General features: G+C 44.4%; 1 protein-coding gene, 1 long non-coding RNA gene and 2 other non-coding genes across 6 annotated transcripts; all 4 read left to right on the top strand.

Moving 5' to 3' along the window:
- Nucleotides 1–29,973: 29,973 nt before the first annotated feature.
- Nucleotides 29,974–133,741, top strand: lrp4 (low density lipoprotein receptor-related protein 4). Of its 2 annotated transcripts, none has more exons than XM_062392988.1 (38): nucleotides 29,974–30,090; nucleotides 79,186–79,332; nucleotides 96,712–96,828; nucleotides 101,078–101,191; nucleotides 101,878–101,994; nucleotides 102,537–102,665; nucleotides 107,254–107,373; nucleotides 107,461–107,586; nucleotides 107,820–107,945; nucleotides 108,580–108,714; nucleotides 109,298–109,423; nucleotides 109,931–110,161; nucleotides 110,996–111,152; nucleotides 111,692–111,909; nucleotides 117,286–117,462; nucleotides 119,228–119,353; nucleotides 120,001–120,209; nucleotides 120,446–120,527; nucleotides 120,794–120,899; nucleotides 120,986–121,187; nucleotides 121,277–121,466; nucleotides 122,217–122,348; nucleotides 123,085–123,225; nucleotides 123,319–123,405; nucleotides 123,490–123,661; nucleotides 123,888–124,050; nucleotides 124,338–124,563; nucleotides 124,666–124,969; nucleotides 125,086–125,304; nucleotides 125,380–125,514; nucleotides 125,683–125,791; nucleotides 126,138–126,282; nucleotides 127,224–127,337; nucleotides 127,443–127,554; nucleotides 127,807–127,868; nucleotides 127,954–128,041; nucleotides 128,129–128,270; nucleotides 130,486–133,741. In XM_062392988.1, the coding sequence occupies exons 1-38, from the start codon at nucleotides 30,030–30,032 to the stop codon at nucleotides 130,825–130,827; spliced, it is 5,709 nt and encodes a 1,902-aa protein (XP_062248972.1). In that variant the 5' UTR covers nucleotides 29,974–30,029; the 3' UTR covers nucleotides 130,828–133,741. The 2 variants fall into 2 exon arrangements, with proteins under 2 accessions (XP_062248972.1, XP_062248960.1); XM_062392976.1 differs by having other exon boundaries at nucleotides 126,090–126,282.
- Nucleotides 133,742–134,548: 807 nt separating this feature from the next.
- On the top strand, nucleotides 134,549–138,843 carry LOC133957307 (uncharacterized). 2 transcript variants are annotated; one of them, XR_009921211.1, is made up of 5 exons: nucleotides 134,549–134,652; nucleotides 135,001–135,088; nucleotides 135,722–135,780; nucleotides 136,024–136,448; nucleotides 138,205–138,843. It is a non-coding gene; the product is annotated as an uncharacterized LOC133957307 (long non-coding RNA). The 2 variants fall into 2 exon arrangements; XR_009921209.1 differs by having other exon boundaries at nucleotides 134,554–134,652; nucleotides 136,323–136,448.
- Nucleotides 135,185–135,299, top strand: LOC133959162 (small nucleolar RNA SNORD67). The gene has a single exon (XR_009921773.1). It is a non-coding gene; the product is annotated as a small nucleolar RNA SNORD67 (small nucleolar RNA).
- LOC133959169 (small nucleolar RNA SNORD67) lies at nucleotides 136,103–136,215 on the top strand. The gene has a single exon (XR_009921774.1). It is a non-coding gene; the product is annotated as a small nucleolar RNA SNORD67 (small nucleolar RNA).
- Nucleotides 138,844–144,179: the final 5,336 nt, after the last annotated feature.

Below are 144,179 nucleotides of genomic sequence, written 5' to 3'. Positions count from 1 at the left end.
TTATCTTTCAATCAAAACTATTTAATATCTTCATCACTTGACTTCCTGTAAGAAGGCAGCTTGTATGCCTGCAAAATAAAGGGTATAATAGTTTGAATATTAAATTGCTATTGAGAGTAATTGCATTAACTCAGATGAGATCATCAGCTCAGATATTCTTTCGTCCATCTAGCATATGATTGGTGAAAAGAAAAACCTCACCTAGTGCTGGGTGGCATGAGGGCCACCAGACGCCGCGGGGTGAGAAGTGAGAGGTGACGGGGCTGTGCGGCCTCAGGAGGAAAACCCAGGCTGTTTACCCAACAGTTGGGTTTGAGCTGCAGGCTTTAACCTGTTTTTCTCTCTGGATCCTTTCAGGGGAAGTGACGGGACCCTTGAAGAAGTTTCTCCTCCCTGAACCTCTCGCCGCCTGCTCTCTGATGGACGGCATGTTGTACTCGACACGTGGGCTGTGACTCCTGCAGAGTCCAATCAGATATCCACGTATCAAAGTGTGTTTTTAATGGTTGTGTTTATTTGTTTTCACTTTGTTGTTTTTTAAGAACTAGCTGCAGGAGATCGATTTCGCCTCGTGACCATTGACATGTTGCTGCTTCTCCTCCTGGTCCTCGACTGGAGTGACGTCAGTGAGCAGAGAAAGTGGTCGGCCCGTCCTTTAATGGATCAAAGGAAGATAAGAAGCCGACTCTCACATGTCAGATTCAAGATGGAAACTGACACAGAAATTGATTTTGGGTTTTCCGAGGATCTTTAGACAATCTGCTGAATCACATTTGAACGTACATCCATCACTGCAGCACCGACATTAGGTTTGCATCGACGCGCCATCTTATCAGTTTAATTTGATTAGGTGATATCTTGTTGACACTTCCGTCCTGTAAGTGCAGCTACAAGAAACTCAAGAACCGAACCGGCCCGAATGAGCAGCCGTGGCCCCCACGAGCCCTCAATCAAACAAAAAAGATATATTAAGTTAATGGACTTACATGTTAATACTAATGGTTTAACCAATTCCTGCTGCCGCTGTCAGAGCTGGAGTCACTTTTCTGCTCATGTTAACATGCTCACTGTAACGATACCTCGTTAGACATCGTGCAACCACAGTAACAGACTTTCATGATAAAAGACTTTTCATAAAAACACAGTTGTTTGAGCTATTGTTGATTTTTAAACCGATTAGCAAAGCTTTGTTACACCAATAACATTCATTTTCACATGTTTGTCTATAAAACCTCATTAAGAGCAGGACGGTTGATTGGGAACAGACCAGTGACCAGTGTGTCGCTGGGATCCAGACCAGACTACAGAGGACAAAGTGATGAGTATCCATCAGGGCGGTGGCTCCTCCCCCACTGAGAGCATAGATCGAAGCTGAACCCTGGAACACAGATTAATCGTGGGCTCTGTGTTTACAGCACCCAGGGGTGAGCTTTAATGAGGCTAACGGTGATATGACTAAACATCCAGCAGCCTTCATCTGTCAGACGAGCGGCGGGCCTGAGGCGCTTCATGTCTGTCTCAGCAGCAGCAGAAGCAGAATCCGTCCTCTCGTCCCTTCAGACGACTTTGTGGAAGTGGAAATAGGAAATGTCAGGAGGTGATCTGTGAATGTTCGAAAAAGTCAGAGATACAGCGTCGTGTGGTACACGGATCTGCAAAAAGCCGGAGGAAGATGGAAGAAGAATCAAGAGCAGTTTGGTTGAAAATAACAAAAACAAGCCGGCAGAGTTTTATGACTTCTCTGGCTCGAAATTCTTGACTCGAAAAAGTCGGGATAAACAACTGGAGCCAAAAATGCAAATACCAAAATAGTTTTTGTTATTTCAGTGTCAGTCATGGAAATATTTCACCTCCTTATCTCAATCTCTGCTCTAATATTATCAAATCTCTACATTGGGAATTACAACACGATTTGTCATTAATAGGCAGCTGCAGTGATTGTCAATATTTGGATGGCAAAAGTCTTTAATAATTCTAAATTACCAAAATTATACTGGAGACTCATCAGTGCTTAAAAATATATATATAATTTAATATATAATAATATTCTTTATTTGAGTCAAAATTGAATTATTCAAAAGCATTTTATAGACATTTTATTAAAATCAGTGTAATTTAGCAGTAAATGTAAATCATAGTAAGAATATAAAATAATTTAACTAATCTTTAATTATTTCATCGAGGCCAAAGTTTAAAATGACACAAAAAATGTTTTAATATAAGCAAACAAATTACAAAACAATACCATGTTTTAATTGTATAAAATGGAGAAGAGGTTAATTATTAATCACACAAATTAACAATGCAATGCATGAAAACATCAATAATACAATAATATTAACTTCATACCAGGACTTCATATCAGGACTTCATACCAGGCTGATAATAAATGTTAGATGCTAATGCGATTAATATATTTAACTCTCTGCTATGAAATTTGTAAATTTAGCCTAAAAGAACTGCTAATAGAGTTTTTTCCAGTCTTGGCATAGAAGTAAGTTTTACTGGGAAATAACCAGGAAATGCAATTTCACAATTCTTTGGTAATAACTGTGAAATTGGTTGAAATGTATTCAAACTTTTTATCGTAAATGTCTACGTCGGCTTCAAGATCCCGAACAAAAAAAAAGTGAACCTACCCCAGGCTGGTGCTGGTGTGTGTGTGCCTTGGAAGTCAGTTTCGCCGTCCTTGCTGTTTCCTGCTGATCCGCAGTCACTGTCACAGACTCAAGGCTAATTCATGCACTGTGTGTGGGAGGGGGGGGGGGGGCATCAAGGTGTGACGGCCCCCCTCCAAGGTGAGTGCACCTGAGTGAGGAGGACGAGGAGCAGACTGTGGAGAGGGTGGACACGTCAGAGCGCTGATGAATATGGATGCTGTGAGGCTGCAGAACACTGCTGCCAGATCAAACCTCCTGTTAGCACGACTGCAGAATGGATCTGATTGGCTCGCGGCAGGTTAGAGATCCACTGGAGTCACATGAGAACATAAGCTGTTTAACTGGGTAGAAATAAACCAGGAAACTCGACCGAGAGGGTTTTCATCAGTGTTTGTTTCACTGTCAGCTCAGAAAACACTGAATCAATTTCCATGAAATCATGAGGAGGCTTGAGGCATCACCCAAGGAGGTACCCGGTGAATTATAGGACGTTCGCCCTGGTTGTTGCACTGCAGCCACTAGAGGGCAGTGCAGAGTCGAGAGTGTCCGACAACAACAAACATGGCCACGATGAAGGAGGTTGTGAAAGATGCAAACCGACCATTTGTCCCTGACACCAGTTTTACGTGTATAAGCTACACATCCACACCGAGGCTACATCCAAACTTCTCAGATAGGAAATGTTGTACCGTACCTGAAGCATCAAATTATCATATTTTGAGGAAAACTATCGTACACGACCTGAGTAGGGATTGGACACTCGATACCATCGTTTCAGAACTGTGTCGAGATTCTCATTTTTAAATGAGGCAAGTAGATAAACAACTCAACGGAATAGCATTTAATGTGGTGGAAGGAAGCGGAACGGGTCAGGGAAGAACCCATAAAATGATGGTGTAGATCCAGATCAGGATTTAATTTCATTTTTATGAATCTTCAGGAAAAAGCAGGAGCATATTTAGGACTGATATCTATAAGTGCATCTTGATTGACTTTAATCAGACTGTTAGGCCTTGGTTGAGATTTGTGGTCGACTGAATCTTCTTACTTTGTATCAGACCTGCTGGTGTCTCTATATTCAGAATCTTGATGTTCTTTGGCTCTTGGCTTTTGCACAATGACACAAAAACACTTTTAAATCCTCTTTAACACAAATCTTCTTTGTCCCATTGTGAGACTAAATAAAAACATTCTCCTGTGGACCCACTATCAGTCCAGGTGCAGCTGTATCACCGATGTCATGGGTCTTTATTGACAGACTCAGGTCGCTGACACCGAGGTGTGTATCTATATTGTTATTATTGGATAATGGGGGTTTGTGGTATATTGAAGGTATATGTTGTTGTCTCATCCACTCGGGCTGAGAAGGTCATAAAGGCCTCATGGATAATCCAGTGAGGCCCCGCGAAGGTAGACAAAGTCCGTCTGAGCCAAGTCTTCATCAAATTGAAGTCCCCCCCCCCGAAAGCCCCTAAAGCAGGACCAAGGTGGATCCATTTCACACCTGGAGATAGTTTCCCCAGCGTGAGGGTTCACCACGGGCTTACGGGCGAGCACAGGGGCAGGTGGAGGAGGCACGGGATGTTTAAGCCTCCATCAAACAACGGTTCAGCCATGTCGGGCTAATCTCAGCCACCGCCTGGCTCTAATTTGATCTCCTCCACTGCCTCCCTCCCTATCTCCCCCTCTCTCCCCCTCTCTCCCCCTCTTCCTGTCGGTTCTCCCCCCACAGGTGTCGCTCCCCCTATCTCGCTGTGTCTCCCGAGCCGCCTCCATCTCTGACAGCTACAGACTCTATTAGCTGTGATTGGTTCCAGTTCACAGCCATGAAATGATCCTTGAAAAAGAAATAAATAACTCTGAACACCTCCCATTAGCTGCGGCGTGAATCCCTCTTGTTTCTGTGGCTTGTGACAGGTAAGTAACGTGATAGTGTCACTTCGAGCGCTTCAGGAAACATCTGTGCCGCCTCACATCGGCTCTTTGTTCAGACAGTTGGAGGGAAATCACCCGATTCGCTGTGGAATCTTCTCCAAGGTGTTGCTTGGGAAAGAGTAAACCTCTCCTGTGTGGTTTGTTTGAAGAGCTGTCCGGCTGTTTAGGGATTCCATTACTGTCATTACACTGTACAATAGTCTTATTGTGGGTTTAGACGGAGTGCACATCAGATGGGAATCATATGGAAAGCTGATTTCAGAGCTGGAGCTAAGATGAAAGTAGCAGCTTGACGATGTGAGTTGAAAACGTTCCCAGCTTGTGCAAAAATAAATCCACATGATTGAGGAACTAGACGTTAAACTGCACTTAGTGAACAACTGGCACAGCTACACACACCTGGTTGCTGCCAAAGTGTTTTTAATGCTTTTGTTTTTTGCTTCGACATAAACGTATGATACAGTAATCTATCATCTCACTTTGAGTCTAAAACAGCAGTCGAGCTCCTGGGGAGTAAAGACAAACCAGTACCTTCGAACTCTAAGTGACCAAACATCCTCCCACTCATTAATCCCAGTTTCCATCAACTCACTGAACATCACTAGAGTCTTTCATAACTTTGTTTATGTTTATGTATTTATATGAAGTACTGCAGAGCATGTCTGTTTGTAATGGGCTGTTTGTTCCGTCTGTGGCGATGCTGGTTGCAGTAAATAAAGAGCTGCTGCAGGACTCAGGACTCAGAACCCTGAAGCCAACGCAGCTGCACAAAGAGACGTTTTACTGTTTACTCAGAGTTTAGAAACTCGCGCTGGAGAATCAGTTGTTGTTCTCTGATGTTTATTAGTTCCAGCCGCCACCGCTGCAGATCATCTGTTTATTCAAGGTTTATTCATTTTGAACTTGTGCCTCTTCTAGATTGCTCCAAATTTGATAATGCACCTCATTGGGCCCTTGACAATACACATGCCAAACGCTAAGCTGATCAAATCAAAGAGGTTTGCGAGATATGGTGCACAGACTGAGATGTACACCATTGTTGTTTGGAGCCCACGACCCGTTCTCACAACTTCAATGGGCTGTTTGAGAGTTTTGATTCAAGGTCCAAGTTCGAAAAAGATTTAGTTAAAAGGGGCAAGTAATTTTGTTGAAGGATAAAGTTAGGGTTAGGGGCAAGGGAAAGGATTATCACCCTGCAAAAGAAAAGGTTTTGTTTTAACTCTGTGTGTGTGTGTGTGTGTGTGTGTGTGTGTGTGTGTATGTGTGTGTGTGTGTGTGTGTGTGTGTGTGTGTGTGTGTGTGTGTGTGTATGTGTGTGTAGGATCTTTCAGTAAATGGCATCAGGAAGAAGACACAGAATGATAAAGAAGATCATGCATTGTTCAAAAGGGCATTTTTCTTCAGCCATAGGACTAACAACACAACATGAAGCTCATATAGATGCACGACAAAATAATTTCTGATCATATGGAGGGAATGTTGTCAATGATAAATAAATAACACGATAAGAATGAACTTTTCCAGCCAATAACATTGGAGACACCGCAGATTAATCAGATCCACAGATCATCGTCGTGCGTAAATCTACTTCTTTGAGAGATAATCTTTAAATGGCTCTTATTACAATATAAATCCTCAGAAGTCGTGGTGACTGGGGATGAGGTTATGATTCCTCTCCAGAAAATGAACACAAGTGTATGAGAGGTCCCCGGAGGTGACCTATGACAACATGTGTGAGAGAGTGTGAGAGTGTGTCACTCATGCGCTACTCAGGGCGGAGCATGGGGGAGATTAAGTGATGATTTACTGCGTACAGTCATCGCTGTGGACGAGTGGAAATGTTTTCCTAAGGCACACGGCACTTAACACACACAAACTCTCACCTACACACACATAACTCACATAAACACACCTAATTTCCCTCCCACTGGAGCGCAGCAATAATGAAGTGCAGATTGAAAAGCATTTGATGTAAGAACCTGGCAATTATATGCATTCACACAGAGGAGCCCACTGTACACATACAGCACAAACGCTCGGCCCCTTAACTTCTGTATGTGCCGTGTTGTTTGCTGTGGGGGTTTCATCAAGTGATCCCAACGTGCCCGGGCCGAGCACCGCCGCACGAAGAGTGATGACAAATATACCGAGAGAAAAGAGATGCTTAACTTTTCCCACTGTCATCGTCTGTTAGTGTTCGTCGAGCCACGTCCACCTGCCTGTGGGACTCAGCTCCTGGGCACGTCCACCTGAAGTCACCCGGCACGGGGGAGGCACGGCTCCGGCACGGCACTGGAAGGCCTCGCCAGCCTGCACTGGTTACACTTCTGGGAAATAAAGAAGTGGCTGTGGATCTGAGAGAGAACCATTGATATGAAGGTAAATATTGTGTACAGTCAACAGTTAGTCAATGAGCAACTGTTCTAACCTGCTTCCTAGAGGGTTTGTTTACAAAATAACTCAACAGCACAGTAACAGAGTTTCACCAAACTTGCAAGGAACATGAATTAGGAGTCTATCTCCAGGTCAAGGTCAAAAATCTGACCTCAGGAAGCATCATACTCAAATACAGAAATCATGCAATCCAACATCTTATGAGGAATGATGTGCATAGTTACAAAATGCATTTATTATAGGTATCTCTGAATCCTGTAGACACGATCTAAAGATTATATAGATCAAAACATAATGATGGTCATATGGTAGGAATGATGTCACAGTAGTGTGTAATAATGAAGTAACTTTTAAAAAACAAACAGGATTAAAGACACAATCTAAAGTTTAACCAATCATCCATTTCCATGTGGTACAAATTCCGTTGATATAAAACACATACCAGTCAAACCATTGTCAGACTGGTATGTACAGGGAATGCGTTGCCCCTCAGAAACTATTTATTTGATTGTTGACAAAGAAATAACTCAAAAGCATTTAAACTGTTTATGACAATATGGTTAGAAATGGTGGTTATTACGGTAAATCCCTCTTAAAAACAATTTAAAACAACAAGAGGCTAATTCCTGTTCTTCCTGTTTTCCCATCATTGTGTGAATGCAGCATAAAATGTGACTCAGACAGGGTCACAGTCAGATATTTGTGATGATGAAGAATATGATGGTTGTGTCCTCCAACAACTCAAAATAACAAGATGACATGAATCTGTCCTCATGAACATCAGTTATTTTCCTCTCTGGACGACCAGAGCAAACATTAATATCATAATTTCACGCAGCGGGACGAACTTCAAACGATCTCCAATGCCGCTTTCTTTCCCCTGAACCTACAGCTGGTAGTATCCCACAATCCATCTGGGTTTTAGCAGTTCATTCAAGTGGCACTTGTCAAATTGAGCGGTCACATGATAATTACCAGGTTATTTCCATTCTGATAATCATCTGTACATACGGCACATGAGTGGACCAAAGAAAAGCCGTCAGTGGATGTAGGTTCATTCTTGACATGTTGTTGTTATATGCACTTAGATATTAATGGAAATCACAAATGGATGGATAGTTGTTTATTCTCCTACTCACCACTTCACCACTGGTGTTTACCACGTTCCCAGACCTATTCCTTTAAGTCCTTCTGACTTTTTCTGGACTTTCCCAGACTCTGAAAACACGTTTTTTGGGGGGTTTTAGCCTCTATGAGGTTGGCACATCTTCTTTGGGAAGATGAAATAAGCCTTGAGATCCTCAGAAGAACTCACCAAGGATAGACGATCTATGGCAGAGCAGATGTTTTCACCACCTGAGTCCATCGTCTTTACTTTTGGAGCCAACGTCAGATGACATTGGGCAAAAGGTTGAGCACATCCGGGACAGTCCGTCACAGAACCGACATGCAAGCTGCTTTCAGACATGAACTATAAAGTCTGCTCCTTTTTCCTTCAAATTTCCAGAGGGGCCAACTGAAGCAGTTTCCCGAAACATCTACCGCAACTCTGCCAGTGCCCGAGTGAAATCTCCCAGTGAGTCCATGTGAGCGTACAGCAGGAAAAGTAAATATATGCATTCTTACATTCAACATTCGTAGAGACAACATCTGTGCTCACATTCAAGGCAATTTAGATTCCTCACTTAACCTAAGCTGCATGTCTTTGGACTCTGGAAGGGAACCTGGAGAAAGACCACAAAGACTCGGGTAGAACACAGAAAGATCCTGATTGGTCAGCAGGTTCCATTTCAGAGCTCAGAACCTTCTTGCATGGATTATTATGCAAATGTAACCACTGCCCCCCCAATGATGTGCATAGTCACAATCACTGGGGCAGGTTCACCAATAATGTAAATTTCACACTTATTCAGATAAGAATTACTCCTGGAAAGCTCTGAACATCTCCCACTGATGGGATTCATCCGTATGAAATGGTCTGAGGGTGAAATTGACTTCTTTAATGTGAATTCACAATTTACTCCCCCCCCCCGCCCCTGCAGGTTTATACACCACTGGTTTGCCTGCTGTTGTGTCTTTTCCCCGTCTTGAAATATGTCTCTGCGTGTTATTTTCTCAATCAAAATATGCAATGAGCGGTTTACCTCTCAGTGGCCGGGGGCGATTCCTGAATAATTTAGCCACTAAACAGCCGGATGCCGCTCTATCACCTCATCACAGATTCAGTCACGGAAGCAGGTCACCCACCCTCATCTATAATCCACAAACGGGGGGTTCCCCATCCATTAACACCCTCACTGCAGAAGATATACAACTTGAAAACCCACAGAAATGACACAGGGATGTGTCTTTACGTTTGTGTGTGGGGGGGGAGGTTGTTGTTGTGGGATGTGATTATGCTGGAAAATCTTGAAATAGGTTATTTTTCTCCTATTCTATAGTTTTTTTGTGTGAAAACTCTCATAAGATTTTCTTAAATACTATAATTGTACTAGAAATATTGTATTTAAAAAAGTACTTACACTAATTAGTAGCCCCTGAAATACATAGACAATAGATCAAAATAGACAGGTTTGAATATACTGCTGGAGATATGGGATACGGGCTTGAAAAGAAAGAAGAAAAGAAAGAGAATCTGCGTCAACATGCAGAGATTTGACAGTTTTAAGATCTAAAAAATGAACAAAGTTACAAAACCTAGATGTTTTTTTGCATTTATAATATTCAGATCAATCGGACCGGGAAACAGAACTCAGCCTCCAAAGTTTCTCCCTGAGACACATTTGTATTGTCACTATAATAATCTACATTTCCATGAACTCAAAATGAACGTCCGATACTGTCAACATCAAAGTCCATTTGATGTGATTTATTAACCTTTTAAGAGCATTAAAAAAAAGTGCATAATTGAGCAGATGAAGAGATGATTCTGTCTTGTTTCTTTGATGTGTCTCTCACTGTAGATTTTTGAAGCCTGAATAAAGGGAGGGAGAGCTTAATATCTCTTTCTCTCCTCACGTCGTTTTCTCTTTCATAACAAATCGCTCCGCTGAGGCAGGTTCACACCCGGGGCTCGTGGAGATTCGAGTGCAGTTGTCCCGTGTGTGTGGGACAATCACTGACGATTAAAGAACTGCTGGCAAGAGATAGTGTGATCATTTGTCTCCTTGTGTGTGTGTGAGTGTGCGAAGGTGTGTAATGTGGTGAAAGTTGCAGTGTGAAATCTGTCAGCAGTGGGAGAAAACTCGCCTGCAGGGCTTTTGAGGCTTTTGTGAGTTTCCACCTTCAGAAAAAAAAAACTGGCAGCGCAAACGTAATCCTGCTCCTACAGGAGAGACAGAGGGAAAGAGAAAGAAGTGGAGAGCGAGGGAGGAAAGTGAGAATTTAGTTTTCAGGTAATCAGAAATCCACAAACTATAGTTGTCTTGAATGCGAATAATAAACATTTCAACAAGCTAGCAGTTTATCCGAAAGGAAGGTAAATAAAGATGGATGCTCCATCTCCACTTCCTCCCATTTTACAAAAAATAAGCCAAATTATTCTGGACTTGGGTGCTGCCATCTTGTGGTCACCGCCATCCGCAATTAAACAGTTGACAATCAGGATGTTTCATTATGTTTTTGCAAAAGGTTATTCACTGTGTGTACTTTGACCTTTTGAATTGGGCCCATGTCCCTTCTGCTCACATCCAGAGGAGGGTTTTATGACTAATCTTGCAAGCAGCCACCAGGGGGCTTTACTTATAGGAGCTATAATGTCATCTATCTCAGTATACAGTCTATGAGTTGGAACGGTGTTGGTCGCCACTTTGTTCTAGAAGGAAATAAGCATTTTATGGGTAACTTTGATATTTTGTACATTCATGTTCCCCAGAAGATGGTGATTTTGGTGAGTGACCTTTTCTCTCTAGTGCCACCATGAGGTGGTTTTGAAGTAAGGTTTGACACAGATATTCCAGGTGCACCACCGTTCTGACAGCCCTATGAGATGAATTGTAATTTGTGAATATGGGCTATACAAATAAAATTTGATTGATTGATTGATTGATCTCAAAATTCACAGGACCATATTTTGTTAAAATTGGTTCATACATTCATGATTCTCCAAAGGATTAACTGAAATCTCTTCACTGTTCCTCTAGCGCCCCCATCAGGTCACAGTTCAAGTAGTTTAAGTTATGAACAAATGCTTTCAAAACTAATGATGCCCCCCTTGTTTCCCTTCAATGTTACTTTGTGCTTGCGCTACTTTGAGCTATTGCGCCAAACCTAACATGCTAGCATGCTAACACGTTAAACATAGACAGGGAACATGACAGATCAGTGCTAAACATCCACATGTTAGCATTGTCTCCATGAGTAAGCTAGCAAGCTAATATTAGCATTGAGTTCAGAGTACGACTGTGCAGAGTGATACTGTTAAAACTCTCATTCTTGTTGTTCCACTTCCCCCGCAGGCCTGCTCTCAGTTTCAGATTTTCTGTTTGACACTGATATGACGGCGACACGTATGAAGTGCAGATCAAATAGCTGTAATCCTGCAGATTTGCAAACAGAGATGAGTGTTTGAACACATGTTTGTGCAGAGATTGATCTTTAATCTGTTTCTCTTTGGGCTAATTTTGAAAACCTACACGCATGTTACAGCAGATCACCGATGTTACAGTAGCTTCTTAGATGAGCACTGACAAGCAGGCAGATGTTTCATTCCATGTCTTGTCTTTCTTTCTTTCATGCATGTGATGACTGCAGGATGAAGCATGTTATAAACTCACAGACTGGAGTCAAATGGGAAGATTGACAATAATCTGCAGAAACTGTGTGATGATATATATCCAAATCTGAGGTTGTGTAAAACATTCACAAAATGTAAAAGACAAGGGAGTTGGGTGGGAAGTTTGAGAGCAAACATTCCTTATTTTTACTGCATGACTTTTCATGTAGTTCCAGCACCGAGATATAAATAAAACTCCTTCAAACGGGACCAAGAAATTCGTCCTTCCATTTCCCAAAAATGTATTTGATCCCAGGACTTATTGTGCACCATTAAGGAAGTTAGATAATAAGCTAGCTAGCTGGAAGACGGAGCTGTCGTAAGTGCACATTCTCAAAAGTAGCTAATGATGCAACAGTAAGAGCATGTGACACAAGCATGTGACGTTAATAGGGATTTTTTTTAAATTTGAAAAAATGAAATCGTCAAACGTAAAAAACCTTGAACATGAGAGCACTGTAGTTAGAAATATACGGTTAAAAAAGGGATCCACTCATGGACGGACCAGTTCTTGGCCACGTTCAAAGTAGCCATCAAAATGTGGCAGGCTAGTTGCGCTGCTGTGTAATCGGTCTTCAAATGCAGCTTTCAGAGGATGAGGCACCTCCTTCAGGACGAAGCCCCGGTCAGTTTATTCCACCGCGTTTTGTTCCTGAATAGAAAAATAAACTCTTCCGAATGTGCCAGGAGTAACTCAACTTGCCAAAATGGTGCCACAACTACAACAACAACTAAAATAACAAGTACTGTTGTGATGACTGGACTTATTACTGATAATTTAACTAGAGACTCGCTCTCTGTCCAACACATTTTACGTGAGTCTATATGAAGTTGTGGAAATGTCTTCTGAAAGGAAACGTACAGCAGTGACTGCTTCCTGGGACGCAAACCAGATGCTTCTGTGAAAACACCTCCTACACGGGGACAACACATAATGCCTATTCTCGACCATGTGGTGCAGAATAATCACGTTCCAGTGTTATGACAACTGCTAATGGATCATCTGCAGTTGTGAAGAGGTGAAAACGGCCGGAATAATGTTTATTATAATATCTCCATGCCTGATTATCATTTCTAAAAGTGTGTAAAACACCTTGGAGTGCTTTAAAACTAATTTGCTTTGATCTTAATTCACATAACACTTTACAGGGTGATTCACAGAGAGAGAGAGAGAGAGAGAGAGAGGAGGCTTCTTAAGACATACAATAGTCCACATTGAAAAACCCTTTTACGTGGTTATCCATTATTATTAACCACTAATAGCCACTCTCATATGGGACAGTATAAACACAAAGCCCAAAGAAAACGATCAACTATACGTTCGGAGGAGATGGGCGAGAAACCACAAGTGGGCCGGGTGGAAAGCAGAACCGACGAGTCGCCCTCAACTCGCCGCTGAGGACAATTTGCAGACATTCATATCCTTCGATTCCAGAGGAGGACTGGGACGGTAGGAACTTTGTACACAAAGCACCAGATCTTTTATTTTGGAGGCTATAACCCTATTTGATGATGTGTCGGTAACCAGACGAGTGAAAAAGTAAGTGCCATCTTATGTGCCATAAGAATCTCCTTTTCTGTTTCCACAACCAAAACCATGAAGATATGATCTTTCCATGGGCTATTACCCATATCACCTCTTAAGGATCTTTTGAAAATAATATTTAATATGAGCAAATGTGAGTGCCATAATATTACAGCCATTAATTCTCATAAAAAAAAACATATATATCATCACATTCCATTCTTCTTCGTTATTGTTGTGTGTGTTATTCAAATCAAGCATCGATAATAACTTGCATTTAACTTTTAACATTCGTCTTTGGCCTTTTTCCGCTCAAAGGGCATTTACTGTAAGACCAAGACTAGAAGGGCATAAATTTTCAAAGTGCGGGTGGTCTGATCAGGGTTTCACAAATGATGGACCACATGACTGCAGTTATTAACAGGAAGTTAATCACAAGAGAATCACTATAAACAAATGCACAGCCTTAAATGAGTGGGGGCTAGTTTGACGATTTTCGGAGCGGAGGCTAGACCACAGTCCTGTACAGCTGTTACGTGAATAAGTGCATTTAAAAGGCCCGTCACCTCATTGCTGCTCTCTGCATTATTGTTGTTCAAATTATACTGCTCCAATCTGCCGGGGTGGGCGGCGGGAGCTGGGGGGCAGCAGCAGTGGACGGGATGTGGGGAGCAGCGAGGAGAAATAAGGCTAAATTAGCCTCTGGGGTATGGTCCGGAAACCACAGAGCAGCTAGCTGTGTCCCGCTCTCTTCCAACGCCGAGGTTCTCCTCCGCTCTCTCCCTTTTCATGGCTCCAGAACAAAATAACCTCTTCACACTCACACTGCCTCCACGCCGACAGAGCGGGGATTAGATCCGAGCACTAACAGAGCCCCTGAGGATCTGCAGGGTCGACTTTTCACTCCTGTAAGTAAAACCGAGCCTGTGCCGCGGCTTCCTCTACGCACCAGAGGCCAAACACCGACCCCCGAGACTTTGTTAAGAGTATTGACCCGACGTTACAAACACAGAGGGTGTTACTGTACATTTCATCTCACTATAAATGGAGGAACCTCTGAGGACGCGAGGATGTGCAGTGTCGACTGTGAAGTTGTTCACTCGAGTGGTTCTCGTTTTAACTCCTTTCTGTTGTGCGTTTCCTGAGCTTTTCCTACAAACAGAAACAAAGACTTTGATCGCAGGTTTTCAGGGTTGTGTGTTCACAGGTTTCATTGTGTAACACATTTCCTGAGCTTTTCAATCACAGAAGGAGTCATTTGAGAGCGTGAATCCAAGAGTTCCAGTTCACAAATCTGTGAATCTAAATCCCCGGCTTCTAAAGTGTGTGCACAGATTTCAAAACCAGCAGCCGACACATTTACTCATGGATCTGCCGTTCCCCAGATGTCACCAGGGGGGCTGTACCCTTTCAAATAGTGGGTTACCTTGACCAAAGCAGGGAAACAACACTAGTCTAACTATAAATTGCCAAATCTCTGTATTTAAATGTTCTTGAGAAAGCTTCAAACATCTCTTTTCTACTTCTTTCTTGATAGGAAAGTGGATCTTTATACTTCGAGGGGTAGTGGAGCACCCGGACACTTTCCTGCCGAACATGCCGGGGGGTTCTACATTGTACAGTTGAGAGAGCTGCCAACTCCAGCAGCAACAAACACGACTGACTGACCACACACACTGCAGAGGTAAAAAAACTGCAGGCCAAGCAATCAGCCCCATATCCAGCACTCGTTGGCTGGATTTTGAATAAACGTCTGCCTGAGATGGGAAAAAAGAGGAACAGTGTAAATCTCATTTAAAGCTGAAATCCTAAAAACTTTCCAGCAAATGTCATTCATAAGGTGGAGTGACATCTATCTGCTGATTCCAGAAATCCATCTGTCTGTATGTGACTTACATATCTCAAGATCCATTCAACTTACCAGCTTCTACACTTGATTTATGTCTTAAAGGCCCAAAGGAATTTCAGTGATGGATTTGATGTGATTCTGACATGTGATACATTGAATATTAATAAACCTTCAATAGACAGACACCCAGTGCTCTGCAGCATCGGTAACTTTCTCAGTCGAGCTTCACTGAACTCTGAGTAAACAGGCGAACAGCTCAATCACTGCAGGTCACTTTTTTTGCAGTTTCAGAAAGAAAAGCTGCAACAAGCATCACAACAAGCAAACAGCCTGTTCTTAACAATCAGGTTTAGAACAGCCACTGCACAACTCCAGTCATTTCTGTCTCTAATGCTTCGTCTATCAGCTTTTTGATTCATCGGCATATCTCTTATGCAGTTGCTGTTTCTAGAGATTATCCCAAAATGTCAACTGGACCTAAGACACCTACAAAAAGTAAAACTGCTTGTATTTTGGTTTGACTTCAGCCCAGGGCCACGAAATATTGTCCCTTCCCCCCAGAGTCTGACTTGTCATCCAATCACAGCCGATGTGCTCAGAGATAACCACAGACACCAGTCAACAGCACCAGCAGACACCAGTCAACACAACTGGGAAACAAGTTCAAAGTCCAGAGAGAGAGAGTTTCCAAACATCCACAACATAGTGAAAAGTCCTGAACAGATGCAAATCCTGAGATAGATTATATCAATGCCTAATACTAAATTAAATCATATTAAAATGGCGTTGCCTCTTATTTTGATTAATGGTTCATCTGATATGTTTTGTGTTTGTTTGATGATCATTATCTTACTTAGTTTTCGAAGAGGAAGATTGACAGCCGTCACGACTAAACATGATCCGATGACTTAACACAGCGCCGTCTCCAGCCGAAAAGTACTGTGGTGTAGTTGAACTCTTATTGACGTATATTTCATCTTTTCATACAGTGGCAGAACTGATTTGTAGCTGAGAGGATGTGTGTGTCTTGTGCTGACCTTGTGGTTACAGTAATGACACGTTGAGGAGGACGGTGGCGCCAGGCAGCTCAGCAGACCCCTGCCACACTTATAATCCGAGAGCAGGATTGTTACGGTCAGAAGTGTTCGGTGCACCGGTGAGACCTGAATGAAACCATGTGAAAGCAAACAGTCCAAACAGAACTCCACGAGCCAGAGAGCGTGTTTATGAATTATTTTCAGGAACTTTGAGCGCACGCTCGCAAATATTAGACGGCACAGACAGCGTGCAATTATTTTAAATATTCCTCTGAGGCATTTCACAGAGTTCAGGGTTTCCAGAGAAGCTGCAGCCGCGGCTCTGAAACAGACAGAGCTTCATGTCTCATTGAGCTGGTGCCTGTCAACTGTGACCCACTGACAGAGCAGAGCCAGAGTTTCAGTCGAAACTCCGGCTCTGCCTTTTAGTAAACGTAAAATAACCTAAAAATAGCTTCAAGAAAATTCCTAACATGTCATCATCAAACCCAAATGTCCCGAACATTTAATTGAGTCTAGATATTTATTTTTTATTTCTCACCATATTTAAAAATAACCTACATCTGAGAAAATAAATACAAAACAGCCAAAGTGTGTTTCTGCTTTGAGAAATAAAAGTTTTTATATCGGCAAAGGAACGAACGTCACAAGCTTCACTCTGGATGCAGCCCTGAAGCCACGAGGTTAAAGTCAAACCACTTGATTTCTGTGCAGCAGATTTTTTGACTTTCCTTTATCTGAACTCGATTTCACATCTTGACAATGTTCTCTGCTTCTTCAAACTAATGCTTCTACTTGTGAGGTTCATTGTAAACGTGTCACGTTCAGGATGAAGCGCTTCACACTGCTCTGTTAAGTCTCAAAGCCAAAATCCCAGTTCGGCACACTGGTGTTCATTAGGGCTGGTTTGTGTTTTGTGTTTTCTCCTCTGCTGAGTTGTTCCCTGGGGACAAACTGGTTCCTTTTGATTTATTACTGTACTTTATTGTCTTGTTAAAGCAGCAGGCGAGTTCCAAAGAGTGGGTTCATCCAGATGACCCAATGAAACGCTGATGTGACTCTTTAATTGACGTGTTGGAGAGAGAGAGAGAGAGAGAGAGAGAAGATGGTGAAGAGAGTTGATTAATCCTGTTGATTATTCATCTGCGTCATGTCTAATTGTGTAATTGTATTAGAACTCTGAGGGGGTCGTTAATAAATTATATGGTTCAGATGTCATGTCGTTGTGCAAGACACTGAACCTCCAACAACTCCCAGTGTGTGTGTGTGTGTGTGTTTGTTTGTGTGTGTATGTGTTTGTGTGTGTGTTGCTTTGGGGTAATGTGTCAAATGAGAACAGCACTTTGATTACACCACACACAGTCATGTCAAATAGTCACCGCTGGTTCAAAGATCTTTTTAGTCTCAAAATGTATCTCCGTGTCTGTGTGTTTGTGTGTGTTTGTGTGTGTGTGTGTGTGTCAACATGCCGCCCCACCTCCCCTTCCGCCGCCGCCCCCCCCCCCCCCCCCCACCTCCCTTGTATATAAAAAAAAAAAAGAAATGTTTTGTTCACGCCAGATTCAGCAGCACAATTATCGCTGTGGCCTTTTCTGTCTCGGTTCTTCAGGCCAAGAGATGAAGCATGAAATGAATTCTGAGGCCAGCAGCCGTGCCAGCTGGATCTGGACCGTGCCAACACAATGGCTGGGGCCGGTGCCAGGGCGCAGATTTTATTTTTGTTGCTTTTCCTCTATTAAGTTGTTTCTCTGGGTGTTTAAAGGAGTCCTGTCAGCACAGACGTCAGGTTACTATGTCTGTGAGTCTCGTGTCTGTGTTTCATGTCTCAGATATTCTGGGTACGCTCGGTTTGCAGCTGAGCGGAGCACAAACAAAAGTTGCTTCACTCATTCACCACTGTAATTTAATCCTAGGTCCTGAAGCAGCTTTTTTCAGAGTTGACAAGTTATGAGAATTCACTTCAAGTTGTTTTTTTAAACACAAAACCACTTGATGCTTATTTATTCTTAAGAACTGTTTAATCAGTTCTTTATAGTTTAAAATGTTTATTCTCATTTATGATATGATTTAGAATTTCTATTAAGCCTCGTGACATCAAGACTTCTGCATCTGATCCAATACAAACTAATGTAATGCTCTTTACACTGAAAAAAGTTAAGTATTTCTGGTTAAAATGTTTCCTAATGTTCTCTTTTATTTTTTATTAGATTTGGGTTTGTTTGTTGGTTTTACAGGATTCCGGAAAATGTACTCAATGCTATTTCCATGAAACTGTGAATGGGCCGTGGACCAAGAAATAATTTTGGGGCGAATCTGGGCCAAATTAATTTTATTTAACTTTCTTTAACATTCCTTTTTTAGAATTTAAGTCTGAGTGCAGTCTTTCCTTCACCTGCTCACAAGTTACCGATGCTCATATGCAGGTGAAAAGAGTGACGTTTGTTTTGACCAGTGGAAAGTGTCTAGATAAACAAGAGGAAACACACAAAACAGGACACACAAACACACACACACACCAGTGACGCACAACTCGTATGTGACCGATTCTGTCAAAGGCCCTTGAGACACTGTGATAGTAAATTCAAGTTTTTTTTATGATTTATTAAATCTGTGAAGTCATACAGTAATAGGAAGTGTAAAATACAAAGGGTCCGGTAAAGCTCCTCCTCCTCCTCCTCCTCACTCTTTCTCACTCTTCCTCTCTTCTCCATAATTGCTCCGACGGTTTACTGACTGTTCCAGAGACGAGTTTTGTCCGAGCTCACTGGGTCCATTAGTGAAACAGGTGCTGCTCATCATTCAACAGGTACGAGGACACACCTTCACACTAATCCGTGCACGCCCCCCACAGGTGTAAGGCTTTTTACAAAGAGCGAACGTGTAAATACGGCGCTCTTTTAGCCGGGAGGCGACACATAAAAGACGCTTCGGAGGGTTTTCTGAGGCCGCTGTTGGATTTTGCTCGGTGGCCTATTGACACAGCTGCAGGCCCCACCCTCTGCCCATATCGCCTAAAGAAAAGAAGCTCGCATGGAAGCCTGCATCCACCGCAACCTGTTATTTTGAAGGTTAAAAGAAAATCCAAGCGGGCAGAAGACATTCTGAAGAAGCCAGACAAAAACCCAACAAGCCTCTATAAGCCCCGGAGGATTCAGGGCTTTTGTGAACAGAAAAATGAGGATTCTCTGTGTACACGTGCAAGCCCGCGCACGTAAAATACACGCATATTGTTGCACACTATGTGTGTGTTTATTTTGTACATTTTGTGTGATTGATATGGAAAGTGCAGCAGCCTGAGAGAGAAGCGGCACACAATTACAAGTTCCATTCGCAGGAGCACAAAGAGGAGGCAGCGGCGGACGGGCCGATTCGAGAGGCTTCTATTTAAAGTGAACTCCTGGGCATTTAACAGTGGACAGCCAGCTTTGTGTTTGTGATGGAAAAACACAGGGTGACGGAAATTGTCACTAATTATGCCCTGTTGAGCGTCTGACCTGTCATTTTGTCAAAATGTGAAAGGGGACGATTCTGGGAGAGCTTTGTTATCGACGGAGGGAAGAGAAAAGAGTCTGGAGTCGAGCACATATCAATCTGTGTGTGATTGACTTGAGGGACACTTTGAAGACACGTTCTCTGCACATGAGCCAATGATTTTTTAAAAGCAGAGACAGATCGGTGAGGGTTCGGTGACCTTGACTGCACGTTCACTTCCACACTAATGCGGACATATTTAAAAACATTGTCATCTGTGCTCCCTCCGTCTTGGAGAGTTTGAACATTAAACACGTCAATCTGGAACCGTGGGAGCAGAGAGCGAAGCCAGACAAACAAAGAATGTGATCATTTGTTCTACTGAGCGACAGAATGAATAAGACGGCTTGAGTTGGATGGAACACAAAGAAAAAATAACCACCGGATCATTTAGTGATTAAATATTTATATATATTTTGTAATTAAAACAGTAAAGCTGCTCTCAGACGTGAAGTGAACTCCAGAGAACCTCCGATCCGCATCCGTGGGGTTGTGAGAACACATATGTCCATATGCCCCCCCGGTAACAACAACAACAGGAGATTCTCCGGAGGAAAAGTGTTGCTACACAGACAAACATACGAAACGCTGGCGTGAATGAGCTGAAACAGAAACGTGTGATTTCTGAAGCCACACGTCACCTGAACACTGCAGAGCTGTATGGAATGTGTGGAAGGAAAAATCAAGTTATAACTATGAAGATCATATTACAAACAAAACCTGGATTGTGTCGTCAGCTTCGAGTTAACAAACAGGAACGCCACCTCAAAGAAAGAAGAGCAGAAAGATGATTCATGCAATAATAGAATAAAAAAACAATGCAAGGGAATTTTGAGTAATAGACACAGAAGAGAAAAATAAAGAGGAGAAGAAGAATGACAGACATAAGTAAAGAGAATCAGGTTGAATTGAAAGCAAACTTTTATATTCGATTTAGAAAGATTGATTATCGATAGTGGGGAATTGTTGATAAGGCTTAATATGAAACTGGAGACTTTCCCAGAGCTCAGTCCAGAGAATACAAGGTTCCTGTTAGTTCTAAGACCACAAGCCATTTCTGTTTGCTGGTGCTTCACCACTACACCCAGTGGAACTGCATGAAGCCATGTGTAGGATTGTGTATCATGTGTACCTGTGTTAATTATGTGCACATCATCCCTGCAGCGGTAAAAGCATCTAAATCTAAAACTTGAGCTGAACCAATATTGACAAATCTGTCTCATGTGGTTGCTTCATGATCCCTTGAAATATCCCAAAATCCCTCCAGCGTAATAAAATAAACTTTGCAAACAAAATTTAAAATTTCCTCCACAATGCTCTCCAGTGTCTTCTGTGCTGTTTGCAATAAAAATCCACATCTATCATTACCACCTTTACTGCAGAGGCAGGTTGAGAGGACGTGGGTTTTTACCTCAAGGGTAAATTCAACCACCAAATAAATAACAGATAAATAACTCCTGTAATGTGTTAAACATCACAGATTGGGACAAGTATGAAAGAGGAATCTCTCCCACTTCCACAAACTATAAAACCATTGGCTCAGTGGAAGCTCTGGATGCCGCCCAGTACTGAGGGGGTGATTCAGGCTGGGTCGGCCCGGGCGAGCGACTCCCCTGGGTGGAGCCCAGTAGATGCAGGAACAGTAAACCGCCAGCAGTCCGGCGGTAAACATGTGAGCTTCATAGCGACCCGGGCCTTTTACAGCTGGATACCCATATTTGGTCCCATTCCTTGTGGTGAGGGCTGTGACGCATTCTGCCAGAGTTGGATTTGAGCTGCTTCCCTCCACAGGCCGAGCAGCCAGCGACTCACAAACAAGCTGCTCTGCATTAACCAAATACCACTTCCAATTGCAGCGCACAATGGCTTCTTATACAACTGCCCCCCGAACCACAAGCCATGACAAAAATCACTGTAACACCAGAGCTGGGTCTTTATGATCTGAACGGAACTGAGGCCAAACAGAGAACTTCTTATTCAGGGAGAACTTCCACTGTCATAAAACTGTTTTCAGATAGACCTCTGGGTGAAACCTGAAAAATTAACTACGGAGTCTCTTGACATCTTCCTCGGTGTCTTCTACACGAGTGGCTTGCGAGATATTTGTTTTGCTTTTGTTTTTGTTTTTATTTTGCGTCTGCCGCGTGTTAGAAGCGTCATCCAACCCCAGACCTCCTCCTGGATTTCTCTGGACTTTAAACTCAGAGGTCAGGCAGAAACAGAAATTGTATAACACAAAATTTCTAAATGTAGTTCAAGTCCATATTTCTTATCCCCTTGCAAACAGGAGAACTCCACAACTCGTGGCTAAGGCGATAGCATCAGGCTACTGACACATCTAGCCAATACTTGAAACGGCTAATGAATTGAATGAGATAAATACCGAATGCAATAGTGGAGTTTAACTTATTCAATTTAGCAGGAAATACATTTCCTCTTCATGCAACAGGTCAAGAAGGACGTCTGCCCACCCACAGTCTGGTTCCACTTTATTCCCGTTCAAAGAAAAGGGAGTTTTTTCCTTTTGGTGGGAACTGTTGGATTTCTACGTAAAGTCTCGACCTTATCCTGTAAAAACGCCTCAAGACAAAGTTGGTGGTGATTCGGTGGTTTAAAAGAATTGACTGTTATTATCTTTTTTTTGTTGTATTTCTTATCCTGTGACCTTTGATATGATTTTACTAATAATCACGTTCAGACATAATGGTTCTTGGATGGTGCATGAATACAGAGGGAGGCTACTCCCCTGTTCCCGTGAGAGGTAAAAGGATCTGACTCATTTCAACCTCACTTTACAGTTTCTGATTTCTCAGTTTTCCATTGTTTGATTGCTGCAGGAGCCGTCGATGTGTTCACAGAGAAATGAATCCTCGCTGTAAAATTCAAGTCTTTTGTGGTTTGTTATTAGAGTTTCTTGATTATTTATGATTGTGCGATCACGGTGATTAATAAAGTGGGAATGTGCTGTGATAACATAGTTCACTTGAGCACCAGTTCACATGTGTGGGAGAGGGTGATGGATAAATATGTTTTATTGTGCTCCGTCAAATTTGTTGATCCTTTTTTCATAAATAAAATATTAGAATAAATAGAATATTCTGGTCTTACCTGCAGTTCACTTATGAACCGACGCACATAACTGATCGACTTGATATTTTATATTATTATTATTATTAAGACATATGTTCACACGTACTGTGTAAAGCACATCCTTGAACTGAGATCACTTTTCATACAAATTATACACACTGCTAAATTTTAATATCATTTCTCATTAGATTCCACGTTCCCTGCAGGACCTCAGGGGTATTGTAGGAAATTGTGTGTCTTTGTGTGTGTGTGTGTGTGTGTGTGTGTGTGTGTGTTTGTGCGTCTAATAGCACATCAAGATCATTAAGAACATTTTATCCCACTCTAAAATCTTAATCTCGCCCTCGGAGATAATTCTGCTCACAAAGACAAATCAAAGCTCTTGGCCTCTGTTTCCATTTCAGCAGCATTAGCAGAAAGTCCCATCCAGAGCTTCCAGAGCTTCCAGAGCGGCACCAGCTTCACCTTTCTCCAACCCACACCTCAGTGCGCTCCCTCTGGGCATGGAGCCTCAGAGCTGGGGCCTCTGGAAGCTCCCCCCCCCCCCCCCCCCGGCACTGTGAGTCATGGAAGATCTGATGGTTTTTTTTCTAATGAGGTTTTAAGACCTGATGCCAACAGGCCAGGTGTGTGAGTTTGTGTAGGTGTGTGTACTTTGTGCTGAGGAGGAATGTGCACATGTTTACCTGCGTGTGTAAATGCTCTGATCCATTAATATTGTGTCCACCTGCAGGAACAAGTGTGTGTCTGCTCGTGTGTGTGTGTGTGCAGATACGCTCGTGTCTGTATCGCTCTCTCGCGCTCGCTGCTGATGTTAATGTTAATCACTCGCACTGAGAGATGTCAACAGAAAGGTGATTCCTGTCATGTTGTGTTTGTATAAAAACCAACCAAACCACAGAAAGACTGAATGTTTTAACAGGTGACTTAAGAAAGCTAATGTTAGTGAGCCTGGATACACTCGCCTGTGTCCACACTGGGTTTGCCAGTAAACTGCAGCCAGGTGTCACCCAAACACCCACAGCAACCGATTCTCAAAGTCCTCACAGAGGCGTGGAAACAAGGTACAGAGAGCAGGGTATTACCTGGGGCCCCCAGCTTAGAGGGGGGGCCCCCGAGAAAGACGGAATATGTTGCTTCCAACAATGATAAAGTTGTTAGAACCCCCGTTAAAATGTAGGTCAGGTATAGAGAGGAGACTGCAGTGACACAATAGTCAGAAATATAGACTGTATGTAAAGATGGACAACACGTTCCTCCTACTGTCCAGAAATGATGCCAGAAGATCGAGGAGCCAGAGTCTGCACAGTAGCGATGAAGTGATGTCCCATCTGCTGACATGGAGGAGGCCGGGTTTATGACCCATACTGCAGCCAGCCACCAGGGGGGGGAGTAAGACATTTTGATTCAATGATGTTGTCCCCCTTTAAACCCTGTAGCAAGAAAACAGGGTTGGTTATCAATTTAAACAGTTCATCAGACTTTGGGTTAAGGATTTCATACAGAGCTTTACAAAAATGTATTGTGAACTGTTGTAGCATTGTTCTCTCCAAACAAAAGAAATAGTCAAACTATTCAAACCAAGTTTATATGAGGGGCTGGCTTGGTTGGATGTTAGGCCCCAGGTACCTTTTCTTTTTGGGGCCCCCAAATCGCTGGATATGTCAAATCATCCATTCTCACCACAGTCAAACTTGAGTTCAGCTTCGGTGAATATAGACGTGCAAGTGTTCCACTGACATGTGACCTTTCAGGAAACAGAGAGAACCACAGAGTCACCACCGAGAGAACAAGCATCTCAAAATCTGATTACCTGTGAGACAGAAATAGACTGTGATCCCTAGATAACAACAGTTTCTTCCTGTAAAACACAAAGAGTACAAGTTATGATTGACACTGAAATAACAGCAGATTTTGAAGTTTGCGAAATAAAAGTCTTTTGATTGCGGGCGAGGACAAGCGTGCGGTCGGGAATCCAGTCTCCTGTTCTTGATGGCGCCGCGTATGGCGGCCACGGTGTTGCGCTCTCTCGTGCTTTTCATGTTTTTGTTTATTTGTACGGTCTCCAGTTGTTTTGTTTTGTTTTGTTATGTTTGTTGTGTGATGTGTAATCTTTGTAAGTAACTGAGAGCCACTTTACCGAGTCAAATTCCCTGTTTGTGCAAACTTACTTGGCCACAATAAACCTGATTCTGATTCTGATTCAGGGTCCATGTCAGCATGCGATTGATTCTGGCCACATGTAAACGAGCCCATTGTGCGAGGAGAACATGGAGAGAGAGGAGAGCATCCACGGAAATAAACCTCACACAGAAAAGCCCTGTAGTTAAACGGGCCACAGAACAGGCTGCTGGGCTCCGAACCGCACCACAGCAGGACACTGTGTGTGAGTGTGCGTGTGTGTGTGTGTGTGTGTGTGTGTGTGTGTGTGTATGTGTGTGTGTGTGTGTGCGGTGGGTATAATTGTGGCACGGCAGCCAGTCCAGGCCATGTGGAGTGGTCGGGTTCTCCTGCTTATTTTAATGAGCATGTCTTTGGTTACATCATGACCAGTAGAAACGTGAGGAGAGAAAAAGAGTGCGAGACAGGAAGTGGAGAAAAGAATAAATAACTACCATCAGTGTTCAAATGTTTATTATTATTGAGTTTTAAACATGTTAAGGAAGTGAAACTGGAAAAAAGAGGAGCCACAAGACTCTGACGAAGATGTGGAGATTCTAGAACTTTTGACGATAGCGTCTGACACCGATGTTTAAGTCCTGTGGAGGGAAATGCTGATCGTGATGTGATTTTCTTCGTGGAATTCACAGTTCACTCTCTGAAGTCACAGCACTGCCACAGTATGAATGTCTGTTGACCTGCGTGTACGTTTGAGAGAGTGAGAGAAATAAAGATCCTCCGGAAATGAATCAGATCCTGTGTTAATCTGAGAGAAGAATTTTCATAACGAGGGAGGGGAGAGGGAAGGTCTCACACACACACACACACACACACAGACACACACACTGTACATACGCACATAACTGCACAATAAAAAATATAAATAAACCTCCAACACCTGTCTGATCTTCTATCCGCGGCGACCTCCTCATCTCCCAGTGCCCGTCTTTATTTATCAGCAGAAGCTAAAGTGATAAGCCGACAGCTGTCTGGCACGCCACACACACACACAGACACAGACACACACACAGACACACACACACAGACATACACACACACAGACACAGACACACACACACAGACACACACACACACGGACATAGACACAGACACACACACAGACACACACACACACGGACACAGACACAGGCAGATTGTCGCATTTCCTTGACTTCAGAGGACATTACATTGACTTACACACATTTCCTGGACACTTACTCTGACCTTGCCTAACCCTAACCCCAATTACCCTTAAGTTAACCTTAACCCAACCCCAAACACGTGATGTGGACTTGCCTTTTGTCCTAATAAAGAAGGCAAGCTTGTGTAAACTAATTTAAGTCCCTACAGCTTTGGGAAAAGATTGACCAGACTGATTCTACACACACACACACACACACACACACACACACACACACACACACACACACAGTGTTCTGCCAGCCATATGTTGCACTGGCCAAAAGGTTTCAGATACCAGCGGTGTCTTATAAAGAGACGGAGATAGTGTGAGCAGAGCTGGTGTGAGTTTTTGGCACTTTGAGTGATAAGGCTCTTCAATAAGATTGTGGAAACTGTGTGTACCAGAGCCTACAAAGTGTGTGTGCGTGTCTGTGCGTGTGTGTGTGTGACAAGTGTGAAACCTGAACGAAAGCCCTCGGTGCCGTGCACACAGACTCCCTGCCCACTGCGGACACATTAATCACAGGTTATAATTAAAAGTCTTCACTCAGAGACAGGATGGGAGCTGTGAGGGGCCACAGGTGTGATCCAGACAGATTAAGGTGTATCATGACGTGCAAATGGTCTCTACCACTGTTGGTCCCAGTATAATATTCCAGAAGATCCATCCATTTTCTTCCACTTATCCGAGGTTGGGTCGTTGGGACGTCCCTCTTCCCAGGAATACATTCCAGGTTTTCCCAGGCCAGATGGGATATGTAGTCCCCTCCAGCAGGTTCTGGGTCTTTACCTGACTGGGGAACATCCAAAAGAGGGCATAGAGGGGGTGTACTGTTAAGATGCTCATCAGGCCCCTTTCAACGCAAAGGTGGAGCAGCTGTACCCCGAGCTTCCACCGGATGCCCAAACTCCTCACTCTATCTCCAAGTCCGTGCCCAGCCAAACTGCAAAGAGAACTTATCTTGTCTGCTTGTCCACACTCTCATTATTCCTGGCAGTACAGCTCATAACCGTAGGCGGGAGTTGGAACATCTAGTGCAGCTCATCTCCTGATACAAACGCCAGCAGTCCTGCTGAAGCTGCGCCGACCAGTCTGTCCATCTTCTCAAAAGATCCTTCTGCAAACTCCTTCACTTGTTGCAGCAGCTCCCCCCCAACCAGAAGAAGCACGTCCTTGAAACTGGAACATGTGGTCCCTGCAAATCTAAAATCTAAATGCACATTGTCAAAGGGGAAGTTTAGCTAGTTTCAACTTCTACTCCTGCCCCTGATGTATTCAAGGTGTTTTACTTGTTTATACATAGAGGAGAGCTTTCAAGAGTTTGAACTGTCTGTTGGAGAAAGTTATGAAAATTGTTGGATGCAGCATCTGCCATCTGCTTCAAGCATCCCTTTGTTTGGCTCTATGATGTTCATGTGTCATACTGGATCTTCTCCTTAGAGGTTAACTCTGGGACCTGTTCTATAATATTTCATTTTCTAGTGTGTTAATCAGAAATTAGATGGTGTCCGAGGTACTAACTAAGCTTTCCCTTAAAGAAGGTTTTGATGTGTTACCCTACTTATTATTTGTGCCTTTTATATTGTAAACCTCTTCTTGTGATCTTAAATGTAGGAATATTATTTAAAGGTACAATAAAAAACAAACACTAAAATTGTTCATTGTCTTTTATTGCTCATTTTCCGTCAGACTATTAAGGTTCCTGGTCCGATGTGTTGTTCATCAAAATGCTCAGTATCAAATCACGGAATAAGTGACAGTGCAGACCACTTTCTCTGGGATGAAATGAAATGTAGTCTGACGGATGCTCCCCAGGAGAGTGGAGCAGAGGCGTGTGCTGAATGATGATGTTCTGTTTAGAGACCAGGGAGCTCACGTCCCAGCTAAAGCTTCCTCCTAATTGGAGAGGGAGGACTTAAGCCTCCTTCCCAGTGACAGGAGGAGAAACATGAATATTGAGACTGTGGAGGAGTGCACATGTTTGTGATTCAGTAATTTAGAAGAACGGGTAATTGGCTCGTTATCAACCCACCACAACAACAGTTGTGGCCATCCCATCATAAATTATACTTTAATTCTTGGCATTCAAAAGTCTCTTTTATATTTCTATTTATTCCACAAAGTTTTAAATCACATTTCAATGTGATTTAAAAAGTCATTTGCTTTTCTTCTTCGTACTGTCATTACAAATGAATCACAGGTTTTTAAACTTTAAAACATCTTTACCCGATTCATTAAACATTTAAATGACAGATGTTGCCTTCTTCCTTTGTTTATAACATCTGGACATGAGTCACTGTAGTATATCATAAATTGAGCTGCTAGTGTGAGGTAATAAACTTTTTTATATGAGCTGACAGTTCATGTTTTAGGGGTTTATGTGACTCAAGTTTGACTCTATGGGACTTAATGTATTATTTTATTGTATCATGTCATAATACCAGAATACTTATTGGGAGTTATGGTGTGTGATACTAAAGTTCTTTCTCATTTTTACACTTAAGGGGATCAATTAAAAGTGTATTTTATCTGTTGTCGAGCTTTTACAATATCTGTACTGAATTTGGCTGATATGTATGTGACCCCTGGTTGTGTGATCACAGTGAATTTATGTAACGTAATGCTAAAACTATACTTTTTCATAACTGAGGGGTTTTCATTGCTTCACTGTGCTCACTGTGTTACTTTAATACTATTGTTCTATGTATAATACTACTGTGTAGTATTACTATATATTTATATACATCTTTTTAAAGCTCTAAATATACTGAATTGCTATACCATTTATGCACACCCACACCCACACATATATATGTATATAACTGTGAATATATGTATAAGCAGTTTAGATTACCATATACATCTATTTCACCATCTCCTTATGCTAATGTTCAAATACAGTATTCATCCTCGTAGTTTGCTCAAGTACATTTCTATACAAAACAATAATATCGTAGTGAAAGGTGCATATTATGTACATGGTTATTTGTATTTTTATTAAATTGCCTTTTTTAATTCTCTTGTCTACCTTAGTCTGTCCTGGCTGCTGCTGTAGCAAATTAATTAAAGTTGTATATCAAGAAAAATAAATAATATTCAGGAACGATATAAATCATTTTTGATTGTGTAGGTCTCGACCATAGTAAGTTATTATTATTGTTAATTTGGCTCCTAAGCTGTAACTTTATATTTTCCATTTTCTTGCCATGGATTTAGTGAAGCACTTTGTAACTTTGTTTAGATAAGTTATCATTATTATTAATATCGATATGTTACATGTGTTCCACCTTCACCATTTTTAAAAAGACTGTAACTAAAGAAATGACTCAACCGCAGCTTTGATTTGAGACCATTTCATTAAACATGGGGGTGGCTTGTGGATATCAAAAGGACAAAACGTGTAAAATAGCCAAATACGGACAACAACAGTGTATGTGTATTATTCAAAAGATGTATTAAGACATTTAATTGCGTTGGTTTTGCTTTGTTACGCTATTTTCGCGTAGAAACACAGCGGTGGATACAGTGCGCACCCCTTCAGATCGTGTTTGGTACGACCCACAGCCCCTTTTGCTGGCTCCAGCCTCCGCGGCCGGACCACAACATGTTGGAGCCCGGAGCCGAGCTGCTCCCCGCTGAGTGAACTTTTCTACCCGGGGTACTGTCGCCTTATCCCGGACACAGGAGGCGGAGGAGGAGGCCGGGGGACAGGAAAGAAGAAGAAGAACCAGAAGAAGAAGAAGTCAGACATGCTGTGAAAAGAAAACACGTCTTCTTCTTCTTTACCAAAAAACACCAGAAGCCCGTTTAACACTTACCCGTGAGGAGGAGGAGGAGGAGGTGCAGGAGGAGGAGAAGCCCGGAGAGAGCGAGCGAAACGCGGGGAGCAAGATGCAGCTGGCCGCGGTGCTGTGCGGAGCCCTGGTAACTTTACTGCTCGACCACACTCCAGGTAAGAACATGTCCGATTCCCCCGCCGGGGACCGGAGCTGAAACCGGGGCATATTGTTGCCTGCGTGCCCCGCCGGTGTGTGGCTGTAGTAGTAGAAGAAGAAGAAGTGTTGTTGTTGTGTTATTGTTGTTGTTTTCTTGTATAAATTGCCTCCTCCCTCAGCTCTGCGGTGCTTTGACTCGCACAAATCAAACGGGTGAACTCAGAAGTTTCCCTCCTCGGCGCACGGGGGTTGAAATGGAAAGTGCACGGGGGGAACATGTGTGTGATTTTAAATCTTGCTTGACAACATGCTCGAGCAAGTGTTGCACACAATGATTCCACAACTGCAGCTTTTACTCCTATTTCACTGGTTCTAATAGAATTGTGTTACTATATAATTGTCCCTCTCTTGAAGGTTATTGTGTTGACTTGAATCTGGACTTGCACCATTAGGTTTTTTTAGGGGGTGGGTGTATTGATGCTGTGTGTGTATGGCAGAATAAGGATTGTGAATGTTTTATGGAAGGTTGTGTTACCTGCAGGTTTGTGTGCATGCACATGAAGGGGGCGCTGCACAGCCCCGGTCTTCTGTCATCTCCACCTCCACGCGAATCTGAGCATCTGGAATCAGCTGTTCCTCTGCTGCCTCTCTTAGAAAATGCATGAGAGAGTTGTGTCATTGATTTTGTGCTTTTTTTGTGTACTAGTTACTTTCTCAGTCGATCTCTGTTCTGCAGATAATTGGTTTTTAAATGTATTTCTAATTCTGAGGAGATATTGGACACTTTTGTTTTTGTTCAGTTTAAAAATATCCCAGCCCTGTCCTCTGACTGCAGGTGAGCTGCTTTGTTGATCTATGATAACCTACATCCTGTCCCCCCCCCCCCCCCCCCCCAGCAGCTCTTGTAATAGGTCTGAGTGATTTCCACCACCCCCTTCCCATGTTTTCTCTAACACCTTGTATTTACAACATGTCAGAACAGCCGCTGGAATGCAGCGACCCTAGTGCAGCTATTTCAACACACACACACACACACACACTCTGAGTTTAGTGTCATACAAACACCTTCACACACTCGCACACACTCACATTGCTGCCGTGCCTCTCCACATGACATGAGAGGATCTACCTGACAGGATGGGAGAAGTCACATCAGTAATTAGCCTGTTGGGCCTGAAAAAAAACGGGCCCCCTGTAATTGTGACATCTCCTAAATGTCACCGGGGGGGGCCGTGTCCAAAATGTCACCAAGATAACGTTCAGTATCCCAGTTGAAAACACCCCCCCCCCCCCCCACCTCTTTATCTTGGGCGGGGGGGGGGGGGGTGCTGGTTTGATTATGGACTTGTTCATTGTCATAAAGCAATTAAGTCTTCCGGGCCTGTGTCACGTCTTCAACACGTTGTCGTCCGCCGTGCACGGTTGTTGGCATTTTCCATTGTGGCCCACAACTGAAATCAAGAGCTATTTAAATTTGATAACTTTTAATACCAGGAATTTCTAAATCCAACGTCCCCCCCCCCCCCCCCAGTGGTGTGTATTTCTGTCGGGATGGAAAAGCGTCCAGAATAGCTCATTTTAAAGCCTCGTGCGACACAGACAGTCAGACTTATGCTGATGATCTTATTTTAGAGCGAGCGCCTCTCAAAGACAGGACCTCATACCACAGCTATCCAGTGGTCGGGGGGGGAGTCCACGATGGCTGGGAAAAAAAACACACAACTTAGATAATTATATCCCGAAACAGTTAATGTACAAAGCGGTTTTGAAGCAAAGATGAATTTTGGAGATGTGAAAGGTTCAGGCTGGATATGAGAAGGTAAATGTCAGAGTGGGTTGCTCCGGGGTGATTTGAGAATCTTTGGTGACACACTGGTGTCAATGTGCCCCCCCCCCCCCCCCCCCGCCCCCCGCCCTGAAACTCTCCAGTTGACGTGAACGTGTCTGACCTGGACAATCTCCTGTCTCATCTGCGTAGGACCCAATTTTCTGGCCATTTTCTGCAGTTAGTGTCTGAAAACAGCTGTTTGCTTGTACTGTGAGGCATTACGTGATTAACGGACGGGTGAAGATAGTGTTAAAGGCCATAATTTATAAGCTGTATACAGTAAATGGCATTGTAAAGGGCAGCCGCCGGTCCCAGCTGACAGTACACGACCCAGGGCTACGATTTATTAGTTCCACTGTATGTGTGTGTGCGTGTGTGTGTGTCTGTGTTTGAGAGAGACTCTATTCTGTCTGTGTGTGTGTGTGTGTGTGTGTGAAGTCAAGATGCTTTCTCGGCTCAGCCTAATAGCGTTGCAGTAATGGGCTGGAGTTGGACTAATGGCGTGCTGGAGAGTGTGTTACTAAGTTTAATGATGTGCTGTGGGACAACGCGACCCCTCAGCCATTCCGGCGTTTCCCTCTGAACCCTCCTCATTTACGAATCATCTATTGATTAGACTCACACGTGGACTCAGAACCTCTCGTATTGTTCCACTGAGTCCTTTGGTATTTATAGTGAAGCATCACTGACGGATAAATCCATAAATTCGGGATTCTTAACCTAACTGAGGATCCCTGTCCTGCAGGACAGAAATGAGACAGCGCCGCTCTGTGACTCTGACAGTCGCACAACCATCCGACATTAACCTCCTCTCCTGAATTGGCTCGGTTGGTTTTATCTGCTGCAGCCAAACAAAGAAGAGGAGAAGAGAAAGGGAATGTTGACAGTGAAATACAATGGAAAGGAGTGGGCTGCAAGATGTGATTATTTATATGATAAAAAAAATCCATTGTTGTTCTCCAAGAACTCAAGGTTACAGCTTCAAATTGCTTGTTTGGCTTTACTTAAAATCAAACACTCAGACAGAGTCAATTTAAAATGAAACAGATTTTCTCGTCTGAGATGGTGAATGTTAAGCGTATTCTCAAAATGGCTTAAATCCTTCTGCAGCAGGCCAACGGTTTTTCTCACCTGAAACAAAGACCAAAGGGAATTATGCCTATTTTAACGACTATCATTACATTCAGTAGACTCTTGTGTCCTTTAAGATAAAGGTGTTTGAAAGGTGCTGTTGTGGAAACTGTGATCTGGGAGATCTCTGGATCATTCAGTCGAGGGCTTTCCGGAGGATGTAGGATTTCCACCGTGTTCTCCACCTACAGCACATCGACAGAGGCAATGGGCCTTATCGCTCAAACCTCTACAATCTCATCCTCGGCATCTCCAGCTTGTTTGACTGCTTTTTTCTTCAGACTGATTCCTTCCTCGTTCTCGTGCTTCCAATGTTTAGAAATGCCATCGACGTCACTACACACTCGCTGTTAATCTTCTGGACGTTTCTCCTGCTGTATTCCCTCATGTGCTTCCCTCGTTTTCTTTCTTTTTTCCTCCGGCACCTCTTTCCGCCTGTCGCATAGGACTCAACTTGCCCACTTGGACGCCTTCCAGATATTTTATTAGGGTGGGGGGGGGGGGGGAGGACTGGCTGGCAGTCAAAGTCTCAGAAAGTGTCCAGAGAAACTGACTTCGACGTTTGGGGTTCTCACATTCAATGTCTGGACTTTGGTGCATGTGTGAGAGCAGCGTCCAGAGAGCAGTATATAAGCCAAGAGAGAGCGGGGGGAGAAATGGCTTTAAAGGGGGGGGGGTCATTATGCCTCCCTGCTCTGTGGTTCAGGTTGCTGCCGGCCTCTGTGCCCTTCCCTGCTGCATGTATCCCCTTGTTGGATTGATTAGTCCCCTGACAGTGTTCTCCCCATCTAGGACTCACACACACACGCTAGTGGCCTTTTTAAACAACCCCGCAGGCGTGTTTGTTTTTGTGTGTAGCATTAGAATGTAAATTTATGATTTTGTCTTGCAAAATAGCCCAGACACCACATTAGATTAAGTGTCCCCGGTGTAATTGTGTTTGTTTTAATGGCGAAGCAATGTTGATATTTCCGAATAAATCGGTCCGCAGACAGATTTATTGCATGACAAGAGTTTTTGGGTAGAGACTCCACTTTGCAGCCCTTGTACTTTCCTCTGAGGTTGTTTCTGAGGATGTGGCCGAGGCTCACGTCTATAAAACCTTTGTCTCTACTCCTGGCAAAGTTTGATGGTTTTGGCAAGTTCACCTTCCAGTCTGGTGACTTCCCTGTCGAGGCTGAAGCTTCTCAGGGTCTCCAGGAGGAGGAAGGTGAACGTTTTGTTGACGGATCTGAGACCGGAGCTGTTGTGTTGCATTAGAGTCGATGTGACTTCTGTGGCCCCGAACAAATCTGTGTGTGCCCTCCTCTGGTCTAGCTGGTTAGGTTGGTGTCAGCCAGGCCTGTGCTTGCACCAGGGGAAGGCAGAGTGGGCCACCTGATACCCCCACTGCGCTTTGTGTGTCCCTGCTGAGGGGATGGAATTGCACCTCCAAGGTAGCAGTGGAGGTAACCTATGATTACTTGATTCCCAGCCCCCCCTCCCCCTCCCTCAACATTCTCATATGGATAAATGTCAAACCTCATACCACCCTCCCCTCCCCCCAGCTCCCCTACTCCTGTTCTCCACCTTCCTATAAATCACCTGACTCTTTCCTCGCGAGTCGGGCCTCCTCTGCGAGAGACCCCCGGGCTCTCGTCTTTGGGGTCGTTTCTGATTTCAGAACATGATGCCACGGCCCCGGGGCCCTTTTCAATTATGTTCACAGCGCTAATATATGTCACAGATGTCAGCTCTGAGAGCACAGGAGCACGCAAACAAAGGCGACCACTGGTGGACCTGGGTGTGTTAACCAATGGGTGATGGGGTTGGAAGGATTGGTAGAAATCAGTGTCATGGTTTACCTGATGTTTCAGGAAATTTAAAGGTGCTTTTTAGCTTTGACAAAATTAGGGCCAGAATAATTGAGATGCATTTTAAAAGATAACTTATGTCACAGTTACAGGTTTTCTAGTGATAGACCAACATTTGGTCAACAGGCAGCTGTGGTTCAGTTTGTAAAAATACTTTTACCATTAACCTAAATAACAGATCATTCTTCCCTGGAGCTGATACCGGGAACATGATCTATCTTAAAGATCTGTCTTAAACATGTTTCCCGTTTGATGCTTGCAAACAAAGGTCTCAAAGAAAGTTCCCTTTCACGTTTTGACCGTAAAGTTTATCTGGATGTGGAATACACAGATGTGCAGATTCAGTGTGCAAGTTGGTCAAGTGACATCCCTGGTGACATTCCAAGCAAAATGTATGTGCCACAGCACGTTTAAGACTTTGTTGAGTGAATCTAGGCCAGGGCATGGCAAAGGTGTGGCGTTCACCGAGACGTCTGTCATTTTACAGGTCATCCAGTAGGAAAGAGAGTTCCTGTGGGGCTGGAGATTATTGGAGACTGTAATAAACTCCCCGTCTCAGTGGGGGTCTGCTGTATAGGACAGAAAGATAAGCATGGCTGGAGACTTGCTGTCTGAGCACAACCAGGGTGGGGGCAGGGACACAAAGACAGTTTGAAGGACACACACATAGAGACACACACACACACACACACACACAGACACACTCTTAGTAACTTAATTCTTCAGTGGCTCCACTCCTCTCTCACTGCGACAGTTTGTTAGGATGTTGCTGAATCTTTCGTGAATTTGGAAGAAGACAATACTGTCGAATGATTGAGGCTTCGGTAGATTGTTGTGATGAAAGATCTCTATCCGTCCCCGAATGTGTCCTCAGCCATGCATTAAATATAAGACACATGTATTGTCTCTGCTTCTTTGCCTGACAAAAAAGAGGACATTTGTCTGATGTCATGGTTCAGTGTATGGCTGGGGGGGGGGGGGGGGGGGCAGCCATATTTCCAGCATGTCCAATGGGTTAAACTGCACAATGGGCCACACACATAAACATATGGTTTGGAAATGACTTTTCGTCTTTGGGCAACAGAAACATCTGAACAATTTTACAGTGCAGGACAGTGGTCCCCTTGTCATCTTTTTTTCGGGGGGGAGGGTGTGACCGATCTATCTTGGTAATGAATGGCCAGTTGAAAGTTTTATGCTCAAATAGGCTGTAACTCATCCGTCTTTTGAAAGATCGGTGCTCAACGAAAACATACACTTCTGTAGAAGTTTCTTTTTGGATGGCAGCAGTTGCATCGTAAATTTAACTGGCAAAAAAAGATGTCAATATTGTTGAGTAAACGCTCAAAGGACAGTTTTAAGAGAAGGTGGAAATAGTATCGCTCAGTCTCTTCATGGGATTTATTGATGGAAATATAGAAATTCTCCAGACCTAACCATTTAATGGTGGATTGATGCAAAAACCTAAATACACCAACAGATCTGTGAGATCTGCAAGCAGGGTCAACTGTTCAAATCTTTGTCCTTCTCTTGTCATGGACAGAAAACAGATTGGGTGAGAGGTTCAGGGTATAAATAACTACAGAGACAGAGAGGCTTCTTTCCCAACTGGACATGGCCTCATTCAATACGCTGAGCTCACAGACCGTGTGTGTGTGTGTGTGTGTCTGTGTGTTTGTGTGTGTGTTTACATGCTTTCTGCCCTCCATGTCGCATCATGGAAGGAGACAGTGCTAATTTTATTTATTTTGTACACGAGATTCGACTTCAGCCCTAAGTGCGCACACACACGCACACAAACACATTATCACTGCCTATAAAGTGTGCGTCATCTTTTTTTTTCCTCCTTCGAATCACATTTGTTATCGTGGCCCAAAAAGACATCAAAACACACGTGGAAATTTGTTAGACAACTGCTGCTGTACAATTTATCCCCCCCTCTTGAATCATCAGTTCCAAACAGTTGTTGCTTCACCAGAATATAAACCTCTGTTGTCTGAGGTTCTGTCTGTGGGAACAGCGTGGCGGCCGAGTAGCTTATCACGCGACAGTTGTTTTAATTTTGTGACTCTGGTTGGAATCCATTGCAAATGCTGTAAATCCAATTCGAGCTCAGGGGCCAGAGTGCGCTGCAAACTTCTCAGAGGCACCTTTCACGATTAGCAACACATTTCTCAGGTGTGCTTTAGTTTTTTTGTTTTTTTTCCCACCACCCAGCTGCCTTTAATCCTCATGTGGGATTATTTTTTATTTTCGTCCCTTTGTCCTGATCCTATCGCTACGCCTCTGCTCAGTAACTCTTCCGTGCTGCATATGGTCACCATCTTTCCACACTGTCCTGCCCACCCTCTCTGTTCTCCAGTGGGGGTCCTGCAGATGGGGGCCTGCAGCTGTCCCGTAGATAACCTCCAAAAGGTGCCTGAGTGATGGCTCCTCACCTCCCTCATCATGCCGGAATACACAAATAGCCTGTTTCATAACACAGACACACACATACACGCACACACACAGCTTCTCTCTCAAGCTTCAGGTAAGATTAGAGTGTGATATGATTTGACTGAGACCCCCCACACTTTCTCCCCATTGAACACAGGTGAGCATTAAACCCTGCAACACATCAGCAAATAGATTTCCTGTAAGATCTCCAAGGATAATAATCATTTTCAGTTTTAACAACTCTTAAGAACACATTCAATGACCACATGTTCTTATTTGGCACAGTTGTGTCCTTACACAGGTTTTCTACAACAGGCGCTAAAGAAATCCGATCAGTTGTTAGTGGCTGACGTCGGCCAGGGGGTCCAGGGTTCTCATCCTAATCTCATTCTTAGCTGCTGTCTACATACCAGCTGACGTTGGCTCGTTGCTCGGCCCTGAAGGAAAACAGCTGCACGGACTCGGGTGACTTTTTGATCACACGTACAGTATGAGCAAATGGTGCATCGGTGTTTCCTTTCCCCCCTCCCACACTTCCCGGAGTCCTATACGACTGCAGGGAAGCACCTGCTGCAGATCTGATGTCTTTCAAGTTGTCGAAACCAGTGGGAGGCACAGATGGAATTAAAACCGGCTTTAATGTGACACCAACATCCAAAGGCTGGTGTCTGTCATGTGTCTGGTATTGAAGATATCATGTCAGAGAAGATGTCTCCCAACATTTGGTGCGGTTTTAATCTTTCATCAAGCAATATACATATAAGAAACAATATTGTTTGTTATTTCGACTGATTCTGTTTATTCATGGTGACTGTGGCCCAAGGGAACATCTTCAATCATTTAGCTAAGTCTGATCAACAGTCCAAACATAAAAAATACTCATAAAGCAGATAAAATAATAAATCCTCACATTTGGAAAGCTGCAACCAGATAATATTTTGGCATTTCTGATTTAATAAATGGCTTCAATAATTAAATTATCTGAAAAATGTATTTAGCTACACAAACAAATTCAGAACATCCAAACACTAGGGATTTAATAAGCCCTAATAAACTGATTGATGATCACATGGACAGATGATTCCAGACTGGCTCATGCCCTTTCTGATTATGAAGCGATCATATTTTTACTCAACAGTTGAAGGTATTTACAACTTGCAAAACATCCCTAAATTGTTCTGCTTTTGCAACCCACTATCATTTTTGCCTGAATCCCAGATGCCACTCTGCTCTGTCTTTGTGTCACTGCTGTTTGAGTCCCACTCAGACGTTTCATAACACAACCAAGATCCTATGCATACAACTGTAAAACATAACCTTTGTCCAGAGTTTATGATAACAACAGAGGTACCGCTGTGCCTCTGGTTAAATGTAAACTGGGACATTCGATCCCATAGCTAACCAACAGCTCGCTACCAGTTGGACCCTCACCGTGTTTTTCACATTTAGCAATTATCTCGAGTGTAGCTCGTGTACTTTAACACAGTTGCAGCTGAGATTCCCTCGGGGCTTGTGTGATCTCAGTGTTCCTGTGCCCTTCTAGAGTGACATGGCTCAACGTTGTCCCCTCGATACTGACGCACGGTGATGTCACCTGAAAGTGTGAGAGCTGAAACCCGACCCTGGACACAGACACACACACACAATGCTTGACCTGAGAAAGTCTCTTGCCTCACAGCGAGTCGATGTAGGTTGAAGCACTGTACCTGTGGAAAACAAATATTTGCTCCCCTGTCTTTCTTCTCCGCTGTGTGTCTTCATGCTTATGTTTCTCCCTTTCATCCGTTCCTCCTTCTCTTTCTTCTTCACCATTTTCTTTTGAATGGACCCTTACCCCACTGGCACGAACTCAGCCCAGGCCTGTGATGAGGGAAATGGAGGTGGTAGCTGTGGAGGTGGTGAGGGTCTTTATTAAACAAACAGTGGAGGGCTTTGGAGGCCCCATTGAGGCCTGGAGCAGGAATGGGGAACTGAAAGCGCTGCACTCCCTAATGAACTCGAGTGGCCCATAGAAGCGAGGCCTTTTCACAGAAGCCAAGGAGGACAAAGTGTCAAAACAAGCCCAGCCCCTCTTCGTTCACAGGGGCTAAACGCCGCCTTTTGACTCTGTGGAGTGTGGGCATATGAAGGGAGGCCATGAGGAGCAAGCAGGGGGAGGCAGAATGTACTTGTTAAAACAATGGCCTCTTAAATCAAGCACCCCTCCTTGCCTCTCTTCGTCTCCTTACCACTTCTCCACCACCCCCCCCAAATCTCCTCGACTTCTAATTAGACCTCCTCTTGCACAAGCAGTTGAAAGACCCATATATTGCCGGGGCCTCAAAGGAGAGGCTTTGGAGTTGCGTCTCTGTAGCACAGTTGCCTCTGTGAAAGGTCTTAGTATTCAGAGGAGAGCCCTGTTTGGGCTCCACAAAGCACTCAATCCGCCACTGGGGACTTGTGTACCATCATGTCCTCTGTTCCCCGGCGCTGCTCTCCCTTCTTCCCTCTCTCTGAGGCACTCCACCCCCTCCGTTTCGCGTCTCTGTCCCACCCTCAGCCAAAACACTTTCTTCTGTTTGTGACCCCTTTCCTTTGCTCCTCCATGCTTGGCTGCTCGCGGGGGCCGAGGCAGGAGCCGTGAGATGCAGGGGCCCGAGCGCTTGCCGCCTTCCTCTCCCTAAGTTGTTTAGCTATGGATGAAAAGCTGAGACAAATATGTCTGTGGTTCAAAGTCCATCCCAGCAATTATAGTGACTGATTAAAGAGTTGGCCTACGCAGGCAGCTATGTATAATACTACAACTCCCACCCAGTGTTTCATAACACAACCTTCAGAATAGAACTGAGCTCAGCAGTGCCTGATAAGGGCCGTGGCTGGCTGAGTCCACGGTGAGGGGATTGAGAGCTGGTGCCGTAAAACAGGTCATGATTGTTTTTTGGCTCAGAGTTTATAGTTTATAATAGGCAGAGTGGACAGTGTTTTGTATTTCTGTGCTTTCGATTGACAAAGAAAAACAGAGAACTATATATTGCAAAGGGTCAAGGATCTAGTGCTGTAGCAATCATTTGATCACTTCTCTTTTCTCCTAACATTTGAAATTGCATGATTTTTCGATTGCCAAAGTTTGCAATTTTAAAACACTGCAAGTATGAAATGTCCTCATGCTTGTTTTCCACCACTAGTGGGAAATATAAAGCCGCCTGACACAACCTCGCCAAGGTGGGAACGTTGCATCTTCGACCCACCTCGTTGGCCTGTGGACTTTTGTAGAGGAAGTCCCAGAGCAGAGGAAATGTTGGAACGGGATAAATGCTGTCAAGTTACACGTCATACCACCCATCCCAGGACACCAGCACGATCTAAAATCCCACACTGGGGCAAAGGCAGCATAATTTAAGGCAATATCGTTCTGTTTGAAAAGAGGCTTGATGGCTGTCTTCTCTGGCCAAACAACCACATGCAATGAAGCTCTGTTACAAACAAGCTTTATTTATTTTTCCGGTGCTGTTTATCTGCTAGGCTGCACTCAGATGTCTGATTTATCTCAGACTCCCCTGTCATCATTACATGCACAAATTGACCTAAATGCAGCACTGTGATTACGATGTGAACTTAAGGAATGTTTACCAGATTGAGACTCTTTTGAACTTTTGATTGGTCTTCAAAAGGTACGCTGTAATTACTGTAACCCTCGGTCGCACAATTGATTGATTCGATTTAGTGAAGATCAGAATCTGGGGCTGTAATTTTCAGATCAGATGATAATGGTATAAAACGCAGAAGAAAAAAAAATATCCTAACTGAATAAAAGAGGCTATCTTTTTGCAAAAACAAAGAACTGCACATATTTGTGTTTATTTTCAACTTTAAAATGCATTTTGAAAGGCCCGAATGTTGAATGTGTGAATGAGGTAAGTAAGGGCATTTGTCTAAGCCTTTAAGAATGGGGAAAGAAGCGAGGGATTTGCTGGAAGGAAGAAAAGAGAAAAGGAGGTAAAGGAAAGCAGGATGAATAAAGAGTGATTCAGTGTTACAGTGACTTTGACGGAGGATGGTAACCAATCCCAGGGGCCACAGTTAGTCTTCATACCTCGAGGCTAAACTCGGAAAGATAATAACAACAACAAAACTCTCTCCATCAGAATCAGGGGAGCAATTTGCCTCGACTGAAGTGGGCTGCAACAATAACCTGCTGAGAGTCGGTACTAATTGGGTCAGCATGATTTTCCACTTTTGTTGCAAGGTGGTTGATCTATGGGGCTTCTATTCTGAGAAGCGCCTACTTAAGTTATTGTATCGGCCATCAAGAGACAAATCCGACTACACTGGGTAAGTCCGTTGAAAGAACATCGCCCTCATTTTCATTTAGCCCACGTTTATTTTAGAAAGCTTGCTCTAAATCACACGTGGGTCCCAAAATGGGCTCTCAAAAAAAGGGTTATTCAATTGTTTGGGTGATTTTTGTTTGTGTTGAAATGGCATTTAACAGAGACTTAGGCCATAAGTGTCCACTTTATATCACTGTCCTAGAAGGTAGATATGCAGTGTGGCCATATAAGGATACATACATACTTTGGATTGCCGGATAGTCTATAGCAGGCAGGAGGCTCTGGGGTTTTCCTAAAGCTAACTTGTTCTGTTTGTCTGCCTGTTTGCCTGTGATTTAAGATGAGAAAACGTAAGTTAGATTTAAAGGTTTGACCTGAGTTTTCCTAGAAGTCATATAGGACATGTCAAACACCTAAATTTAGCAAGAAAATTGATTTAGATTCATGTTCTTGTTCCTCCTTTCCCTGATTAGACAAAGACAGCCTTGATTCTCTCTCATAACTTTGCATTGGTGGCAGATGCTGACTGGGCTAATTGCTCTTAAAAAATTATGAGGTGACCGGGATTAGAGAAGGTAGGGATGTTTTTTTTGGGCTCTTTTTGTCCAGATCTGGGAGACGAGTGCTGCTTCCAGATCCTGTCCAGGTGTTAGCCTGGGAGGGAGAGGAAATCTAGTGCACAGTTAAATGAGAGCCAGGCCTGGACACAGCTCCGTGGGCTTGAGCAACATGCTAGGGTTGGACTGGGTTGGACTGAGCTGGAACACTGGGTCAGCTTCCAGACTGGCTTGGTCACCGCCACTCTTTAACCGTCCTGGTAGTTTCATTTATATGCAGTTCATACAAGCAAAACTGTTTGGAAATGAAACAGCACACTCTCAAGATCCAGACACGATTTTTTTGTGTTTCTGTTAAATGTTTTTTGATTTCATGCTTGACTCCACCCTGGAAAAGCAAATAGGACAGGAGGCGAGCATGTTACATTTGCACTGCTGACAAATGCAGATTAGCGCTGCCAGAAAAATGATTGATGCAGAGCAGGCGCGGCATCTGTCCAACGATTGATGGACGTTTATAACAGTAATAGAAGTGATGAGCGTGTGACAGCGTGTGATTTAGAGAACGTTAGATTTTTATGATCCACGTCGAAAAGGTATTCGAATGCCTGTTGCAATAGTCTGGCAGCGTCAGATATTTTTATTTTACATAAAACATTTTGTCAGTTGTAGGATGGTTTCTAATGAAATGTGTTGTAGTCTGTTAACACAGCCAGTTTGTACAATGTATATATGCGGCAGTGAAGGCACACTTACCTCCTGACAATGTCAGCCAGCGTCCTTTCCTATCTGTCCCCCTGCAGGCCACTTTGGATGCTCAAATTATCCCTGTAACCTTGGCTGCAAGCAGGGAGGCAGGAACACACTTTAAAGCAGCATTCATAAAACACACTCGCTTCTGAAATGGCTGTTAATGGGGATGATATGTGGGCTCTCGCTCGCTTCAGAGAGTGATGCACGAGGCTCTAAAAGCACATTTCAAGGTTTTTAACTCTTCCTCGGGCACCTCCCTTTTTAGTGTCAAAGCATTAATTTTATGTTGGTGTATAGGCGAGTCTCTCCGGTTCATGGTTAGACTCAGAGGTTGCACAGAGGTTTGTCTTCTTGCTAAAGACTGGTTGGAGTTGAAGCTCTACCTCACCACTGCTGTCCCAGTACAGAGTTTGGTATTATAGTAGGGAAAGAAAGATCCTGACTTGTGGCTTCAGGACGTCGGAGCTGTCTCCCTTCTGAACTTTTACACCCTGATTCATGTTAAGTCTGTGACAGGTGCCGCAGCTTAAATGCGAGTCTCTACCATGCAACATTTATTCGCCTCTGATGTGTGCATTTTCATGTGGAGAGGGTGTGTGTCTGTTTGACAGGTGCCAGGGTGCAGTCAAGTTGCCGGCCAGTTGCAGCAGCGGGTTGGAATAAAAAGGTTCAGCTGGCGCCCGGCGCCCACAGCGCTCTGCTCAGATATGTGCCTCTGGCAGTATGCCACAACAGCACACACACACACCAACCAGGAGCCACCCAACTAACCCTGTCGATTGCGACAAATACACACACTCCAAAACAATCAGATATTCCTCTGCTGATTTTCCTCTACTCTGACGCCGCTTCTGCAGCTGGCACCTCCAGGGGTTCAGGTAGACACTGTCATCCGGCTGAGTGGTGCCAGCCGTTTTATAATTGGATTTAGTTTTGGCACTCTTCTGGTTCCCCCTAAGCCAGACAGCATTGATTTATGAGGGAGGCCTGGGAGACCGAGTGCAACAAGCATTGTGCCGTAAGGTTTTGTTCCTGCTTCTAGGTTCCCCTCTGTCAATGAGTTAAGTGGCGCTGGGATTATCAGGGAATACACATAATGCTAACTGAGATTAGCGTACGTGATAACATTTTATTACTTCCCTTTGTGTAATAAACTGAGTAGAAGGCAGTTGTACTGCTTGCACGGTTTTGTCTGACCAGTGACAGAACAGCGAAGTTTGTGGTTTGTGCGTTGGTTTCATCACTGCAGATAATGACTTGATTTAGTCTGGATCCAGTATCTAACCAAATCAAAAAATATATTTTGAATCCAATATCAAATTTCTTTAGTTTTAACTTTCAACAACTTTCCAAGAGACACAAGTCCCCAGTGGTGGAAGAGAGAGATGTTTCAAGAACTGAAATTCTTACGGCCAACTCATTCTCTCCCGCCCCCCCCCCCAACATTTTCTAAGATTTCTTACATTTTGTTTGTTCAATTACTTTATTTGTCTTTAGCTGAATAGCTGCCTTAATGTCTTGTGTAGTAACAAAGAGTGAGAGTCTTAAAAAAAATAGATTACACATTTATTAGACCAAAAAAAATCCACTTGGAACCAAAATGCAACCATCCATTAAAACAAAGTCAGTGTCTCGCTGTAGACTGGATGCCTGAGAGGTTCTCCCTTGCCCTCCAGTTACTGTAACTCCCACTTCACTCTGTCTTTCTTCAGCTAAGGTGTCAAGCCCCCCCCCCCCCCCCGCCTCCTGCTCCTGCCACAGGGGTTTTTGGTGACAGCTATTCTTTGCAGAGGGAACTCGTCGCTCAGCTCTGCCCATCCTCCTCCTTCCCCTAACCCTTTCACCGCATCAGATGACCTTCTGCCCTTCAGAGGAGGATGCAGGGATCATGTGCCTGCGGGACTCACAAACACTGGCTGTCTGACCACTGAAGCAACATAGAGGCAGCCCTGGAATGCAGACGATCGCTCCCATTACCCTTGAACTGCCTCTGACCTCACTTCGTATTCAGAGATAATGGGTGGATGTTGTACCTGTCATCCACCTTCGGGAGCGGTTTCTCTGCAGAGGAGCTGGAGTGTAAAATGCCCTCTCTCCGGTCAAGTGTCGAATTAAATGAATTTTTTAACCATAGTTTACTCAAAGAGCTGTTAGTCCTGTACTAGAACAGTGTAAAGTAGTGGGTGGAAGGCACCAGCCTAGCATTGGGGAGGGTGTATGAACAGACTCACTTGATATGCATGCAGAACATTTTGGACTGGCTTTTATAATATCTTGGCACAACACTCATACAAAACCCCTAATCTTTAAATGCTCAGTGATTGAAAGATGCCTGTAGTAAATTCTTAGGTTTGTCCTTGTCAGGGAATGAGTGTGGCCAACATCCCTCTAAAGCTTTCCCATTTACGCATTTCCTTTCTAAGCCGTTGACCCTCTCAAAGAGTTTAGCTCATAGAAGAAACGTGGAGCCACTGCCAGTGTTGAGTCACATGATAGGCCGAAGCTTTGAGATAAAACTAAGACAATGTCCAGGGAACGTCAAGTGCTGACCTCGTGTTCCTGATCAGTCAGACAGCTCAGGGCTCGCCGTTCTGCAACAGAGCCACCATTCACAGCAGGGACAGACTGGCTAACCCAGTCACTCCCAGACACAACCACCGCTGACACAGCTCTGAGACAAACACATGATTTACTTCTGAACCCTCCTAATTCATTTCGATCCACTTGAAATGTGCATCATCACATAAAGGGCATGAATTTAGTTTTTCCAAAAAGGTAGGTCAATTTAATCGAAAACTGAGCATGCACTTGAAATTGCATAACTCAAATGAAAGTGGCCTAGAAATTTCATAACCGTGAAAAATCCAATGCTTCATTTCTTGGTTTTCTAACTACTCATTCTTGGAGAGGAGTCAAATTCTTTCTGATTTCATAACTCGTTAAGCTTATCAAACTGCCTATTCTTTGAAGTGTTACACTTTATGGCATCCTGTGTGTCTCTCTGCCTCATCTACTACTTAAGTTTATGGTTTTTCTCCACTTCCCCCGAAGCACTTACGAAAACTCCCCGGGAAAGGCCCGAACACGTCGCGTTCGGCTGTGCTTGTTATGTCTCCTCAGAGAGAACAATACTAGCAGTGAGTGTGATGATGGCTTAGTCAAGAAAAACACATGATTCAACGTTTAATTAAAAATGCAAACAGTTTACTTGGTGTCTCTCTGCAATTACTTTCAGAGGTACTTTACTTTGCTAATCGATTTTAAGAAAGAAAATGGAGAAAAGGCTTTAAGTCAGCTTCCATTTTGTGTCCTTTTAGCACATCAACACTTCTTTACTTATCTTATTGCTTAAGTGTTTTATGCCTGAATCAAACCAGGCGGTAGAAAGGCACCGTCGACCAGCTTGAACACCAAAGCAACAAGTGATAACACTGTGAACAGTAGCTAAGGTTGAGTGGGCTAATTTTCACATGAAAGCTGTAACATCACTGGATGCATCATAATCCTTTTTTTTTTTTATCTCTTAAAAACAAGACACACACACTGCTCCTGTTAAAAGCAGCAACCTCAGATGTCTGTGCCAGGGCTGAGTCATTAATGGCGTTGTGCCCTGTTTACGGTGTATACCACGTCCTTGCAGATATTTCCATTCCTGTGGGAGAGAAGCATTTCATATCTTTGCAAAGCCGTGGCACTAGAACGGAGAGAGTGGAAGAGAGAGAGACGCAGGCTGAGGGAGGAGAGGGGTAGAACATCAAAAGCAAGATATGCTATATATACTCGCACCATTTTTGGCGCTGCATGTGCTCGGATATCTCACTGTGTGGGCTTCACAAGAGGAAACCGAACCATCAATGTGTAACTGATTCACTCTGCCGAGAGGTTCTCGACATGGAGGCGACCCTACTATGAGAGGCCTTTGGCTCAGGAATTGATGTATAATTCAGCATGCGATTTGGAACTGATTATTGCACCACACACAAGTTGGGTATGTTGTTAATTATCAGGCCCTTTTGTGTTGTAATAATAACCAGAAAGAAAGAATGTTCTTTTATTCACTCTTCAATTATACAAAGGGAATTGAAATGTTTACCAAAAGCACCAAATCCTTTCCAAAATGAGTCCTAAGTCTTAAATAAATGAAAAGGTTCGTAGAAAAAGGTATCAATTTAAATGATATCCAGCCATAACAGTATATCTAGTGTTACTGAGAAGACTTCTCTCAACTGTCTATGTATGTTACTTTCGCTATCAACAATCTTTGAAACATCAGAGCCAGCAGTTTCCATGAAGCCTGACATGCAGCTGTGGTGCTTCAAAGTTCCATGGGTATCATTTCTACACCATCAATCTCCAACTTTCGTTACGGCATTTCAGTGATGCCGAAACTCTCAAGTAGGTACCGCTGCGGAGAAATGATTTACATCAAATGCCAAAAGGGGACGAGTTGGATGAAAGATGAAGGAAGAGGAATCCTGAACACTTCAGATTCGGCCTCGTCCAAGTATCTGAACATTCACTCCCGTCCAGCCACTTCATTACTTCCTTATCCATCACACACCCATTTCCATATCACACTGTTGACTGTGCCAACGGCTTATCTGAACTATTGCCAAACACCCGTCCTTTCTGTATAATTCTTGCAGCGACATTGGGAGGGCGCCACTGATACAGTTGCTTGAATGTTGCTGGACTTTGGGTTGAATGCGGCTCAGGTTTTAGGAGCGGTTGCTACTAGTGGGAGGAAGCCCAGAGGTTCTGCCAGATGCTCCTTACCTTACTTGAGTCTGGGCGTCTGGTCCTTAACGTAACCTTGACTGAGCTGGAGATTGTTTCATTGAAGGACGCCAAGTTTCAGATCTTTTCCAAGCCCAGGACCAGCATGCCAGATTGTCATGCCCAGACAAGAGCCCCTGTCTCCAGTCTGGCCTCACCTCAGTGCCCCTGAGGCTGAATGCTGAGCCGCAGAGTTGTGAAGACTGATAGCTGAGGTGCAGTGAGTAGAGGGCAGGGGTCAGGAAACATTGTGCTAATGATAGCTGTCGATTGAAACCTTGATATACGTCCAACGCGTTTGCTCGGATTTGAACATCTGATACAGCAGAATAATTGTACACGCAGCAACACCCCGTCCAATTTGCCTGAATTTTGTCTCGTTCGAAAAAACCTGAAGAGTGCTCCTGGCAGTTTGTTGCTTTTGTTGTTTGTGAGCACAGCCAGCTGTGTGTAGACTGCTTGCCTCTGCCTGATGGTCCCGTCAGAGGCCCTGTTTTTCCCCTCAGTTTGTGAAAGCTCTGTGTGAAGCTGGCCTGCGAGGTTCTCAGATCTTCAGAGGCTGACCTCCCCAAAGCGCTGGGCTGGACTCGGACACAGTTGTGGTCATTGTTCTGGTAGTTAATGATTCTGCCCCTCCATTTTCAGGCCTCAGTCTCCTTCAGTTCCGCTGCCTCCTTTTATAGAGTCAGGAAATGGCCCCCCCCCCCACCCCCAAATGGATGTAACTTCCAGGTCAGTGGACGTGGGGGTTAAGGGTCACGGTTAGGGTTGAGGCAATCACAAACTGGATGACTGGGCACCTTCAGTTCATACAAAAACAGTTACACAGATGTGCAACACGTATTAACATGAGCTTGTTGGCATGCAGAGATGTACGAGCCGGGCTCTCCACTCATGTTCTTTGCTGATCTCTTCCATGTTTCTTCTCCTTCAATATCCTCTGCTCTCCTCCCTCTCCTCCCTCTGTTACAGCTTTCCTACAGCTCACTTCTTTCTTCACTCGCTCTCCCTCTGTCCGCCTCATTGCTAAGCAACAATGACAGCCGTGACAGATCTGCGCTCTGGCTCACGGTGTCACATCTGACTTTAGCCAACCCCCTCCCACATAAACACACATACACACAAATGCTCGACAACCAAGTGCCCTTATGGTTTCTGGTTTATGGCAGAGACCCCCCCCCAAAACAGCTCCGTGGTCCGCACCCCCTTGCTGAGGTGACAGAAGGGGAGCATCCAGCTGGAGGAAACTGTTGTGCTCCTCTCCTGAGGGCTTTGATCCTTTGCCCCTTCATCCCCCAAATCAGCGCCTGCCCCGCCAGCCTGGAGAAAGGGGCTGGAGTGCTTCTTGATTTAGCACTGTTTTCTGCTGCCCGTGGGGATGGAGGCCAGAATGCTGGAGAGGTGTGATGCATACTTGTGTGGAGCTTGTGACAGCTGCGACAAGGTGGGGGCCCTTTCTTTGGATCAGCCGCCCCCACTGCCCCACCTGCCTGCCTTAACTTCCCCCTAGCCTGTGCTCACTGTTGGCTCCCCTTAGCTCCACAGCACAGGCTCATTGTCTCTAAGCTCCTGCTCGTCTCTGGGGAGCAGAGGGAGAAGGCTGAGGCTCCCTCACTCTCCCCTCCCTAAGTACCCCCTGATCCCGGCCCCTTTTTTTTTTTTTTTAAAGGCTTTAAGACTGACCTGTCAGCCGCGCTCTCGTCCCCAGAGTCAATGTGGCCCGGCCCCCTCAAAGACCCATCCACATCGGCCTTCTGTTTGAACAGGCCCTACCAAAGGACCCCTTGTGCTGCCCTTTGTGTGCTCATAAATAAGATCAGAGTTAAAGTCCCTGTGCTCTTGTGTCCAGAGACGGGTTCTCGGGGCCTAGAGGACTAATGCTGCTTGGCAGGCCTATCGATCACAAAGCTCCTCCCACAATGTTGACCAGCTCTGCAACTCCTTACGTATGCTTTATATATGCACAGAGTTATAACAGGAAACCCAAACGCATTCATCAAGTTTGTCTGATATAGTATGATATAACAGAAATGTTTCTTCTCCTATACCAAGGTAGATCTGGACAATATGAGTGACGTACAGGAGCTTGATTGCTTTTTTTTTTCGCAGGTATAATTCACTATATTAGACACCTGAGTAGATATTTCCAAAATCTATAAAACAGTTTTTCATCAGTAGATATTCCCTGAGGGCAGATTTTAACAACATAGCCCACACTAGCACTATACCTCGCATCAACTGATTGTATAGACTGCAAGAGCAATGTACTTCTGACTCAGTCATTTCTATATTTTCTTATCAGACAACCCGTTCAGCTGAAAATGGAAAAAAAACGTCAAGCCCATCAAATCTCAGTGTATCCCTGCAGCCTCAGCCCCGTCCAGGAAGCTGTCTTTGCCGTCTAAATCAGCCCAGATTTATAGCAGTGCTTGGCTGGAGCAGAGCTCTGCTTAAACAATTGTCTGTCTTGTAACTTAAGAGGCAAATAAAAACGTGATAGTCTCCATCCCGGCATCTGGATGAGCTGTCCCAGACCTGGAGGCCACCACATGTCTGCAGGATGAGGGAAAACATGGCTTGTGTTGTAAAATCGTAAGTCTCGCCTCTTTGAGGAGACACTGAGGAAGAAGCAGTAAGTGAGGTTGGGTCAGAAAAGAGCAACTCGAAGACCAAAGAGAATAATAAATAGGCAGAGGTCAAAGGTCTAACGGATGTGGGAGGCGAAGGCAGGACAAGCCCACCGATAAAGTGTAAGGAGCAAGGGGCTGCAAAGAGAGGAAGGAAACAGGTTATCATGGCAGGCCATTACAAGTGGATTAAGCTGAGCTTTAGCAACACACCGGATTACACAATATCACTAGCAGCTCAGTTAACTGTGCCTACAGATGCCTGAGCCCACAGCTCGATGGAGAGAAGCTTATAGTTAGCTGGTTGAGGAACATGATGACTCTCTGGAAATGTTTGCCTGGGGCTGGATAATAAAGTCAAATACAAGTATCATTATTCCTGTTGGATATGTTTCCAGTGTTCCATTCCATCTTAAAACTTTAAGTCCTACTTATTTCTCACTTGTCTTCAAAGTGAGCCCCTTTGGAGCTCGGCATCCCAGAATTCAACTGTGCTGTTGTTTCTGTGGAATTTCTGTTGATGGAGTCGAACCTTTAGTGACACTTTTATTTTTCCGTGAAGCGGTTGTTGCTGCTCGGGGTAAAAAGTTTAAGTCTGTTGAAAGTTTGTGTTCGCAGTGTGAGATCACACACACACACATAATGAAGCCATCTATGTACATGCGCATATGGCACACTCTGTGAGACAATTGTTCAGCATGATGTCAGGAGATATCATATGTCTTGGGGTGAGAGATTGTTTGCTCCTGGTCCAAATCCCTCTGTCATGACAATTACATGCATGTCCATGCGTCTGGAGCCATTGGCCCATCTGTTCTCATTCAGTCATCATCAAAAACAGAGAGGGAGCCTGGCGTGGGGTACACAGGGACAAGAGGTCACCACTGTTTGGAGGTTCTACAGTCAAGCGACCTTGTGACCTCGCACAGTAGTACATTTATCAACAGTCCCGGCTAAGACCAAAGTTTAGAAATGTTAAGATGGGGCTACTTTTGCCTTTACAACACAAGGTGTTATAATGCACCCTCTGAGCATCACTTCTTCTGTGGTAAGCCGGACACTTCATTGACTTGTTATTGGAAATCAATGGCATGGTCTGCGAGGTCCTGGGCTTGCTAGTTAGCATGCTAACCTTCTTCAGTAAAAGGAAAGTAGTGATACAAAAAGCAAGAACAGACAATGGAGACAGCTTAAAATTAGTTTTCAGAGTGAACTTCATCAACTGACCTGAGGATGCAGAAACTACCTCTTGGCTTTTATCATCTCTTATAACCTTTTACTAGCAACCAGTGTGCTGAGGTCAGGGTAGGACTGACCTCTGAGAGGTTAAGAGTTAAGGCCAAAGCACTTGAGTAGGTTATGGTTCGACAAGGGGTTAATCTCATATAACCCCATATGATGAGTACACACCTGGGCTGGTGTTGTGCCGACTGCTAGCCCTCTGAGGATGGTACAAACACAGTGTAACCAGTTTCTTCAAGTGACCGTGGCCCCAACAGATGTGTGAAGATGCACAAACCACTACATTAAAAATAGATCATTTTAATAAGAGAAATTAGCCTGTGGTGGGTCATTTGACAGCACTTAATGGAGTATATTGTATGCTTATGCCTTGAAAGCACAGGCCAGGGTTGAGGGGTCGGATGAAACAGTTTTTAGGTCATCTTGAGATATTTTGTGTCATTTTTAGTTGTACGTAAGAAGCAGAAACATTTGTTTCAGATACAAAACTAGGTAACGACGTCATAACCTATATTTAGTTTGACAGCGAGTGGAGAGTCAGCTGAATTCTGCCTGTTCTTTGCTGGGGCTCAAAGAGATGTTTGGTTCTGTGAGTCTTTTATAGAGGAAAACTTCTTTCCCCCTGACAGAGTTCCTTTTTGAACAGAGGAGTCGGGTGTGTGTGTGTGTGTGTGTGTGTGTGTGTGTGTGTGTGTGTGTGTGTGTGTGTGTGTGTGTGTGTGTGTGTGTGTGTGTGTGTGTGTGTGTGTGTGTGTGTGTGTGTGTGTGTGTGTGTGTGTGTGTGTGTGTGTGTGTGTGTGTGTGTGTGTGTGTGTGTGTGTGTGTGTGTGTGTGTGTGTGTGTGTGTGTGTGTGTGTGTGTGTGTGTGTGTGTGTGTGTGTGTGTGTGTGTGTGTGTGTGTGTGTGTGTGTGTGTGTGTGTGTGTGTGTGTGTGCAGAGGAAGCCTTTGGAAAGTGCTCTTTAATGAGTGTGAATAGCGTCATCTCTAGCTGCTTCTGTGTTTCATGTGAGACTTCACCATTTTGCTCTCTGCCTCTAATCAATCACTGAAACCCTCTTCCTCTCTGCCCTGGCTGTTTTTCTTCCTCCTCTCTTTGCGACTGGATAAGAGCCCCCCCCCCCCCCCCCCGTCCCTCTTATGAAGTGAGAGGAGGTGGGTGGTGTGTGATGGGAGAGGGCTGGGGGGTGTTAGAGAAAGAAAGAAAGGGGGAGAAGGAGTGAAATACAGATCGGAGCGTATAAAGAGAAAGAAAGAATTCCTCCAATGTCTTTAACATGTGTAAAACTGAGGTCCAGGCTGCCCGGGGGCTTTTGTTTCAGAACCATGGAGCCATGGGCACTGTGACGGCAGCTCGGAGCCCCAGGGGATTGTGGGAAAATCCCTGGTACGAGTTATAGGGATCGTCTAATGACATGGAATATGTAACCGAGCTCATGATCGTCATCCAACTCTATTATTCCGTGTTTTTCTTTGACTTGCGACCAAATGTTGGAACTTATTCACTGTCACCACATTAACAGGTGATAGTCGACATGTTAAGTGGATAGTAAAGGTTGTGCTTGTCCCACTGCGTGTTACAATGATACAAATTATAAATACTGAATTATAAAACCTTTTTAAGGCAACTGTATATCTCAACCGTGTGTTCATTATGAGCTGTGTTCTTGTTCATGAATGCACCAAGACTCAAAATCTGAATATTTAAATTGGCCAAGAAAATGTTCAGCCAAATATTCAGCTTATTGCAGAGAGATCATCCTCTGCCCAAACCACTGTTATACCTCCTAAATGTAGTGCATCTCCACCAAGAAGAGTGTTTTACCTCCTCATCAAGGGTAATCTATGTCCACACCAGCCCACGTGAGATGTTAAAGAAGGAATTACTTTTTCTTCAAGAACTGCTCATAGAAAAGTAAGATGTCGTCTGTGTTCGTTCCTTTAACTCAACTCAAACGGACCAATCATAGCTCTTGCCCTCTGTGTACATTTCTGGGCTAGGTGCAGGTAGGGTACGGTGTAGGGCTCTGTGTAGGTTACACGTCTACGAGTAGGCTACAGCGTTGCTTCAAGTTTACAACCCTTGGCATTCACTACTGTTGTTGATAATGTGAAGTTAACCAAGTTGGAAACAAGACTGTGTTCCTGTTCGTCCAGTCCTCGAAATTTAGATTCACGAAAATTGTGGACGGCCATCGTAGGTGAGGGAGAAGTGATGTGTTTTGAAAACTAAAACGTAGTAGTGAGGATACACCCTAAGTTCAGGTGTGTATGCAGGTGTTGTGGTGATGCTGGTGGGATGAGAATGGGATGTTGTTTGTTTGTTTCCACTTCACTGCTCCATGTCGGCCTCCTGTATGGTTGGAATGCCCTGACGGGTGGTGGTGGTGGGGGGAGGCATGTTTATGGGGGATGGGAGTTTTGGTTTGTGATCTTTCTTCCTTCCTCTCTATCTCCACACACATACACAGAGAGACATGGACACACACTCCCTGTGAGTGGCTGTGTGGTTAACTCTAGCTCAAATTCATTGTGGCCAAGTTCCGGGAGGGGGAGGAGGTGGTGCTGCAGGGTGTTGGTGGGGTGAGGAGGAGCAGTAATTAAAGAGCTTTGAGAGAGGGGGCCCCTGCGCTCTGTTAGATGCATTTCACCCCACGTCCCCCCCCCTACCCCGTAATCCCCACAGGAATAAACAAATTGGGCTTTTCAGGCTGCAGGCCGGGCCCGGGGGCTCCTGTAATGGGATAGACACGAGGTGTATGTGTGTGCGTCGGTTTACGTGTGAATACGTGATATGAGAGGGAGAACATGTGTTTCTTGGTCAGTATATGTGTGTGTGTGTTTGTGAGTGTGTGTGTGTGTGTGTGTGTGTGTGCGTCCCACCACAAGTGCAGTAAGTGGCTAATTGCTCCCAGCTCGGTGGTGAAGTGTGCAGACGGACAAAGAGGCCTCGGCTTCATTTACTTAATCCATGGGGTTGGTATCGGCACCATGTTACACTGGGATAACACCTGAGCGCTCTGTGTGTTTGTGTGTGTTTGTGTGAGTTTATCTGTGTGAGTTTCAGCTTGGCTAGTCCAACGCTGATTCCATTTGGTTTGCATATTTTCTTTTTATTAGATTGTAAGAAGTATAGATATCAGCAAAGAATATCTCTGGTGGGATTTGAACCTGTGATGTTAAATGCATGTCAGACTATTCTTCCAAACCTGAGGCCCCCTGGCTTTCTGTTCAAAGAAACATCTGTAGTCGTATTTGTGTTGTGTAGATATCCCTCTTATCAGTTAGTTGCTTATTGCTTTGAAGTGGTGACTCATCCAGGGTGGCTCTTTTAAACTTCACTTTCTAAAACGTGGGTAGAACCTCAGCTTTTTACACACGGTTATAAACAGACCAGATCTCGTCTCCACTAATTTGTTGGGCCCCTTTTGGACTCTGTTGCTGAGATGTGATTCAAAATCCCATTAAATCAACAGGGCTGAGTTCTGTTTTGAGTGATTGTTAACTGGTTACCTGGCACAGACACACACACACAACACCAGCCTCCTCGCGCTCTCTCCTCTTGTGTATACTCCTTTTTTTATTTCATGCTCGAAGCCGATGTATATCTTCTGACATGAAATCCTCAGCTGCTACTAATCCAAATCTCATTGCGGTGACGCCGGGCACCTCCAAACATCCTAATCGGATCAGAAGAGCAGGAGCATGATGTCAGGGAGAGCAAATGAAATGAAGGAGGGAGAGTGCGTCTAAATCCTCATCTCAAAGTCGGAATGTGCGACGCATCACACGGCCGGCTGTCGCTCGTTTAACGAGGACAACCATCGCAACAGATTTGTTCGGCTAATGAGAGTTGTGTGTTGGTGCTTGGTGTTTTTTTTCATCTAGTCCTGGAGGGCCACAGCTGATCACTTCTTAAGTGTGCGTTTTTATGCGTGTGTGTGTGTGTGTTTTTTTTGGGTGGAGAGGGGGAGGTTAACTTAATTCTGTCCCACTCCTCTTAATGAGTCTCAAGCACATCTAATTTCACTGGCTGCTGAACTTAAAAAAAAAGGAAAGTAGCCTCCCCCACCCGCACCCCCGCTCTCCCCCTCTTCAGCTACTCCGCTTTCAGTCTTTCAGGCGACTTCAGAGGGCCCTGCTATGCAAAGCAGCCAATGATTTACTAAATGGTCCTTTAATCATTACAGGTTTTATTCCCCCGGCCTGTCTGGAGGTCAGTAATTGTCTCATTTTTTTTTCAAACACAAAAGGAGCTCTGTTTGTCGTCAGGTTGTTGACAGCGAGCGGAGGAGGAGGAGCGGAGTTGAGGAGTTCCAGCTCGTCCGCCTGCAGCTCTGATGAGGATCAGTGGGTTGTTCATTAAGCGTCGCTCCGGTATCAGCAGCCGCTAGAGTTTCCAACACAGTGTAGAGGCGCAGATGTTTCTTCTGTCAGCGGGGAAGAGAAGAAGAAAGTGATTGAGATGCCAAGAAATCAAAAAGCCTCCTGCTGAAGCCCCGTGCCTCTCCGCCTGGAAGCCGCCTCGACGGAAATATCCCGTCAGAGAGGAAACGACGGCGGCTTTGAGATAAATGAGAGAAAGCACGTTTGTTTACGTCCCCGTCCTCCTCTCCACCCTTTCATCGCCACCATCCTCCTCTTCCTCTGTTCCCGCTCCCCCAGATCCTTCGACAGTTAATGCATGATGGCTGCTTTCACCACACATCTGATCTCACGGCTCATCTTCGAATCATGAAACGCTTTCTTTTGCATCTCACACAAGCCTGCACCCCCCAACCCCCCCCCCCCTCCCCTCCCCGCCATCCATCATTCACTTCATTCACTTCTTCTACTCTACAAAAAAAGCCGGCTGTGGGATGTGGAGGTCAGGGGGGGGGGGGGGGGGTGGTGGGGGGTAGAACAGATGGAGTACAAGAAAAGTACGATGGCGCAGCGCCGCTCTGATTGGTCTTTAATCAAAGTGGAGAATCTTCCATCAGCAGCGTTGTGTCTCTCTCCACACTCCTCCTCTACAGAGCCCAGTGGTTTGTCACTCGTTCTGAACTCATCCTCTCGTTTTTTACCTTTCGCTTTATCTCTGAAGTGGGTGGCGTCCTGTGAAGGTAAAGATCTTCAGGCCCCGCTGAACGAGGTGAAAGTACGACTGAAAGACGAGTGGCAGCCAGTCGGCGGGATGGGAGGAGGAAGGAGAGGAAAGTTTAGAGAAAACTGAGAATAGTAAATGATCTGTGTGAACTTTGATTCCTCTGCGTGAACACAGTGTCTGGCCTTTACAGTTCATCACAGATCTCTTGTGTTGCCGTCATTAATCTTCACTCAGTGATGCTGATTGATTCACAAAGGTTTATCTGTGAGGACAAATAAATATTTATCTTTAGCTGTGAAAATCTGTAAATAAGCAAGAATGTGACAGAATGGAACCACATGGTTTCCGCTCATCAAATCCAGTTTCCATCATCCTGGGAAAAGTAAAATAAGCTCTCACTGTGCAGTTTATAAAGTTCCTGTTCTGCAGAACCGGGCCCGTGCTCTTCATCACCAGTAGGCTATGGGTGTTTTGATTTGATAACTGATGAAGATCATATTTTTGTTGGGTATTGAATTCTGAGTTTCAAAAAAGGACAACGGCAGTCGTTGTTATAAAAACACAAAGTTGACCTATAGAGTTAATAAACTCATCAGATTCCAGTTGATTTATTCCTGATGCTCCACATTTTTAACCTCTCTGTGTTGACAGCCAGTCCAAAACTTTTCCTCTTATAATCTCTTAATATTTGGAAACTGACATCTGAACTGTTTCCCAACGTGCACACAATAAATTGTCAAGGCAAAATAGTGCACAAACAATATTTTGCAACCTACTCTCTGATATTATTTTGTTCCACAAACACTGAATCGTACAACAGGAACAGAGTTACTACCTCTTTATCAAATCACATGGCCTGTTCACCTGACTGATGGCTACAAGGCAGCATTGTGTGTGTTTGGCTCAGTGTGTGAGCTCTCAGTTGTCGACCAGCAGCCTGCGGGCACATCCGAGCTGACAGGCAGGTCCGAGCAGGCCCAGCTCTAAGATCAGACCTCCGGCTGCAGCTCCTCTATCTTCTCCCCAGGCCGGGCTGCACATATAGTGTGTGTGTGTGTGTGTGTGCCTGAATGTGTTTGTGCATGCGTGTGTCACAGCGGCCCAGACGGGTCCATTCTTTTAATCAAGGCTGGCTGGAAACAAACAGGATTGATTTTTAACATCACACTCAGCGGGGGGGGAAGAGCTGTCTCTCGGCTTCAGGAGACGACGGGCGGAGCAGGAAGAGGGGGGGGGGGGGCGAGGACGTGGAGATAATAAGAAAAGGAAGTTAGGGATCGGAGGCATAAATAAAGATCGGGATGTTGGACAGCATGATGGAGAGGATCAGACAGATAATTGAGGTGTGAGTGTGTGTGTCTGTGTGTCAGGAGAGATTTATTCAGCGCTAACAGTGAAACAGCGTTCTGCCGCTCCATTTGTCCGACGGCAGACGGCCTCTCGGGCGCCGTTTTGTAACAGAGCAGATTTATCTGAATGAAAGATTCCCCGACCGCGAGTAGAACATGTCGTCCTTACCATGATGATGCATTGTCACCGGTAATATGCTGAAGAATGACCTTCATCCTCCCTCCAGTATGGAAACAGGGAAAGTGATTTCGCAGCTGATGGTGAAATATTTTGTTTTGAAACGAGGGAAAAGTCTGAACTCGGCCAGGACGGTTATTTTTTTAAACTCTCGTATTTCACAATTTGTCTTGTTGAGTCATTGGAGCCCAACTCATCAGACTCTGGTCAAATGCCAAAAGGGTGTTACTGTCGATGTTAAATACTGTGTGTTGGCCAATATATCAACAATTTTGACAATTCAGAAATTGTGTCTTTGCACATGTACAGTAGTTTGTCCATTAGAGAGAACTGATAAGTTTTATATATAAACTTTTATAATTTGAGACTGAACTTTTTATTGGTTGGCCAGTGAAAATCTGATTTTAGTCTTTAAAAGATATATTTGTATTAACATTTATGTTTGCTGATATGACAAATTACAAAATAAAAAATGCAGAACTTAGGATTTTTGTTTATTGCTGTTATTCCTATTTTCCTGCGTTTGTGTCTTCTTTTTATTTATAGTTGCTTATAATAAAGTTAACGTTTGACACATCTGAAATAACACGAACTGAACAATAACATGCATTTTGTCCATTTTCCTTGAAGGACATCATAAAGTTAAATCAAGCGTGACGTAGGTGCATTGTAAAAAATATAAAGGATAAGGAACATGAGCAGCTTGACATAATCACGTGTCTCTTCTCCAAATCAATTGCAAACTGTGTTTGTTTGTGATGCTGCTGGTTTCTCTTCCCCCACTGGACCTGTTTGTTATTCATCATCGTGCTCTCAGATCTCAGGAGTCAACTTAGATAATCTTACAGATGGAATTAGTAAGTAAAACTATGAAACACCTTATTTAGGGCCCGAGCACCGAATGGTGAGAGGCCCTATTGAATCTGTAAGGATTTTTATTATTATTATTATTATTAGGGCCCGAGCACCGAATGGTGAGAGGCCCTATTGAATCTGTAAGGATTTTTATTATTATTATTATTATTATTATTATTTCCCTTTGGGGGGCTTTTTCAGGGTCTAGACATGCTCAAAAAGTTATGAAACTTTGCAGGAAATTCAAGGTCTGCGGATATTTTAGTATTCTGGAGTAATTGGAATTGGGCGTGGCAAAATGGCTCTACAGCGCCCCCTGGAACCAGCCCCTAGGTTTCCACATAACGGATTTTCATCAAAATCTGGATATAGGTGTATCGTGACCAGTCATGAAAAAAAGTCTCATGGAGCATTATGAAAAACGCAACAGGAAGTCCGCCATTTTGCTTTTAGTGGCCATTTTGGCAATATCCCACATTTTTACTTTTACGTACTTGTCCCAGGGCTTTCATCAGATCAACTTCAAATTCAGATGAGTGTCATCACAACAAGATGGAGATAAAAAATGATTGAGGGATTTTTTTTTTATCACACCGTGTGACCGTGGCATGGAGTTAAAAATTGGTTACACGCCATCAAAACACGGGCATCTGTATCTCGGACATACATGTTCCAATCAAGTCCAAACTAGACATGTAAGACAAAAGTCCCCGCATGATGACATCTATGCATAAATGATGACTTAAAACCGCAGCGCCCCCTGGTGGCAACAGGAAATGTCTGGTTTTTTGCTTGTCTTACACTTGGATGAATTTCTCCTCATCCACTGACCTCAACCATGTCAAACTGTATCAAATGGGTCCCAAGACATTGACAATGAAGACATAAGATTACCGTGACTTTTCGTCAAACGCCATATGAATGGCGTGGCATTAAAGTTCATCAACTCGCCGTGAAACACGACATTGCTGTAACTTCAGTGTTCATGATTCTATCTCTCTCAAACTACATGTGTGTAACAACAGCCCCCCCCTGAAGATATTCATATGGTTTTAAGAAATGGGCGTGGCAAAAAAAACTGACCAGCGCCCCCTATAGGGCAACCCCGGCACTACGATGGCCGACATTTATACAAATCTATCGGGACATGTGTCGTTTCATAACAAACAAAAAAATATCTTGGATAGGTATGCTTGACCAAACAGGGAGGCCGCCATTTTGGATTAAGTGGCCATTTTTTTTCCATATTCCACATTTTTACTTGATGCACTTGTCCCAGGGCTTTCATCAGATTAACTTCAAATTAAGATCAGTGCCATCACAACAAGATGGAGATAAAAAGTGATTAAGAGATTGACCTTTCGTCACACCGTGTGACCGTGGCATGGCGTCTTGAGTTTGATTAAACGCCATCAAAACACAAGGTTCTGTATCTCGGACATACATTGTCCAATCGAGTCCAAACTAGACATGTAAGACAAGGGTGCCATCCTGATGACATCTACACAGAAATTATGACTTGAAATTACAGCGCCCCCTGGTGGCTACAGGAAGTGACATGTTTTATACTTTGATGAACTGCTCCTGGCTGATTTACAATATACAGCTCAAATCAGATCAGTCAAGTCATTAGATCATGGTCAGAATTGTGACGTTTCCTCAAACCGTGTAAACATTGATGTGCGGCGAAGGATTTTCCTTCGCCAAAGGACAAGATGTTATCATAACTCCACTGTGCATTGTCCTATCACTACAAAACTTCTGTCACATGGTCAGAGTCCAAGCCTGAACAGCTCTATGTGTCAATATTTCCTCAGTGTCATAGCGCCACCTACTGATTCGCCAGGAAACAGGAAGTACTTTGTTAATCCACTCTGCATTATCCAACCGGCTCCAAACTACTGACCTATGATCACAATACTGATCTGAACAGCTCCACATATAAATATTAGTTCAGGGTCATAGCGCCACCTACTGATCAGTGTGAAAATTAAGTTGTGTTAACATTGTCCAATTGACACAAAATTGCTCACGCTACATCAGAGCGCCTACATGAACAGATATATATGTCTGTGCGTAATAATAGTGATGGCGCCACCTACTGGCAAACCTACTGCCGCAGAGCGCAAAACGCATGCAACGTGGAGAAGTGCATGCTCGATCGATGATGTGCGCTTGGTCATCGATCGCTCTCTCCACCGACCGCAACAGGCTTCAACGTGCGGGTGCTCGGGCCCGCAAGTGCTACAACGTAGCCCTAGTTATTATTATTATTTCCCTTTGGGGGGCTTTTTCAGGGTCTAGACATGCTCAAAAAGTTATAAAACTTTGCAGGAAATTCAAGGTCTGCGGATATTTTAGTATTCTGGAGTAATTGGAATTGGGCGTGGCAAAATGGCTCTACAGCGCCCCCTGGAACCAGCCCCTAGGTTTCCACATAACGGATTTTCATCAAAATCTGGATATAGGTGTATCGTGACCAGTCATGAAAAAAAGTCTCATGGAGCATTATGAAAAACGCAACAGGAAGTCCGCCATTTTGCTTTTAGTGGCCATTTTGGCAATATCCCACATTTTTACTTTTACGTACTTGTCCCAGGGCTTTCATCAGATCAACTTCAAATTCAGATGAGTGTCATCACAACAAGATGGAGATAAAAAATGATTGAGGGATTTTTTTTTTATCACACCGTGTGACCGTGGCATGCCGTTAAAAATTGGTTACACGCCATCAAAACACGGGCATCTGTATCTCGGACATACATGTTCCAATCAAGTCCAAACTAGACATGTAAGACAATAGTCCCCGCCTGATGACATCTATGCATAAATGATGACTTAAAACCGCAGCGCCCCCTGGTGGCAACAGGAAATGTCTTGTTTTTTGCTTGTCTTACACTTGGATGAATTTCTCCTCATCCACTGACCTCAACCATGTCAAACTGTATCAAATGGGTCCCAAGACATTGACAATGAAGACATAAGATTACCGTGACTTTTCGTCAAACGCCATATGAATGGCGTGGCATTAAAGTTCATCAACTCGCAGTGAAACACGAAATTGCTGTAACTTCAGTGTTCATGATTCTATCTCTCTCAAACTACATGTGTGTAACAACAGCCCCCCCCTGAAGATATTCATATGGTTTTAAGAAATGGGCGTGGCAAAAAAACTGACCAGCGCCCCCTATAGGGCAACCCCGGCACTACGATGGCCGACATTTATACAAATCTATCGGGACATGTGTCGTTTCATAACAAACAAAAAAATATCTTGGATAGGTATGCTTGACCAAACAGGGAGGCCGCCATTTTGGATTAAGTGGCCATTTTTTTTCCATATTCCACATTTTTACTTGATGCACTTGTCCCAGGGCTTTCATCAGATTAACTTCAAATTAAGATCAGTGCCATCACAACAAGATGGAGATAAAAAGTGATTAAGAGATTGACCTTTCGTCACACCGTGTGACCGTGGCGTGGCGTCTTGAGTTTGATTAAACGCCATCAAAACACGAGGTTCTGTATCTCGGACATACATTGTCCAATCGAGTCCAAACTAGACATGTAAGACAAGGGTGCCATCCTGATGACATCTACACAGAAATTATGACTTGAAATCACAGCACCCCCTGGTGGCTACAGGAAGTGACATGTTTTATACTTTGATGAACTGCTCCTGGCTGATTTACAATATACAGCTCAAATCAGATCAGTCAAGTCATTAGATCATGGTCAGAATTGTGACGTTTCCTCAAACCGTGTAAACATTGATGTGCGGCGAAGGATTTTCCTTCGCCAAAGGACACAATGTTATCATAACTCCACTGTGCATTGTCCTATCACTACAAAACTTCTGTCACATGGTCAGAGTCCAAGCCTGAACAGCTCTATGTGTCAATATTTCCTCAGTGTCATAGCGCCACCTACTGATTCGCCAGGAAACAGGAAGTACTTTGTTAATCCACTCTGCATTATCCAACCGGCTCCAAACTACTGACCTATGATCACAATACTGATCTGAACAGCTCCACATATAAATATTAGTTCAGGGTCATAGCGCCACCTACTGATCAGTGTGAAAATTAAGTTGTGTTAACATTGTCCAATTGACACAAAATTGCTCACGCTACATCAGAGCGCCTACATGAACAGATATATATGTCTGTGCGTAATAATAGTGATGGCGCCACCTACTGGCAAACCTACTGCCGCAGAGCGCAAAACGCATGCAACGTGGAGAAGTGCATGCTCGATCGATGATGTGCGCTTGGTCATCGATCGCTCTCTCCACCGACCGCAACAGGCTTCAACGTGCGGGTGCTCGGGCCCGCAAGTGCTACAACGTAGCCCTAGTTTTCCACATGCTTCAGTCTCTCCTCCTTCCGTTTCAAGTGATGGCTTGATCTGCTGAAGCTGCTGTCACAAGTGGCCGCAGGCGGGGGGGGTGGGGGTGAAGGTTGCCGGAGTTAAGATTGATGTCTTCATATTCCAAAATGCCAGGGGCCAAATTAACATGTATTGGGTTACATCCTGATTTTTTTTATTTCTTTAATGAGGGTCTTTAACAGGGATCCAGTCACATCATGCCAGGCAGCTATTAAACCACAGACAATGGCTTGGGAATCAAAACACACACACACACACACCAAACACACACACACACACACACACACGTTTGATTGTTTTATCTTGTATTGATGCTCAAGGTGCGGGAGCTCAACTCTCAGAACGGGATAACGCTGCGACTCGACGTGATTGCAGAATCTACAAATGAAACTTTGATGAGCGGCGCCGTTCCGCCTCCTCTGCGACTCTGGACGATCCATTAACAGCTGTCATAACACGGAGAGCCAGATTCTTCTACCGCCAGAGGGGACACATAACTGCACCTTTCAGCTCCACCACGTGATCCAAGGAGCTGTGGTTGTTTACCGCACCGCAGACTGACGGAGCAAATATTTGTACCGTCTATTTAACGAGGAGGGGGGGGGGGGGGGGGGGGGGGTGGTATTAGGGCAGCGGAGTGGGGCTAATGTCAGTTCTGCTCGTAGACGAGTGGAATAAAAGCTTCCTGTCGTGTTTGACTTGAATCCCGAGCCGCTGTGGCAAGGAGCGACTGCCTTGTTCCACGGCTACATTAACTAAAACCTAAACGCCTCTGCACATTCTTCAGCCCGTGAGTGTGTGTGTGTATGTGTGTGTGTGTGTGTGTGTGTGTGTTTGGTCTTCACATTACCATATGGCGTTTTCCCTGCTGGACTCCCAAGTCCACAATGCAGCAAATGCAGTCTTTTTATAATTTGACATCCCAAGTTCGCAGATAATGGATTACGTGCACCATAGCAACAAAACCAGTTAGAGACAGCCCCATAATTAGCCTAAGTGAAAGTGTACCTCTCCATCGTACACACACACACACACACACACACACACACACACACACTGCAGCACATTGGAAAAAGTGTATTTAGTGGGAGTTATGCTTTCCCTCTTCAGACGAGCTGCAGATTTACAGAGCAGTTATCTGTAATCCAAACACAACGGAGATAAAAGCCCGTCGTTAAATAAGACACAAGGTTTTCACCTTGTTGTCAAACACCAGTAATCAGAGCTTCTCTAAATCTGGAGACGTCTTTTCTCAGGGTTCACGTACAAAGGAGGAACGAATGAATCAAGGAGCGGATGAGTAATCATATCTCATCCAACGCTGTCTTTCTGGAAATTATGTTTTTATACAAACGAAACCGCAACAGCAAGTATGATTGTAGTATGAAATGAAATTGTGTTTCCAGATGATGTGTTTCTGGTAAAGTGATGAGGTTGTGTTGTCAGGTTGTATCAGTGAAATGAGCTATTTGCTTTGTGTTCAGTACAAATTCCACATATAATGAGAACAGTGTAATTATGCTTTCTAATGACGTGGTTAAGGTTAGACAAATGTTTTGGTCTGGATTAATACGGGAACATTTCACAAGGACATCAATGATTAGTTACATCCAACCAAATGTTCTAAGACAGGGTTTCAACATTGAACCATGATTAATATGGTCCTACTGCTGAAATCCAAAATCTGTGTTCCCCTAAATATTGGAGTATTGTTCTTATTCTTCTGTTCAATGTGAATAAAACCTAAGGTCTAACATCTTATGCCCAAGGAAGAAGATGAATAAGAAATTCCCTCCGAGTTCTTTCTTAAAAATAAGCCCATGTTGAGCTGTGAGCTGCATCTTTACCCTCCGTGTAGGCTGCAGTGTGTTCCTCTGAATTCAGAATGAGTTCTTCATGAACTGACTGACCCGAGGAGTTGCTCTTGCTCTCTTCCTCAGACCTCCGTGTAGCTATCCGAGCCCCTGACATCTGTCTCGTTTACTCCAATGATCAATCAGCCCGACAAGGTTCTGACTCTGCATTTGCCTCTAATTTCCGACGGCACAGCGGATCTCCGCCCCCCCCCCCCCTCCTCTTTGCCTTTTTTCTGTCGTCTCCTTCCTCAAACAGACAATTGGTCTCTATTGATTTCCTGCGCATCATTCCCTCGATGACTCATCCGCTCGCTCTGGGAGTCTGGCTCGGTGAGCAAACACTTTCCTCAGGTTCCCCCCTACGCTGCGTTAGGTGACGCTCGTTGAGGTCAAAGGTCGAGTCCGGGCCCTCGAGGCTCCTGATCGTAGGTGGGAAAGATTTACAGCGTATTCTTTCTTTAAGAGGAACAACGTCGTCTTGAGTGAGGGCCGAGGCTGGCAAGAGGTGAGCTGTGGCGCCCCTGAGGAGCGTTTGGCCTTCCTCGACTGTTCCTTTTTTTTTTTTTTTTTTTATAAAAGCATGTGACAGGTGAAATAGTGTGGGAACTGCAGGGAGTGTTGCTTTAAAATGCTTTTTGTTGCGCTTGTCGGGGATGTGGAGGTGCCTGGTGAATGCTCAATAGCTCTGTAGGAGCCACTGGTGAATGGCTGAGTGCTGGGGGGGGGGGGTGGGGGGCTTCCTGCAAGTGCTGTGCAGATTGTTGCTGAGGCTCCTTCTAAAGGGGGAAACTGTCCACATGTCTTCCCCCCCCCCCCCACAGAGAAGTGCAGGAACAGGGATTTTGTTGTTGTTAGTGATTGATCCGACTGACGTGTACTCAGCCTCAACCAGTTGAACAGTCGCCATACGAACTGATGAGCCACACGCCCTGCTCTCCCAACATCCTGGGGAAAGACGTGCTATGGAGTTCATGGTGATGGCACAAAGCTGCCTGGGCTGTCCACACTCCTTTCCACTGCTGTGCTCCGGTGAATCAAAGTCAGTTGTAATTTTGGTTCGTGACATATATGCTGTTAATCAGACCAATGATTGCTTTGTTCACTCGCTCTCTCTTGAGTTCGCTCCAGGGCCCTTCAGGCAGTGAAAGATCCAGCAGGGCCTTTTCAAAGATGGAGAGATGGTTGGGGGCATAGGACATGGTGACGGAGGGTGAGTCACCCACGTTTTGATGATCGGGGCAATGGGGGGGTCAGATGGGGTCCTGAGAACCCCCGAAAATGTGGGGGCGCTTCATGCTCCCCTTCGCCCTGATTCAGACTTGTTTGTCTTTATGTCACCAAAAAGGAAGATGAGAAGGGAGGCGAAGTGAGATGGATTGAACATGAGGCAAAGCGATGTGATGAGGGTTCACGTTGAAGGAAATGCTGATGGACGATACTGGTTAGATAAAGGAATGCAGGGTTTTTGCAGGAATAGCTTGTGGTTGCTTTTCGAGATGCAGAGGGTGAAGGAGAGAGGGATTGTTCGGAGCCGGCGCCTGGCGAGGGCCATTGTTCATCCTTCCCTTTTGAGCTTAAGGAGACAGGAGAGTTTCACACGCCACTCGCAGGCATCCTGCTGGGCAGCCCCGGAAGGGGGCTATTGCAGCCGGCAAAGAAGGCCTTGCCATAGGGATAAATTACTCTGAATGGAGGGGTCTGTGTTTGCCGTTTTCTCCTCTCTTTTCTAAAAGGAGCCAGAAAGGGAAAGAATTCAACCCCAACCACAGGTTGTCCGCTTCGCTTCTGGAACGGCTCTGCCTTCCAAGTCACCAATTTAACATCTCTCTACCCCCCCACCCCCCCCCCCGCCCGCCCGACGCTCCACTCCCACCTCCTCTGGAATGCTCCGGGGTTTTGTTGTCCTGCCGGGACCTGAGTGTGTGTGTATGTGTGTGTGTGTGTGTGTGTCTTCTGAGGTTTCATAACGTAAATATGTGCATATATTCCTGTTGAGGAAAAGGATAAACATGTTTTAATTGCTTTCAAAAAGTAAATTTAGAAGAAATATATTGGTATATGTTTTGGCATTTGGTTTTATTAGATAGGGACATGGAGTGAATGGTCTGTCTGTCAGGGAGTTGAGCTGGAGACCCACTGTGCTGGGCATTTCTCTGGTATGCAACGAAACTGCTTGACTAAAATACCAACAAATGAAACGATAACCACTCTTTATTTCTCCTCTCCAGTATTAATTGGTGTCAAACCCAGTACATTCTAACATTATAGATATATCCTTGGATATTTTCTGTTACACAATGTTGGATAATTCAAACAAAACTGCACCTAGAAGGTTTTAAAACGAGTACCGCTGTCAGAATTCACTTCTCAACCCACTGTCAGTCTGGCTCTACACTTGTGTTTCAGATTAGATCCAGCCTTTCCACATTATCAGATGTTTTTCATGTTTCTGATAATTAGGAGAACTTTAAAATCTTACTGCCAGACATCGTGTGCACATTTGCACAGGCATGAGTGTGTCTCTACGTGTGTGTGTGTGTGCGATTGTTTGAGCCCTCCCCATAGTTAGCAGCTCTGTTTAATGGCTGGCTGTCGGACTGATGTAGAAAACAGAGAGGTCAATTTTACTGGGACTGGCAAACTCTCACTCGCAGATTTAGAATTTACAAGCCCGGTTCTTTGCCCCGAATCCCAAATGTTAACATCATCGAGCGTCTGGTGCCAACATGGAGGAGGTGAGGGCTGCCGAGCGGAGCCCTTCATGCTGTGTCAGTTAATAACTGGATATTACAGAGCTGGACCTCAGTGCCTGCTCTCCTCATCCAGTCAAAGCCCATAAAGTAAGTTACAGCCTGCCCGCATGGAATAATCTCCTCTTATTACACTTATCCCTTCACTGTGAGTTCACATTCACAGACATCGACCAAATGGAGCTGCTAATACTGATCTGGCATCTGCGCGCTGCAGTGAGGTCTCTGCTCTGGTCCTCTCTGCTGGTTCACATTCACAATTCTGACTGGCCTGGTTGTTTTTATTACTTAAATGAAGATGCTATTACAATGAGATTTGTATTATCCAGTTTTAATTACATTAGCAGAAGAAGGTGTCCTGGTACTCCGGCTTCCTCCCACATTCTAAAGACATGCAAGGCATTGGGTTTTGGTTAATTGGAGACGTTTAATTGACCTTAGTTCTGATTGGTTGGCTTTGTGACAAGCTGACAACCTGGTCTACCTCGCCTCTCGCCCAATGTCAGCTGGGATTGGCTCCATGGTTGTTTTCTTTTTTTTTTTAAATCATTCTGTGAACTTTTAACCAGGGAACTTTTTCATCTTCCTTTACAGTTATTTACAACAATCCATTTATGGTTTATTGCTAAAGTAACAAGCCACAATGACATCGCTTTTACATAAGGGTTTGATGAAGGCATTGTAGGAATGATTGCCAAATATTTGTCAATATCGCCCTCTACCGTATTCATCATTCACACCAAAATCCTGCGGCCCAAACCAACTGGACGTGTTCTAATGGCAGCTTCTTAAACTCTTAAAGATGAGCTCCATCCTGCTGCTGGAGAGGTAATCAGGTGGATGTGAGTCTGACGGCCAGCAGCCCCTGAGCAGGTGATCGATAAATCCCGCTGAGAGGTGCAGATCTCGAGTGGTTCTGTTGCAGGCTGGAGGTTTTGGTGCAGACAGGCGGCTCATGATGACTCCAGTGGACTGGATATGATCCAGACCCAAGTCACACACACACATGCAGCACAAATTGAAAACTAAACCAGCGGTCCATGTGTGCTGCATAAAGGTCCCACTGGAAATAGTAAAATTATTCCACACACAATGAGTTTTCAAACTTCTCCGGGCCGGTGGTTCACCCTCCCTTCAACTCCTTTTTATTTAATATAGCCTGTGTTTTTTTTCTACCTGGACACTGGTTCAAGCACAGGGACGTTAACATTCATGTTGGTTCAGCTAATTTAATTTGAGCAGAGTGAGGTCCACGGCTTTTTTACAACCCAGAAACATGGATTTGATTTGCCTCCACAGAACAATAGATGTGAGGGAGGTCTCCAGGTTTGGGTTTGTTGGACATTTCTTTGGATCCCAAAGCGTAGATTAGGATTCTGTTACGTTTCCCACTTTCTGAAGCCCAGTTCAGGAGTTGTAATGTTTGGACCATGACCATCTCACTCATGGGGGTCGCTGTGAGGGCCAGATGCTGATGGACAGATTCTGTTTCAATAGCCTGATTTTATTTGGCTTATTTCTTGAAGATTAATTCAGGCTCAAAGAAGCTAAATAGATAATTGTTCATGACATGTGCCTTTATTCTTGTAGATGTCTAATTTAGAAATGCTTTCATCAGACAGCTTTTTACAAGGTGTTGTCTTCAAACTACTTGATCTATCAACTGGCTTTAACCATATTCTGTTCAATTTATAAGACTACAAAAGGCCCAAAACACTCTCATTTTAAGATAGATCCCATTGGGTGCTCGTCCTTGAAAGCAAATCAATGGACTGCACCGGCTCTTGGATCAACAGAAAAGCCTTGAATAACTGAACCTGATCAGGATCTGATGGAACGAGGCCGTACTGGGGATTAGAAACCACACATTTTAAAGAATTCATCCAAATAACTTGTCAACACATTTTTCTCAATTGATAAATTAACTCAACATCCTCTGGGAACGTCCTCTATAAAACACATTCATTGAGAGAAAGTATGGATTGTAAAATGGATCTGTGAGAATTGATAGTGTCCAGAATTATCCAGTTGAATATCCAACCTTGTCTGGAAAATCAACTATTCCCAGGGAGGAGCACTGAGCTCTGGGCTTCAGCTGCAGCTCTGACCCATGTGCCCCTGATAGAGGCCCCGGTTGGGGATAGTGGTGAGGGAGTGGGTATGTGTGTATGTGTGTATGTGTGTGTGAGTGGGTATGTGTGTGTTTGTGTGTGGGGGAGGTCAGATGGCCAAAGAGACAATCTGTGGATTAGAGTGAGCTTGGACACCAAGTGCTCACTCAGCACATTACCCAGCAAGTCTAGTGTTCACAGCCAGAGGCAGAGCTCAGAGATCTGCTGTGTATACACTGCCAGGTCTGACACACACACACACACACACACACACACACACACACACACACACACACACACATACACATACACACACACACTTGAACAATCTTTTTCATAATAAAGCCAATACCCTGAAAGTCTCAGTAAATCTGCAGTGGCGATCTTCGGACTGCAGATGGAAAAGAGTCGATGTTGAGGTTTTTACAGCCGAACAGGAGTCTCGCCTAAATAAACTACTAGTAGTGTATTATGTTTAAAACTTGTACTGACATATTGATAGATTCTAATAATCTGCCATGGACACGTTTTTGACATTTTGTTTAGTCTGAGGATATATTTGAGGTTCGATTCCCACCTCAAGTCAGAACTCTCTCTGTTTCTCAGCAGCATCTTCAGCATGTCGGTGGTGAGGCAGTCAAACAAATAGGACCCGACTTTCACTCGCTCGCTCTATTTGCCCTCCTCACCCCTCTCGCCTTGTTCACGCTCCAGAAAACCCCACTCACATCTGGCTTCTTGTCTGCTGTGTGAAAGTGCAAAACCTTCTTTCATGCTTTTCCTGCAATGACTGTATATAATGATGTCCTTCAAATGTACAAGAATAAGGCCAAGATACAGGGGATATGGACTGATGACATGCTTATGAATGTTTGCATAGTATCCAAACCATTTCTTTAATATCTAATAACTTTAACAAGCTGAAGATTAGAACTTTAACCACTGACAAGTTGAAGCAGATTAGTTTCATCAGGGACATGTGAAAGGAGTGAGTCAGCGTTTTCATTGGTTTTAACCTGCGTCCGTAAACATGTACGTGTGAAGTTTTTCGTGAAAAAAAAACAAAGAGCCTTTCTGACTCCATGCACTTTACTTTCTCACCCCCACTTCATAAAAACAGCCCAGGAGTCCTCCCACACACCGTCTCTTCATCTGCCTCGCTATCACTCTACCAACTCTACCAATCTACCCCCCCCCCCCCCCCCCGCACGCTTACACGGTGTCCATCCGTTACAGCAGCTTCAAACAGCGTTCCACATCTTCTGTGTCTGAGTCCCGTTCAACACGGGTGTCCTTTTGCTGGAAAAACCAGTCATCCAGTTTTTCCCCCATTAGCTCATTGAATCCTACAAAAACCTACGTCCAATTCGCGGAACAGAGCAAATGGAAGTGGTTGGGGATGGATTCTCTTTGATCGGAGTGCAGAGCCCTTCACTCGTTCACATACTGTACACTGACACACACATCGAGTCCCAAAGCCACATAAGTACAGTGTGTGGAGACCGGAGTGGTCACAAAAGGCTGACAGCGGTGGAAAAATGAAACCTAGTAGGACGCACTCGCCCCTCTCCCTCCTTAACCCCTTCGTGGCCCTGAGACCAGACAGACCACACAACACACACGAGCCCTGACTTCATCTGCTTTAGAGGTTTGAAAACATTAAAACAAATTATACCAAAAAGAAAGAAAATGTTACTTCTCCTAATCCAGTTCATAATTCCACAAGTTGTTCCACTAAGCCACCATCAGGTTGGATTTAATTCTGCTGGATCAAGTGATTTACACTTTTGTGAGTTGTGAGAATAATTACGGCTTTTTAGCTTTATTGTGAATTTAAAACGAACAAAGCTGCAGTAGGAATCGGTAGGAAGAATGCAAATATCAATATATTCCAGAAATCAGCTTCAATCTCATCATATATCACTTTGTATAAAGGAATAGACAATCAAACAGTAACACAACCAATAGAAAGATTATGATGAGGCCACCTCCTTAACTGATATCGTTGCTTTCACGGCAAGATGTTACAAGGAAATATATTTAAACAGGTGAACAGATTTTATTCTGGCAGAGGCTTTGCATTGTGGGGGATTATTAAGTGTTGATGGAGGATCACTGGCTGCATCATAAATTTATTTCATCTTGAGATGTTGACACTTTGTCCTGATTCAACGAGATTAACGAGGATTATGTCGGATCATTTTAATACGATGGCAGATTTGTTCACACTGATTTTTTTGGACTGAAATTTTTCACAGAGCAGATATGCCTCTTTTTCTTTTTTTTTACTCTCGAACCACAACACACCCGCTCATCCATGCACCCCCGCCCGATGCCAGCCCACATGCCTGTCCAGCAGCCGTCCACTCATCCCTGGCCAAGGCAGTGTTATCTTTGAACTGACTTCAGAGAGACTGCTGGCCTGCCATGGATGATGACACTGTATATGTGTGTGTGTGTGTGTGTGTGTGTGTGTGTGTGTGTACTGTATACAGCTCCATAGCAGCACTATCCTGTCATTTCCCGCCCTCGTTTGATCTCACAGGCCTTTTATTTTGTAGCCTCAGCAGCACGATATATCACTGAGCGTGTAATTATGATGTTTTCGCTTATTTCAAGTGAATAAAGGACAGTATCCTCCCACATGCTTCTGGGTCGCACTTAGTTAATAGGCAAGGACTTGGCTGAGTGTCTGTGTGTGTGTGTGTGTGTGTCTTGCATGAAATACGGAGCGTGAGGAACATGCAGCGCTGTAAAGACGCCCCAGGTCATGTTAGAGGATCGTCAACACGGTCAAGTATTACAGGCAGGTCAACAACACAAACACATGTTCAAACAAACGCACACACACACACACACACATTGCCCTGCTGGGTAATGTTATAAGAAGGTGATTGAGGGCTACACTGTGATAAGAGAGGATTTTTAATGAAAGTCTGAGATGAGCAGGCGTGAAAAGAACCCTGCTGCTGACCAACTGCTGCACATTTCAGACTGTCCTGTGTGTGTCTGCGTGTGTGTGCGAGTATTGTGTATTGTGTGTGACTTGGCAAACGTGGAGGATGAGCTTGTGTTGACGGGCCTGTCCGAGAAGATTTTCTTTCGAAGTCCTCTGAAGATTTGGCACCAACTCTGAACTCGCCTGGCACGTTGTTTACATTCTTGGTCGCACAAAACAGATATTTTAAGCGTTTTGAGAATTCCCCCCTGATTGAGAGGTGGCGCATGTGTGCGTCATGCCCCCCCAACCCACACACACACACACACTTGCGTCTTCATTTTTCCCAGCAGGGCTCAACATGTGCTGCTGTGGTTAACAGCTCGCCGCATCAGAGCTGCCTGACCTATGGTGGGCAAATTAGTAGGTGGAGATGAGCCGACAGAGGGAGGGGAGGGGAGGGGGGGGTTTGGGATTGGCAGGGAGGATGAGCTGTTTGGCATCTTGATGCCAAGTCAGCTTAACCCAGAGCCGGCACAACCACAGGGAATTCAGTCAGTGTGTTCTTAGAGTGTTGCAGCAGCTTTTTAGAGCTTCCATTTCTTATGATGAGGAAAATGTGGGTAGAAGAACGGAGCAGGAGCCTCTGGGAAACGGTCCTTCAACCTCCACCGAGCGATATCTCAATGCAAAAACTATGAGGATGCAAAGGGTTAAAGACGAGGAACCTGTTTAGAAACGTCTCTGCCTCTTTGTGGAGAGTTCCAGCCTCTTTAAGATCATTGTTTTGGTTTTTACGGAACATTTACTGTGTGGTTCGGTCTCACCGCTCATCATCAAGCTAATTTCCAGCAGCAGCAGCAGCAGCAGCTGTGCCGCTTCACTTTACACTGGCTTCACCGAACGTCACACAGCCTGAGACTGGAGCGACTAGTTTGGGGGGAAAAACACATCTTGAGCATTTAGCAGATAAAGTGCCTGAGCTAAAAGCAGAGTGAAAATTGGTTGCACATGACATGAGCAGGAACACGATGTGTCTGCCTGATGTGTAAAGAGGATAATGTGTGAAGGTGCTTTCACGTTGTAACCGGCTGCAGCTGCTTCGAAGCGGGGAAGAAACGCACATCAGTTTTCGCTTCATGGCAGATTTCCACACCTCATAATGCACAAACTTTTCAAACTTTCGTACAAGAGTTTAATGGACGGAAAGAAAAAAAGAGAAGCAACAGCAGCAGCTTTAACTTTTTAAATAGTTTTTTATTCGGGTGATACCAGTGAGTAAGCGTCTCACCTTGCAGTGCTGACCCAAGTTGAATGTTTCAGGCTCGACAGAAAAGGCTCCGTTTATATTACAGCTTTGTTTTAACTTGAAATTGAAACAGAACATATTACGTGTATTAAAAATATTACAAAAATCTAAAATATATCGAGATTCTGCCACGTCCCTTGTCCTCTAACGATCTTGTTAGTCTTACATTGTTTTGGGGGGTAGTATCTTCCCACCTCAGTGTTACAGCATCGTCAAGAAACGTCAAATCACCGTTGCATTTCCCTCTTCCCGGTGTGAATGGCGAGTGACAGTCAGTTCAGGTGAACAGCTTTCCTGTGTGCGAGGTCAGTCAGGCGTCTCGTCAGCTGTCTCACGCAGCGCGAGGGCGACGGAGGGTGAACGCAGTTGCGTGACAGCGAGGTGGGGAAACCAGTTGTGTCCATTGTTGTTGTGCAGCGCTGTGCCGCTGTCTTGCTGTGCGGCTGGTTTTGTGACTGTTCGGGCTGAGCAGCTCCAGACACGCTGAGAAGACGCAGCTGTCTCTCTGAAGTGACACTTTAACAGCCCGACGCCAGCAGCGAAAGGACGGCAGGAAGACGGGGGGGGGGGGGGGGGGGGGGGGGACAAAAGGTTTGACTCATTCCCTCCGCGCCCCCTGTCTTTCTCACCGCATTGTCAGGTGGTTAAATGTTTTCCCCCCATCGCGCTTTCCCGCTTATCACTGTTTTTTTATAGCCGAACACTCGCGCACTGGAAGAAAGACGCAGCTCCGACCCTCCAGGTAGTCTCCGGGGAGGTCCACGCCTAATTAGCTGGCAGCCTTTTGACATCATTCAAAGCGTGTGGCCACCCGCTCTCCGGGGCCGGGTTGTGATTGTGTGCTTTGGCCCCACTGCTCTCCCTCAACCACTTCTTCACACTCGTCATTTCACCATTTAACAGCAGCACATTGTCAACTGGTGTCAAATTAGGTTTTGAATGCCACCGGGTCAGATCTGAGATGTGGTGGTCACTTCCGGCTCGGTTTGGTCGGCTGGTTGTAGGTGGGTCAGGTCTGCAGGGCGTGGTGTGGTGGTGGTGGTGGGTCTGTGGGATCATCTGTGTTTACCTTCGGGGGGGGACCACCTGTCTTGATCCACAACAGTTCTATTTGGACAGTGTCAGTCTGTAGTAACCAGTAGTGACAGAACTTTGGTGGTCTGTGTTTTCTTTTCCTCTGCTGGAGGCTCCTGTCTGACTCGCAGCTCGTCAGCCTCTGGCAGCGGCAGCAGGTGAAGGCAGAGCTTTGTTGTGCTTGTGCAGGTTCGACATGTCAGCCTGCACTGACTGTTGTTGGAACGCCCGAGCAACTTCCTTCCTTTCCCAGTTGACCAATCAGCATATTTGTGGGGTTTGATGCTTTTTAACAGACAAACCAGGATGGCTGTTGGAGAGAACACGTAGCTCCAAGAAGGACGTCGCCGTATCTCACCATTTTAAAGAAAGTAATGAATAACTCCTGAATGGAAAGTTCTTTGTCTGGATCTGCATTAAATATAATAGGTTTCATTACGTTTTGTGGAAATCTATTCAGTAGTTTTTGCGTAATTCTGCTGAAAAACAAGCCGACTTACATCTGTTAAGGATTTGAATCAAGCTGCACCAAACTTTTATTCAAGACATATGAATGATTCCCTGGGAAACAGGTTCAGCCTACTTGACTCTTCTGAACCTGCTGCACTTAACCATGCTGCTGAACCTGCACCTCACAGATCCATCTTCTCTGCAGCACCGGCCCAGCATGTGATCTGTTATCTGTGTGATGCATCAGAGGCAGGTCACGCTGGTGCTCTCGAACGCACTGGGCTGCCATGGCTGCTGCTGCCGCTGCATGGTTTACATGTGTGGTTGCCTGCTGCCTTGCATAACAATCTGCTGACCTGCAGTAGAAATCTGTTTATGATCTCAGTATTAAGGAGGTGTTATTCTGCCGGTTCTGTCTCACATTCATAAAGCATTTATCTGTATCTTGATCTTTCTCTGGACTTTATCAGTTTTATCAGTTGACGTCAGGATCTGTTTGCTTCTTTGATCCGAGTCGTGAAGAAGTGATTATTGTTGTTAAAAGGTTACAAGACCATGAACCGATGTTTGCATTGTTTTCTTGGCACTTAGCGTTGGCTCGTAAAAACAAAAAGCAGCATTTTATCTTCCAGATCAGACGGAGAGACTTTTGCGAGTCTGTGCCTGCCCATGTGGGGAAGTATTCACACCAGTTCACATTATGCACGTTGATTAAATTCATCATTTAAATAGGCTTTTACACACGTCACACACAAAGCTTCAAGAAACACTAAAAGACCCAGACCAATACAATAAAGACCAGTAAGAGGAGAGAAAGGAAATTAAGGAAAATGATGGTGAGAAAGAAGAAACATCATAAAAAGCTAAAACAAACAAACAGTTTTACAAAGAAACAAGAAGTAATATAATAAAATCCATATAATAATAAAATATAATTCATATCCTACCTGTGGATCCATCAGAGTAGAACTCAGCCAGTTGGCAAGATGAAATTAGGATGTAAAGAATAAATATACATATACAAATATTTGAAATACTCATTGAGGCTTCATATTTACCAAATTCCAAAATACTTTGTCATGAATAATTACTAACAAATACATAGAACTTGAATTAAGAATTGTTTTCTTTTTAAAAACTCAGAAAAACCATTACACCAAACATATCTGCCTGTTGACAAATCATTTGCAGACATTAAATGTCACATGAGCTGAACATATTCCCAGTCCGGGTGCATGTGTGCACGATGGTTTCCCACTAAACTCTGTAAAGTTTTTTCGGCTCTGGTTGGAGCAAATGGTTCCAGTGTGTTCGACAAATGCACGGCTTGTGATGTGGCCTCGTGTTGACATGACTTCTGCTCCAGCTCGCACACTCTAATTTAGCCCTGTGCAAACCCACATACATGACCGAATAAAATGCACATGTTGTGCTCAAGGTGCCGTTTGGTGGAGTAGACCTATAATTTAATATCTGTAGTAATATGTTTTAGTTTGGGATTCTCAGGGCTGATTTTGTCCCGTGTGTCTGTCCGAGGGGTCCCAGGGGTCCCAGGGGTCCGGGGACCTCGGGAACTACAAACTGAGCAAGGAAATTAGAAAGACATCTTTAAAGACGGGAAGACTTGGATGACACCGTCCTCCGCCCCCCCCCATCAGTGGAGAGTTTGTGGAAACAAGGGGAGAGGGGAGAAGTGGGGAAGAGAAGAAGAGAAGCTTGGGGGGGGGGGGGGGGGAGAGTGTGAAAAGGGGATGGTGGAAAGAGAAGAATGAGGAGAACGAGAGGGAGAGAGGGAAATGAAAAGAAAGAGGCCATTAATTTAGTGCTGTGGGAGGGATCTGAAGGTTACTGAGTGCTCTCTGCCAGGCCCTCCTGGGTTGACTGATGCCTTTGTGAGGAAGCCAGGAACCACACACACATACACACACACACACACACACGCCTAATCACACCCATGCACAAATACACACATGCATATTCCAAGAAACTCTAAGTTTGTTGCGGCAGGCCAGTTTCAGCAAGCACACACACACACACTTACAGACAGACATATACACGCACACTTACAGACAGACAGACACACACACACACACACACACACACACACACACACACACACACACAAACACAGATGGTCATTAATATGCTTCAAAGTGAGAGCAAAATGAGAAAACCTTTATTTATTTCCTCTCCTGAACGTGACTTTGCCGTCATGCGTTTGAAGGTGCGGTGATGCCGGGTTCTTCTCTGCTGTGGTGGGAAACCCGTGCAGGCCGAGCATATGCATCCTGTGTGTGTCTGTGTGTGTGTGTGGGTTAGTGTGTATTTTTGGATATTGTATTTGTCTACATGTTCAAACAGGCCATATCAAAGGGCTTGTTTTTCTGACTAAACCTCATCCATCACTTGATTTATCATTAATAATAACATTATGATTATCATAACAAACTTTATTCATACAACACCTGTTAAAACAAAGTTGTCCACAAGTTAAAACAAAGTTGTCCACAAGTTAAAAATGAAAGTTGAAGGCAACAACTACAAAAACAATTTAAAACAGACGTATAAGAATAAAAAAGTAATTGTCTTAAATGATCAAACTATTCAGTAAGTTCAGTACAAGATAAAGATAAAAATAAAACTTTGAAAAGTAAAATATTAAAGCGTTTTATAAAGTTGTGGATGAATTCAGAACACCAAACTTGAGAGTTACTATTTGTTTCAAGGAAACTCAGTTCAATAACTTTAAAAAAGGCATCGATGTACTCGCTCTATACATGGTGACATAAAGTTTAAGATGATTGTTTGATTTCATTTCACGGAGTTTCCTGACTTCCTATATTTAAATCACCGGAGTAAATCTGAGACGTGAGCAGCGACGCAGAGAACTCACCCGGTTGGCTGTGATCTCAGAGAGTCGCAGCCGGGTGGAGTCAACAGCTGCAGCGTAAATCAAATTCATAATCACATCAAAGTTCATACAACAGGTTGGCTGTAGTTTTAGGAAACACAACCACAGGGGTCAGCAGGGAGCAGTTAAACAAGGCTGAGTATATTATATCAAAACAAGGCAAGAATCACGTGGGTAAAATGGTTTTAAATGAGCCGTATTGTTTTCTTTCCTCTCGTGTGTCATGTAACCTTTTTTTTAAGGGTCCGAGTTGCCCTTCATTTGAATTCCAGTTACCAGTTGATCAACCTGCTCTAGTCTGATTTATCTCTAACCCTCTTTTTCCTCTTCTCTTGTGTGCAGGTGTTCAGGGCAGCGCCGAGTGTTCGTGTGGGAGGAGTCACTTCACGTGTGCGGTCAGTGCGTTCGGGGAGTGCACCTGCATCCCGGCCCAGTGGCAGTGTGACGGGGACAACGACTGTGGGGACCTCAGCGACGAGGACGGATGCAGTGAGTCCACCACAGTCCTCTTTTATATTCTGTTCTCTCTCTCTCTCTCTCTCTCTCTCTCTCTCTCTCTCTCTCTCTTTCTCTCTTTCTTTCTTTCTTTCTTTCTTTCTCCGGAGAGAGACTTCTGCATTTCTGAAGGAGTATAAGACAAAGCATTTTCTCCCAGTTTGTTAAATGACCACACATTTGATCCTTCAAAGTTATGGTAGCTGTCTTTGCTGTGAGGAATATAAACGTCTCAAATATTGAATGACTTATATTGAATATATAATTTCAGTACAAAAACGTTACCAAGGTAGAATTCCAAACCTTTTAACCCGCACAAATGTAAATGTTATTAGTTCTTTACAAATTTTGTGTTAATTCAAAACTTAAACTGGAAGATGTTGGCTCTACCAGTTCATTGTGATGTGGCAGTAAATCAGCAGTTGTCCTCTTGAGCAAGGCACCACTCAACAAAGATGTTGTTTGTACTCGGCAGCTCTCCGGTGCAAATTTTTGCGTAAACTGCGTGACTCCTGACTTTTGGAGTTGCTGCTCAGGCGGAGTTTTCCTTCATAAATAGTCCAGAATAGTAAGAAGAGAGATATAATTGGGCCCATATGGATCCCATCATCACCCAGTGGAAACAGGGAATGGGTCACTGGTCCAGGCGGGGTTGTGTTTCTGCATCAGAAGCGGAGCGAGGCACTCTGCGTGGTGTTTGCCCCGTGCGGGAAGAAAAACTAAATGCTTGAGTGACTTCTGGCCCCAGCCGGCGTTTGGCCGGAGGGGAAGTCTCGGCAGCAGAGCCACACAGGAGTGTTTCTCCTGCAGAGCATGTCAGTTTGTCAAAGGGGAGGAGATCCTCAGCGCTCCTCTTTTGCACTCCTCTGTGGATGTGAAATGTCAGTGTGAGAGTCTTCACTTTTCTTTTTTACTCTGCCTGGCTCAAGGAGCAGATGGAACGCCCTTTGGATTTTACACTTGCTAGGCCCCTTTGAGACGTGTGTGTCTGTGTGTGTGTGTTTGTGTCTGTTTGTGTGTGTGTGTTGTTGTTCCTCCTCCATCACTCTTCCTGTGTCACATTGAGCTAGTTAGAGGTCAGCAGAGGGGACGCTAAGTGTTATTGATCTGCGGCCAGTTGAATGTTCAGCGGGTCTGATCGCCGCGCATCGATCTGCGGGGACGTCACTTTCTCTCTTTTTTTTTTTTTTTTTAAAGCGACACATGGAAGCAGCTGACAGATATCAGAGCATCTAGCTGGACCTTCGTAATCCATTAGTACTGTCTGATCGATCGTCCTGTTGGACTCACTCCCGTCAATCACAGAGCTTCATGTTGCTGTGATGTCATTAAATAATACAAAATATAACACAATATATTCCTAGACCTTTTAATGCCCTGTCCTCCCTCATTTCAACTATTTGCTATTATTCTTATTTTACTCTAATAAACTGCTGTTGTTGGTTCTTTTGATTTTTTTTAGTGTGTTGCACAACTTTGTTGGTTTCTGTTTAACTGAATAATCAATTTCCTCGGGTGAAGAGCTGCGCTGGCATCATGTGTGTTTGCTTTTTGAAATTAAATAACACTGTGTGTGTCTGTGTGTGTGTGTGTTGTTGGCTGGAGGCCCTTTAATCTAATCTCACAGTCAGAGGCATTTGTTTCACCGAGCAGCGTCGGGACCCACGTGACTCGGCTTCTATTACGTTGATTGAATTTAACCGAGCTGCATCATATAAAACCACGGAGTGAAATTTTATGGTTTTCGGTGAAGATTTCTAAAAGCGGAGCAGAATTGAATCAGCGGCGGTGAAGAGCTCGTTTTACAATTCAGCAGGAACAACAGACGTGTGTGAATGTAGAGTCACAATGAAAGCTCACACACACACAAACACACAACCTCTCTTCAGCAGAATCGTAGCAGTGTAGTTCGTGGCATCCAGACTTAGTTTGACATTAACTTAATCATTATCATTTACTAGAGAAAGCACAGTTGTCCTGGAGAAGTGTGTATGTGTGTGTGTGTTGGATTTCAGGAGAATAGGAGCAAAGGCAAAGAGGCCAGCTGTGTCTATGAAGCCTTCCTTGTCAACCTCTGATCTAATTACGCTTTGGGAATCATGTGGAAATGTGTAGTGCAGATGTGGCTGTTTTGCCAGTGTGTTCTTTGTGGGTATGAGCGAACAATGTGTGTGTTTGCTGCTTGTGTTTCCCCCAGATAAAGTTCCATGGCAGCACAGGGACCTGAGAAAGGAGTTGATGAGGGACTGAGAGGAACAAGCATGGGTTTTGTACAGACACGTGTGTGTGTGTGTGTGTGTGTGTGTGTGTGTGTGTGTGTGTGTGTTGACCGGATGCTGTACAGGTTAGATATGTGAATATGCAGTATTGTGAACACCCCTATTGTTTTTCATGAGTTTCTTTTAAGTATAAATATTCTTCTTTTCATTGTGAAGATCAAGTATCAAGAACTCCTCGTGAACATCTTCTCCGAGCTCGTCTCCTTCTGCTTATCCAGATGTGGGTTGTGGTGGAACGAGTTGATCAATGTAGCCCAGATGTTTCTCTCCTCAAAGTCATCCCTGACGCACTCTTGGGAGATTTGGAGGCATCCCGGCCCTGATGTGATACGACCTCCCTCATCTAAGTGGCACTTAGAGCAGTCCATTCCATTATTCAAATGGACAAGAGGCTCTGTCAGAGGGTTGGTGCTGCTTGTGGTACCGATGACACAAGGAGTATGATTCAGGAAATCAAATATGAGCCACAGATCCATGAGTTTGAAGATGTGTCATAGGCTCGTCCTGCATTTTCTTCTCTCAGTCCAAGTTTGTCTGAATGTAGCTCTTCAGAATGTCCTGACACCCTGCGACTGGAAATCATCTCTGCTGCAGTTGTGCACACTCTCATTCTGTTCCTGGATCTGGATTTCTGAGCAACAGTTTGCACTTTCACCCTCTACATCAGGAGTTCACCCTCAGGCTCAGCTCATCTTGTACCCTGACAGCCTGGTACAAACATCCACCCCACTGGACACGGGGTCCCGATCCGTCTGTCCCTCTCACGCTTCATTTTATTCAGCGGTGAAGTTGTCAAACTGTGATTTCCAAACTTCGACCTTGAGCTCAACTCAGACTGAATCTAGGTTCACGTTGTAAAAAAGGAACACGAAAGGTTTAATGTCACCAAAGTCGAGTAAAGACAGATGGATAGACCTTTATCGCATCAAGTACAACCAAATTGGCTGACACAGAGATATATAAGAATAAATAAGACAGATAAAACAAACCCATATTGCACATTCTCTCTGTCATCACATCACACTTATGTTCATATTGATAGCAGCAATAGCACTGGGATGAAAACAGTTTTTCAGTGTGTGTGTGTTTGTGCTTTCATTTGTTCTGAAATGCTGCTTGCTCTTCCGAGGCAGGATCGTGTTGTAAATGTCTCCTAGAGAGGAGAGGGGACAGCCAATGATTTTCTATGCGATGGAGATGACCCTCTCGAAGCGCTTTGCCGAGGAGCAGCTGGTGAAACCACACAGAGATGCATTAGCCCAGCACACTCTCCATGGATCAGCGACAGAAGGTCTCCAGCAGTTCCTCGGCCAAGTTGTCTTTCTGAGGACGCTCAGGAAATGGAGACGCTGCTGTGCTTCGTTCACAAGTGCTCAGATGTTCGTGCTCCATGAGAGGTTCCTCGTCCATGTGTTCGCCGAGACCCTCTCCACACTCTGCTGGTCAGACTTCTTCCTCCTGAAGTCTGTGAGGAGCTCTTTGGTCTTGGAGGTGTTTAGGACCTCTGGACCTCGTCCCTGTATAGGGTCTCAGTTCCCCCTGAGACGAGCCCTACCAGCGTTGCCTCGTCCGCAAACTTAATGATGGCACTGCTCGGTTGGGTGGGGGGTGCAGTCATGGGTGCAGATCTCAAGGACAGGCCACTAATTAGCCCCGGTGCAATTTAATGAAGGCATAACTTACAGGCGTTTCATCAAATTAATAACATCCCCTCTTTGCATTGATACAGTCGTCTGAGCTCAGGGGGCATACACAGCCCCCCCCCCCCCCCCCCCCCCCCCTCCAGAACCTTCTATGATCTCTAGCCAAACGTATCGCCTGCAACAGACTCTGATAACCAACACGGAAACACTAGAGAAATAAATGTGAGTGTGTATTCTTGGCAGTCAGCTCCACGTCCATAAACCCTTCATGAGGCGGAGGAAGGTCCTTTGTGAAGCCCCCCCGTTCCTATGGAAATGCCGGTTAGCCCTGGTTATGTTGAAGGCTGCGCTGGCAGTGGAGTCGAGCTGAAGTGGAAAGTGACTGAACGAGAGAAGGACGGAGAAAGTGATGAAAAGAAAGATGATTCGCTTCGTGTTGTTGTCTCTGCTCACAGCTGAGCTTCTTTCTGCTCTTTTAAAAAAACGACTCTCTACAACACTGAAGCTCTTCTACCGAATGTGGCAGTGTGATCTCTCTTATTCCTCATGTGGAAAATAAATCTAAAAAAATTCTCTCCGTTGCATTGAAGCAAATTGCAGTTTATTTTAACGGGTGGGGGGGGATTGAGGGTGGTGGGTCATGCTTTGTAGAACTGAATTCACTCTTCAACATCTGAGTTCTGAAATAGATTATGCAAATTATTGTCGCTAAATTGTTTTATTTTAATCAGATATTGACAAAGACACTTTTGTCAACGTCTATTTGTTCAAAACTAACTTCCACTTGCTTGAAACAAAAAAGAATTGATGAATTGATGATTCTTGGCTGCGTGGTTCGAATCAAAACTACTCTCCTCAATCTTTGTTTGTGTCCGGTCCCTGTCTGCCTCTACAAAGTGAGATTCTTGTTTGGCTTTATTGTCCCGCTTGGGGAAAATTGATTTGCTGCAAAAAATATAAAATATTGACTCTGACAACACAGTGAAAATATACAGATACAGAAAATATAGAGCTAGAACAAGGGAATAGAAAGCATTCCAAAAACTTAAATGCCTATGCACTTAACTATAAATCTGCAAAGTTGTGGTTAATGGAAAAAGTTAAACCAAGCACATGTGTGCCAATGTACATGGGTGGAAATATGTACGAGTTGAAGTGCAATGAAATCCTCCAGAGCACTATGTGGCAATTCTAAATACCATAAGCCTTCCTAAGGACCTGCCTGTACATATCCAACAGGTTGGTATGACTCCGCCTGGAGATCTCACCAAGCCTTCATCCTCATATCCTTTGTTTATCTTTCTCCGAAATCTGCAAATTTTATAACCTGAATGTTATTTTTGTAGTTTTAATTTTTTTTTATTCTTCTGGCTGTTATTCCCACCGTTGCACGACCATTTCTCCCACTAGCTTCCTCACTGTTTTGAGCTTGTGGTGAATCACTTGAAATGTGATCATGTTTGAAGGGTTAGGTAAATTGTCCACAAACACACAGTCCCCTGATCGTCTTTCTTGTCTCCGCTGTGTGTCCTGAGGGTTCTCAAGTGGAACAAGGAAAAAGCCGGTTGAGACATCGCTTGTGAAGTTGATGGAAACGACATCAGAACAGTATTTTACCCCCTGACCTCTGTAGATACCCTGAAATTAGACGAGTCCAACCCTCTAATTGAGTCTGACTTGTGTTTCTGTCTCATATTTTATCTGGCGCCCGCTTCTCCCGATCCCTCCTCCCAGTTTAAGGCAATCAGATTTATTAACACACACCGACACAGAATGTTTATAACGACAGTAACCACAGCAGATAAGACGAGGAGAACCTTGACAGACTTATTCATCTTCTGTTCTTTCACCACTCGTCTCCTCCCACCTCCTCCCTCCATCCGTCATTGTTTTAGATCGTCCTTCAAGCTATTTCTCTCTCTCTGCCTTGCACTCACACTGAAGTAAGCGGCACACACACACACACACACACACACACACACACACACACACACACACACACACTCAATCACTGTTGGCACTGTTGGAGTCCTACTGAGTTGAAAGTAGCTGAGGTTGTGAAAGAGTAAATGCTTTCGGCCAAAGTGAGGAGACAGTTGTGCAGAAGAGATAGAGGTGGGTGTGTGTGTGTGTGTGCGTGTGTGTGTGTGTGTGTGTGTGTGTGTGTGTGTGTGTGTGTGTGTGTGTGTGTGTGTGTGTGTGTGTGTGTGTGTGTGTGTGTGTGTGTGTGTGTGTGTGTGTGTGTGTGTGTGTGTGTGTGTGTGTGTGTGTGTGTGTGTGTGTGTGTGTGTGTGTGTGTGTGTGTGTGTGTGCATGCGCACATCCTGTGTATTGGGGGCTGGATAAGAGATGAAATGGAAGAGGGAGAAATCTCAGTTGTGCGTGATTGAAAGCTCTGCATGAGGCATGGCTTCCTCCGCTGTGTGCTGACACCAGGCTGTGAGGTTTGGGAAATGTGTGTGTGTGTGTACTACACACTCCAATACACACATTCACAGGTATACACACACTGGAACTATTTCCTTAACTTGTGAGGACCCTCCTCGGGATGCATTTCTCCCAGGTGGTATTATATTTATGCTCTTTTTTTGTCATGTCCTACATTTTTGCTCCTCGACTTCATGTTAAAAGCAACAAACACTGAATCACTCAACGTTTGTGAGAAGGAGAAGAAGTCCATTTGTGTTGTCAGTTGCTTAGCAACAATGCTTTCATAACTCAATGTGGAGTATAGAAAACCAAACAGTGTTAACTTTACACAACTGCTTTCATTAGTTTTTAGCAGCTTTGACACAGTTTGTCGGAGATCCTGTCTTTATTTCCTGATCTGACATGAACGTTCACTTCCAGGTTCATTTTATCATCTCATCCGGTAACGATAACTTCCTCCTGACATCAGATGATTTCTTTTATATCTTTGGAAATTTCCCAATGAATTCCTTTCCTCCAAGTTAGTCGTTGCTCAGTTTTAAGTCAAAAGCCCTTTCACTCAGTTGAGGTGAAGTACAACCTTTATGAGGTCATTTAAAGCAATGTCCATGCTTCAAACATCTGAGGCCTTGTTCAGACCAGGGATTATCCAGATTGGACAATGTAGAAGAAACCATATGAAATAAGAATCTTGCAAATCGGACCCAAACAGAATTTGGACGTCTTTTGAAATGTAATCTCCATCCAGAGTGACAGAATCCTCCCAGTTACTGACGCCTCCATCCTTAGATCAGCTTCTCATGCTTAAGTCTCAACGCACAAATCAGAACTGATCACTTGAAGGCAACAGTGCAGACACGGCGTCCTGAAGATCTGATGTGAGAAACGAGTCTTCGCCTGCAGTCTGAACAAAGCCCCGAAAAACTCACACTGGTTCTCACAAGGGCATTGATACAAACTCTCTCACACACACATAAACCTCCCAAAAATAAGAAATACCCCCTCCGTCCTTTAATCCACCGCTTTCTGCCTCCTCAGCCAATCAGAGAGCGGATGTGACTGCGGGAGCTCAGCTGATCCAAGAGCAGGAGAAGAGAGATTAGGACCCCATTCCCGTCTTCTCTGTTTGTCAATTTCTCTCTCTCGCTGGGCCCTCGTCTTCCTCTGCTTCCCTCGTCTTCCTCTGCCTCCCTCGTCTTCCTCTGCCTCACTCGTCTTTCTCTGCCTCCCTCGTCTTCCTCTTCCTCCCTCGTCTTCCTCTGCCTCCCTCGTCTTCCTCTGCCTCACTCGTCTTTCTCTGCCTCCCTCGTCTTCCTCTGCCTCCCTCGTCTTCCTCTGCCTCCCTCGTCTTCCTCTGCCTCCCTAGTCTTCCTCTGCTTCCCTCGTCTTCCTCTGCTTCCCTCGTCTTCCTCTGCCTCCCTCGTCTTCCTCTGCCTCCATATCACCCTCCGTCCTTCTCTTCTCTGCCCTCTGAACACAGCAAAACCCCAAACCTCACTTTTCCTCTCACCCCCAACACTTCCTGGTTTATTTTCTCACCGTGCAGTTGAATCTTTGTCTTCGCTCACTTTGTCCGTCCTGCCGACTCTTTCCTCTCTTTCCTCATCTTGTCGTTTTTTCGGTCTCGCTTTTCGTCTTGGGAATTTCAAGCCTCTACTTGTGTTTGGACACATTAGCATAGCCCCCCCCCCCCCCCCCCCCCTGTCTTTCTTCTCGTCCTCTCCTCCCTGCTAAATATTTACCCCCGCTCGCTGAACGAGGCGAGCACCCTTGTTCACACAGAGGAGGAGATGATTAGACGCTGATTGAGGACAGACAAAAGGACAAACACGAGAAACAAAGAGCTTGCTGGTCCGGTGCCTGGATTTACCTTCTTTGTAAACACAAGCCTGTTTGAGTAGGTTTGTTAAAGGCGATGGATTAAAGCTGAGATCTAAGTGCTCAATGGAACATTTTGTGTACATGGTAATTTACAAGTTTACAAGGATCCACACTTGCGGCACATTTAACTATGAATATAGGTCCAGTAAGGTTTTCCAGGCGTCCTTCTTCCCAGCCCAGGTCTCCAGCTCTTTGCTGGGGAACCCTGAGGTGCTCGCCGGGGTCTCCTCCTGGTTGGGGCCTACCCATTAAACCACCACTAGAAGGTGCCCAGTATGACCTCCTCTACTGTCTCTGACGTGGGGCCAAGCAAACCCAACAGAGGAAAAAAAACTCAAATCAGGGTGCTTGTGTTCACGACTCGGTTCTGTCAGTCAACCACTGAAAGCTTCTGACCTTAAGTCAGACGGTTGGTACATGAATCAGTTTGTGGAACAATATAATCTGCTGACTAATCAGTGGAGGCGTGAGTTGCTGCCTGCCTGAGGTGAATGAAAGTGCTGCTAATATTTTTCTTTAAATTCATGAGGTTGCATTTTATTGCCTGAAGCTCATAGTGAAATATTAGAGGTGTGTGTGTGTGTGTGTTCGTGTGTGTGTGTGCGTGTGCGTGCATGTGTGTGTGTGTGTGTGTGTGTGTGTGTGTGTGTGTGTGTGTTAAGGCTCAACAACCTATTCAGACAATGTTTTTGTTTCTCTGAAATCACCGTGGAGCTGTAGCACCGAGCAGGGACGAGCTTCACAGACACGAGTTATTCATATTCATTATGATTATGTGACGGTTCTAATCAGAGTCTATAAGAGACGAAGAAGTGAGTCGATAAATCAAAACGAGATCTTCTGCAGGTTGGTAACAGTTTGGGTTCGAGCCAAACAACGAGGGGGAAGGGAACGTGTGAAGGGAAGCGTCAGCCAGAGAGGAAAACACTTCAGATTTATTCTCCCTCAAAGAATGAATCATCCTCCTCTGCCTGCCATGGGGACGAGTGTGTGTTTGTGTGTGTCGAGTGTGTTTGCTTTTGCGTTGCTTTTCCTCGTTTCATATCGCTGCGATTTCTAATTACACAACTGCAATAACTTGTGGATGTTTCTGACAGCCAGACAAAATAAACAGTTTGCCGACATCCCCGCGGGCGCTGGGAACTTGTAAGCGCGTCCTTGTTGTTGGGGTTTGACGTTTTATTGGGCGAATAATTCATGGCCCTAATTGAAAATAATGATTGATAATTTGTTAGTTGCAGCACCAGACACGGTGGCGCCTTTTTTGTAAAGGGCAGACATACACACAAAGGACAGTTTAGAGAGTTTATGCATTGCCAGGTGGAAGAACTGATGAAACAAGGAAGTTACTGGGATGAAATTTAGTTTTCACATGAATGCAGCCACCAGGTTCTTCAGCTCTGTAATGAATCTTCCTCTTCTCTGAGCCATTTGCTGACCTTGTGGGTTGTGATCCTCACAATGAGAAGGAAGGTTGTCTGAAGCAGACATCCAGCTGATATCACATAACCAGACAGACGACCACAGCTATGTTACTTGTTGGTTGAATCGGCTCCGTGTGCCAGAACGCACGAGTGTCTGCATGTTTATGAAAGTGTTATTCACAACCAGGGCTGCACTGACACACACACATTGGCACAATCATGATGTCCATTGGAGAGATGAGCGAGTTGTATCATCTGAATGTCCCTGAACATGTGAAGATCCAGATGTTTGGGGGTTCTAGTCTTGAATTCAGCCCCTTTATCTGGTGATATACACAGAATACATTGAAATATCATTGACACATGAATTGTTAAAATGGATTTGATGACTAAACTTAACTTTTATCATATTGTTCCATTTACGTTTGTCATGTTTTCACACCAAGGCTGTTTGAAATGCAAAATTACACAAAAGATTTGAACTTTTTTTTTTAATTAACGAATCCTTTTGGTTATCAGATCACTTCCCTTTTTCTTTTATACTCTCTTCTATAAGAACTAGAGTAAAATTTGGGACGTGAGCTATTCATTCCACTGAGGCCCACCCATTCTAGTTGATTTGTTTGTTAATTGGTTTATTTATTAGCAGGATTACCCAATGATCCAGGATTTTGTTTTAGAGAAATTATAATTTCTTTCAGCCAGTGACGGATAAACATTAAAGTCTTTATAAAGTCGTCATTAGAGCGCATTAGAGTTACTGAGCTGCTGGTGTCATGCACTCAGCAGAGATCTGTCACTGCAACGAGCAAATGTGTGCATCTTAAGTAAAAGTGGCTTCAGTAGATTTCTGTTGATATGTAAAACCCCTCGTTGTATATTTTGATATTAATCAAACAGTTGCAGTTACAAGCTCAAGATATTACTCAAGAATTGTATTATAAATATCAGAAATAAACAGGGTAAGGTCAGACAGCTCCACTTAAACCACCTACAAAATTAGAATAAAGCTTCAGACGTGTGTTTTCCTGAAATCTTGACTCTTGACTTTAAACGTAGAAGACGAAGAGGTCGACTCAAAAAAAGAGAGCGAGGTTTGAGAGCTTCAGGGGATAAGGGTTGATGCTGGAGTCGATAGGTTTCTCATAACTTTGCTTGCTGCAGCTGAATCTATAAATCATATCCGTCCTCCTGCACGTCGTGAACGTGTCGGACCCACGGAATTCCCCGTTGCATTCCTCAAATGTGACAAACTCCAGAAAACGTCTGAACCCATTTTTCCGGTCACGAAACGAAACAGCTCGAGACGGCACTAATACATTTCTTGGCCTTAACTCAAGAATGATTAAAACAAGGAAACATTTTGTAATGAGGTGATAAAGATTAATGGCAGCCTCAGAAAAGCTAGTAAACTGAATTCTGCGGTCAGTTTCTCGACGCGTTGGTTGAAGTGGAGCGGCGTGGGGGGCGAGGCGGGAGGTCCGCTCACTGTAGAGGTGGAGGAGGACGGAGAGGAAGCCCATCACACGGGGCCGCGGGCCGCTCACGCTGCCAAGAACAACTCTGCTGGCAGCACCACTCCGCTCTGACGGACTGAAATATGCGCTGGCTCTTCACCAGAGCTGCCAGGAATCAGATAAGACGCCTCTGTCGGGATCGGCCATGAGAGGAGAGTGAAGAGCAAGTAAAGGGAGGAGAGGCCGAGACGGATGAGAGGGATCGAGGGATTAGTCTGAGTTGGACAGGCACGACATGGATGTTAGTTTTAGATTCCAAAAGTAATACATTTTAAAGCCTTACAGACTATTAAAGTATCCTATAGAGTCACTTTACCGTGTTATGATGGGTTTCAGTGTGCTGCAGGTCTGCTCTACGACTAATAGACATGCAGAAAGGGTTGTATCATAACTTCTTGAGATTCTACATTAGATTGAGTTCCTCTGAAGGAAGTTTAATGTTAAAGGTACATGCTTTTGTTTAAAAACAAAAAAATCTTGTGAACTCTGTTTAAAGGCTGCAACAAGTAAAAAGAAAAATGAGTGTCAACTGCAGAAAAGTAAAGAAAGACAGAGCCAAGTTAGAAAAGACGTGAAATCAAGAGTTGACATAATTAAGAAGTTTGAATTTGTTTTTCAGAAAAAACCCATAACATCCAAATGTGTTTAGTTTGACTCTTAACTGGTCAAATATATATGTGTGTGTGTGTGTGTGTGTGTGTGTGTGTGTGTGTGTGTGTGTGTGTGTGTGTGTGTGTGTGTGTGTGTGTGTGTGTGTGTGTGTGTGTGTGTGTGTGTGTGTGTGTGTGTGTGTGTGTGTGTGTGTGTGTGTGTGTGTGTGTGTGTGTGTGTGTGTGTGTGTGTGTGTGTGTGTGTGTGTGTGTGTGTGTGTGTGTGTGTCTGCTTGATTCCAACCTTAGAGATAAAGTCTCAGAGAGATTAAAGGACACAGAACTCCGATGAACACATATTTTCCAGAGACGACAGTAATCTGAAGGTGAACTCACCTGTTTGGCTCCGAAAGAGAAACATGTTATTAAAGCTGCTTGGATTAAATATTGTCCTGGGACTCGTCTCTCTCTCTCTCTCCACATCTGGTTTTTGGAGAAAGAGTGTCCTCTCTTTCTCTTCCCCCCCCCACTCTCTGTTCTGTCCATCCTCCCATCTGTGGAGCTGCTGTGATAAGCAATGTTAAGGCAGATATATTGGTCCCATTAGTGCTACTTGATTCAGCTGCTGCACAGTAAAGAGAGGCCATTAACTCTGCTCAAGGCCACTTAAAGAGGCACGCATACATGTACCTGAAGACAAACACACACACACACACACACACACACACACACACACACCTAGATGTTGTTGCAGTAAATTATTACAAAGAAGAAAGGTATACATTTCTCCTACCATCCTTAGATAAAGGTTTTAAAATAACCTTTCAAATATAAATCAGATAAATGCAGTTTTTTTTGGGGGCAATTGATAAATCTCACAGTTCCATCAAATAAAAGTCAACGTGAAATTGTCTTTTCAGAAACCTCGGCCCCTGGAACTGTTTATTAAACACAAGTTGAAAGAAATATTCCACCGTCCGTTTTGCAGGGGTTCAGGCAGCAATCTGGGAATTTACAAATCCACACACTTGGACAGAAGAAGAAGAATCGTTGTCACCAAAGATATCACCAGTTCCATATCATGCTATCATCTCGTCCCTGTTTTGTTTTGTCCTCTGAGAACATCCTGCCCAACGTGCTTGATTCTGCGAAGGCGAAAACATGAGTCTGATTAGTTACAGTCAGGAAAACGCTGCATTTAATCAAAGAGTCCTGATCTAAGGAGTTTGGATTCAGGGTTTTTTTATTTAATTGAAGATTTCCAGCTTGGATCTCACAGCAGGACAGAGGAGTGTGCACGTCTGAAGAGAATCTTTCATCCAAGGATCTTTAATGAAGATTTTAACATTCAGTCCAGGGCAGGTCGGCTCACCTAAGGATTACCACTGGAAACATCTACTCATTGTGGTGGTCTGCAGACACACACACACACACACACACACACACACACACAGACACACACGCACACAAGCTGATTTCACACGTGCACACAAGTCCAGACATTTTGCTGGATTTTCCACCTGACCTAACATGATGCTACACACAGAGGACGCAGACAAAGTTGTCAACTTAGAGAGAAGATTCAGAGACATTTTCTGGAGTTCATGTCTGAAATCCTCTCCACAGAAAAACCTGCATTACTGCATCGATGGACTTAAACAAGTAGTATTGGGTATCTTTGACAGGTAGCGTGTGTACTCGTAGTATTTGTTTGGTTACACAGAAAAGTAAACAATAAAATAAAATGATCTAGGTAAGCCAACTCCCTAAGAGTGTAACCGAGCATCTGATGCACTGTATTTTTAATGATTAGTTTCAAATTAGCTGTCATGTCTGTGAAATGTCAAACTGTCATTGAGATTTACTATCCATGAAAAATGATGAGCAGCGAGCTCTGTGATATTTACCCACACAGATAAACCATAAACCACCCGGTCACCAAAATGATTATTATTTTTATATTTGATGAGTAAAACCATCAGTAATAAACACTGATCTCCTGTTTTCTCTTCACTTTGTGTGTTTGTGTATCATTAATGTGAAAGGAGGAACCAGTGATGATGGGAATAGCAGGTGTGTGTCTGTGAGTGTGTGTGTGTGGGAACGACCTGTAGGATGCAACTGGGAATACCGGAGTTGGGATGAGAAAAGGCCGCCGGTGAAGGTCAGGGTGTGTGTGTGTGTCTGTGTGTGTGTGTGTGTGGGAACGACCTGTAGGATGCAACTGGGAATTCCGGAGTTGGCATGAGAAAAGGCCGCCGGTGAAGGTCAGTGTGTGTGTGTGTGTGTGTGTCTTTTAAACATGTAAACGCTGCAGCACTTCGGACATGTAAGGAAAAAGGCAACAACAGTTTGTGTTATTGTGTCACCTACAAGTGTCTGTGTGGGTCGATTTGATTCTGCAGGTTTTAAGCAAATTTCCAAAACATTAACAGCCTGTGTTGCAGATTTCTCACTGATGGAAGGTGACTCAATCACAATAACAACCGAGCTCACTGGTTGAAAGTGTCCCAGTGAATACCGACCAGTGTTTTTGCTCGTGATGCCAGCTTGTGAAATATAACACCATCTTTGATGTGTTTTTGCTGCGGCATAATAATTCAGTCAACACACCTTCTTTTCTCTTGGCTGGGAAAATGTGTGTATCATCAATATTATTGTCAACTTTGGCACATTCAGCACACGGATTCTTCCCCCCCCCCCCCCCCCTTCAATTGAGGGTGAAATGCATTCTGGGAAATATAAGATTAAGGCAAGAGGATGGGAACGTGCTCATGCTGAAAAGTTACATAACACGATTTTAAGTGCAACAAACATTGGACAAAGTTAGGGTTATAAGGCATGCGTGTGTGCCTGTGTGTGTGCCTCTGTGTGTGTGTGCGTGCCTGTGTGCGTGCGTGCGTGCCTGTGCGCGTGTGTGTGTGTGTGTGTCAGCCTCAGTGGAATGCAGTGGTTGTGAGAATGCTGCGCTGAGCTGAGTAGAATCTGTGTGATAAGACAGATCAAAGCGCCCGGAGACCTCATCAACCTTCCCAGCATGCACCCTGTTGATCCACCTGATACGAGGAGCAGGCCGCACCTACTCTGTGTGTATGTGTGTGTTTGTTTGTGTGTGTGTTAGTGAAAGACATAGCGTGAAGTATATTTATTTGCATTCATTTTCCATCGCCCCCAATTTGTGGGCCTCAAGAACTCTGCACTGTAGATGAGTGTGTGTTTGTTTATCTCGTGTGTGTCTGTGTGTGTGTCTGTGTGTGTCTGTGTGTGTCCTTGTTAACCGGGCTCTCTCTCTTCTTGATCAGACAAGCTGAATTATTTATTGAAATGTTGAGAAGCAGCATTTTCATAACCTCCTGTTGGCTGTGGACATAAATCTGCTGACTGTCACAGATCATTAGGTTTGATAAAAACGGAAGCAATCAATAATAATTGTATTAATAAACTCATCTTCCATGTCGTTGGAGTTTCTTTAATATTTGTCCAGCCTCATTTGGATTCTCAGGGTCAAAACCATGAAGAATATATTCCAAGCTGACATGTATAAGTAGTCTATTGATGTATTTTCTTGATTAATCTATAACTTGTTTTGGTTTGAAATACATCATCAACCTCCTCGGAGCCCAAACTGATTTATTAACTTTTAGCAGTTTGTTTGAAAAAAATCTGTCAAGCCAGAAAGATATTGAGATGTCTGTCAAATACTACAAAACGTCTAATATACAAGTTTTTCAAGCTGCTTCGCATTTTTATCAGAAATTTGAAATTTCTAATCAAACATTCACCAGATTGACTATATTCCTAAGTATGATCCTTAAAATTTGTGAGAAACTTTTTTTGTATTATTTGCACCCTCATAAACTTTCTTTAGTCTTACATTGACTTGCTCAACCCCCCCCCCCTCTTTAAGTTTATTTTCAGACCAGGGTTGGATGAAGTGAATCCAGCAGCCGCCTGAAAGCACAGAAAATAAAGAGATGGTGGGATTTCAGATAATTGCTTCCAATAATGCATAATATATATGTAGACGGAGCCAAACCCCCGGTACGTCCATGTAATTATGGCCGAGAGAGAGAGAGAGAGGGAGTTCATCAGAAGGTGACGAGCATAAGAGATTGACAAAGGAGAAATTGGGAGAGTTGTCTTTGCTTTTGTGTGGTGTGTGTGTGTATGTGTGTCTCTCCCTCTCTTTGTGTTTCACTCTGAATAATGGAATATCCATGCAGGGGTATGTGGGTCAGTGGGGCTTTACTTCCCCTAGAGACCACGGCCACACCCCGACACACACACACACACACACACAGACACACACACTCTTTCTCACTTACTTAATTCACTCCCTGAGCCCTGACTCGTCCGCCTGGCTGCCTCGCTGCTTAACCCGCCGCGTGACGTCATACATTTTTCATAATGTCTGCGTTGCTCCGTCAATATTTCATGTCTGGTATTGACAGGCTGGTGAGAGTCCAGTGTAAGGAGTTACCGCTCCCTCGTCCTCCTCCTCCTCCCCTCGCTCCCCTCTCCCCATCCCTCTCTGGCCTGTAATTAAATTAGCTCTGTCTGTGGATGACAAAGGGCCAGTCATTCGGACTCTGCTTAGATAGCGAGTAGCTGCACTTAGAGCGGATATGAAGTTAAGGAGGAATGCGCTGAGCCGAGCTGAGCCGAGCTGAGCTGGACTCAGTGCTGCTCCCTGGGTCTCGGGGTGAGGAGGTGGGAGAGAGGAGGTCGGCCGGGTCCGGATCAGGCCCTGGCTGAACTGAGACCACACACAGAACCAACCCCATTTAAAGACGATGGGGGGAAGTCAGTAAAGGGTTCATCTCCGTGTTTGGATAAACATCACATCATGAACTGAGCCTGTGTTTAAAGATGGACAACGCGTCTCCACTTCCTGATACGATCACACTGCCATCTTGAGCAGATTACGTCTTTTGGAGCCACAGGAAGTAGCGATCAGGGAAGGTCTTGATTTCCTCGCTGATACGCAAAAGCTTAATCACGTCTCTGCTGTCAATCACAATGTTTTTATAGCATCAAATAACTTCTTAGAACCAAACCTCACAGAAACGTGAACACGTCGTAAGAACGTTCATGTCCCATCCGCAAACATGGAGGAGAGGGGGTGTATGACCTATACTGCTGCCAGCCACTAGGTGGTGATCAAGACTTGTTTTCACTTTTAGGAGAGCTGTCAATGCTATTCAATAATCTGCAGGTCTTCTTATATTTTCAATGAATTGATTTATGTAGAGAGATAAAAAAAAAAAATATGATGAATATTTCCCACCACATCTGAGTGGAGCACAACCAACAAACAAAACCTCAAAGTTTAAGGTTTTCAATCCATCAATCACTCACATTTTATTTAAACATTCCTTAATCTTAATCTTAATCTTAAATAAATGTACCTTAATCTTAATCTATTCACAGGTGAGAACAAAAACCTGAACAACTAATGTGATTTCACACAATAAGTGTCAAAGCCTTTGTCTTTGCTCCAGAACTCCTCTTTCCTCCTCCTCCTCCTCCTCCTCCTCAGTTCCATGGTTTGTTTGTTTGTTTGTTTATTGCCACTGACCCACTTGTTTACCTTCCTTGTTTGTCTGCAGTGCTCCCGACCTGTTCGCCGCTCGACTTCCACTGCGACAACGGCAAATGTATCCGTCGCTCGTGGGTGTGTGACGGAGACAACGACTGTGAGGACAACTCCGACGAGCAGGACTGTCGTAAGTAGAGCCTCCCCGTGTCCACACCGACACACACACAGTCATCTCACACACACACACACACACACACACACACACAATAGAGACGACCTGCTCTGTCAGGCTCATGGGGATGAGTTATTAAAGTGGACAGATGTTTGAGGCAGCCATGTGCAATGAGGTGTTTGTTTTTGAGTCTGAAGGAGCTGCCTGCCTGTCTCACAAGTACACACACACAACAAACACACAAACCCATACACACACACACACACATGCACATACAAGTACCTCCAAAAATAAAAATAGCAACAAACTGAGGGCAAAGGTGACAGAATGTCTCGTGTGGTGACTGTTGGAGTGCTGACCTCTCGAAATTGTGTTTGTGAGTGTACGTCTGTGTGTGTGTGTGTGTGTGTGTGTTTGTGTGTGTGTGTATTCACATGCATGTGCACATGTTCTAAAATACCCCTCAGCTGCCTGCCAGGCAGCATGTGGCCGGCAGTGGGTAAAGCAGGGACAGTATCTATTTCTGTCATATTTCTGTATCTCTGCTCTGCCGCCTGAGGTGCTGAAGTGTGTGTCTGTGTGTGTGTCTGTGTGTGTTTGTGTATGCTCCTGTGTTTCTGTCTTTGTGAGGACCTTTAGGATACTCAGGACATTATTGGAAAGCTACAGTCTGTCCCTCCCTTTTCTAGAGGGGCTGCTCAATGAGTTAGTGCCGCAGACTGTGAGGAAACAGGTGAACGCTAATTTGCATTATTTCAAGGTGGTTAGGCCTCATTCAGAAAAACAGCTCTCTCAGTTATCTGGACGAAGTTGTGTTGGTGCAGCGGTGGTGCCAACACGGGGGGGGGGGGGCTGCAGCATCTGGCGAAGCTGGCACCTGGCGAAGCGTTGGCGTTGATAGGTGCACGTATCTGATCGGTCTGAAGGTCGTGTTTCTGCCGTTACCTCACAGTCACTGTGAAGATGGAGCTGTGGTGACTTCCCAGTGATGTTTAAAATGAACAGGATGTAAACCCAGAACGTGGAGAAAGTAAATCAAACGTTTGTACACTAAGTGTCAACTAAAATGTGCATTTCTCTGCTCACAATTAAGTTTGTCATCACCCAAAGCCTTGATTGGAGGAGCTTTAACAATATCTCCAGTAGCCGATTCAGCCTGAACTTCCCAGTGACATGAAACCCATTGTTTTCCATCTTGTGTGTTTAGTGTGGACATCAGTTACAGGCCACCTCGCTCCTTCTCGTCCGAATGACTTTTCTCCTCCGTCTGTCATCCAGAGATTCTTTACCCTACCTGCTTGACCCACATACTGGATCAGCCGCCAGACACCAAATCACTTCCTGATGGGGAAGCCGGGCGATGAATTTTTCATCTCCATGCTCAGTAAATTTCTCTCCCCTCCCCTGTTCCCCAAACTACTTATTATTTCATGTTTCTCTCTTTCTCTTCGGGTCTATCTTTCACCTCCCAGTGTGTTTTGTTTCTCCCCACACACGCAGTGGTTTTATTTTATTATTTAGAAAAAGAGGGTGGAGCTGGATCCCCCACGCTCGGCTGGAGCTGGAGTGGTTGTCGAGGTTTCAGACGGAGGTGTGTCTCTGTGCGACTGTGTGTGTGTTTGAACATGAGATATTCTGAAAACATTTCACAGAAGGAGAAACACAACACTATTTCACCTCACACACACACACACAGACACAGACACACACATGCAGGCGGCCTGGTAATGACTCCCAGCGCCCTTTGCCCTTTGTGATTGGGCTGCTGTGTGAATGATGAGCGTCTTGAGGGCCTGTTGACCTCTGACCTCCCTCTGTTTACATCACTGGTGGGAGGGGAGAGGGAGCGAGGGGGGGGGGGGGAATTCAATTATTTTCAAACAAGTTGAATAATAGATTAAATGAGTGGATCCGTCAATAGAGCAGGTAGAATTAAATTCTCATTTGGACCTGCTGTTGTGATTAAATTCTGTTCTTTGTTTGGATGGGGGGGGGGGTAGCAGCAGCAGCAGAGGTTAGTGAGGTCAGTGGAGGTTTAGTAGAGAGATGTATTGCATAATGTTTACTTATCGTATCAGTATAGTATCATAGCTGAGGTATTAACATGCCACAACTATGTATAAGGTTATTTATAAGCATTATTAATGATATTTAATTGTATTACCATTATTCATGTGTTGATAAAGGAGGATCCTGGTCAGTTCACAGACAATAGACTGTAGTAAATATCCCAGATATACGAACGCTGCCGTCTTGCACCAGAGACGTTATTTGTCTTTGTGTCAGTAGTGACCAGGGGGTGGAGCCGCAGATATGAGCCCTCAGCCAATCACGAGTCAGTCTCAGCTGCCGATCGTGCTTTTCCCTCTGTTTTTATAGCATCAAATATCTAATCAAAACCCAAATTTGAAGAAAAACACTCACATAACAGAAACCATCTTTGACGTTTTGTCTTGGGCCATAAACCGTCAACTAACATGGAAGCGTCTCCTGTGATCCTTCTTCTTTAGCCCTGCAGAAATATTTACTAGCCAGAGGTATACAAATATGCTTTTACACAAACAAAAACACAAAAACCCATATAAATACACAGGCTCTCCTCAGAAGTGGCGCGTGTCCATTTCCAAATCTCAGTGCCTCCGTCTCTCCTTATCTGTCCCTGTTTGTCTCATCTGTCCAACACTCACACCCGACAGTGATAAATTATAGATCACCTCCTGCCAGAGGCCATCCATCATTGGTTCTCCTTGACGAGGCTGTTTACCCGGCCCCGGGCGTGCGTGGCCGGGCTTTGCCATCGATTGTGGCTCTAACAGTAGAAGGAGAAGGTGTTCTGATAAATCCCTTCGGCCTTTTATCGATGCAGGTGTGATAAAAGAAGAAAAGGGCGGATGATTGAACGGGATGAAAGGGAAACACAGTCAATGTCAGCGGAGGGAGTGACTTGTGTCCGACTGGATCGTCAGGGCTGTTGTTCTGAATGACACACGTGACTTATCGCTTGTCTCAAGGTTGAATGTCTTGTAAAACAACGTATTCTAACCTCATTCAATCAAGATACCAGACAGGCTGCTGGTTCTCGGGTTCGGTGGAAGAAACCAGTCCCGAATCTGTGGGTCTGTTAAGAAATGACCTTTTATTTAGCTTTCTGCTTCAAATTGGATTTTTGAACAGAAAAAAGTTTAATGCAATTTTCCTGTATATTGTTAAAATGTGGTCAAACCTGGTTTGGATGTTTCCTGCAGGAGGATTTAATGTCCCCCATAGTCGTGGTTATAATGAATTAGAAAACCAGTACAGTTCTAAGCATGCCTGTGTTGGAGGACTGGGGTTTTGCTGGTCAGCTTTCAATCTGCTCTGGGGTGAAGCTCAGGGAAACTGGACTCAGAGCCCTGAACTGAAGATCAGTTGTGAACCATGATGGTTTCATGCTGTTCCTCTGTTTATTCCAAATTTATCAATATTGAATATTTCAAAACAGATTAATGAGAGTTTGGGGATTATTATTGTTAAGGTTTTTTGTTTTAAAGAAGCTTTTCTAGTCTTGTTTGCTGGTTTAGAATCAAAGGAATTTTAACTGAACGCCCCCTTTTTTATATCATGCAGTGTATCAGTTCCTGTTCTGGTTGATCTACACGCGTTAGCAGCACAGTTAGTTTACAGATTGACACCGGAGATGCGGATTATGCTTGAAATGTGGTTTGAGATTTTTCTATGGATGTTTTAAGTGTTTCTTTTTATGCTCCAACATTAATTCAAGCCGACCACGGCCTCTGTTCTCCCCGGGGGGGGATAAATCACCGACCCCTTTTCTTTTACAGCCACTCGCTGAGGTGGTTTGGTTTCATGACTTTTTGTTTTCGTTAAAAAGTGCTGTATAAATACAGTTATTACTTTACTGGAGTGCACATGTTCTTGACTTGATTCAGTCGTCCTCCTCGCTCTGTGGCAGTAGCTGTCCGTTGGTCTCTTTAGTTCTGAGTTTGAGAGTCCCGGCTGTTTATGGAGTTAAAAAAAAGATCTCACTTTCTTTGTTTTGTGCCTAACATAACAGTTATTACACAGTTTGTCCAGTGTCGGTCCAATTTGAAATACTGTCAGCACGGCTCAGGGACGGCCGCCTCTAATCACATTCCTGCTCGGTATTTGCTGGTTTGCTCTCGTGGTGTCCTCCTCGTTGTGTCCTCTGAAACTCTTTTTCCTCTCCTCTCTCTGTCTCTCTCTCTCTGTCTCTCTGTCTCTCTCTCTCTCTTTCTCTCTGCAGCTCCCAGGGAGTGTGAGGAAGACGAGTTCCACTGCCAGAACGGCTACTGTATCCGCAGCCTCTGGCACTGTGACGGGGACAACGACTGTGGGGACAACAGCGATGAACAGTGTGGTGGGTGAAGACACATTACATTACATTACATTACATTACATTACATTACATGTCATTTAGCTGACACTTTTCTCCAAAGCGACTTACATTTTTAGAACACTCAGCATTTATAAGGGGCCATTTTAAGGGTTCAGTGTCTTGCCAAGGACACTTAGGCATGCAGATGGGAAAGAGTGGGATTCAAACCGGCAACCTTCTTGTTGCAGAACACCCGCTCTATCCCCTAGGCCACGCTCTCCCATGAGGACACACACATTCATTTTAACGTTTGGGGTAAAGCTCATATTAGAACAGGTCCCATAAACATGTTCATCAAGATCCATGAATTATTCTCCCAGAATGCAATGCATCTTTTGAAAATGCTCACGCAGCAACATAAGGCAAGACTAAATTAAGAATTTTAAAAGAAATGAAGAGTAACAGACAGAATAGAAAGTAAAGACATGAGGTAAACAAGTAAATATGAAATCAAAGCAAACATGAAAGAATTTATATAAAAGAACTAAGATTTCCAAGGAACTATGATTTTGGACTTTTTGAAAAAGTGGCAGGCCTAACACACACACACACACACACACACACACACACACACACACACACACACACACACACACAGAGATTCAAACAGAAACACACCAGCATGTACAAACGTCTTTAATACATAACCCGTGTGTCGTCTGTCACAGACATGCGTAAATGTTCGGACAAGGAGTTCCGCTGCACAGACAGCAGCTGCATCGCCGAGCACTGGTACTGTGACGGGGACACGGACTGTAAGGACGGGTCAGATGAGGAAAACTGCCGTAAGTAATTGTGTGTTATTGTGTGTGTGTGAATGTGTGTTTTATTGGGATTTCAATGTGGCTTTTTATCAGACATGTGACGAGCCAGAAGACTTAAAACAGGGAACTTACTGTCTCCCTGTCTGGATGAAAAGAAAAGTCATTAATCATATTACGGGTCCCCCCCCCCCCCCTCCCTCATATCCAAAGACTTAAATCCAAAAGCGGAAATAAGTGATTCTGAACAAATAAGTTTCCATATCTGAGAAACCATGTTTGTAGATTCCAGACGGGGCACAAAGTCTGCTCCTTCACAAAATCTCCAAACTGCAGCATCGTGATTCATCAGTGCCAAAAAATAAAGAAGTGGAACAATCTGGTTATTGTCCCGCTGCTTGTGAACTGAGATGCAACCTGACGGCGCTGCTGCAGAGCCTGTAAAGAGTCGTAACAGTGATCTGACCTCAGATCTGTTCACGAACACTGGAAGCTTCAAAGTGTCCTCAAGCTGCTGCAGCGTCTCTCTCAGCTTCTGTTTGACGTGTGTGTCTGTGTCTCTGCAGCGTCGGACGTGATGACGGCCACCTGCAGCGTGGAGGAGTTCCAGTGCGCGTATGGACGCTGCATCCTGGACATTTACCACTGCGACGGGGACGACGACTGCGGGGACTGGTCGGACGAGTCGGACTGTTGTGAGTTTTAACGTCACTCGTGCACCAACATGTCTTCACGCTACAGACTGTATTTAAAGATGGACGACTTATAAATGACCTAAAAAGTGAAGCCAAGATATCTTGATTGACTCCTGGTGGCCGGCGGAGGTATAGATCGTTAACCTTGCCTCCTCCGTGTTAGTGGATGGGGACATTGACCATTGACGGCTGAGACAGACTCATGATGTGTTGACTCTAGATACAAATAACATCAAAAGCCCAAAATGGCGGCACACGTATCCAAGAAACTTTGGCTTTATTGGATGAAGTGGACAAGTGTCGTCCATCTTTATTTACAGACTGTTCTAACATTAGAAAGACCCGACATTGACCTGAAAGAAGAATTCATTCAAACACAATCTCTCCCGATTTCTGCACGTTCCCTAAAAAACATCCAGTGTTCCCCGGTTCCTCTGTGGGATGTTCGTAGAATCACACGAGGACGAGGTCAGCGGCTGCAACGTGACCTCGTCTGACAAGCGTCAATCACACACGGTTTTTCCGTCCACACTTTGCTTGTCACTGCACTTTTCCCCCCCTTCTCCACTCTACTCATAAAAATGGATGAATCCCCAAAGAAGCAGAACTGTCCATCAGATGGACGTGAGGGGGGGGGGGGGGGGGGGGGGCTTTGGACAAACAAAACACTCCTCACTGTGCAGATTTAAAATCTTAAAAGACTAAAACAAAAAAAGCCTTGTTACAGTGGAGACCTGTTCTGCTGGTGTAATGCTCACGGTGAGCTGTTGTTATCTACTCACACTCACACACACAGACACACACAAACACACAGACACACACACTCTTAAGGAGCTGTGGCGTCGCTCCAGGCTCTCACTAAACACTCTCTTGCGTAAGAGATGAAGATGAAGCTCTTCTGAGAGATCAGTCCTCCTCCTCCTCCTCCTCTTCCTTCGTTAAGACTTTTAAGTTTCTTCTCTTTTGCTTCGACTCGTCTCTCTTCCTCTCCTCTCCTCTCCTCTCCTTTTCTTCTTCTGCTTCACTCGTTCCTCTCCATGTTTCCCGATGGCCGAACTGCACACGTGTCCCCACACAGCGGCTCGTCCTCATGTCCCACAGCTTTCTGTTGCCGAGCTGCACTGGTTCAACTGGAGTTTAAACGCACATCACAAGCTCATCGGGATGTTTGTGCGATGATCAAGTGACATCTGCACGCCCACCAATTAGACTTTTCTGTGGAGACTTGTCCACATAATAACTGGAAGACATCGAATAGACTAGAAAGAAAATAAGAACAATATCTTCCTTTATTTCCGCTTGTCCCCTTTGTCTTTCAAAACTCTCCTCAACACTGTTTTTTATTAAAGCTTTAATGAATATCACTCTTATTTCCTCACGCGACTCCTGTTTTACGATATGCACGTCTTTCTCTTTCTTTTAACTGCTGCTTTTTAATTCCCTTTTCTTCTTTGTGTTCAGCGATTTGTAATTTTGTTAAAGAAAGTGGTGTATAAATAAAGTTTATTATCATCTGGACACACTGACACTTATATCTTCACTTCACTTTAATGTAAAACAGAGAAACAAGTAAAATCCTCGTATTTGAGACGATGGATCAACTTGGTCTTCAACAACCACAGTTTTCCAGTTCAACTCTTTTTTTAATAATGAACTGTCTTCCCCAAGTGACAAATACTTAATACTGTACAAAAAATACTACGTTAATTGAAGTTTCAGATACTTGAACAGATGCCTCCGGTGTCCAGCGTCCAACAACTGTTCCTCATCTCAACGTTTAGTGTGGATTTCATGTCCTAACACCCGACGGCAGCTTGAGCTCACGAGCAGCTGCTGTTTCCAGACCGCCGCTCAGCAGCGTCTGTCAGAGCTGGAGAACACTTGGCCTGTTACATGTTTTAAGTCACTGTAACACACACACACACACACTGTCGCACACACACCGAGTGCAGCCATGGTCCTGATTAACACAGTCTATCGTGTTTCGCTCGCTTCACTCCAGAGACGCTCTCTGCTGCCGACAAATCTCCCAGCATCTCGCCCCTCGTTCTCTCATCTCTGACTTCTCACACACACACAGACACACACACACTGACGAACACACACACACACACACACACATGTACACTGGTCTCCGTTGGGACTCATTTTTAACAAACTGTTTTCCTTCCAACCCCAAACACTAAAAAACCAAGTTTCAGGGCTCATTTAAACTCCAGCACTCCAGTTCCTAATGAAGCACTTTCTGACCTCACCAGTACAGAGAGCTCCAGGTTTTTAAGATTCCCAAAATATGGTAGAGCTGGAACCGCTGCGTTGATTTGTGTTGATTGTGTAACGAAAAACTTTAAACCCCAAAACTTAAGCATGACCTCAGAAAGTAGTTTTTTTGCATTCTTAGGACCGGGCTGTGGTCCAGATCCAGATGTGTCTGTGCTGGAATGAGTCTCAGAGAGTAAACAAAAACGACTTCACACACACAAACTTATCCCTGCTAAACTGAATTCCTTCAAATACTAGAAAGTACTGTTTGATGCTCAAGCTGCAATCAGCTGACTGACACACACACACACACACACACATACACACACTCCTACGTGGTGGTTTCTCTCTTTGATGCCGTTATCTGCAGTGTGTGATAAGGGAGGTTTGGAACCAGCGTTTGATCGTGTGTGGGGTCACGTTAGTTGACGGAGCCGCTCTCCTCCTCCTCCTCCTCCTCCTCCTCCTCCTCCTCCTCCTCCTCCGTCATCTCCTCCCACATCCAGGTTCCTCTAATTGCTGCCTCGCGTTTGATGTGTTTAGCTTTTCTTTTTTATTCTCATCTGAAAGTCGAGCTGGCATGAAAGCTCGTACTGTCGACTGGCTTTGAAGAAAAAAGTAATAATAGAAGAGCGGTGAAAACACAACGGCTCATATTAGATACTGAGTAGGTACTGCAGGACACACACACACACACACACGTACACACACATGGCTTGTTTGTGTGTTTAAAGGTTTGAAATGCAGATGTGTCCGTGTGACTACGTGCCGCATTGTCACCATTAAAAAACCAAACCGGGATCACAGAACAGTTCACAGATCAGTTCACATCCTGCCCGATGCACAGCAACCATCTGGACTTCATGTCCCCCAACGTTTTTTATTTCCTGTTGTCCTTCTTTATTTTTAATTACTCACTGAAACTGCCCCATTTGTTTATTTATTCACGTTATGTGTTTAAACCAGAGTTCATCCAGAATTAAAGCCGCCGGTGTTTTTAAATGTGTTTAAAGCGGATGGAATTCTGATTCGCTGGAAAAAGTCTTTTGCTTTTTTGAAACCTACATATAGTTTGTGGTCGCACACACACACACACACACACACACACACACACACACACACACGCACACGCACACACTAAGAGAGGAGGCATTCCTCAGAGGCATAAGACAGCCCATCCACAGACAGCATTCCTTGGCATGGACTCTTCAGACACATGAAGGGCGCTTTGTTAGAGAACTCTCTCTCTCTCTCTCTCTCTCTCTCTGTCTCTCTCGCTCGCTCGCTCTCTTTCTCTTTTTTTCTCGACCGTCTCGCTCCCTCGCACAAAAACATAATCGCACACATCCCAACAAACGCTCACACTTGCTTTGCCTCATTGCGAACACTGTGTGAGTGTGTTTGTGTGTGGGCGTCAGGGTATTTGTTCTCTCTCTCTCTCTCTCTCTCTCTCTCTCTCTCTCTCTCTCTCTCTCCTGGGTGACCCACCTGCTGTTTTGATCATCCCTCTCTTCTCTCGCCCAACTGATAAGTCTGCACACGGTTGCTTGAAGCTGTACAACATCTCTCTCTCTCTCTTTTTTTGAGCCCCCCCCTCGCTCCTCATTTTCTTTCCTCCCTTATCTCGCGCCCGCTGTAGCTTCCATGACGAGCCGACTCATGCTAGCAGGAGGAAAGATGTCAAAGAAGTACAAACACACACACACACACGTGCGTGTTACCACACATCGGGGGATTTAAGATGCTTATGTTTGATTCAGCTTTAATCTTCTCGTCCACCGCCGTCCTCCTCTCTGCTGCCAGTTTGAGCTTCTCTTTGATCTGATCACACGTGGAGATGAGCCGGGAGGTTTAAAAGTGGAACAGCTCTGATCTCCAGACTTAAATTCAACTAATCAATGTTCACAGGACGTGTTTGCGTAATTTAAAACAATTAGAAAGGACAGAAAACTTAGTTATTTGATTCTCCAGCTCTGTGACTCTGTGCGTGAGTTATGTGAAGTCATTCTTCTTGGAGTCAGTTTCATTTTTGTCTGATTAATCAATTAATCTGCAGTTAACACTAATAATCATGATTAATCCTTGCGTTTGAGAGGCTGGAACTGAAATAATTGGTAAATTATCTGAATTGATAAAAGAACAATTAATTAATCTAATAAATCATTTCAGCAGAAAAGATCAGAGATGGTCAAGAAGCTGAAATAGCTCAGCTCCACAAGGATAAAAGATCCATAAAAGTGTTTATTATAGGTTTCCTGCTGTGTTTGTCTTGTTTCTCATGTCTCTGTGTGTGTCTGTGTGTGTCTGTGTGTGTGTGTGTGTGTAGCCTCCCACCAGCCCTGCAGGTCGGTTGAGTTCATGTGCAGCAGCGGGATGTGCATCAACGCCGGCTGGAGGTGTGACGGCGAGTACGACTGTGACGACCAATCGGATGAGAAGAACTGCAGTGAGTAGCTGGCGTTCATCACAGTGAGAAAACGAGTATCTGAGAATGAAATGATAACAACCCGTGTGTGTGTGTCTGTGTGTGCAGCCACGTCCATGTGCACGGCCGACCAGTTCCGCTGTGGCACCGGACGCTGTGTGCGTTTGTCGTGGAGATGCGACGGCGAGGACGACTGCTCGGATCGCAGCGACGAAGAAGGCTGCGAGAAAACTGGTGAGTTCCTTTTTTAAATCTAAAAATAACACAAGCTGTCATGACAACAGCTCAGATCAGCCCTCCACTGACAAACTCTTCCTCAAAGGCTGTTCCAGATAAATACGAGACCTACATGTTGTGTAATTTCATGAAGAAATGCTTCATTTTCCCACAAAGATCCGATACAACCACAGATGTTTTAAAGGATAAGCACTGAGGTAAAGGTCTTGTGTCTCTTGTGCCGTCCACAGAGAGTCCTCCGTGTGCCCCGGATCAGTTCCAGTGTGGGAACGGACGCTGCATCGGTCAGAGGAAGGTCTGCAACGAGGTCAACGACTGCGGGGACGGGACGGACGAGCACCCGCATCACGACTGCCGTGAGTGGACGTCCTCGTCCGGAGACAGAATCGTTCAATCTTCACGTTTTTCCCTTTAAAACGCACAGAAATACACAAAATGTGAAATGTGACGACCACAAACCTGCGTTTGAGTCATGAACACTGATGTGATTAAACATTAATGCTTTAGACATCCGCTAATTTATTGTAGATCAAGAATTATGAAATGTTTTACCCACTTTTTACCGTTGGTGTTATTACCTGCTGCGTCCTAGGCTCCACCCCTCTCCTGAATGCTCTAGAAATTCTCCTTTTTCCAGAGTTTCTGAGTTTTCCAGTGTATTACAGTGTTATTACAGAATTATGAAGCAAAGAGTGTTTCCCCATCAGGCTAATTAATATGTTCTTTTTATTACAATCTGAGCAATTATAAAGTAATTGTCTGTAATTTGGACAATTTAAAAGGCTTTTAAAAAAGTTAAGTAGATGGAATTCATTCATTACCCTCTCGCCTTTAGAAGGGAAATTCTATTTTAGTTTAATCTCACATCCAAGCAGACGTCCCTGTCCTCGACACATTTCGAGGCTCAACACCCGATGAGTCAGATGCTCTTTGCAGCGTGTGGTTGTATTTATACTGAATCAGCACGCTGTGTTTATGTTCCCCGTGCAGGGCCGCGCTCCAGCGAGGGCAACTGTAACCAGAATAATGGAGGCTGCTCCCAGAAGTGTCAGATGGTCAGAGGACTGGTCCAGTGCACCTGTCACACTGGCTACAGACTGATGGACGACGGCAAAGCCTGCCAGGGTACTGCTCTCTGTGTGTGTGTCTGTGTGTGTGTGTTACATGACAGTGAGTGAGCAGGCTGTGGCCTCTGCAGAGTTTGTCGACTCCGGACTTCCCCTAAAATAACATGAGAACAATTAAGCAGGAAATAAACTGTGAGATTTTAAAAACATTGACTTGGCTGCATCATGAAGGAGGAAGAGAAAGTTAAATTTCCTCACCAGTAGCACGACAATGCAAAGGAAGTAGAGAGAGAAATCTAAATCTAAGTTCGGACTTCGATGTTCAGTGCTGCAGTTTATGTTTACTCCTGTTTGATTTCATGTCAGTGGGCTATTTCCTGAAAATCTTCAAATGATTTCTATGCAACTTGGAGGGAGGTTTAGCTGAAGGTTAATTCATGATTGTGTAGCAGACTTTTGGATTTCTGCTCTAAAGTATTCTCAGAATTTAGAAATTCACGGAGAGAACTAGGATGTGGATGAATTTCTCGAGAATGAACAAGTTGTTTCACCTTCAACCCACCTCTGCCCACTTTGCTTTCTGTTTAACCTCTAAATCTCTCCGCCCCTCCTCTTGTCTTCTCCTCTTCCACATGTTCTAGATGTGGACGAGTGTGCCGAAGAAGGCTACTGCAGCCAGGGCTGCACCAACACGGAGGGGGGGTTCCAGTGCTGGTGCGTCCAGGGCTACGAGCTCCGACCCGACAAGCGCAGCTGCAAAGCTCTGGGTAAGAAAAAAAACAAACACACATGCTGTACTACGTTTCAACCTGGACACGTGACCACGGAGAGTCACTGGGGTTTGACCTCCAATAAAAATAAATAATAAATTAATAATAAAAACACGGGGGCACAGTGTTTATCCTTGCCTCGACGGTAACTGTATCCACTCGTCTGCTGCGGGGGTAATGGACTCAGAATGAGGTTGGCTCATGCAGAGGGTCTGGTCTGGATTTAGATATTCGGTGGAGGTACAGTGGAGAGCAGGCCTGGTGCAGCAGCCCATAAATCTGCCGCAGACCAGAGTTAAACCCGGGTCAGGAGCGTCTGTCCGGCGGCTGCCAGCACCCGACCGCCACCTCCATGAGATTAATGCTCCGTGTTATTAAAAGTGACCATCACTCCTCTCCTAGCTCTACTACTTTTTTTTGTTCTTGTCTCTTTCCAATTTCCGTTCTCATGCTCGTCCTCCCCTCCCCCCTCCCCCCCCGTCCTCGTTCCTCTCCTCCTCTCAGGGCCGGAGCCGGTTCTGCTGTTCGCCAACCGCATCGACATCCGGCAGGTTCTGCCGCATCGCTCCGAGTACACGCTGCTGCTCAACAACCTGGAGAACGCCATCGCCCTGGACTTCCACCACGACCGCGAGCTGGTGTTCTGGTCGGACGTGACGCTGGACCGCATCATGAAGGCCAACCTGAACGGCTCCAACGTGGAGGAGGTGGTGTCCACCGGCCTGGAGAGTCCAGGTGGGTGACGGCCGGTTCAGACTCAGGACGAGCGGCTCATCAATCGTTTTTTTTTTCTCAATTCATTCAACAGGGCTGTTTTGTGTCCAGCTCTGCTCGGCTGCCGCTCACTTCATCCATCACCAGGTCATTTGTTAGTTCAGCAGAATCACATCAATCCCGTTCAAACTCTTTTTTGATATCTGACCCTTATTTTCTAGCCACTTATTCCTTCTCTTTCACTCTGTTCTTTTTCTATCTTTGATGCTTTCCTCCCAGCCACAATGTCTCTGGCTCCTTTTTGACTCTTTCTTTATCTTCTTTGTATTTCCCTCCGAGTCCCTGCTTCTCATCTTTCTTCCTTAAATCTCTGTTTTGTTCTTTTATAGCTTTATCTGCCTCGACTCCAACCTTCCTCAGACACGTACCCACAGTAAACACAACATACAGCGAATACATAAATACTAGTGATATGAAGAACAGAGAGAACCACTTGTTATCGGTGACGCTTAAAAGAATAGGTCAACATTGTGGGAAGCATAGTAAATGCTTTGACTCCTAAGTTTACATCCATACTGATATGAAATACACATCACATGACCTCACTGGGACTTATTTATAGAAAGTGAGTGTTCACAAAATGTTGTCATCGTTTTCAAATGTCTCCTTTTCATCTCATCAAGGCTACAACACAACCTCTGAGTTTTCAAACTAAAACTCGGACAACTGCATTCACAAACTTCTGTTCTTTCCAAAAATATGAACACACAAATGATAATGTGGCAGATAAACTTTGTTCTATATCTTGACTTTATATCGAAACAGATTTAAAAATGTGTTTTTCTCTCCAATCAGGTGGACTGGCCATAGACTGGATCCATGACAAGTTGTACTGGACGGACTCTGGGACGTCCCGCATCGAGGTGGCCAACCTGGACGGGACGCACCGCAAGGTGCTGCTGTGGCAGAACATGGAGAAGCCCCGAGCCATCGCTCTGCACCCCATAGAGGGGTACGAGTCCAAACGCACACAATCTATACACACAGTCGTATATTAATATCCCCCCCCCCTGGATGTGTCCCAGTTGTAGTGAAGCAGCAGAGAGGGATTAGAGTTTGGCAGCACAGCAGTGCCCACGGGCGAGCGAGCGTCTGTGGGGAACAAGTATTTCATGAAATCTGCAGCTAAGCGTGTTTTCCACCTTGGATTCAAACGCTGCAGCACAGGAGAGAGGTTTAGATGAAGCCCCGGAGAAATTTACAGCAAGAAAACTCATTCAGCTTATTAGGTAGCTCATTTGCATGGGATAATTGAAAAATAGAAGTAGCTGTTCCCTCTGAGTCCGAAGCAGACGAGTAAAGATATTGAGGACGTGAGTGTAGACGATGGAGACTTTGTGTTCCTGTCAGACATCTGCTGCGTCTTGGATCCTGACAACAAGCTGTTTACCTCCTGACGCCACGGGGAACAGCTCATTCTGCTCAAACAGCTTGACGCCTCCCAGATGGTAACAAGTAAACGAACCACCACTGTCCCTTTTTCCTGTTTAGGAAGATCTACTGGACCGACTGGGGCAACACGCCGCGCATCGAGTACGCCAACATGGACGGATCGAACCGGCGGGTCATCGCGGACACGCACCTGTTCTGGCCCAACGGCCTCACCATCGACTACGCCAGCCGCCGCATGTACTGGGTGGACGCCAAACACCACGTCATCGAGAAGGCCGACCTGGACGGACGCAACCGCAAGGCCGTCATCAGCCAAGGTGAAGTCCCAGCTGTTACATTGCTTTTCTGGTTAAGGCTGGTTATTGAGAACAAGTTAGGTATCAGAGTTTGGTTTCTCCCTCTTATTTACTACTTGCCAGCGCATATCCTGTGTGTGTGTGTGTGTTTGTGTACAAAATAACTAAAGAGCACATGGACAGATCTTCACCAAACTTTATAAAACTATTATTTTGGAGGGTTTTTCCTGCTGATCAGCTGATTGCAGACAAGTATTCTCTGACAGAGCTTTGTCGTTTTTGTATGTTTTGAGTTTATGGTGAACCCTGCCTGCCTGCAGAGGATGGTTAAAACTTTATTGATGTTTTAAAGAGCCACTGATGGGAGTGGGATTTCTTTGGATGCTGCTGATGCTGACAGATCTGTGATTGTGAGAGAGAGAGACAGAGCGAGTGAGAGAGAGAGCCAGAGAGCCAGAGAGAATTGAGTGTCAGCGAGTGTTTATCACAACAAAGGGAATGCATCAGTCCTCCGATGCTTTTCATTGATCCTTGAAAACAACATTTTCGCTTTGTTGCTTTCCTTCTTTGTTGGTTCCGAACATTTTTAGTGAACAGGAGATACTCAACCTCTACTCCTTCTCATATCTAATATGAAATAAAGGGAAACCTACAAGGCCTCTGTTTAAAACTACAGGTATGACCACGTTGTGAACCTGCAACATGAAGCTTGGTCAGTTTGTCGTTCATTCCAGAAGCTCAGAAGTTGCTCTGAAAGCTCTTGAGTGAGACGGAGAAGAAACCGAGGAGCTGTGGTCTGCAGACGTCTGGCTTCTCCTTAGTTACCACACACACACACACACACACACACACACACACACACACACACACACACACACACAGACACACACACACAAACACACACACACACACACACACACACACACACACATAACGGGTTAGCTATATAGGACGCAGCACGCTGACGCTGCTTCATTGTTCCATGTGGAGTTAATCAATGCCATATTTAAGGAGCATAAGCCTCATGGCTACCACTGAATCTCACACACACACACACACACACACATATACACACATGCATGCCTTAAATGACAACATAAAGCTGTGCATGCCGCTGTTTATGTTGTTGGTTCCTATAGTGTGTGTGTGTGTGTCTGGCCTACTTCTTCTCATGTTGCAGGAAGATTTGTTTATTGTTTTGATTTGATGATTCTTTTCTCTTCATGTTTACGTCATGTTTTTTTATAAACATGTAGATTAGGAGATTTAACTTGAACAGAAGAAGGTTTAACAACATTTTTAAAAAGAAACATGTCGGACCTAAACAACACTGGTGTGTTTATGAAGGTCCAACAGATCAATGAACTGTAATGAATCTGTGTTTCACCCTCTACTGAAGGTTACAGGTATAGATCTTTGAGTCACATGCTTCCCTTTGCTGCTCCTGTCTATTTGTTATCAGCTTGAAATGTTTGAATGTTTTCACTTCTGGGGACAATTAGATTTTGGTCGTGATCCTTCAACCAGCAGATAAACATGATTTCTCAGCAGCGGCTGTTGACACTAATGAGACTAATGGGCCCAAAGTGGAGTTGTCCGGTCAAGAACTCATGTTATGATCATCACTCAAAGGTCATGTGAGTCATTGTATCATAAATTGTGGTTCAGCCGAAACTGTGGCTTTTAATTTGTGTTTCCTTCGGGTGACGAGGAAAAGGAAAAGCTGATCGGTGACAATCAAGAGGGTTTAAAAGAGTGAAGAGGGACATGGGAAATAGTTTGTTGAGGGTGCTTGTATGTGTTTGTTTGTGTGTGTGTGTGTGTGTGTGTGTGTCTGTCTATGTCTGGGTGTGTGCCCTATCAGCCCAGTGAGCTCTCTTTAATGATGTGTGCTCTCAGGATAAAAGGCTGTAATTGGTGCTGTCCTTCCTCCACAGATTCTGTTTGCTCAGACAACACACAGGACAAATGGGACGGGTGTGTTTGGGTGTGTGTGTGTGCGTGTGTGTGTGTGTGTTTGCACATACGTGATTGTGTATACACATGTGAGTCATTGGGAATGTGTGTACATGGTTACATTTTAAACTGCCCAGGAATGTGTGTATCAAGTATGTCCATACCTGTTAGGTGTGTGTGTGCGTGTGTGTCTGTTTGTGCGTGATTGTGTGCATTAGCTGGATGTGTGCCAGCACCTCTATCACCAGAGCTGGAGGGCTGCCGGGGTGTTGTGGATAACGCTGCTATCCAGTCTGCACACCTGTGCACCTAGAGGTGGGGGACAGAATGAGAAGAGGGGGGGTCGGCGTGTGTGTGCATGTGTTCAATGTGTGTGTCTGTGTGTGTGTGTGTGTGTAGGTGATCATAGAGTACATGTGCCTGAGGACAAACTGTATGCTGCAGTGATGCTTCACTCACACTGAGTATTATAATTAGATCAAAGAAATGTTGCCCCCTTGTGGACAGCAGCTCGGCTCACAGGTGTTAACATCTGTTTATATGTTTAATAGTTAATAGAGCCATATAAACATGTAGTGTTTATCACCTGGTGAGCCAGACTGAAACACACAGAGGTGTAATTCCAGTACGTTACACTAGAGGTAGATTTATGTTCTAAGTGGAAAGGTTCTTTCTCTGGGGAGCATGAATGAACAGATCTTTATGTGTGTTTAATGATGTTTATTTGTTGTTCAGGGTTGTTGGACAGTTGCTGGACACCACAATGGTTTTTAAATAGATATGGATTGGATGTGCAGATATTTTTGTATAAACCTTGAGTGACCCAGTTGTGTTTTCAACCTAATTATTCCTCAATCACTTCCTTGATTAAATCCCTTAGTTTTTGACTATTAACAAACACTTTAAACTCGCTCTTATACCCTTGACTAAATCTGATTTATTAACATGTAGACAGATGACGTGTCTCTTAAATGATTGAACTCATACGCAGGAATGAAACTTTTTTTAGTTTATTGCCTATTACTTCAAGATGTTAACTTCTGCTGTAACAGTGTGATTTATTGTGGAGTTTGAAGTTGCATCTAACAGGCAGAGATTTGACCTTTGAGGACAAATTAGATGAAACAAGCATCTTGATTTGTTTCACTTGATTTGTCATTTTGTAAACGACACAAACATCTGCTTTACTCCCAGAGGAATAAGATCTGAGGAGGAGAAAAGCTGCAGATCATCACACTCTGATCTGAGGCGTGTGTTTGGTTAGGCAACATTGTGTTGCAGATAGAAAGTGTGACAGAGTCGGTCGAGGCGTCAGAGGACGGGGACGTGCCACATGTAGGTTAAAGGGGACATTACTCGCCCGTCGGGATGTTTGATGCCCCGTCGGCCTGCAGCTGCTTCCCCAGCTGTCCCGGAAAGGGAGGAGCAGGATGGGGTGGCATGCGGGTGCGGAGACGAGGAGCAGGAGGAAGGTGACCGTATCAAAACCCAGGCGCCTCTGTGGTGTCGATGACTCAGAGGAAGAGAAAGGGGGGGTAGTACCGTTGTGTCCCTCATGTCAGGATAAGATCAGAGAACACACAGTCAGCCACTATCACCTCAGAACCACCTGGACCTGCCTGAAAGGAGGCAGGAGGAGGGAGAAGTCTTTTGTTTTTCTTTTGGGGGGGCATTTCGCCTGTATTGACAGGGCAGTTCAAGCGTGAAATGGGGAGAGAGAATGGGCTGGAGGAGGGAATCAAACCCCCGGATTCAAGCCTCAAGCCAGCAGGGAGAATTCCTTACACATCTTTTAACCCGACACATTGACTTAACTTCTAAAGGAATTAAGTCAATGTTAAATGGCTACGTAGACAGTTTTCAATATTTGAGAAGGGTTAGAGAAATCAACAAAAAGTAAATGCAGAAAAATGCTGTTTCGCATATTGTTAAAGAAAGTGAACAAGATTCCCATTTATTTGAATCCTTTCCAATTTTTTATTTTTTATTTTTACCCATATTTGATCCTTCCACTAAATTCCGTGGTTATCTCTCTAGTAATTGTTTGCATAATCCTGGGAAATAACAAACACAAAAAGGCAGATGAAAACAAAGCCTCCTTAGCAGAGTTAAAACCCAACTTGTGATCGCCCTCTAGTGGACAAACACTAACAGACACTAATAAACCTCTAATAAGCCGCAATCCGCTTCTGCTTTTTAACGATATTTTTTAGATATTACTAATAACTCCTTGGAGGCAGAGTGTAGTAAAAGTCCTTCTCTGTTCATGTGCACTCGGACCACAGGAGCAACTATTTGTTCGTTGCTCGTCAAAACTCTCGTCCCATCGAGCTCGCCCTCGATCACCGAGATGCTTGCGGCTCATTATCACTCTGGGTCCTCTCCAGTTTTATCCATTTACCACTTGACATTTACGCCGCGCTGTAAAACACTGTCATTAAATGATGGGCGCTGTTTTGAAAAGCCCTCCGCCAGCACACGCTCACCGCACCATCTCCTCCACCACGGCCGCCGCCGCCACCACAGCGGCAGAAATCACTTTTTCCAGCCGCTCAGCACTTAACCGACTGCAGCTACTTCACTGGAGGAGGATTAAGCTGCAGATTTAGACGAATGTGGAAGCGTCAGCCTGAGCAGATGTTCCAGCTGCTGGAGAAGAATCCAAGAGGAGTTCCCTGTTGCACAGACTTTAGACCAGAGCTCCACTTTGTATTGGGCTGTGAACACCGACACTTCAAATCCTCAGGCTGCATTTATCAAACACAGGTACAGGCTAAGAGCCTCCATGCAAATTTGTAATGAGGTCAACGTTTTAAAGGCCCTGAAAGCTACCACTTACAATAAGTGATGGGGTTTTACACCAGCACATGATTATCTGCTAAAGTTAGAACGACACATGGTGATTTGACGCGATCTTGCATTTGTGTGTGTTTTCTCTGTGTGTCCCTCTCGCTGGTTTGAGGTGGTCGGGGACATCAGCTGCGCTCGTCTGTTTTTAACTTTGATTACTGCTTGTTTTAGTCACATGTCCGAGAGACGTCCTGTACTTAAGATATGGAAAAGAGAAGGTTTCCACACAATCCAAGGGCTCAGTATCCCGAGGGTTTCTCTTGTTTGGCTCAATGGAACCTTTTAACTGACATTAACAGACACTTAAACGTATTTAAATCTAAACCCGATGGAGCGCCTCTGCTTTTGGAGGTCAGCCGAGCCCACGGAGCAGAATGGGAGGATGTTTGGAAAGTGTTGGTGGATCGAGCCAAACGCAGAGTTTCTTCTCTTCTTGTTTGGAAGGAGGCTTCGAATCTCCACGTTAACATTCATCACTATAAAAGTGTCGAACCTCACACGTGCCCCATTTCACTTCGTTGAACAACTCACTCTGTTGTTTGCGTCTCTCGCTCTCCTACTGACCTCTTCTGTCTCTCCTCCTCTCTCCAGGCCTGCCCCACCCGTTTGCCATCACGGTGTTTGAGGACAGCCTCTACTGGACCGACTGGCACACCAAGAGCATCAACAGCGCCAACAAGTTCACCGGCAAGAACCAGGAGATCATCCGCAACAAGCTGCACTTCCCCATGGACATCCACACCCTGCACCCCCAGAGGCAGCCCGCAGGTCGGTACACGGCTCGGACAGAGTTAAATATCTCTAACGTGTGACACTCACTGAATTTGGTGAAGGTGAAGTCATAAGTATGTCAAATACCTTTTCTCCATGTTGTCAATATTGGGGTCCTCAATTAACATTTAAACCTGTACTCTCAGATTTGTATCTTATTACCCAAAAGGCATTTTGATTCACGGTGTAAATTTGAAGACGGGATGACCCGTTGCTACTAGAGTCTGACTTATTATCACTTCCCCGATTACATTCAACTGACATTTGTCTTTCTAAGAAACTTGAAGGCCTGAAACATGAGTTATTTCAGTAACGCCTTTTTAAAAACGAAGACATATTAGTGAAGATGGAGCCTTAAGTGCCCGCCTCTAAATCGCCTGCAGGTGTAAATGGTATGTCGGACCAGTGATGGACTGGGAACCACCTGAGCTCCGCCTCAAGCCCCCAATGTCAGCTGGGATCCGCTCCAGCCCCCACTAGACCCACAAAAGGATGAGCGGTGCGACTAATGGAGGGATTTTACAAAAAGGTTCTGACAACAACATGTTGCAGAGCATATGTAGAGCTGCTGTCCTCCCTCCGTGTGGCTCCTGCACATCTGTTTACTCCACATTCCTCCGGTTCCGTCCGTGACTGAGTGGTTTTAAGTGAATTCTGAGCGAGAACAATGGAGGCCGGGTTTTTTTTTTTTTAAGTTTGCAGCCTGAAGCAGAAGAAGATTTCACGCAACAGACAGGGGAGTAAAAAAACGCTCAACATCAAACACAAGCTCATCTTTGGAAGTGGAAGATGAGCCGGTTGAGGACGGACGAGGGGAATGGGAATCTGCTTTAAGGGTATCATCGCACACAGAAGTTCACAAGCCTCACACGGTGCAGGACCCTGAGACCATGGGGGGATTAGCTGTGCTTGTGTTGGAGCCTGTGGTGAAATGACCAGTTTGAGGAGTTTTTTTGTCAGCGTGAAACTTGTGTTTGAGTAGAGGCCAAGAGAAAGTGTTGGATGTCATGCTGGTAAAATGGAGTCAGACACTAATATGAACTCTCAACAGCGTCTTTATCGCCAGAAGGAGGTCGGACACTTTTCTGTTTGTGTTGGTTCGGATTCTCAGAATCAGGTTTGTCCAACTCTAGAACAGAAATGAAGAAAAGAGACTTCAGATTTCAGATTTCAACAACATCCAGCATCTCTGGACACCGGTAGTTTGCATAATTAGTGCACAAATAGAAATAAACAAACAATTTTCATTCATGAACAAATATTGTCTCAAAGGGAATTTGCACATTTCCAAAAGCACCCCAAAAGTTCCTGAAACCAAACAGAATACTTCTTTATTCAGTTTAGAGGAACATTTTGCTTTTTATAAACCACATTTTATTTTCATTGTTATATTGATACCCACATATTATGATTTTGCCAATAAGCAACAGAAGAGGTGGATTTAGAAAGTTAAAAGAAAACAATAACATACATAAAGGCTGCTTCTTGCACTGGGGACTTAAAAGTGTTTTGTTCTCAAGAATCTTAAGGTTCACAAAAAGTTTTTATTTGAGACATTGGATGAATATGAAAATCAGTGTTAAGAATCAACAGTCTCAAATTTCAACAATGACAAAAATTATAAAAATCCCATCATAGAAAACATGAATGACGAGCAAAACCATTAAAACAACACATTTAACACCAAATAACTTTCTTTGTATAAACTTTGTATAGGAGATGAACTCACACTGAGCGGGTTGTGTGTCTGTCTCTCCTGCAGGGGGCTGGAACCGATGTGGCACCAACAACGGAGGCTGCAGTCACCTGTGTCTCCCCAGCAACATGACCTTCACCTGCGCCTGTCCCACCGGCTTCAAGAAGGTCGACCACCTCAGCTGTGCTGATGGTGAGTACCCCCCCCCCCCCACCCCCCCAACATTTATGTAATACGTGAATGATTGTATTTTATTTATTTATCGATGACATGCATTAAGATACAGTTTAATATGTTGTATATGAGTTGTTAGTATAGATACAGCCCTCAGAAATACGTTTGAGCTCCAGATGTTGTATTAATACTCACATGGAATCAATACATTCCAGTAAAAATGTAAAACTTTAAAGGAAAAATCCTTTTAATCCTGAATAGATATCAGTTTTGGATTTAAACGTCCTTTAGATCCTGGTAGTTGAGGTGCTAGTCGTAAAATAAAACCAAACACATTACATGCTATGGTCCAGTGCAGTTAACATGTGCTGAACTTAAAGTATTACAAGTACTTAGTTTTTCTTATTATAGACAGTAACACTGCTTGAATTGAAGTTTTGTGACATTTTCGACCTTTAATTATAAACAAATCTACATTTTACTATCATTCAAGATAATTATGTTAAAGGGGGGAGTAATGATGGTTTGATTCCCTATTAAAGGGCTGTTGTGTGTTGATGTGTGCGTTTGTGTGTGTGTGTGTTTTAGTGCTGTTTTGCTGTGTTCACTCTTGACCCCACTGTTAAACCTAGAAGACTGACAGAAGACCTTTGGTCTTTAATCAGGTCTTGACAAGTTCCTGCTTTTTGCCCGAAGGACGGACATCCGACGAATCAGCTTCGACACCGAGGACATGTCCGACGACGTCATCCCTCTGGCCGACGTGCGCAACGCCGTGGCGCTCGACTGGGACGCCAGGGACGGCTTCATCTACTGGACGGACGTCACCACGGACTCTATCAACAGAGCGCTGTGGAACGGCTCCAAGCAAGAGGTCAGTGGCATCGAACCTGTGACTGAACCGCACACTGACATCACATCCTTTCTCTGCCCACATTAAAAGAAGGACTGCAGCAGGTTTAACCTCTATACAATACTGCCATCAACTGGGGGGGATGGGAAACTACAACCTCATTAGGGTGGATCGCTCACATCTCACAGCTTCAAGGATTCAGGTCTAGCTCTTCTTTACATTACATTACCTTCTCTTCTTGTTTTTTTGTTTTCCAGGTGGTGGTCGACACCAGTCTGGAGAGTCCAGCAGGTTTGGCGATTGACTGGGTGACCAACAAGCTCTACTGGACCGATGCTGGTAAGCAGCCTCATTTGATTTCACATGTTCTGACACAAGCTGCTTTCAGACATCCACTGAAGTCTGGACATTTCCCTGAGGAGCTGAATGAGACAGAACGCAAATGTCTGAGTCAGTAGCTCCGGACATTTGCTGGAACTTTCCATGCAGCGCTCTAGTAAAGTGTCTGGGAACTTCACAGCAAGGAACCGGGCTTGTTGGTGACATTTCTAAGACGTGACAGAAGAAACAGGATTCTAACGAGTCATGTGTCTTTGGATTCTCAGGTACAGATCGTATCGAGGTGTCGAACGGCAATGGGAGCATGCGCACCGTCCTGATCTGGGAGAACCTGGACCGGCCCCGGGACATTGTCGTCGACCCGATCGGAGGGTGAGACGTGAAACAGTTAAATAAACATTGATGAACCTGAACGTCGCACAGTCGTCTCATCATTTCTTCTCACGCCTTCTCCACAGCTTCATGTACTGGACCGACTGGGGGGCCAACCCGAAGATCGAGCGCGCAGGAATGGACGCCTCCAATCGCGTGGTCATCATCTCGTCCAACCTGACGTGGCCCAATGGGCTCGCCATCGACTACGAGACCCAACGCCTGTACTGGGCCGACGCCGGCATGAAAACCATCGAGTTTGGAAACTTTGATGGTTCTGACCGTCAGGTGAGGAGGGTTTTTGAATTATTATTATGCTCTTATCTTATCTTATCTGATCTTATCTCATCTTATTCTGACTTCTGTTGTTGTTGAAGGTTCTGATTGGCAGTCAGCTGCCTCACCCCTTCGGCCTGACTGTGCACAAGGACAAGCTGTACTGGACAGACTGGCAGTCCAAGAGCATCCAGAGCGCCGACAAGCTCACCGGGCTGGGACGCCAAACGCTGGCTGAGAACCTGGAGAACCTGATGGATATTCACATGTTCCACCGGCACCGTGAGACAGGTCAGTGTGTGTGTGTGTGTGTGTGCACGTTAAGCATACATGTTCACAGCAGTCACCTTATCTCGTCAACCTTGTGGATCTGAAATCAATGAAACAATAATTTAAAGCCCTCGATAATGGCTCCTGGCTCTAAATGACATCAGAAGTGCAAGATGGCGGCACCTGTATATTATGGACAACAAAACAGTTGATCCGAAAAATCTAACTTGATCAGCTCAAGACATTGTGGGACTGGACTTTGATCTTCAAGAATAATCCAGAATGAATATAAACTCTCTCTCGTTGTCGTTATTTGATTTCCAAACCGATATGCTGCAGTCCAGAGATGAAGTGTACAAATGGAGAATCTGTCACCGACCACGTGTCACGTGTTCCCTCCTGGATTTGTCGTCTCTCGTTACAAAGACGAAGTTTGAAAACTCTTTCTCCTTCTGCTAATCCGACTTTTGCCGCCTCTAGTTACCTCAGATCCAGTGTCTCTGGTGACACTGGGGAGGGGGGGGGATTACAGGTAAACTGAACCCAGTTCGTGGGCTGGGAGGACAGATAGCCTCAGGGGCTCATACCAAACTGAACCCTCATTGACACATGGGGGTGGGGGGGGCTTTCCTGTGTTCCCTGAAGCCTTTCACTGTGCGGATCTGGATCGGTTGTGTGTTTCTCTCTTATTTGTTTTGCCCCAGTCTCCTCTGTGCTTGACCTAGAAAGCAGGATGGTGGATGAGCTGAGTCTGTTTGTGTGTCTCTGTAGTGCACAACCCCTGTGCCGTGAGCAATGGAGGCTGCAGCCACCTCTGTCTCCTGGCTCCAGCTCCCAAAGCCTCCAGCTGCGCCTGTCCCACCGGGATCAACCTGCAGCCGGATGGAAAGACCTGCACGTCAGGTATGAAACTACCTCTGCCTGCATTTTAAAAAGGACATTTACGATAGAGGGTCATCAGAGCAGGGTCCACTGAAGATACACATTTTAAATATGCTCAGGAATCATGTTAAAATAGATGAACAAAACAATCTTATCAAATTTAGAGATTTGGTTCATAGGTTTCACTCCCCGACATGAACTCATCTAACTAATCAGAACAAGATCTTCAATGGTTTTAATTATGTTAACGCCCATGTGGCCTTTGGAGACTCATTCTCAACTCAACTCGTTCAACGTATAATCAATTATGGGGAAGTGTAAGTAGTTCTGGGACTCTGATATTCCCTCGTATTCATTAATTATGGTCTTAGAGTCTTAAATTGAACTTGTTAACTTGCAGAAACGCGGCTGTAAATCCAGGTTTTGCTTGTAGGTGCAGCAGTGTAACTTTTCATGGTGGTAATTACCCAGAATGCAAAGAGACGAGGGCTTAAAAGTGCTTGTATATCCACTGTGACCTTGACTGCAACATTATCCTCAAACAAGAAATATGAACGTGACAAATTTCTTAAAAATGTAACTTTATAAGTCTGTAGATAAAAAGAGAAAAACTGCAAAGAGTTCTGAGGACTGATGTCAAAACCTTTGTCTCTCAGGAAGTTAAAAGCATGTCAGCTTCCTTTGTGTTCTGACAGAAAGATTGTGTGATGTCTCCTGATGTGTGTGTCTGTGTGTGTCATTGTGTGTGTGTGAGCAGGAATGAGCAGCTTCCTGATCTTTGCGCGGAGGACAGACATCAGGATGGTTTCTCTGGACATCCCCTACTACGCTGATGTGGTTCTGGCCGTTAACAGCTCCATGAAAAACACCATCGCCATCGGTGTCGACCCCAAAGAAGGTTCGTTGTGTCTTCTCCAAACTTTTCAAAAAGACCGTTTCTAGAAGACAGAGTGATGGAGAAACTTACATGTGATTGTGTCGCCCCCTGCAGCGAAGGTGTACTGGTCCGACAGCACACTGAAGAAGATCAGCAGAGCTTACATCAACGGATCAGAACACGAAGACATCATATCTACAGGTGAGGAGCGTGGCTTACCTCCGCCCTGCTGGTCAACTCCACCCGTAGTGTCCTCACCCCGTCTTTCCTCCCGTCTTTCTGCAGGGCTGGTGACCACCGACGGTCTCGCGGTGGACGCTCGCGGCAGGAAGATCTACTGGACGGACACGGGGACCAACCGCATCGAGGTCGCCAACCTGGACGGCTCCATGAGGAGAGTTCTCGTGTGGCAGAACCTGGACAGTCCCCGAGCCATCGCGCTCTACCACGAGATGGGGTGAGGCCGCTGCAGCACTGTTTTTTATTTATTATTTATCTGTCAGAGATGTAAACAAATTGAGGAGGCAGGTAATCCTTAGTTGAGCCTATTGGGAAATCGGCTCAGTTGTTTTCCTGGTGCTCAAGGGAGGCTGTGATCGTATCTCCTGTTTTCAGCCTCCTCACAGTCTGACCTTTGACATCTGTGTCCTCTCTCTCTCTCTCTCTCTCTCTCTCTCCTCCAGGTATATGTATTGGACAGACTGGGGGGAAAACGCCAAGCTGGAGCGGTCGGCGATGGACGGAACCGACCGCGTGGTTCTCATCAGTAACAACCTGGGCTGGCCCAACGGCCTGGCCATCGACATGGCTGGCTCACAGCTGCTGTGGGCCGACGCTCACACTGAGGTCAGCAGCGCCTCCTTGTGGAGCTCATGTGAACTCTCAAATTACAAATTGTAAAAGATCAAAAACCCAGGTCTCTTTGTTTTTGAGGACTGTTAAATAATGTTGACTGACTGAGAAATTAGGGAGAATTAGTTTCTATATGGAACAGAGGAACTGTCTAAAATAGTATTAATATCTGAAAAAAGCTGAGAAACCAGTGAATGACATTTTCAGGGGTAAATGGCAGAAAGGTTATTGGACAGCCCTCATGGAGTCTTGGTTGTAATCATCTCTCTGCTTGTCTCCAGCGCATCGAGGCGTCCGACCTGAACGGGCAGAACCGCCACACCCTTGTGACCCCGGTCCAGCACCCGTACGGTCTGACCCTGCTGGGGCCCCACATCTACTGGACGGACTGGCAGAGCCGCAGCATCCAGAGAGCTGACAAGAACACCGGGGCCAATACCATCACGGTGCAAGCCAACCTGCCAGGCCTGATGGACATCCAGGCCGTGGACAGGGAGAGGCCACTGGGTGAGTCAGGGGACAAGAGGCTGACATTGGTTTATTGAGTTGCATTGTGGGAAGTGGAGGCTCCAGCTTCTGTTGTATTAAACCTCCGTCTCTTTGCTCCAGGTTTTAATAAGTGTGGCCAGAGGAACGGGGGCTGCACCCACCTCTGCCTTCCTCGTCCCAACGGCACTTCCTGCGCCTGTCCCACCGGCATCTTGCTCAAGGGAGACGAGCGGTCATGTGACGACTCCCCGGAGACGTTCCTGGTCTTCTCCAACCGGGTCAGCGTGCGCAGGATCTCCTTGGACACCGACGACCACACGGACGTGCACGTTCCGGTGCCGGAGCTGCACAACGTGATCTCTCTGGACTACGACAGCGTGGACGGAAAACTTTACTACACCGATGTCACCCTGGATGTTATAAGGTAACAAACAACTTCTGCCTGTAAACTCTCTCTTAATACAACTTTGAGAAATCCTTTCCTTTATAAGCTTGAAAAATGATGAGGCCCTTTTTCTGTAACGTCAATCCTTTCCGAAGGCGATCGAATCTAGACGGCAGTGGGATGGAGACGGTGATCAGCCAGGGCCTGAAAACCACAGATGGACTGGCCGTAGACTGGGTGTCCAGGAACATGTACTGGACCGACACTGGGCGCAACACCATCGAGGTGGCCCGGCTGGACGGAACCAGCCGCAAAGTCCTGGTCAACAACAGTTTGGACGAACCCAGGGCCATCGCAGTGTTCCCCAGCAAAGGGTAAGACGGGTTCTGAGTTTTGAGACTGTTAGGTGTTTACAATAGAAAGTGTCCTGACCTGTTGTGTCTCTGCAGGTTCCTGTTCTGGACCGACTGGGGTCACATCGCGAAGATTGAGCGATCACATCTGGACGGCTCCGACCGGAAGGTTCTGATCAACACGGACCTGGGCTGGCCCAACGGCCTCACGCTGGACTACGACACCCGAAGGTCAGACAGAAGCATAGTCCTAAGTAATATGAAAGTTTCTTGATATAATCATCCTGGTGAGGGGTCGCTATGCTAACGTGACATGTTAGCATGCTAACGTGACCACTGTAAGTATGCTAGCAAGCTGTGTCGTCAGAAAGCTAAATGTGTTGCTGGTGTTTCCTGCAGGATCTTCTGGGTGGACGCTCACCTGGACCGGATCGAGAGCTCGGACCTAAACGGGAAACTGCGTCAGATCCTTGTGAGCCCGGTGTCCCATCCGTTCGCCCTCACGCAGGTACCCCCCTCCTCCTCGCCCCTCCTCATCCTCAGCTGTCAATCACTGGGCTGACCCGCCTTCCTCCACTCACCTTGCTTTCTTACGCCCACTGGTTGTCTCTCACTGGTTGTCTCTCACTGGTCGTCTCTCCGTCCTCATGCTGAACTCATTCGACTTAACCATTTCTCCTACTTCCACTCTGATCCTCATTTTTCTTCTTCCTCCTCCCCTCCCTCTCCCTTCCCTCTCTTCCACCATCCCCCGGCTCCTTGTCTGTGTTCTTCCCCTCCTCTCTTCTTCTCCCTCGTTTCCCCAGTTGAAGCCGGTGTCCTCCCCTCTAACCCCTTTCTCCCGACTCTCGCAGCAAGACCGCTGGATCTACTGGACGGACTGGCAGACGAAGTCCATCCAGCGGGTGGACAAGCACACGGGCCGTAACAAGGAGACCGTGCTGCCCAACGTGGAGGGCCTCATGGACATTATTGTGGTGTCACCTCACAGGCAGACTGGTAAGGAGGCTTTTATTCAGACATCCCCAGAAGGATATTGTGCCCATCCAAGTTTTCCTACTTTCCATAGCAATACTAATTTAAAAATATATTTAAATGCCCTGATGTTCAGAAAACACATCACTGTCCTCAGGCTGTCCATCGCTGCAGCTCCTCTGCTCAGCCTCTGTCTGAAACACTCAGGTTTAGCTCCAGCTTCTGTGGAGAATTCAAACCAAAATGTTTATTACACAAATGTTGGATGTTACCTGGTTCGTCTAGTTTTTTTAAATTCCACCTAGACTTTTTTTTGTTTGTCTGGTCATGATACCCCTGTGTATGGATTTTTGTGAAGATCGGTCAATGTGAACATGTACCGGGGGTCTCGGGGGGGCACCGTTGAGCCATTTTGTGACGCCCATTGATAATTCCTCCAGAATACGTACATTTTCACCACTTTCAAACTTTCTGCAAATTTTTGTAAGAATTTGAGCATTTTAAAGCCCTCAAAAAGCCAATCAAGCCTAATAATAATAATAATAATAATCCTTACAATTTCAATAGGGTCTCCCACTGTCAGTGCAGTTCTTTTTACATTAGCACAAATGATTCTTAGAAGAATATTTTCATAAAAAACGCCTCAAACTTCACCACTAAAAGATGTTCAGATCAGTATTTGAGCTGACTCAGCAAAATCAAAACGAAAATATGCCTGACTAAGTTTGTTTGTAATTATTCGTCTTACAATAATTATAATAGAGTTTTTTTTTAATGAATGAATAAACAATGTAACTAGAGGTGATGCCTCTTAAAATTGTTTAAAAAGATCGGGACGTGTGTTTTCCAGTGTCTCAGAGCTGAATCCTAAAGTTCTCATTACTTCCGCCTGATGGAATCAAGCCCAGTCAGTTTCTAACCTGCAGCACTCAGACAGTCTGAACGATGCCTCTCCTCTCCTTCAGGTACCAACCTCTGTGGAGTGAATAACGGCGGCTGCACTCACCTCTGCTTCGCAAAGACCAGCACGTTTGTGTGCGCCTGCCCCGACGAGCCTGATGGGAAACCCTGCTCCACCAGTGAGTCAACACTTTGTGTAGTGTGTGTGTGTTCTCTGTGTATAAGACACGTTCACAGTGTTTCTCTTTTGTCCCAGCTCACTCTGATCCACTCGTGTTCATCAGTTTCAGGTTACGTCCCCACGTCTCCCACCAGAGGAACCAGCAGCACTCCTGTCCCCAACAAGATCCCCAACGCTCCCACAGACACTGCACACAGAGGACCAGTCCCCGTCAAGTACGTCTGTTTGAATGGGTTTTAACAGGAAAGCTGCTCTTAGAGGTTATTTGTTACTTTTCATGAAACACAAGAAGGTTTTCAGCCGAATACTTCAAAACTGTACCCACTCTTCCCCAAGGTCTCACAGAGAGATGTCCTCATGGAAACAATACAATAGTTAATAAGGTCTTCTCCTAGTTTTAACTAAAGTCCCATCACGTGTTCTGTTTTGTATTTTCCTCAAACTGGGTTTCTGTCTTATTTGTGCAGCTGCACTGACAAGAACCTGAACATGGAGGGCTGCACGAGCAACGTGGTGACGGCTCCTCATGGTCAGTCCACACAAACCAGTAGTTCTCTTCTGTAAGTGTGTCTTCCATTGGATTTGCACTGATCCTCTAATGTCCTCTGGTGCAGGAGAAGGTCTTCACATCAGCTACGTGATCGGGGGAGTTCTGACCATCCTGGCTATTCTGATCCTCATCGCCGCTCTGATCATCTACAGGTCCGTGCCCTGCTCCACACCTTACCCCATACATTCAGTTCTAGATCCAAGCCCATGTGCTGTATCCGTCTTCACTCTGATCAACAGGCACAAAAAGTCAAAGTTCGCCGACCCCGGCGTGAGCAACCTGACCTACAGTAACCCGTCGTACCGGACGTCCACGCAGGAGGTGAAGATCGAGGCGTCGCAGAAACCTCCGATATACAACCAGCTGAGATACAAGAAGGAGGTAACGTACATCCTGGACCCTGCAGGGACACCACAGAGGTTCTCTGCTCAGTAGACAAATGGATTTCAAGTGGATCCATGATGTTTTCTCAGAATGATCTCAGACTGAGCCCATGCTGATCCTGTTGACATCTTGTTTCCTCCCCCTCTATCTCCCTCACTGCAGCTCTCTCCTCCCTACAACTCCCTCTCTCCCTTTACCTTTTGACCCACTCGTTCCGTGGAGAGGTAGTTGCACAGCACGTGGGAGCCGTCTGCTTTCAGTTGTGGTTTTATCTTTAAACGACTCGTTCTACGTTTTCCCTCTTTTCGTCTGCTGCATGCAACGTGCAATCTAAACTTAATAATCCCTCTCGTTGGTGCAGTTTTCTGAGATCTGTGATCAGGAGCATGTCAGTGTTTCAACTACTACTTCATAATTTGTGTGAACTTGACACTTCAACAGGCCGGTGATCTAAATGTATGTCAAGGTTTTATTAAAGTAGCTGCAAATATAATCAGCATCATTATGTAAATCTATAATCCTTGGTGAAGCCTTGAAATAACCGTAAATGAGTAAGAGCTCTTTCCTCACCTGAAAATCTGAACCAAGAAGTTCTTCACAAATAAAAAGTCACATAATAAAAGCCTTTGCATGATAAATTATGATATAATATAAGTTTAAAAAACACTAAATGTGGGACAGAACTTTGACTGAGGTCAAACCAGAAAATGCAGTTTGATAAAAGTAGATTTTTAAGCTGAGGAATGATTTTCTTTTTATCCGTCAAAGCCGCAAATCAAATCTAATATCCCAGTTCTCTGTTTATTGCAACCAATTGCACCAGCCGTCAATATGAAAACAACCAGTCTCAGGTAGGCGCCCTGACAGTGGATGATGAGAGGCTAACTGAGTTTTTCATGAAGCCGGCGAAAAAAGGGCGATGTTCAAATAATTCCTGATGCAACTCACTGAATAATTTCCTTGAGTTTTTATAAAGAACTGAAGCCGTGTGCCTCTCGTCTGTGAGAATAACAGCATCTCAATTTTGATCCTTTGTGTCATTAAACCATCGAGTGGATTTGACTCCAGACTTCTCCGGCTGGGAGCTCGCTGGTTTTGTTTGTGGTTGTTAAAGCACCTCAGTGTGAAAATGAAAAACTAACTCAAGGCGGAAGCAAAGCATTACTAAAAGGAAACAACTCGCTGTGCATGGGTTGTGTTCGATCTCCTGTTCTGCTGTGTTGTGCACTGGTTTGTTACTGGTTTGATTCCTAAAGGGAAAATCCACCTTTAACCGGCTGAACTTTGAAGCTTTGGGTTGAGGCTTTGATAACCAGGGTGTAGATTAATAAAAGTTTTAAGAAAGAAAGGAAGGATGTCGCTGAGAAAGTGAGGAAGTAAGGAATGTAGAAAGCAAGGGAGGAAGGAAGGAAGAAAGGAAGTAAAGACTGAAGTAAATATGGAAGGAAGAAAGTAAGTAAGTTGGGTAATAAGTAGGTAAGGAAAGAAGGAAGAAAGGAAGTAAAGTAGTAATTAAGTCAGGAAGGAAGGAAGTAAGTCGAGAAAGAAGGAAGAAAGGAAGTAAAGACTCAAGTAAATATGGAAGGAAGTCAGGAAGGAAGGAAGGAAGTAAATAAGAAAGGAAGTAAGTCGGAAAAAAAAGGAAGAAAGGAAGTAAAGACTTAAGTAAATATGGAAGGAAGAAAGGAAGGAAGGAAGTAAATAAGAAAGGAAGTAAGTCGAGAAAGAAGGAAGAAAGGAAGTAAAGACTTAAGTAAATATGGAAGGAAGAAAGGAAGTAAGTTAGTAAGGAAGTCAGGAAGGAAGGAAGGAAGTCGAGAAAGAAGGAAGTAAATATGGAATGAAGAAAGGAAGTAAATTAGTAAGGAAGTCAGGAAGTAAATAAGGAAGGAAGTAAGTCGAGAAGGAAGAAAGGAAGTAAAGACTTAAGTAATTAAGTCGGGAAATAAGGAAGGTAGCAAGTCAAGAAGTAATAAAATAAGGAAGTAAGTCTGTCAAGGAGGAAGGAAGGAAGGAAGGAAGGGAAGGAAGTAAAAGGGATAAAACAAAGAATCCTAGGAGTGACTTTGTCCTCTTTCACAACCTGGGGACTTTTCCATAATGACTTAATTGAAACAAATGGATTCCTCTGACCAGCTTGAACCTGGAGGTGGATTTTTCCTCTAACCTGCTGACGTCACTCTGACTAATCAAATCCCGTGTCCTTGTCCAGGGGGGAGTGGACGGAGGCTACACCAAGGAGAAGATCCGCATTGTGGAGGGCGTGTGTCTCCTGTCCCACGACGAGCTTTACTGGGACGACCTCAAACAGATCAAGCCGTCCCGAGGCGGCCTGCACACCTGCATGCGCACCGACACCGTGTCCCTGCAGACCAGCAGCGCCTCGCTGGACGACGGCGAGACGGAGCAGCTCCTCCAGGAGGAGGCGTCCGAATGCTCCTCCATCACCACCCTGACTCCTTCAGCCATCACCCCGCAGCGCCACGCCCAGCACAGCCTGCCCGACACCGGCTGGAGCTCCACGCGCAAGCCCTCCACCGAGAGTGAAGTTTGAGGAACCCCCTCCCCCCCTCCTGTCCTCTGTGCTTTATCTCAGTCATTCAACACACACACACACAGACACACACATGTGTATTTATAAGGTAAATAGGTACAAACTGCATATGGAGAGTAACGGTACAGATGAGCCTGGTTTCAACACAAATAAGCTTCTATCAACACAACTCCTGTCTCTGAAAATGGGGCTCCGTCCTTCTTGTGCACACACACACACAGACTCACACACACACACACACACAGTACAGTCCTTCGACAGTGCCCTCAGTGCTACTGACTTCAGGCAACATCATAAACTAATGAGCATGCTGGAAGAAGAAAGCAAATAACTCTGGGGAGGAAGTGAGCGGAGACACGGAGCGTTTCCTGGAGGAGTCAGACTCTCAACAGACGCTTCCCTGTCCACAGCTTCACCTTCTCCTCGTGAACTTGTCTCCTCTTTATGGACAGAGCCCCCCCCCACACCCCCGATGCTCTCTAATACCACTCCTGTCTCGATGAACCTTTATTTATGAACGTTTTTGTACTTGTAGAGTGGGTTTGCTGACTTCCGGAGAGAACGGTGGGAGTTGTTTGTGTTTGAACTTTTTTTTGTTGTGCTGCAGGACCTGGTTATTCAAGAGTTGTATTTATGACAGTGCCAAAGGGTGGGACTTCAAAGAGTCCCTGTGCGTCTCCCTGCATTTACACTTCCGTAGAAATGTGTCTTGATTACAGATGGTTTCCTTTGCCCTCAGCGGTGCACGACCTCAGTGACGACATCTGCTTCTGATTCTTTATTTCCCCGCCTCCGAAGGGTCAAGCAAGGACTCGCTGTAGCCGATACTCAAGACTTGTTGCAGAAGTCTTTTCATCCCCTGCAAAATAACTGAAAGGAGCATTTTTGTGTTTAAACATTTTCATTTTTCTTGTAAGTTGTGGTTCAACCGTTGTGTGTCCTCGGGCAAAGCTGAGGAAGCCGCGATGAAGTAACAGCCTAAGTGCCAAACATTTCGTTCCTTTTCCTCCTTCAGCTGTATATTTATTTTTTCCTCAGAGGTTTTAAAATGTACATTACATTTTTCTGTTTTATTTTACTTGGTCACCGACATCACGGGAAGAAAAAAAAACACATGTTCTCACTTGCTTCTACTCAGCCATGCAGGTAGTCGTGGTTGTATTCACCCAGAAGTTAACAGGTTAATGTCCCCGGGGGTTTGCTGTCCAGACAGGTGATCATCTACGAGCACTTATTTTTACAATTTAAAGCTCTTTTGATTTTAATTTTAATTTTATCTGCCTCTAAAAAGCCTCTGTGAAATCTTTATTTAAGCACTGAAAAAAAGAGACTTGTTGGACCGACAGTAACTTTTTATTGATCACACACTAAATGAATGAATTAAGTTTAAGTAAAAATTAAGAAATTATAGGAAACGGAAATTGATTGAAAAACTGACTTTATTTGTTTGGTTGTTTTTTAAGATGATAACCAATTTTCATGGCTCACGGCATCTGTTCTCAGATCTGTGGGAACGTGCACACAGTCATAGATCTGTGTCCTCATTAAGATTAATGTTGAGAAACTGGATCTGCTTAATAAACCACATTTTTCCTTAAGTGTTCCTCCAGAAAATGTCCTAGATATAAATTCAGTTTTTTGTGTAATCCAAGAAATAAACACACAAAAGCAGATAAAAACACAATCTCCTTGGTGGAGGCAGATGTCATTCGCCCCCCCCCCCCCCCCCAATATTTGTGATATTTGCATCACAAGTTTAATATCCCTGCTCCTGGAACATGATCACAGAAAATCCAGTTTCCCCTCAGTAGCAGACGTTTCAGAAGTGAATCCTTCAAACCCTCTGTGTTCACAACCACGAGTATCTGCCTGACCGAACTCTGTTGAAGGCAAACAAGAACATTTGTCCTTTTTCACAATTTTTGAGTTTTGGTTGAACCATCAACTTTTAAACGTAACGCGTGTGAAGGTGCACGCGCAGCACCGGCCACGGTGCAGTATATAACAAATGGGTAACTTAGAACACTGTGCATGTCTGACCCCATCAGACAGTGAGGGTTGTAGTTTTAGAAATATATCACTGACAACATACTGAAAAAACGAATTTAATACGAGTAAAGATATTATGCATTGCTTTGACTTTTAGAGTACAATTCTGTCTGTCGTTGAGATATGGTACGAGTAAATACTATATTGTTATATTGACAAATATACCAGTTAGACTTGATAGGACCGCGTAATTTTTTGAAGTATCTGCTCCAAGCTCAGCAACTTGCTGATTTGCTGCTAGACGAAGCACTGAGGCCAATGAAAGGGGGTCTGAGGGTCTTGGCAGCTACATGACCACGGTCTCCTGACGCTGGGTTGACGGCCTCCAGAGCATCACAGCAACCCGGTGACGGATCATCCCGGCTCACTATCCCTCCACCTCCGCTGCAGGAATGCTACAACTGTACAGATTTTATCGCGCCGATACAAGAAAAAAACATTTCTGTTGGGAGATATCGCTTTTAAGTTGTATAGTCTTTTGTACAAAGGGATTTCATGAGCGTTTCTAGACTTGTTTTAATTTTACTCACTGGAGAAGAACATTATTTTTTTTCGTTGTTTTTTTTTGCTGGATTATTTTAACCACTGTGTTTCCAAGCCTTGTAAATGATAGGGAAGGTACCAGTTATTTAATAGTGCTCTTTTTATCTTATGAAATACTGGTCGCGTATAGCTGTTGTAAAGTTAACAAAAAGAGGTATTTATGATTTCTGTTTGGTTGTCACTTGATGTGTAAATATGAAAAGACTGTATATGTATTTCCATGACAGTACTAACAAGCTGTGTTGTGTGATATAGTGAATTATCCCTTTGCTATCTTTTAATATAAAAATTGCATTTGCATTTCAATGCAACTTTCGGCTCACTCGTGTCTGCACCTCGTTCTTTCACTCCAACGCCTTCGACATCAGACGCAGTCGAGTCGCAATAAAGGAAACGCAGATGTTGTGCTTGGGAAGGGGATTAATATCAAGTTCAGTAGGTTAAAGAATATCAAGAGTGAAGGATTTGAATTAAAACTTCATAAAACAACTTCCAGGTCATGCTGAAGGCACATGACACACTGAGATGAGATAGTTGGAGGAGGATAATGTTCAAAAAGCAGTTTGTAGGATCTGCATTAACTGAAAGTAATAATAATCTATTTTCTGATGTATAAGTATTTATTTGCTTTATATATTCTGGAAAAACCTTAAAAATTCGAAGTAATAAACTTTATCTCAGCTGAGGAATACTGGCTTTTGATCCATGGACGTCTTAAAAAAACATGTTTTACTATATTATGTCAATTTATGATATATTACTTTATGTGTATTATACATCACAAATACATGTACTGAGTTTTTTATTATTTATATTATAAGCAACATTGCCTATACAAGGGATACACCAAAAAAATGAATACAGACCATAAGAGAATGAATTGAGGAAAATATAACAATTCAGTATTTATGAATAAGTTAGCGAGATAGTTATGAATTAAAGTAAGCAAAAGTAGTTGTATAAGTATTAGTATTAGTAGAAAATGTAGTAGGAGTAGTTCTAGTAGTATTAGTATTAGTTGTATTTTTAATCATCACTTTGCCCATGGAAAGCCACTCAACATGTGATTGGTTGGAGAAACATACAAGTGTCCCACGAACGTCCAGTATGCTGCGGTTTGAGCCAATCACCGACAAGCTTCTAGCCATGCTCATTTTCAAATTGGAGGAGAATGACTCGAGAGGAAACTATGAACATGAAGAACCAGAAACTAAAAGAAACTGCGTTAAAATGGTGACGAATCTAGAACAAATACTTTGAAGTTGTTTTTCTTAGTTTGTACTTAGTGTGTTGAATTTAGTTTTTAATGGAATATCCTGTTTTTAACTGAGTAGCGGAAGTAAGATGCTAGCATAGCTAACCAGCTAACAATGAGTCAACATTAGCCTGGTTAGCTTCAACCTGCTATTCTTCTTTTGTGGAGATTTGCTGAACAAATATAACGTGTTAGTTGTTTTAACACGCGTCGGTTTCCTTTACCTCTGTTAACCCGGTTTAGATTTGACCCTTTAAACCGAGATACGGCTCAGTTTGTGAACATGCACGTGGCTAACATGCTGGTTTTGTGTGCTAACGTCACAGGTGATGCTAACCGTCACGAGACACTCACATGTGAGTGAGATGAGGGACTGGGATCATCATGGTGGTTAGAGCTACACGTGGACACAAGGTAAACACAAAGGAAACACGCTTGTGTTGTGTTGTGTTGTGTTGTGTTGTGTTGTGTTGTGGTGTGTTTGTGTGTGTGTAACAGGGGGTCGGTGGGCGTGAGGGTGATGAGTGGCACTAATCAGCCGGGGTGTCCGCTGCAGTGGCAACGAACCCCCGGTCCGAAACCAACCTGAGGACACCCGCTGTGCACAGGGGCCATCTGACCCACACCCACTCCTCTGTGTTACACAACTTAAACGTGTGGAAGTTTTCTCAATCTGTGATGGAGGCGAAGTTTAGAGTGGAAGGTTTGAAATCAGCTGTTATTTGCACATTGACTGATGATGACGTGTCTTGTAGTTCTGCGTTGTGCTTATTAAATCACCAGTTTATTAAAATGGATTGAAATCGTCTCCCACTGCCTCGTATCAAATAACTGAACTGTGTTTTACAAACGGTTCAATATCTGAACTCGTTTTCTGTTCAGGTGTTATTTCTCGACTCGTTCATAATAACACAATTATATAAAATATGAAACTGTATGGTTTTTTTTATACTGAAAACAATATTGCTAAATTACACTGATCCGTTGTTTCTGTTATGAATCTGTAATAACGCTGCCTGGTTGTTTTTTCTCCCTGTTTCCCTTAAGTCTCCATCTTCAAGTGGAACCAGATCTGACTGGTTTACTGAGGACGACTCCTTTTGCAGGTCTGTGTCTCTGATGTCTTTTTAATTTAAAGGGTTAATTACTGTATTTCCTTTTACAAGAACAATCATATTTGTTTCCAGATGAAAGAGAAAAGTGTGGAAATTAGTCATTTTCATTTTCAGCCCAGTTGCTCGTCCTTTTAGACAAATCAGTTCAATTAACTTATTTATACCTGGGTTATTTTTATAAAGGCGCTTCATAAGGACTTCACTGGACGGTGAGCAAATCTCTTTTTCACCCAGGGTCCAATGGGGCAGCACAAACTGAAACCAGAGACTTTCTGAATCCGAGTCCTGTTATGTGTTTTCGAGCCGCTGGGGGTGTGACAGTGATGAGTTGCACCATTAGGCGGGTTGCTGATTGCAGTGGCACAGCCGACCCGTCCTGACAACCTGTGGAGACACCCACTGTGCACAGGGGCCATCTGAGTCACACCCCCCCCCCCCCACCGGACAGAGAAAAATGTGCCACTGTTAAATGGTTTCCTGTCATTTCTCTACTCATCATTCTGGTTTCTGTGTTCTACTCTTTTCTTTCCCAGCCTCACAGGACGGTTCACTGATGTGTTCCAGCCTCTGAACACGGTGAACAGAATGTCTCCTGCCCCGGTGCATGTTTTATCTTCATGATGGATGGAATAAAGTCTGCCGACTCATCCTGAGAGCTGGTGAGGAAGAATTCACACAGCACCTTTTATTATGAAGAATAAATCGTTTGTCCTGTTCTCTACATTTTCCACATTCTTGCGTCTGTATGAAGGCAAACCTGCCTGGGCCACATATGAAGGTCTCCCTGCCCAGGCTTTGATTTTCCTTTTGGCCACAGCTACTTTATTAGCTCTGACCACCAGGTATCGATTTCATTTTTCCCACAAATACATAAAATCCTGTTCCATAGTGCAGCTGCACACAGCACATTGATTCCCTCAGCCCCGGCTCCTCACTCCCTCTCTATCTCACTTGCGCTGTCATAACTGATCTGTGTCCTCACACTGGATAAAACATCATTTGGGCTCGGTGCATTGAAATAATGTGCGTGAGTGTTTTCAAATAAAGTGGAGGGAGTGAAATCCGATCACAAGTTGTGACAGGAGAAGTAATAAAGACTCGGATGGTTTTGGAGGATTTCACTTGTGATTTGTTCTCTCAGAATGTAATACCATATCTGAACAGGAGCATATCCCTGTTTAACTGTAAAAGCCTGGTTTCTAACAACAATTGGAAATGTACACGGCTCTAATATTATCTCAATTAGTCTTCTTATTTTGTAATGAGGCTTCAATGGATCTGTTTTGTTTTGACAAATCCTTCCAGCTGCTCTCCTTGTTCCTCTTTTTGCTTTGTAACTCGGGGGCAATGATGGATTTTAATTCCTTTTGATCAGATCCGCCTACAAAAAGAGCTCTGCACAATAACGGTTATTATCCTTTAACTGTTTGAGCAGACAGCTAAGAGAGTGACTACTAGCAGTAGAGATAGAAAAAGTGAAAAATGGTAAAGCTAGCGTGATTTATAAATGGTCCCAGATCCTTGTGGAGTTGGACACCAGTGAATGCATCAGTGCATGGAACACAGTGCTGCAGTCAGTGGCTGTGTGATGCAGCCAAACCAGTTGGAACACAAACCACAGATTGTGTTCAGGACGGCCTTGTTCCTGTGTGTTTGATGGCAGAGATGCTCAGATACTCGTCTGTGGTGATAAACCATGTGAAGGTGTTTCCGTTGAGGCGGTGCTGGCTTTGCTTTATGTCCTGAACATTCATTTGTTTCTCATTGTTTCCCCTTTTTATCATTTAACTGCTTCCCCCGAGCAGGTAATCGCTCTTTGGTCGTTAACGACCCAGTTAGCTCAGTCCAGCTTTGATCAGCGGCCAAGAAACTGCCCACAATAGCTTTTCTTTTAATGCAGTTTCCTTTTGGTCCTGATTACAAATGTCCACTGTCCACCTTGTGTAACTGAAGGGAGCCGACCACTCAGGACACCTCACAACCCCACAGGTCACAACCATAAGTTCAGTGTGGACCTTCACCTGCTGCTCACATGTTCTTGATCCCTGAGCTGCTGCTGTCTTACCTGAACTGACCCAGAAATCCAATTCTGTTTTAGTTCACGGTCACACATGTGCTAATTTAGCAGCGGAGATTCTTCGTCTCTACCTTTTTAAAGGACCCGTGTGTGATTTAGGGCGTTTTATGACATTCAGAATTGTTTTTGTTCGGGTAGAACTATTGGAAACAAAGGTCACTACCTTTTTAAGAATGAGCTCTCAATGTCTACAAATGAATCAAGGTTATTGTGCTCCTTCTCGTTTGGCCTGGAGAAAAGATTTCTGCTTAAATAACTGAACTAATTCTCAATACTGTGAAATGTTTGATGCCGGTATCTCCCTCTGAAGAATCTGTCTTCTCTCTTTTCCTTTGCAGAGACGAGGTGTTGAACCAGAGCAGCTTGTCAGAGCGATGGTGATCATCATGTGTCGCAGCAGCTCGTCTCCTCAGCACGAGCACAGATACACAACCACTGAGATTCTCCAGGAGACATCTTGAAGCCCTACAGCTGTGTTGTCGTCTCTGTCCTGGTGAGGCGCACCAGGGGGAGTCCAGCTCGATATCTGTCTGCAAATAAAATGTAGTTTTACTGTCATAACCACAACGTTCAAGGTTCAGACGCAAACTCTCTCATACACTGGTATCTACTGTGAGAGACTTGAACCAAACTGCTCCTCTAGTGTCCAGCTGTTAGGGAATCTATTGACTCGAGCATATTTGCAATGGGTTGAATTTTGTTAGGTGTTCTCACATCATCAATGGTCCCAGTTCATCAGATATATCTGCATCGTCCCATTGGGTTTGTCAACCAGTTCAGAGAGAAAAAGACGAGACCAGTTAATGTGTTTTTTATATAGGTTATTATAAAGGCAAACAACTTATTTAGAAACGTGTAACTGTATTTGCCACAATTATGATCTTGTTAAACATTGTGTGTTAATCAGACTTGATTGTAAAGATTCAGTTTAATGAGTTCAATGCTTTGTCACTCAATAAAATCAAGATTCAAGATAATTTAGGTTTCTGTGATGAATTGAAAATGTTTCCAAGGGTTGACTCACTTTTTAATCACCAATCTGTCAAATACTCTTTTCCATCTTCCATTATATGACAAATTCTGAAAAGCATAGTTTTCCCACAAACCTACTGATACTTTATTACTTATTCTGGATAAGCCAGTGCCTCCAGTAAGTGAGCAGCTCTGAAACCAGTTAAAAGAACAGCCCTACCTGTACAGCACGTTGATGTCCAGCAGGTGGCAGCTGAACATCAGTCCTGGTCCTTGTGGCCAGGCTGCAGGTTCAGTCACGTGTGTTTATAGGGCAACGCACATTTCACTGGATTTGTTCTGTTACACAAACGCCGGCGCCCGAGGGCTGAACACAAACACTGGTGGCTCCTGCAGGGGCTCGGCCTCGGAGGCAGATTCAACACTGAACTCTTCTGATTCCAAACCTCCAGCTCTTCAATATTCCTCCTCTGCTCACACACACATTAGCATCGTTAAGATGTCCTCTCACTGAAGTCGACTGGTGAAGGAAGAATCCTCAACTCTCTGCTTGAGCAACCTTTAGTCCTCAGGATGTTGTGAGTTTCATTCTGGATGTAAACAAGTAAACAATCTGGTACAGATAAACAACCTTTTCCACTGATACATCAAAGACTCTTATTCTACAGTCTGGATATTTTAACCCCCCCCCTGTGGCCGTTTCACCTGGAGGCAGAGGAAACGTTTCCTTTGACATCGAACCTTTGATCTGAGTGAGAACTCACCGGTTGTTATTCTCTCCTCAGACTTTGGGATCAGCCGTGTTTTGCTCTGGAGCCGTAGATGAAACCAGCTGAAGGACATCATCTTATCATTCAGTGGGCGGTTCTGATCTCTAACTGGGCTAAACGCTGATTAATGGTTTTCACTGTGTAACTTCGTCACGTCCTGCACAGATTAGTTTGTATTCGGGTGGAAGTCTGAAAGTGAAGGACACCAAGGACTTGATGTGATGTAGAACTGAAATGACAAATCAATTATTCATGTTGTAACTCTGGAGCTGGGAGGCTGTTGAACGTCTTTAGCTCCACGGACCTCGGAGCTCGATGCTCCTCGTGTTTAACAACAGGAAACGTGTTGTTTGCTTCCTCGAACAAACCACACAACATCAAGAGTGCCCTTTGTCTGGGACTGAACCCTGACACCATGCTGTGTGTGTCTGTGTGTGCTGGCAGGTTGAGGTGGGTATGCTGTGATCCTTCAGACTGACGGATCGCCCCCCCCCCCCGCCCTGTACTAAGAGGCTATCATCCGGCTGGATAAACTCCTGGAACCATTTTGAACTGTAGAAACAGAAGAATTCAAAAGAACTTAACCTCCGTAAAGTGTTAACCCCTTGTAGACGAATGTCGCGAATTCCCCTCAAACCCCATTCCGGTCTTAATGCTGCCAAGGTGACGATTGTGCCTGATGGTGCAAATACTACACATACCAAGGAAGGTATTGGAAGCACTCTTCCACCATCTAGTGGTTGGATTGGATAATACATACTAGCCCCTTGGGACTGTGCAGCAAAGTTATTTTGAGGTATTAAGCTGTATTTGAAATACTGTTATGATGGAACAGCAATGATTGTACAGAAAACATATGTTGTTATTCAATTTCAATCAAAAGCAGCATTAATATAATAATCTACATACCAAAATTTGTTAAATTAAGGTTATGCCCCATTATGCCTAATGTCGCTAATTTGTCTCATACCTCAAGTTATATCTATTGTGTATGCTATATTGAAATGAACAATCTCCAATTAATTTAGCATCTGTATGACAGGCCAAAAACACCAACAATATTCTTTTTATATAATTGGAAATTAATTCAGGTAGTTGTTCAATATTAAAGTGCAAATACCAGTCTGATATCTACAAACCAATACCTGTGTCTGATGGTTTGTGAGTTTGTTTCCAGTCCAGATTGCATAAAACTGTCGGGCAGATTTCCAGGAAACTTGGTGGGAGGATGCAAAACAGCTTTTTGGTGCAAATCCAATATTTTCTTTTCACTTTAATCTTGTGCGATTGGGTATTTTTCAACATTTTCTCAGAGAATAATTCAACGATCTTGATGAGAAATACGTGGTTATGGTCCAGGGACTGGTATTTATCTGTGTGTGCAATTAAGTGCAGAAATAGAAGAAGTGCTGGTCTATTGAGTTTGAATGAGGTTTTGCTTCATCAGAAGTTGTGTCCTTGTTGATTAATCAATAAACATTTTTCTAGTAGGTGACATTCAAACGCACAATATCAGACGTGAATTCTGAATTTAGAGTTGAGGCGAAAAACTTCACTCACCTTTTGAATAAAGAAGTTTTTTTCCACTGAGCTGAATTAATTGCAAAGCTTCATAAATATAATGTATAAGTAGGTTTTCACACTTGAGATGTTCTTCCTTATTCGGCTTTGTGTCATCTTCATCTCTCTGCTTTCACACTTTCCCACGAGGGATTGAAAATAGTTTGCTGGGTTTTTATTTTTCTTCTTCCTCCTCCACTGTCTCTGGTCTCTTCTGCGTCTCTGTCCCCGGAGAACACTGTGACTCAGGGCTGTGATTGACAGGAGGGCAGAGAGCGATCATAGACAACACAGGGACGAGAGTCTGACCAGAGGCAGCGCTTGTTTTGCTTTTAACTGATCCATGGGGGGGGGGTTCTTCAGTGTCTGGACACAGGTACAGGCGGCACCTGAAAGAGAATATTAGATAAATATGTGTGTGCAGCCTGAGGAGGCCTGTTGTTCCTGTGAGGGTCCGGAGGGAGCCGATCAGATCGCTGGTTTCATATCAACAGTGGAAAATAGCTTCTCTGTGAACCGGGTCATCTGTGAACCGGGTCATGTTGAGGAACCGGAGGCCCCTAAGTGAGATGAATTAATAATTCACACGCTGGTCAGTGGTCATAGGAAGCAGCTTGGAGTCAATTAATAGAAAGAGATGTGGACATAAATAATTAGTCCCCGTTGGTTCCAATAGGTTTTGAAACTCTTCATCAATGTATCTATGAAATATGTCAGTTTTCTTCAGGGGAGAAGTTTGAGTTGGTTTCCTCTGAGAACATCGGATTCAGGTCAAACTGCTTCTTTACGTTGACAGTCGAGGAAATTACAAAAAAGTGCCTTTAACCACAACATAGTGGATATAATTAATGTGGTTTGTTGAAGATACTGTTGAAATTTGCTGGTGATCAAATAACTAGATCCTCACAGACACTGATACAGAACTTAGGAAGTACACATTTTCCTAAAGTGATTTATTGGCGGATAAATATATAACATATGATTAACCCGGGCTCTTCTTTTAACTCTATTATAACAAAATAAAAATAAAAAACAACCAAATGTGTCGACGTGGATTGAAGATAAACAAACATCATATTGAATATAATGTTTTAAAGCTGGTGTTTCTATCTAGAAGAAGCAAGTGAATGACTCAATGCATCAGAGCTGCTGCAGGTGAGTGGTTTGTTTGTGTGTTGTTGTTGTTGCAGTTCTGTCCTCGATGTCGTCAATGACGTTTGAACGTTTTTACGCTTTCATTCAAAGCTTCAGATTCAGTTTCTTTTGCACCGATGACACATCCGATATTTCCAAGCATCAGTCACTAAACATCGTCTTTACAGAAAGTGTTTGTCACTTTCAAGAGACGCCTGGAAAAATCTCCCTTCTCTCCTCAGGCCGTTTGAGAAAAACATGTTCACGATTCAATTTGCAGCCGGATCCTCTTTTGTTTTATTTTGAAGCCGCTGTCTGTTTGTGTCACACGGTGGATTCGGATCAGCTGCAGCTTCAAACATCTCAGCGTCTCCTCACGTCTCTGATCTGATGCGTCTGTGCTTGAGCAGATACCTGCGAGGCTCCTGCAGGAGTGTTTATCCACCAGCGTTTCTCTATATACATGTAAATGTTATAAATAATAGACAGGGATAGATTTTAATGCCAATGAACCAAACGGTTCCTCGACGTTTCACTTGTGCTGCACAAATAAAACACGGATGAATTAAAAAACCTGTTTTGTACAAAGTGACTGAACTTATTTAACTTCCACCTCAAGTCACGTTTTTTGGTTGTTGGTCTAATTCTTGTGATCATGATATACAGAATAACTTCTTTTAGAGGATTTCTTGTTAATTGGTAAAAACATTCATGAAACTCCGGATACCGATGATGTCACAACATCTTTAGAAAATCTTGAGGATCCTTTCAAGTTCTGCACAAATGTTCACTGATTAGATTACACAGGTCAGAGGTCAATTCATATTTATGTGAATGGAATTTGTTAGGAAACATCTGGAGTTTAAAGATGCAAATTTGATGAAATCAGGAATTTGATGATGCAAATACTTTGGTGTGGATTTGCAAGATAATCAAGGATTTGGTGAATATAGATATACATCTTTCGGGTTTGATTATTTTTCGGTTACTGTACGTTAAGGAAGTAGGAACATGAACTTGAAACATTTGCTCTATATCTATATCTATTCACGTTGTCTGACATTTCAGATTAATAAACGTCCATCAAGTTCTAATCCTCTGATCAGTTCTCTTCAACGCTTTCAGACGACGGATGTTTTGACTGTTCAATGTGAGAAATAAAATATTTATTTAATATGTTAATGACTTGGCCGATCAGACTCTATGAGCTCCTCTGGTTTCTCACTGAATTCCGAGGTTTCTTCTCTTTAAAGCAGATTTCCCTGTTGACGCTCACTCGTCTCTGTTTCTCTGACTCATCGTGAGGTTAAGTGGAAAAATGGTTAAAACTGGAAGAACTTCATAATAATTAGGGAGCAGCCGATGATGCCTTTGGCTGGAGTCGCTCTCGCCCAATAAAAGCAGCGCGCCGCACTTTCATGATCCGACTCGGTGCCGGTGTGGGTGTTCGGAGGAACCACGAGGGAGACACACACAAATGAAGAGCGTCGGTTTGGTTTGTTCCACCTCAGGAAAAATGCAACTGAAATAATCCAGTGTTCAGTGAATTTCATTCTGCTGCGACTCTGCTTCAAAGAGACGCCATTTCATTTCACGAGGCTTTTGTCTTTTGGGCAAATCAAATAAAATGAGTTCAACATTGTGACATCACGGAGGAGCCTTTCAGAAATGTTGCATCACCGCTCTGCTCTGGAATCATGTCATTCTCGAGGCATCTTTATATATTTTTTATGTTTTTATTGCAGCGGGACGTGTTGTGAATGTCTCCCCCCCCCCCCCCCCCCCTCCTCAGATTTTCATATTCATGCTGAGCTCATGAAAACATCAGGACTCGTCTGCATCGTGAGCTGGGAGGTGTTTATCTATCAATGTGACCA

The sequence above is a fragment of the Platichthys flesus genome, chromosome 1 (assembly GCF_949316205.1).
Source record: "Platichthys flesus chromosome 1, fPlaFle2.1, whole genome shotgun sequence".
Taxonomy (NCBI): domain Eukaryota; kingdom Metazoa; phylum Chordata; class Actinopteri; order Pleuronectiformes; family Pleuronectidae; genus Platichthys; species Platichthys flesus.
This window is presented reverse-complemented; position numbering and strand designations above follow the sequence as displayed.

Bases quoted from the DNA above. Each gene is read 5' to 3' on its own strand.
- lrp4 (XM_062392976.1), top strand. From the start codon at position 30,030: ATGCAGCTGGCCGCGGTGCTGTGCGGAGCCCTGGTAACTTTACTGCTC. The intron at 30,091-79,185 runs GTAAGAACATGT...TCTTGTGTGCAG, and splicing joins ACTGCTCGACCACACTCCAG to GTGTTCAGGGCAGCGCCGAG. The intron at 122,349-123,084 runs GTATGAAACTAC...GTGTGTGAGCAG, and splicing joins TGGAAAGACCTGCACGTCAG to GAATGAGCAGCTTCCTGATC.